We start from the raw sequence: 143,279 nt of genomic DNA, 5'->3' as shown, positions 1-143,279 counted from the left end.
GAGCGGTGGTTTGGAGCAGTGGAGTCTGATCTGGAGAACCGGGTTTGATTCCCCACTCCTCTACATGACTCTGCCCATGTTCCATGGGAGAGGTGGAGACAGCGAAGCCCATATTATAGTGGTCTGAGGGTTACGTTTGTCCATCCTATAATAGTTAAAATCACAGAAAGTCCAGAGCAGGTATGGCTGGATAAATTATTAATTGATGAAAACCCTATGATCTCAAAACAAGTGGCCAATTTTTGTGCTGGGGTGGTAAAAGCCCGGAGCAAGGAAAGGGCTGATGGAAAGGATAAGGAAATTTAATAAGTATAGAAACTCTGCTCCAAGTTTTATACTGCGGATAGTATTCTATCTGTATTTTATTTGTCCCGTTACCAGTTTTTTAAATGTAAGGTTTTAGATTTTGGATTTGTAGCATAGCAATGCAATATATTTACTGGCCTGTGACTGCAATCAATTGTTATTATTATCTCCGTATGGCTAAGTGACCCTTGTCTCCATTTGTCTGTTGCAGGGAGGTATGAATGTATCGGAGGAAGAGAAAAGAGACGAGGGACGCCGGTGCTGGCACCAAGATTTCCACGTTATCTTTAAATTATGTAGCATCACAAGCCTCGGGCGTTGGGAACGTTCACGCGCCCGCTTCCTTGCACGTCGGGCAGCACAGTGGCGGCAGCCTGGGCGCGAGGCAAAGGCTTACCGTCTCACAAGCTGGGCATGTGTGCCTGCACATGGGACTTTGGGGGGGGGGCATGCACATCCATGCAGGCTGAGCACGTACCTGTGTGCATATATGTACAGGGTCTGTGTGTCCGTGGCAATTGTGCGCATCGTGGCTGGGGTGTGGACGTAAGGCAGATGGGGTCTCGGAGGCGAGAGAGGCCCGTGCCCAGCGATGGCTCTGGCAGAACCCAGGAGACAGTCAGTTACGGTCCTCCTCTTTGCACTGCCTTCTGATGCTTCAACTGGACAGATGACAAGGACCTCCTGGGCCAGGGTGGGGTCTTTCTGAAATGATGCACTTTGGAACGCTAACTCATCCAGCCTCCAGATGAGTGACTGTCTTAAGACCTTTCTCTGCCTGGGGCGGAAAGCCCCACTCGCCCCCCACTCCGCCAATTAACACGGGGCGCAATTCCCCGGGGGTGGGATGTTACCTACGCAATGAACAAGGGCTGTTCCAGAGCACTTCCCTGCCCCCCCCCCCGAGTCAGTTCTGCCTGCCTTCCAGTCTGAAGAAACCCCAAATCTTCCGCTTGGGATGGCCCCTCTCGAAGTTGGACCATTTAAAAAAGAGAGGTTGCGATGGGTAGCGGTGTTTGTCTGTCCGTAGCAGTAGAAAAGAGTAGGAGTCCAGTAGCACCTTAAAGACTAACAAAATTTCTGGCTGGGTGTAAGCTTCTGAAGAAGTGAGCTGTGGCTCACGAAAGCTCATACCCTGCCAGAAATATTGTTCGTCTTCAAGGTGCTACCGGACTCCTACTCTTTTCTGCATTTATAAAAGAGCAGTCGAAGCGAGGGAACTGGTCAGGAAGGATTTCAGAGTCAGCCTGCCCTTCTCTGTAGCTGAGGCTTGTGGGCTTCCATAGCTGTGTCCGTGTGGTCACAGGAACTGTCTGTTCCACATTGTCCTGTGCCAAGCGGAGGGCCGTAAACCGCTTGAGCAGTCTTCCACCCAATGATGCCCCCATCTCCTGCAACCTGACTTGGCAGCAGATGATTCAAATGGCTTAATTTGGGCAAGCGGGGCGCCCCTTTCTTGTGGAGACCACGCAAGCAGCGGGTATCGTTCATGTCCGTGAGGGTGGCCAGAGCAATAGGCTCCTCCCACCCTCCTGGCACTGTTGACAGAAGAGATAGACGGTCCCAGTGGAGGGACAGGTACTGCCCCTGGGGTAAGCCAGAGCTGAGAGTCTCCTGTGGCCAGCAGCATCTATCTGTACACTCATTGCCACCTCCTGCAACTGGTGAGGTGACACCTATAGTTAGCACCACCAAAGGGTCCTTGCCAAACATTCTCTGTTGCCTTTTATGCAGGGATGTTTCCCCACGGTCACCCCCACTGTCTGCTTCGGGACTTCCTTTTGATGATGCATGCCTTTTCTGCCTGTCAGAAGTCACCCTGCTCTCCCCGTGCGTTTTGCCCATTTTTTTCAGATGCTGTTTAGCCAGAATCTGGAAAATGTGGGAAAAGCATGCAGGGAGATCAAGGCGACCTCTGACAGGTGGAGAAGGCCAGCATGGTGTAGTGGTTAAGAGTGGTGGTTTGGAGCGGTGGACTCTGATCTGGAGGACCAGGTTTGATTCCCCACTCCTCCACATGAGCGGCGGAGGCTAATCGGGTGAACTGGATTTGTTTCCCCACGTCTGCACATGAAGCCAGCTGGGTGACCTTGGGCAAGTCACGTTCTCTCAGCCCCACCCACCTCACATGAACACACATGGACACACATGAAGCTGCCTTATACTGAATCAGACCCTCGGACCATCAAAGTCAGTATTGTCTACTCAGACGGGCAGCGGCTCTCCAGGGTCTCAGGCTGAGGTCTTTCGCATCACCTACTTGCCCAGTCCCTTTAACTGGAGATGCCAGGGATTGAACCTGGGACCTTCTGCGTGCCAAGCAGAGGCTCTACCACTGAGCCACGGCCCCTCCCTCACGGTGTCTGTTGTGGGGAGGGGGAGGGAAGGTGATTGTAAGCCGGTTTGAGTCTCCCTTAAGTGGTAGAGAAAGTCAGCATATAAAAACCAACTCTTCTTCATAATCAAAAGGAAGCCCCAAAGCAGTCGGCGGGGGTGACCGCGGGGAAACGTCCCTGCATAAAAGGCCTGTGTTCCTGGCAGCGGTACTTGGAGCTTGGCTTAGCTAGCTTCAGTCTGCCAGCAGCTCTCCAGAGAAACAGCCCATTGGGAACTTTCCCTGGTTGGTGCAACTGCAACTCCGGGTTTGCTTTGGGTCAGGGGCTCCGAGGGCTCCAGCTCTTTCCCTCGACCCGTTCAGTACCTTTTGCATACAGGATGCTTCGGCGGTGTGCCCCACCGGGGCGTCTTGACCCGCTAGAGGTGAGCCGCTGTGGAGGGGAGGGAACTGGGATGTCGGGAAAGAGAGGAGAGGTGGATGTTCTGGACGTGCCCGGAAACAGGTTGGGAAGCGAGGAGCCTGTGGAGCGCCCACAGGGCTGCCCGCTGGCCGAGGGGATGGGGTTCAGGAAGGTTAGTGGCAGGTGGCAAATAGGGGGTCAGTAGCCAGTATGCAACGGGGGAGCCGGCAGAGGCAGGGGAGGGAACCAGGGGACAGACAGGTGTCAGGAAGGGGATCCATGCGGCAGGGGGAATAGATAACAGGGCAATGCAAGGAATGCTAAAGAGGGAATGCTAAGAGGGGAGGAACTGGGGGTGTCACAGCCCTGATTTTGGTGGCGATTCCCAAAAGAACCTGCGGTCAGTCATCATATCACATTCAAATCAGGCGAGCAGGGTGAGAGGAACTGCAGTTTTTTCTACACTTGGGAAGCGCCGCTGAGAAATTGTCCTTGCCTGGACCTGCAACCTTCGATGAATTGTCCTGCTTTGCCCTTGGGGCAGATGGAGGAGCCACCCTCTCTTTGATCACCCCTTTCCTCCAGCAAGGGAAGACGCTCATGCTGGAAGGGCTGCAGGATCGGAGCCCCTCGTTCGACCTAGACCTCCTTGCTCCTTTTCTTAGGGTGGAAATAGACCCCTCCCGCTTAACTGGGGAGAGCACTTCAGAGATGTGGTGTCATCCTGCCTATTAAATCCGCCACCAGTTAGCTGGCATCGGTTGCCGTGCGGCAGAAAATGCGATCTGCGTGGAGGAAAGAGGGACAGTCTCCGGAAGCTCCCGCCCTATCTAGTTCTCCATGAAAAGTTAGCCGGCTGATGTATTTTTTTGTGTTGAAAAATGAATATTTATTAAGCTTAACTCCAAACCCCATTCCTTACTGTGTATTCTCTCACTGGGAGATGAAGTATTAATAGACCCTTTTTTATCACTTTGTGTATTGATGTTTCTCCCCCCCACAGATCTGCCCTCCTGGTAGGGGGGATTTTATTGGGTTCTTCTGTCCATCTAATGCTAACGTTCCTGCTCTCTGCTGTCAGCATCGTGGACAAACCATTAAACATAGACCAGATCACCCAATTGGAGCTTTCTGTATTCTGTTGGGGGCGGCGGAGCGGTGGGACTTGCTGCCTGCAGATACAAGAGCCCCACATGAGGCCCAGGGTGGTGTAGTGGTTAAGAGGGGTGATTTGGAGCTGTGGGCTCTAATCTGGAGAACCGGGTTTGATTCCCCACTCCTCCATATGAAGCCAAAAATCTCCCGCTGGTGGCGAAGAGGGACCTGGCAACCCTAGCCATCAAGTCATTTCTGACTCATGGCGACCTGTGAATCAATGTCCTCCAAAGTGTCCTATCCTTAACAGCCTTGCTCAGCTCTTGCAAACTGAGGGCCGTGGCTTCCTTTATAAAGTCGATCCATCTCTGGTTGGGTCTTCCTCTTTTCCTGCTACCCTCAACTTTTCCAAGCATGATTGTCTTTTCCAGTGACTCTGGTCTTCTCATAATGTGTCCAAAGTACGACAGCCTCAGTTTAGTCATTTTAGCTTCTAGGGTCAGTTCAGGCTTGATTTGATCTATAACCCACTCACACCACCCTAAATTGGGTCATGAGCGATCCAGCCACCTGGGTTGGGAGACCCGGGCCTAACCCGCCTCTGCTCCAGCTGACCTCCAATCTTACTGCCTCATCTGCCAGGTTTCAAGAGGCATGAGAGTTCCCTCCGGTCCCTGAGTGGTTACTCAGAACGGTTACTTTCTTGAAACGCATTTCCTCCCACTGTGGTTTTCACAGTAAAAGCTTCGCCTGTGTGGCTTTGCCCTCATTTTTCTTCCGGCAGCTGGGCGGCATGGTTCGGGCGGAATATACTGGAGACGGGCTCTCTCCGAGGACCGTGTTTCTGCATGGCTGCCCCGCGCAGGGGCTTTGCTGGGGATAGGCCCCCCGACAACGCAGCCTCCGGGGCATCCTTCATCAAGGCAGGGCCTCCGAACCCAGGACTCGAACAATGAGGCTCTGGCCTTTGGGTGCCGCTGCGGTAAGTGTCATGGGTTTGGGGTGGCTGAGGAGAGGGGGTGTGGGTGCCGTCAAGTCACAGCTGACTTATGGCGACCCCGTATGGTTTTCAAGGCGAGAGACTTTCGGAGGTGGTTTGCCATTGCCTGCCTCTGCGTGGGCTGAGAGAGTTCGGAGAGAACTGTGACTGGCCCAAGGTTGCCCAGCAGACTTCGTGTGGATGATGTGGGGCCTGGAGACCAAGCCCTACAGGGAAAGGCTGAGGGTGTTGGGAATGTTCAGTCTGGAGAAGAGGTCGAGGGGGGACATGATGGCTCTCTTGAAGTATCTGAAGGGCTGTCACTGAGAGGAGGGCAGGGAGCTGTTCCTGTTGGCAGCAGGGGACAGGAATCGCAATAATGGGTTTAAATTGCAGGTGGAAAGGTACCGGCTGGATATTAGGAATTTTTTTTTTAACAGAAATGGTTATTCGACAGTGGAATCCGCTACCTAGGGAGGTGGTGAGCTCCCCCTCACTGGCAGTCTTTAAGCAGAGACTGGACAAGCACTTGCCAGGGATGCTCTAGGCTGATTCTGCATTGAGCAGGGGGTTGGACTAGATGGCCTCTATGGCCCCTTCCAACTCTGTGGTTCTGTGATTCTATGGAGAAATTTGGAATCGAACCCGGTTCTCCAGTTTAGAGTCCGCCACTCTTAACCACTACGTCATGCTGGCTCTCACAGCACATATGACCTGTTAATGGCTACAGACCGAACAGCTGTTATGCGGGAAAGAAAGTTGGCGCCTGAGTGACAGGTCTAGTATTGCCTTGGAAGGTGGGAGAGGGCAATCTGAAAGCATAATAACCATAATCCTGCTCCTGGCATCCTTATGGTATAGTCAAACTGGATATTAATGGATCTGGCCAGAAGAAGCTGGATTTACAGCCAGTGCGGTGTAGTGGTTAGAGTGTCAGACTCGGGAGTCCTGAAGTGAAATATGTAGTCACAAAGCTCACTGGGATGATCTTGAGCCAGTCTACCTCACAGGGTTGTTGTGAGCATAAAATGGAGGAGATCCAGATACGCCCCCTTGAGCTCCTTGGAAGAAGGGTGAGATAAAAATGCACTTATGAGGTAGCCCCTTCCCCACTTTTGGGCCTATGGGGTGAGACTGTGTAGCATCACTGCGAGGGATGGGGTTCACAGGCAAAGGTGCTGCTTATAGGGTTGCCAACTCCTGGGCGGGAAATTCCTGAAGATTTGAGGGTAGAGCCTGGGGAGGGTAGAGTTTGGGGAGGGACCTCAATGGGGCATAATGCCATACAGTCCGCTCTCCGAAGTCACCACTTCCTCCTGGGGAATTGATCTCTGTAGTCTGGAGATCAGTTGCAATTCTGGGAGATTGCCAGGCCTTGCCTGGAGGTTGGTAACTGTAGCTGCATAGCAGGCTGTTGTTCCACAGGTCCCATCCTTCCTATCCCAGAAGTGGGGAAAGCTGTTCCTTTTAAAGGCATCAAAACCTTGCTAGAAAAAAAAGTGTCAGTCCAAGGAAGTGTTGTGTCTTGTCCTTGAATGGTGTGTTCTGCCAGGTGGTAATTTAGAAGCCCAAAGACAAAATTAAGGGTCTCTCCGAGAATCGGCGATTTGTAGGCAATGTTTTGTTTCTGTGTAAGCCAGTGGTTCCCAACCTTTTTTTGACCAGGGACCACTAGAACTTTTTTGTTCGGTGCAGGGACCCCAAGGTTCAAAATAAAAATTCCGAGAATTTGAAAATAAACTTTAATCATAACTGTTAGTTAAACATTAAACTTAGAATAATATTTGAATATATATATTTTATAATAGAGAACTTTTAATTGAAAATATTAATTTATTATGGGTTTATAACTTTGTTTTGCGGACCTTAATTTAGTTCTCGCGGACCCCTGGGGGTCCACGGACCCCTGGTTGGGAACCAGTGGTGTAAGCAGACAAACCTTGAAGCAGCTACAACTGATTGCCAATCCTCTTGTGAAGGGTAGAGAAGGCTCCTAAGACCTTTGAGTGAACCTTACACCAATAGGAAATGATGAGGAAAGTGGAAGAAATTGTTGTTCGGAATTTTGGACCACAATTCCACCACCACCCCCTCCCAAAACTTTACTATGTGAATTTTGGAACTGAGATTTGAAAATGGAACATTCAACTGTTTGGGGTTCTAAAGAGCTGATCAAAGCGTTGGGCCTGTCGGGCTAAATGAATGAATGGAACCAGTCCTTTTTAGAAAAGGCGATTCACAGCAAGGCAGGGGTCAGATGCTGACAAATACTTGCGGTTTATTTTCTTTTAGGGTTTCTAATTAAAGAGCCAAACTGTGCTGAAATCCAGAGCAAGACATCAACAAAGAGTCAGTAGAAGAAAGTCGGTTTGCATAACCGAAACTGTACCACGTTGCTGGTTGACTTGCCATGCTGATTAATAATTCATAGAGCTTTTGTGGGCCAAATGCAGGTTGTTGTGAGTCCTTTCTTAGGAGGTGACACAGGCAAGGTCTCGCAATAAGTCATAACTCTAGACATGAGCACCCTGAGCAATTCTTTTAGCGCACTGGCATAAATAGGGGCATGATTCACACTTTAGATTACTGGCATCTGTTCACCCCTCTCACGTCTATTTCTGTAAAGCATCTCTATGAAACTTTTAAATCCCATAAAAAATCTTTGCCTGTCATTCCCTTTGCATATCAGTTCGTCCAGCATCCCATGTACTTCTCCAGTAAACTTAAAAGATTTCATTTTTTAAAGGGCTGTGTTTGCTTCTGTCCTGAGCCACATTTGGCTCTGGAGCCCTCGGTTGCAGACTATGGACTAGCATCTGGGAGACCCAGGTTCAAATCCCCACTTGTTGAGTGACTTTGAACCAATCACTCCTTCTCCGCCTGACCTACCTCGCAGGGTTGTTGTGAGATTTAAAAAGAGGAAGCGAGAACCACGGCTCTGAACTCCTTGGAGAAAGGGAGGGCTAAAAATGTGCTAGTTAGATTAAATGTGTCCATCTGTCTGAGCCTCACCGGGATCTGGTGGAAAGGAGAGAAAGTTGAGTTCCACCCACCTGGTGATGGCATCAGCTCTCAACTTCTCAAATCTGCAAGTGCAAGATACTGTTGTATTTCAGATATCACATACTAGATTATGAATACAAATACAGGGAAATGGCTGTTTGTACAACACAGAGGGAGAATTCCTCCTCTCCTGGGGACATTGATCAAGAGCATAACAATATAAGAAAAGCCCTGCTGGATCAGACCAAGGTCCATCAAGTCCAGCAGCCTGTTCACACTGGCCAAACCAGGTGCCTCTAGGAAGCCCCCAAACAAGACGACTGCAGCAGCACCGTCCTGCCTGCGTTTCACAGCACCTAATAAAATAGGCATGCTTCTCTAATCCTGGAGAAAATAGGTATGTATCATGACTAGAACATAAGAACATAAGAGAAACTTCCGGTGCTGAGCTGGGCTGAGTGCTGCGTCTTCCCAGGGGCTCCTGGGGAGTATCCAAGTTTGCGTGTGATTTGGGGTGTTTTATTGCACCCCAACCCAGCCCTTGCAAGTGGGCTGAGAGGCAGGAATTCCCTGCAGCCATATATGCGGTTTGACCTCCTGAATACTCTGAGGTAGCTTTAATAAGCCCCCCGGAGTTTCAGACGTTTGGTCCCGTGGGCACGAAGGGATTGAAATCGCCAGCGCGCAACTTCGGCTTTAGACTCTACCCTCCAGCACCCTATAAACATCATAAGGACTACATTAAGATTAAAGCCTCACCTCCGGGCGCCCAAGTGAGTAGATAAGAATCCTTCGTCTTTCACTGGCGTCATCGAATAACAGGGGGTTGAAGAAAATATTCCTGGTAACCGTTTTTCTCCCTTAATTGAACTGGATGATTTTGTTGTATGAGATCCATCAGATAAAGCAGCAGGAGCCTTATCAAACTGATCAACTTAAATTAAAACAACGAGCTTGAATGATTGATGTAAGATCTGCCAATCCGACGCGTTCTTAAAGGAAGGGGAGGGAGGAACTTTTGAGAAGTTACATGAGGAAGAAAAGGTCCTCCAGCCACGTGTACAACAAAGAGGATCCTTTGACCGGAAGACTCTGTGCTTTACCCCTCCACTGCTCTACAAATCAACAGGAAGAAGGTCGTAAGACCGGAAATTCGTCTTACTCGTGTTACACCAAAACCACTCCTGAAGGTAATAACCATAGAGAAGAGACGATAGAAGGTCTACGATTAGGTAATCCCTGGAATACTTCCTGGCTCAGCCGATCTAGAGCGTCTGGTAAAACTCGTTGGTATTTTTAACTTTAAAAAGTTTTTTTAAGTTTAAATACTTATTTTTTCAACCCGAAAAAGATATTAAGTTGGACAATAAAGTATTCTCTATTAACTACATGCTGGACTCCTGCTAGATGACCATCAAATTTTTAATAAAGTTACATACTCTGGAGCCTCTCCCTGATCTGGCTAAATACATAGCCCTGCTCTTATGAAATCAAAGGGAACTCTACTGAATTCAATCATGGAAAAAAAAGTACAGGACATGTTTGCTAAATATTCTGAGGCGACAATTAAACAATTAAAACAGATTTCTACACAGATGGCTCAATTGATTTCAGTGATGATGACTCTTGACCAATCATCACTGGTATGTAATCAGAAGTTGAATCTGGTTACAGAAGACATAAAAGTCTTGAAAATTCAAATGATGACTACAAATATGGACATACAAGCAATGGATTCTTCTGCCCAAAAAGTCACGGAAGAATATCAGGATATAAAGAAGAAGACAGAAGTTCAAGAAAGTAACCAGCCGGCGACAAAGAGACCAGACATACAAGAAATGGACTTTTCATTTAAAAAAGACATGGAAGGACGTGTGGATACAAGGAAGAAGAGAGCAGATCAAGGAACACAGATTGAAGCCACGATGGGGATTAAGCCCAGAAAGAATTATTTTTGGATATGCACCTTGCCTGAGGAAATGAGAGAAAACAAAGAAATCTTGTTCCCATACCTGACTGACTTATTTCAGTTACAGAAGGAAGTATTAGACCATGGTTAAAGGATTGACTTAAATATGATTGCTGGATTGGAAGGCTTTGACAGTGTGGACGGGTGGCATGGCTATTTTAAATTTATGTTAAATGGAAAGGGACAAAGGTTTCAGAATAAAGGGATTAAATCATTTTAACGCTAGAACTGGTGGAGTTGGAGAAACTGGGGAAAAGGGGAGTATTGAAGGAATCATTGTGATAATGTACAAGATCTGGGAATAATGGAAGGCTACTTTTTATTTTGATCCAGAATGTAAAACTTTATAAAACATGAAACTTTAGAATGAAATTAATGCTAGGATCAGTATATGTTAACGAAGGCTAATAATACTTTATTAAGAGGTAGATGGAGGTGATGGGGAAGTTGTCATATTTTTTATGTTTAATGGTAATTAAGACAACAATCAATATAATTGCGATTGTGATATTATTTTTACGCTGTTGTCAGAATTATGGAGAATTTATAGCTTTAAAAAATCAATAAAAATTTATATAAAAAAAAAAAAGAACATAAGAACATAAGAAAGGCCGTGCTGGATCAGACCAAGGCCCATTAAGTCCAGCAGTCTGTTCGCACAGTGGCCAACCAAATGCCTCTAGGAAGCCCCCAAACAAGACAACTGCAGCAGCACTGTCCTGCCTGTGTTTCATAGCACTAATATAATAGGCATGTTTCTCTGATCCTGGAAAGCTTCTTAAATTGTGGGTTGCGACCCCATATGGGGTCGCGTAACTGAATGTGGGGGTCATGAAAAATTTGGCAAGAGTAAAAGGTTTCTTTAGGATTTATTGTCAGTAAATGTTTGATTTGTATACCTATTTTATATACCTATATACCCAGGGCCGCATAAAAATTTCTCGGGCGAAAAGAGGTCGCGAATGGAAAAGTTTTAAGAAGCCCTGCTGTAGAGAATAGATATGCATCATGACTAGTATTCGTTTTGACTAGTAGCCATGGATAACCCTCTCCTTCATAAACATGTCCACTCCCCTCTTAAAGCCTTCTTCTTTTTGTGTGTAATCGGTGCAAGAGGAGCTTAATAAGGAGCCAGGTGTTATTAAAAAAAAGGAAACACAACAAAATTCATACTGCCTTTCTGTACCTTCTTTCCTATTACCTGTCTCTAGCAATTTTAATTCATTCCTCCCTTTCAGCTAGACACCATACTAGGGTTTGTGCTTATGGATTGGATGGCGGGCAATGCCCTTGCTTTTGGATAGTGAGAAATGCAACTTCGGGCTTATCTAAATGTTACAAGTAACGCCAGTTGTGTTGGGGGGCGGGTGTCCTTCGACACAACTCACAGCAACACGTGAACAGGGGGACTGGCCTTCTCAAAGGGCCTCCATTGCCTAGGGACGAGGGGCTTCAGGCTTCCGTCCCACACCGTTTTCTATGTTTGCCCCTTCCTTGGGTGGTGTATGTCCTCAATCACATGAGCCCAGCCTGCTTTTGAAGACGCTAAACCTCTGGTGACCAAAACCATTAAGAATTCTTCAACCACTGCAATTCGCTTAACCCTTCAACCTCTACTCGGTTTTGTCATTCAAAACCCATCTCCCTGCTTTGACATTAGCCTTTTTCAAGGAGGAAAGGGTGCCTTGTTGCCTCTTTAAAATGCTCAACAACAAAGCAGGGAGCCCAGCTTCCAATGGCAAAGAAACTGAGTGGAGATTGAAGGGTTAAGCCCTGCCTCCTTTCTCAGCATGGCCCTCAGGCAAATCGAGGCTACAATATTGTTGGTTTTTTAAAAAAAGATCTGAGTCCTCACCTTCTGCTCCTGTCTCATTTTGAGATCTGTTCCTTGGTCATGTAAGAGTGGGGTGGAATTTTGAGAATTGGCTTTGCACAAATGTCAGCTAAGACAAATATTGTCAGATGTCAATGTCTGATGTTGAATTTCAAACATTTGTGCATCCGGTAATGTACTGAGCATCAAAATGCACAGAGGATGGGGAGGGGCATTCATCATGACTGTAGCTGCTGCAATGCAAAGTTCATCCTTCTCTATCCTTCTTTTGTGTGGGAGGAGTCTACAAGGGCCCTCGGCTACAGGAGGACTTTCTTTGGGGTTTGGGGCTTTCCAGAATATCAAGACCAATACTGAGTGGGTGGGCGGGTGAGACACAGGGGAGGGGAGAGGGCGGGCAATGAGGCACCAGCTGTGCACGAATTACACAACACTTCCCAGAATGTCTCTATGAAAGGAATAAAACCCAGTGAAAGATCATGGCAAGAAGTCTTCAAGCACCTGGAGGGTTCACATTAACACATGAAGCTGCCTTATACTGAATCAGACCCTTGGTCCGTCAAAGGCAGTATGGTCTACTCAGACCAGCAGCGGCTGTCCAGGGTCTCAGGCAGGGTCTTTCCCATCACCTCCTTGCCTGGTCCCTTTAACTGGAGATGCCGGGGATTGAACCTGGGACCTTCTGCATGCCAAGCAGATGCTCTACCACTGAGCCACAGAGTTTGTCTGTGACAAAGGGCGGTCTTAGTGAGAGAGTAGTTTTTGGTGTCTTTTGGAGTGGCCAGTGCTCCTAAAGAGAGGAGTCCAGGAGAAGTCTGACAGAGCAGGGCAGTAAGTCCAGACTGTACTGGCCGAGAGGAAAGTGCATCTCAGACAAAGCTGAAGGATTCTGGGTACGCCGGAAAGAAAGATTCAGCCCTCCCTTCTGCTCTCTGTCAAAATGAATGCTGCCACATGCAAAATGGGGGGGGGAACTGCTCTACCCCCAAATCTCTATGGTGTCCTATCCTAGTCCTTGGCAATGGTTGACCAGCATTTCCACCTGGTGAGCAGAAGATATGCCTTTGTTTCCTGAAGATGCTCTTGAGCAGGCACATTATGGTAGAGACAGAAATGCTGGTTCTGGCCAAGACCAATGGAGATTAAGGAGGAGACCGATGGAAAGTGTTCACCAACAGTGACAGGGAAAGACCAACAGGAAGTCTTGGTGCAAATATTTGGAGAAACACTTGTCTCCATTGACTTATCCGCTGATTGACACTTACAATTGATTCAGGGTCACGTTTTAGGTTGAACACAGTGTGGCTTACTTCTGTGTAAAGGAACACAATAGAGCCCCGTGGTGCAGAGTGGCAAGCTGCGGTACTGCAGTCCAAGCTCTGCTCTTGACCCGAGTTCGATCCTGACGGACGTTGGGTTCAGGTGGCTGGCTCAAGGTCGACTCAGCCTTCCATCCTTCCGAGGTCGGTCAAATGCTTGCTGGGGGTAAAGGGAAGACGACTGGGGAAGGCACTGGCAAACCACCCCGTAAACACAGTCTGCCTAGGAAACGTCGGGATGTGACGTCCCCCCATGGGTCAGGAATGACCCGGTGCTTGCACAGGGGACCTTTACCTTTTAAAGGAGCACAGGGAGAGAGGGAAGGCGGCATGGTATAGCCCGATCTCATCAGATCTCAGAAGCTAAGTAGGGTCAGTACTTGGATGGGAGACCACCAAGAAAGACTCTGCAGAGGAAAGCGATGGCAAACCACTTCTGCTTCTCACTTGCCTTGAAAGCCCATTGCTGGGGTTGGCGTCAGTCGGCTGCGACTTGACAGCACTTTACCCGCACAAAGGTTGCTATGTGATGTTTCTGTTTTGAGCCATGAAACGTGGAGGGGATGAGAGAATAAGAACGAAGCAGGGATGGAGGGACGTCTGTTCCGCTGGCAGCTATTGCATCCAGTAGACTGGTCCATCAGCAGCTATTGCACCCAGTAGACTGGTCCATTAGCAGCTATTGTACACAACTATTGCACACAGTAGACTGGCTCAGAGGGGGCCAACTGGGGGAAATAAATTTGCCCAGTGTGGTGTTGCTGGCTGGCTACCTGCTGCAGCCTGGGATGTTGCCTGAGAGCCAGCATGGTGTAGTGGTTAGGAGCAGTGGACTCTACTCTGGAGAACCGGGTTGGAAACCCCACTCCTCCACATGAAGCCAGCTGGGTGACCTTGGGCTAGTCACAGTTCTCTCCGAACTCTCTTAGCCCCACAAGGTGTCTGTTGTGGGGAGAGGAAGGAAAGGTGATTGTAAGCCAGTTTGAGACCCCTTAAAGGTAGAGAAAGTCAGGGTATAAAAACCAACTCTACTTCTTCTTCTTCATCATCATGGCTATTCTGCCTCAGTTTTTTTTTACTCTTCCTGCTCCCTGCCTGTGGGTAAATGAAGGCAGCTACAAAAGCAGAGCTCTCAGTGCTGTGTCAGCAACTGAGGAAAGGGCAGGGGTTGCGCATAGGAAGAAATGTCACTGCAGGAAGGAAAAGAGATGACGTCACGTCGATATGCATCTCTCTGGCCTTTGCAGGATGCAGTCCACCTGCATAGTGTGAGGCACTGGGTGGACTCAGAATGAGAGGGGCCACCCCAGAGACAAGCCCATAGCTAGATTTTGGGAGACAGTGTGGTTAGTGGTTAGATTATCAGGCAAGTTTCTGAGAGACCCAGGTTGGAATCCCCACCATATCACGTATCTGACAAAGGGTAGGGTTGCCAGGAAGGGTTTTTGGGGTGGAGCCTGAGGAGGGTGGAGTTTAGGGAGGGGAGGGACTTCAATGCCATAGAGTCCAATTGCCAAAGCGACCATTTTCTCCAGGGGAACTGATCTCTGTCGGCTGGAGATCAGTTGTAATAGCAGGAGATCTCCAGCTACTACCTGGTGGTTGGCAACCCTAAGCTTCAACAAGTTTTTCAGAAATCTTTTTGGCTGAGAAATGGGGCCAAAAAATCACCTTATAGCTACATAAACAACTTAAATACATCCCCCCAAACAACTGAGAGATCACACCTAGAGAAGAGGTTGGATAGCCATCTGTCAGCAATGCTGATTCTATAACCTTAGGCAGATCAAGAGAGGGAGGGCATCTTGGCCACCTTCTGGACATGGAGTGGGAGGTCACTGGGGGTGTAGGGGGAAGGTAGTTGTGAGTTTCCTGCATTGTGCAGGGGGTTGGACTAGATGGCCCTGGTGGTCCCTTCCAACTCTATGATTCTATGATTCTGTGATCTGGCAAGCCTGCTTCTAGGCAGGCAGCAGCGCAAGTTGGTGGCTGGGAAAGGGGCTGAGCCTAATACTTCCAGGAACCGACAGCCCTGTGCTAACCCCTTCCTGTTCATCCACAGTCCCCGTCGGCAGCCAGGTCTGTGTGGTCAGCTTTTCCTGCCAGTTGTGGGCGCAGGCCACACCTCTGCTTCTTCGGACCCCGTTCTCCAGTGGGTCGACGCTTCTGTGAAAGTGGTGTTGGGGAAACGGTTGGGGTATTCCCCCAAGCTGCTGTGTGTCTGGCTCCTGCTTTAGATGACAGTTAGAATCATAGAATCATAAAGGTGGAAGGGACCACCAGGGTCATCTAGTCCAACCCCCTGCACAATACAGGAAACCCACAACTACCTCCCCCCACACCCCCAGTGACTCCCACTACATGCCCAGAAGTTGACCAAGATGCCCTCCCTCTCATCAACTGCTTAAGGTTATAGAATCAGCATTGATGACAGATGGCCATCTAACCTCTCCTTAAAAACCTCCAGGGAAGGACAGCTAACCACCTCCTGAGGAAGTCTGTTCCACTGAGGAACTGCTCTAACTGTTAGATAATTCTTCCCAATGACTAGACGGAAACTCTTTTGGTTTAATTTCAACCCGCTGGTTCTGGTCCGACCTTCTGGAGCAACAAAAAACAACTCGGCACCATCCTCTATGTGACAGCCCTTCAAGTACTTGAAGATGGTTATCATATCCCCTCTCAGTCTTCTTCTCTTGCTCTTGCTCGAGATGACCAAGTGGGCTGGAGCTAGGGTTGCCAACTCCGGTTTGGGAAATTCCTGGAGATTTGGGAGATGGAGCATGGGAAGGGTGGGGTTTGGGGAGAGAGCTCAGCCGAGTATAATGCCGAGCCAGCACGGTGTAGTGGTTAAGAGCGGCAGACTCTGATCTGGAGAAGGCTGTGGCTCAGTAGAAGTGCCTCTGCTTTGCATGCAGAAGGACCCAGGTTCAGTCCCAGCCACCTCCAGTTAAATGGGCCAGGCAGTAGGTGATGTGAAAGACCTGGGGTTCAGTGGTAGAACATCTGCTTGGCATTCAGAAGGTCACAGGTTCAATCCCCGGCATCTCCAGCTAAAAGAACCATGTCATAGGTGATGTGAAAGACTTCAGCCTGAAACTCTGGAGAGCCTCTGCCAGTCTGAGTAGACAATACTGACCTTGATGGACCAAGGGTCTGATTCAGTATAAGGCAGCTTCATGAGAGAACTGGGTTTGCTTCCCCACTCCTCCATTTGAAGCCTGCTGGGTGACCTTGGGCTAGTCACAGTTCTCTCAGCCTCACCTACCTCACAAGGTACCTGTGTTGGGGAGAGGAAGGGAAGGTGATTGTAAGCTGCTTTGAGACTTCTTAAGGTAAAGAAAAGTGGGGTATAAAAACCTTCTTCTTCAGTCCATCCTCTGAAGCAGGGATTTTCTCAGGGGAACTAACGTTTGTCGTCTGGAGTTCAGTTATACTTCTGGGAGGTCTTCCCACCTGGAAGTTGGCAACCCCACCTAGAGGAAAGGTGAGCCACGCTAGTGCATCCGCAATGGCCACCTTTGGCACAGGCTCAATTTTCTGGCATCCTCAGATTATGGAGAAAAACACCTTTTTATGTTAGCATTAATTATCTGTCAGGTGGGTTGGATGGGTGGGAACAGCCATAGGAAACGTCCATGCACAAAAACACACACCACATTTTGCACTTGATAAAGAGCAATCTTTCCCAGATGGTTTGCACTTTGCATGTGACCCTCACCATTTGCAATCCAGTAGCAGCTGAAACAGAGGAACGTTTGCCAGTTATTCCAATTAATGTTTATCACTGAAAAGACCGAATATTTGTTGAAGATGTTGCAAAACATTTATTAACCCCTCTATGGTTATGCAGGGCAGAATTTTGAATATACCATACCCAGACAGGGCCTGTCCTTGCTCTTCAGGCTCTATCGATTCATGAGCTCATGCCCTCTTGGAATGCCGCTTTTATGAGGAACTCCGATCACGTTATAGCTCTCCCCCTTTAACATATAAATCTAACGCCTCTGTGTCTGACATAATGCCTTTTTTACTAAGTGACAGGGATCCCAAGGCTACATTGTCAGTGGCAAGATTTGTTTCAGTCCTTATATCCCTCAAACATTAGATAGAAGCTCCTTGATCGATTGATCTCGAGCAGCATATAAGGGATAAAGGAAAGGACATCAGCAAAACATTTATTGCAGAGAAGTCGGGCAAGTTCTGCAAAGAGCACAGTGGCGTATCGGTACGATTCCTCTGCATATTCCAGAAATGCGATTGGGGGGGGGGGGGCGTGTGACGGCATGGGAAAGAACTGCATCACTGTGCCTGTTGGCGTGTGCGGCACATCTTTGCAAATCGTACCAAAGTGATGCGGCGACTCCCACACTGGCAAGATGTAATCTTGAATCGTCGACGGGCGCTGGAGTGGGTGGAACAGGCGGTATTTCCCCTTTAATATCACATCAGATCAGCACTGTAAGCTCTGCAGAAATTACCAGAATGTAAAAACTCTGCAGAGCGGCAATGGAAAGACAAAGATACTTATCCACTATTTTAGCTTTCAACCTGGCCGTTTACAAGAAACCAAGATTTGCTGGAACTCCTCCCGAGCCAGTTTCATCAAATTGAACGGGGACTACGGGGAGCTGCCTTTGTTACAGTGGCTGATTTTAGTGACAGTTTGCAAGACAGAGCTTTTCCGCCAGGCCTATAGTTGAGGACAGCTGCGGGTAACATCCTCTGCTGGCCTCCCTATTCCCCCCCTTGTTCTATGTTACTCTCATTATTGGGGGGGGGCAACCTACTGCTTTTTCTGGGCACCATGGGCCAAATTAAGCACTTGTTAAGGGTTTTTAAAAAGGTAAAGGTGAAGGTCCCCTGTGAAAGCACTGGGTCTTTCCTGACCCATGGGGTGATGTCACATCCCGACATTTACTAGGCAGACTTTGTTTACAGGGTGGTTTGCCAGTGCCTTCCCCAGTCGTCTTCCCTTTACCCCCAGCAAGCTGGGTACTCCTTTTACCGACCTCGGAAGGATGGAAGGCTGAGTCAACCTTGAGCCGGCTACCTGAACCCAACTTCTGTCGGGATCGAACTCAGGTCGTGAGCAGAGCTTGGGCTGTAGTACTGCAGCTTACCACTCTGCGCCACGGGGTTTTTAACTGGGTTTTATTGTTGAATTTTAGAATGATTACTTTTATTGTTAATATTGATATGTTTGATGTTCCCTGCCCTGAGCCTGTCCTTGGCTGGGGAAGGCGGGTTATAAATTGAACAAATAAAATAAATAAATAAATATACTGGTTAGCGGCGCAACAATTTCACATTTGATTTGCTCCAGAACTCTCCGGTGTATGCTGTCTCCTTCAGGTCTAGAACGTCATCTCTCTTTGCCCCAATTTGACTCATTTCTTCAGACTCCGTTCCTGAAAATAGCTTCTCTGGCCTGGGCAAAAGCCCCACACTTTCCACAGTGAATACGGATGCAAAGAATGAATGTCGCTTCTCTAAAGTTACATCTGTCTATTGCTATAATGATGTGCATCGTTCCCCTAATAGATTGTATAAGTATCTGGACGATGATATAACTGGGGACTGTGTAAGCAGGAACATTAATAATTTGAGATATGTCGATGACACTACATTATTGGCAGAAAATAGTGAAGATTTGAAACGACTACTGCTGAAAGTTAAAAGAGAAAGAGCCAAAGCAGGACTACAGCTGAACATCAAGAAAACAAAAGTAATGACTACAGGAGAATTACACAACTTTAAGGTTGACAATGAGGAAATTGAAATTGTTCACGACTTTCTATTCCTTGGCTCCACTATCAACCACGAGGGAGACTGCAGCCAAGAAATCAGAAGGAGGTTGAGACTGGGAAGGGCAGCCATGAAGGAGCTAGAAAAGATTTTGAAGTGTAAGGATGTGTCACTGGCCACCAAGACTAGATTAATTCATGCCATCGTATTTCCTATTACTATGTATGGGTGTAAAAGCTGGACAATGAAGAAAGCTGATAGGAAGAAAATAGATTCCTTTGAAATGTGGTGTTGGAGGAGAGTGTTACGGATACCGTGGACTGCCAAAAAACCCAAAACAAATCAGTGAGTTATAGATCAAATCAAACCTGAAATGACCCTAGAAGCTAAAATGACTAAACTGAGGCTATCGTATTTTGGTCACATTATGAGAAGACAAGAGTCACTGGAAAAGACAATTATGATAGGAAACGTTGAAGGCAGCAGGAAAAGAGGAAGACCCAACAAGAGATGGACTGACTCAATAAAGGAAGCCACAGCCCTCAATTTGCAAGATCTGAGCAAGGCTGTCAAAGATAGGACATTTTGGAGGACATTGATTCATAGGGTAGCCATGAGTTGAAAGCGACTTGACGGCACTTAACACACACACACAAGCACTTGTTTAATATTTATTATTACAATTATCGCTATTATTACTATTATTGTTGTAAGAACATTTATTAGCTGTTTTTTAATTTATTTATATTGGAATAAAACTTTTTTTTAAGCTCTGGTCACAGGGAGAAGAAATGGCTAAGGGGGAAATGGCTGTTGGATGGGAGGGATCGTGAAAATCGGAACTATTCCACCCACAGTGCAGCTCCACACACAAAACTCACAAGCTGTTGAAGCGGCATTGGTCTCCTCCCCTTGAGATGCTCATCCCCTTCCTTCTCTCGGTTTCTCAGGTCTTCCTGGCAGCTGTCCTGATCTCAGCCTGCAACTCCTACCTCTTGGGCAACATGAGCAGAGCGGAGGGCAAGCGGATGGCCCCAAGACCTGGGAGGCCAAGAGAGCCATCTGGTACTAAACAAGAGAGGTTGCATCTCAGCCGGCAGAAGAGGGAGATGCCCTGTGAGAATTCCCATGACGGGTGCTGCACAGAATGCCCTCCAGGTAAGGTTAGGAGACCTGTGGCACAGAATGGTCAGCTGCAGTCCTGCAGTCAAAAGCTCTGCTCACGACCTGAGTTTGATCCCAATGGAAGTCGGTTTCAGGTAGCCAGCTCAAGGTTGACTCAGCCTTCCATCCTTCCGAGGTTGGTAAAAGGAGTACCCAGCTTGCTGGGGGTAAGGGGAAGATGACTGGAGAAGGCACTGGCAACCCACCTGGTAAATAGGGTTGCCAGGTCCCTCTTCGCCACCGGTGGGAGATTTTTGGGGTGGAGCCTGAGGAGGGTGGGGTTTGGGGAGGTGAGGGACTTCAATGCCATAGAGTTCAATTGCCAAAGAACAAGCATTTTTCTCCAGGTGATCTGATCTCTATCAGCTGGAGATCAGTTGTATTAGCAGGAGATCTCCTGCTACTACCTGGCATTTGGCAACCCTACCCGTAAACAAAGCCTGCCTCATAAACGTCGGGATGTGACGTCACCCCATGGGTCAGGAATGACCCGGTGCTTGCACAGAGGACCTTTACCTTTTAAGGAGTTCACTCCAACAGGTCTCTGCAAATGTTAGACTGGCTAATTTCACAGATATGACCACTCAAAAATTAAACATAGAAAAACCATAAACCATAAAATGCTTGATGTATTGTGCTAATATATAATGTACATGCACACAAACTTAAACAGCAGTTACCTGATCAGCGCTCACAGGTAAGTATGTAAAATAATGTGATATCCAGGACTATCATGGAGCCATAGAACTTATACAGTCCTGAAGTAATAAACCCCTGAGAAGACAACAATCTCTGGCGTCACACATGTGTTGAAGACCCAGGGCTGGGTCATGGATATCACATTATTGTTGTGATTGTATTTTATATACTTACCCGTGAGCTCTGATTGGATAACTGCTGTTTAGGTTTGTGTGCATGTACATTACATTATGAGCCCTGTGGCACAGAGTGGTCATCTGCAATACTGCAGTCAAAAGCTCTGCTCACGACCTGAGTTCGATCCCAACGGAAGTTGGTTTCAGGTAGCCGGCTCAAGGTGGACTCAGCCTTCCATCCTTCCGAGGTCGGTCAAATGAGTCCCCAGCTTGCTGGGGGTAAAAGGAAGATGACTGGGGAAGGCACTGGCAAAACACCCCATAAACAAAGTCTGCCTAGTAAACGTTGGGATGTGACGTCACCCCATGGGTCAGGAATGACCCGGTGCTTGCACAGGGGACCTATACCTTTTTTTTTTTTTTACATTATATTAGCACAATACATCAAGCATTAGAGTTTATGGTCTTTTCTATGTTTCATTTTTGAGTGGTCCTTTCATGTCACATAGAAGTGCTTTTCTCTGTCTAATTTCACAGATAGACAGGGAAAGTCTTGTGCTTGAATGGTAGGGTTGTAGGGTTAGTATCTTGCCTCGAAAACCCTAAAAGGTTGCCAATAGTCAGCTGTGACTTAGAATCATAGAGTTGGAAAGGACCACCAGGGTTATCTAGTCCAACCCCCTGCACAATGCAGGAAATGCCAAACTACCTCCCCTCCCACACACCCGTGACCCCTACTCCATGCCCAGAAGGTGGCCAAGATGCCCTCCCTCTCATCATCTGCCTAAGGTCATAGAATCAGCATTGCTGACAGATAGTCTCTTCTTAAAAACTTCCAGGGAAGGAGAGCTTACCACCTCCCGAGGAAGCCTGTTCCACTGAGGAACCGCTCTGTTAGAAAATTCTTCCTAATGTCTAGATGGAAACTCTTCTAATTTAATTTCAACCCGTTGGTTCTGGTCCGACCTTCTGGAGCAACAGAAAACAACTGGGCACTATATATGACACCCCTTCAAGTACCAGGTCCCTCTTTGCCACAGGTGGGAGATTTTTGGGGCGGAGCCTGAGGAGGGCGGGGTTTGGGGAGGGGAGGGACTTCCATGAGCTACATCAGCCAGCCTATTGGCTCATAGGAGTCATAAATGTTCCAGTTAGTTTATTCCTCACAGTGCATTCTCCCATTGTGTGCTCTCTGTGAGTGCATAAATATAATTCATTGGATTCGTTTCCTTTTACAGGGAAATTTTTGAAAAACTGTACCTGTGAGACTTGCGGTGATGGAACTTACCTGGAACATAAGAACAGTTTGGGAAAATGTCTCTCCTGTATTAACTGCATCTTTGACGGTGAGAATCTGGGCAGATTTGGAGGCAGAGGCTTTGCCCAAGGAGCAGGGGCAGGGAAAAGCATTGCCGACCTCTCGGTGGAGCCAAAATCAAGCAAAACAACACCAGGCTATGAAAACTTACCAATCTAGCAAAAATAAAGCAAGTGATATAATAGCGAAGTAAGGATCAAGCGTATCACAGCAGTAACATCAAAACATACATGCGCAAATGCGCTAGCCCAACCTCTCAAAAGAGGCGATGCTAGAGAAGCTGACACATTGAGAACTTGAAAGAAATATGCATGAAATATAGTAGAAGATAATGACCAAAAATTATGGTTGACTGTAGGTTTATTGCATCAAGGCATTAGGGAGATCAAGCGACCCAGAAATCACTGGAGGTGTAGCCAAATATTTGGCAATAGTCCTGTCTTTAAAGTCACGATAAAGTTAAATCATGTGCTAAACAAAAATATTATCAATGCACAGTCTATATTGCTCCCTATAAAGATATTTATCTATTCTTATATTTGTAATTTTAAAATAATTTATGAATTCCAAGATTTTAAAGCCATATTGTTTATAATATTTTATCCCTCTATGATGTGGTAAATTTTGTTTTTGTCTTATGTATGTTGCGCTCAAGATCTTTGGTCGAATGAGCTTGAAATAAAAGGAAAGGAAGGGAAAACGAAAGGGAGATCAAGTGACTGATGAAGCCATTGGCGCAAACCAGTGGCGGACTGGCCAGGGTGTCAGCTTGCCCAATGGCAAGCGGGCCCTGTGGGCCCCCGATGAAGTGGGGCCTCTTCAACATTAGACACTATGTTTAAAATGTTAATGACCTTTAACTGGAGATGCCTGGGATTGAATGCCAAACAGATGCTCTCTCACTGAGCCACGGCCCCTCCCCATATTCACTGAGATACAGCCTCAACTAATGGTTATGAAAGAGAACAAGCACTGCATAAGGACCTTACATTCTTTAATCTGGACTATTATTGATGGTGTGGACTCTGATCTGGAGAACCAGGTTCGATTCCCCACTCCTCCACATGAGTGGCGGAGGCTCATCTGGTGAACTGGGTTGGTTTCCCCACTCCTGCACACAAAGCCAGCTGGGTGGCCTTGGGCTAGTCACAGCTCTCTTAGCCCCACCTCCCTCACAGGGTGTCTGTTGTGGGGAGGGGAAGGGAAGGTGATTGTAAGCCGGTTTGATTCTCCCTTTAGTGGCAGAGAATGTCGGCATATAAAAACCAACTGTTCTTCTTCTTAATGGATGTTCTTCTTTTTCTTCTTAATGGCTATTTTGCCTTAGCTTTTTTCCTCCTCCTCCTCTTCCTCTTCTTCTTAGCACATTGGGAGTGCTTTGATTGTGGGATCCTGCATGGTGGGGGGAGGGTTGGGGTCACTGGGGATGTGGGGGGAGGTAGTTGTTAATTTCCTGCATTGTGTAGGCCGGGGTTTGGACTAGATGACCCTGGTGGTCCCTTCCAACTTGATGCTGCTGCTGCTGCTTCTCCTTCTTGATATATGTTATATGGCCTTTAGCCACATGCTTTTGTATTCTTATGGTTGGGTATTTCCAATTCGATGATGATGATGATAATGATTCTTCTTCTTCTTGATATATGTTATATGGTCTTTAGCCACATGCTTTCATATTCTTATGGTTGGGTATTTGTGGGTGTGGCATAGCTACCCTGTTTTTGGTAACCCTAGCAGGGAAGCACAATGCCCTTGGGCGCGGGTCTCTTGGGCTGCTTTGGATGTCACAAAATGATTAATCCAGCCTGGGTTCAGCTCACCAGGTGGTGGTGAAAAAGTGTACCCCAGAACATAACAGAGAATGTGGCTGTGAGCAAGGCTACCTCAGGATTAATGACCATGATGATGACAATCAGTATTTCAGCTGTGAGCCGTGTACGGACTGCGCAACGTTGAACAAGCAAAGTCAGACGGACTGTGAGTATTCCAAAGAGTTTGGCGCCAGCCTTTATTCTCAAATCAGAAATACCTTTGGTATGTGTGATTGTCTTCCTATTCAGATTCCTCTTACATCTGACATACCTTATAGTATGCTAAACTGTGTAAGAATTACAGCTTATTGTTTCCTCGGAAAAACGGCATTAAACACGTTTTAAAACATTGCAACAGAGGTTGGCAAAATGGGGAGGGCAATAAAACTGGACTGGTTCCTGGTCACTTGGCAACCCCAGTTGCGAATAAGCCCTTATTTATTTGCCTGGCCAGTCCAGAAATATATTCTGCCCAAGAAACAGTACTTGGGGAAGGAAGCCCTTTTCTGCCTGCCCCCTGTGGCCTTCACTACAAGAGTTCGATTTCCCACTGATGTTTTCTTTTTTCTTGTTGAAAAAAAAATGGAGAAAGAATTGTGCATTCATTGAACCATAAGTTGGAAGGGACCACCAGGGTCACCTAGTCCAACCCCCTGCACAATGCAGGAAATTCACAACTACCTCCCCCACACACCCCAGTGACCCCCTACTCCATGCCCAGGAGATGGCCAAGGTGCCCTCCCTCTCATGAACTGCCTAAGGTCATAGAATCAGCATTGCTGACAGATGACCATCTAGCCTGTGCTTAAAAACCTCCAGGGAAGGAGAGCTTACCACCTCCCGAAGAAGCCTGTTCCTCTGAGGAACTGCTCTAACTGTTAGAAAATTCTTCCTAATGTCTAGATGGAAACTCTTTTGATTTAATTTTAACCCGTTGGTTCTGGTCCGACCTTCTGGGGCAACAGAAAACAACTCGGCACCGTCCTCTATATGACAGCCCTTCAAGTACTTGAAGATGGTTATCATATCCCCTCTCAGTCTTCTCCTCTGCAGGCTAAACATACCCAGCTCCTTCAACCTTTCACAGGACGGTCTCCAGACCCCTCACCATCTTTGTTGCCCTTCTCTGGACACGTTCCAGCCTGTCTACATCCTTCTTAAACTGTGGTGCCCAAAACTGAACACAATACTCTAGGTGAGGTCTAACTTTGTTTAGTTTGGTCCATGTAGACACCTACACATGACCAGAGAACATAGAAGCAGCTCTCCTGGACAGAGTATGGGTGGGGTGGTAGCAGCAAGCAGGACTTTGGTGTGAGAGATGGCTGTGAATCACTTTGATTTTTTTTCTCTTGCTGCAGGGTTCAAGCCAGTCTATTTACTTCTCTGCCTGCCCTGCCTATTGCTTTTGGGGGCCTCTGTTATATACTACAAGCGGAGGTGTGCCACCGGGAAATCCTACCCAGCTGGTAAATTCCTCTACTTCACACTCCTGGGGATCTCTGTGCCTGCTTTCTTTTCAGCTAGCAACCCTGACATGGACTTGGGCCCCAGTGGGTCATAGAATCATAGAGTTGGAAGGTACCACCAGGGTCATCTAGTCCAACCCCCTGCACAATGCAGGAAATTCACAACTACCTCCCCCCGCACACACCCCAGTGACCCCTACTCCATGCCCAGAAGATGGCCAAGGTGCCCTCCCTCTCATCATCTGCCTAAGGTCATAGAATCAGCATTGCTGACAGATGGCCATCTAGCCTCTGCTTAAAATCCTCCAGAGAAAGAGCACTTACCACCTCCCGAGGAAGCCTGTTCCACTGAGGAACCGCTCTGTTAGAAAATTCTTCCTAATGTCTAGACAAAAACTCTTTTAATTTCAACCCGTTGGTTCTGGTCCGACCTTCTGGGGCAACAGAAAACAACTCAGCACTCTCCTAATTCCATTGGTTTAATTCCATTGGATCGTTTCATTTGTCGTAGACGCTGATAATCCTTAAAACCGCCCAGCAAGATAGGACAATGTTGTTATGCCCATTTTGCAGTTAGGAGACCGAGGCTTGCCCAGTGAGATCGCGACAGCTCCGCTGAGTCTCGCAGTTGCTGTAGCTCTGCAGTGACTTCTGCGGCTCCCAGCTGCAGTTTGGAAACCTTGACCCCACAAGATTGATGAAGGACTCTCGAGAACCGCTTTCCTTTTAAAATCTTGAGTGACCGATAACGGCAGGTGAGGTTGGTGATCATCGACTGGATCTCCCAACATGAAATTTGGGAGCCCAGCCGTAGGAGGTGAAATTTAGATCTGGCCTGTGGGGCTGGCACACAGGGTGGCAGCTCCACTTGGCAGTAGGGTTGCCAAGCTCCAGATGGTGGCTGGAGATCTCTTGCTATTATAACTGATCTCATAAGAACATAAGAAAGGCCATGCTGGATCAGACCAAGGTCCATCAAGTCCAGCAGTCTGCTCACACAGTGGCCAACCAGGTGCCTCTAGGAAGCCCACAAACAAGACGACTGCAGCAGTGTTATCCTGCCTGTGTTCCAAAGCACCTAATATAATAGGCATGTTCATCTGATCTCCAGGTGACAGAGATTAGTTCACCTGGAGAAAATGGCTGCCTAGGAAGGTGGACTCTATGGCATTATACCCCAAACCCCTCCCTCCTCAGGCTCCAACCCCAAAATTTCGAGGTACTTCTCAAAGGGGAGCTGGCCACCCTACTTGGCACCCATTCCCTAATGGGCATCATCCCGCCCACAAACTATCAGATCCAGTAGGGAAAGAAGAAAGTATGACATGAATCTTTCCCCCTATTGGATATCAAGGGTGGGTGGCTTGGAATTCTTTCCGAGAAACAGCATAGGAAAGAGCATCAACTTCCCTACTGCAAACCCATAGCCCCCGTCTAAGGGCCCTTCCGAACACACTGATCCACTCTCAATGCCCTTTAGTGGATTTGGCTGCTTCACACAGTAAAATCCAGTTGCAGCATGAGTTGAAAATGGATTGAAAGGGTATTTGTGTGTGAAGGTCAATTATATCTCCCTTGCCAACATGGTGACTTTTTGAGGGCTGGAGAAGACTCCACTTGCATGGGAAGAGGGATGGGATTGCTAGAAAACAGTCTTTGTAACAACGGAATGGTTGACTGGGAATGGGATGGAACCAGCAGATCCTTCCAGGTCCTCCCCCTTCATTTTTCTCCCCCCACACCCCTTCCTGATCCCTCTGTATAGTGGGTTAAGAGCGGTGGACTCTAATCTGGAGAACTGGGTTTGATTCCCCACTCCTCCACATAAGCGGCGGACGCTGATCTGGAGAACCGGGTTAGTTTCCCCACTCCTCCTCATGAAGCCAACTGAGTGATCTTGGGCTAGTCATGTTTTTTTCAGAACTCTCTCAGTCCCACCTACCTCACAAGGTGCCTGTTGTAGAGAGAGGAAGGGAAGGAGATTGTAAATCAATCCTTAAAGGTAGAGACTCCTTAAAGGTAGAGAAAAATTGGGGTATAAAAACCAACTCTTCTTCTTCCGTTTGACAGTAAATCACTTTGGAGAATATAAAGGGGGTGTTGAATCAGTCCCGAACATGCACATTTGATTGTTTGCTTCATTTATACCCCACTTTTCTCCCCAGAGGGGATTCAAAATAGCTTACAACATTCTCCCCGTCTCGATTCTACCCTCACAACAATTCTGTGAGGTCGGGTTAGGCTGAGAGCGTGTGAGCGGCCCAAGGCCATCCAGAAAACTTCCATGGCAGAGTGGGGATTTGAAGCTGGGTCTCCCAGATCCTAATCTGACTCTTCCAACAGTCCTTACCCAGTACCCTATTCCTTTTTCTCCAAGCTTATAACATTATTGGGTCGATGTAAATTATATGATGGTTTCAGATTGCAGAGTTTGACTTGACAGCAGCAAATATGGATTACCCTTGTGTTTGTACAGGTATACACACTCTGGTAAATTCTACTTGCATAGATACACTTCTTGCCGCTGCCGGGACTGCCTCCTGTACCAAAAACAAGCCAGAAGAGCCAACAGAATTTCCATTGTTCTCCATCCCATCCCAAGGGCAGTCCGGCTTGCTCCAGGCAGGTATGTTGGCACCTATTTGGAAACAAACTTCCTGGCATAAGGTTCGTCCATTAGATGTACAAACGTCCATTTTTCAGCTGTTTCTGGAAGGCGGGTTGCCTCAAACTATCATGTGCCAATTTTTGGCTTTGCAGGCTGCAGTCCAAAGAACACTTTCCTGGGAGTAAGGCCCACTGACAAAAAAAAAAAAAAAAAAGGACTTGGGTTGACCTGCTTGGGTTGGCCCCTGTAGCCAATTAATCATTCTGAAGCATGAGTATTCTTGAGGCTGAAGTATCGGCCAAATACTGAGAAGCTGCAGTTGATGCGCTTAAATGCGTACCTCAACTGTATTACTTCTGCCTTTCATCATGGAATGTTTTGTCCATCTTGGATACGGTTGGAAAGTGCTCCGGAGAAAAATGTCCTGCTCCTTTGTATGTGTGTGTGCAAAGTGCCGTCAAGTTGCAGCTGACTCACAACGACCCCTTCAAGGCAAGAGACGAACAGAGGTGGTTGGCCATTGCCTTCCTCTGCACAGCAACCCTGGTATTCCTTGGTGGTCTCCCATCCAAATACTAACCAGGGCCGACCCTGCTTAGCTTCCGAGATCTGACGAGGCTATACCATGCTGCCTTCCCTGCCCCTTTTATAAAGGGTAAATGTGTGGGACTGGGCAGCTGAAGTTTTCATAGCATGGAGCTGAGCGTCACCTGGTAAATACTATCCCAGTAAGCCTCTAGAGCAGGGGTGGGGAACCTTTTTTCCGCCAAGGGAAAAGTATTTGGATATTTATAACATCATTCGCAGGCCATACAAAATTATCAACTTAAAAATTAGCCTACCAAGCCCCAAGCAGGCAGCTGCCCCAGATGACCCCCCCCGCATGCGCGGGAAAGCAAGCAGGCATCCAACCAGTGGCGCACTCGCCCTCCTGGTGGTACAGGATGGTCTGTTGCAGCAGCCGGGTATAGCCGTCCAGCCGCAAGCCAGAGTTGCTCCTGCTCCGCGTGGTCAGGGCCGGATTCTACAGCTGGCTCCTGCTACCTCGGCCTGCAGGGATGAAATGAGGACACACTGGCTAAGAACTCCCCCCTCATGCGTATTCTGGCCCTGCCCCTTTTAACCCCTCCATTATCACCACTTCCACCCCCAGCCCTCTTGTAGTACAGAGGGAACAGGTTTCTCCATGGCCCGGGTGGGAAAGGGTTAACACCGTTTCCTGGGCAGTCCTAGCAGCTCCATAGCTAACGACTCTTCTGCAAGGGGGAAAAAGGTTCCTTTTCTCAGCAAAACATACTCACATCCGCCTTGAATAGAGGCTACTCCTGTCGTCGGGAGGGGGCGGATCACCAGTCTTCGATCCTTCTGAGCTAGAGATCTGCCAGGACCCACGAAGGGCCAGACCAAATGATTTCGTGGGCCTTAAAGAGCCTCCGGGCCTGATGTTCCCCAGCCCTGCTCTAGAGTCACTGGAAAAGACAATCATGCTAGGAAAAGTTGAGGGCAGCAGGAAAAGAGGAAGACCCAACAAGAGATGGATTGACTCAATAAAGGAAGCCACAGCCCTCAATTTGCAAGACTTGAGCAAGGCTGACAAAGATCGGACATTTTGGAGGACATTGATTCCTAAGGTCGCCATGAGTCGGAAGTGACTTGACGGCACTTAACACACACACACACACACAAGCCTCTATTAACAGGACAGGGAAAGAGTCTGCGTGGTGTAGCGGTTCAGAGCAGCGGACTCTAATCTGGAGAACCGGGCTTGATTCCCCACTCTCCGCCCACGCAGAGGCAGGCAGTGGCAAACCAGCTCTGAACTTCTCTTGCCTTGAAAAACCGATGGGGTCGTGACTTGATGGTGCATGCACAGACGCTCATGAGCACAGAAGGCTCTGGCGCTGAATTTGGATGTTGCTTGGTTCGTGAATGCTAAAAGATTGCTGGCCCCTCCAGCAGGCCTCTCTGCAAGCCCCAGGGAGACGACTCCTCTCTTTCCTTTCTCAGATCCCTCGCCCCATCGTTCGCTCCTGCAAGGCAGAAGGATGTACTCCGTCATCGACGTGGTGCCCGTCCGCCGTTGGAAAGAGTTTATGCGCGGCTTGGGGCTGCGCGATGGCGAGATCGAGGCGGTGGAGCTGGAGCACGCGCAGCTCCGGGAGCAGCAGTACGAGATGCTGAAACGCTGGCGGCAGCAGCAGGGCGCCGCCGCGGATGCCATCTTTGCCGTGCTGGAAGACATGCAGCTGGGAGGCTGCGCCCAGGAGCTGAGGGAGCAGCTGCAGCCAAGCAACGGGCTGCCCAGCCTCTGAGGCGGGGCGCCAAGCAATGCCGACCTCAAGGTGGTGCTTGGAGTTCACCTGGAATTACAGCTGATCTCCAGACGGCCGAGATTCCTCAGGATGAAGCGGCATCTTTGGAGGGTGGTCTCGATGGGCTACCACAGAGTCCGGGAGAAATGAAAGTCCTAGAGCTTTGGTCTGATCCAGCAGGTTTTCTTATGGCTGCCAACTGGGAAGGCTTTAAGAGGGGAGCGGACATGGTCGTGGAGGATAGGGCTATCCATGGCTGCTAGTCAAAATCGATACTAGTCATGATGCATACCTGTTTTCTCCAGGATCAGAGGAGCACGGCTATTATATTAGGTGCTGTGGAACACAGGCAGGATGCTGCTGCAGTTGTCTTGTTTGTGGGCTTCCTAGAGGCACCTGGTTGGCCACTGTGTGAACAGACTGCTGGGCTTGATGGGCCTTGGTCTGATCCAGCACGGCCTTTCTTATGTTCTTATGACCAGGCTTGGTTGCCTGTTCGGCCACTGTGAACAAAAAAGGCACCGGGAAGATGCAGCCAATCCTGCATGTGAGAATCCTGTCCCTTGTACATCTCCAAACTCTTGCTATAGTCATATATTATGTTTTTAAGGTGCGCTCTTAATCCACTCCTAACCCTTCCCCCCACTCCGTTATTTATGGATTTGTCCAATGGACAAAAATAGTTAGGACGTCCTGAGTTCAAATCCTTCCTGTTTTAAAATACTAGAGGACGTTAGCACTTCTAGGCTGACTTAAACCACGAGAGCTGCCCCAAAACTAGAGATCAGTGGTTATGGTGATGCTGCTCTAGAAGGTATTCGCTGGCTCGCACTGGATGTCCTCGGCCTCAGTTTTCATCTATAAAATGGAAGTGCGGCCAGCCTACCTTGCAGGATTGGTATTAGGATGAGTGAATCCTATTAGCATCCTGGAAGTTGGCTTAGAAATGATACACAATGCACGGGTCCTGGGACCCTATATCAGTTAAATACTGAGATCTTGTAGACATTTTATGTCAATTTTAAATATGTATTTTAAGTTTTGTCCTGCCCTCTAGTGCCAGAAACCAGATCCAGGTATTCTGGGACTACCTGGGTGTTCTTCTTGGTCCAGATGTAGTGTAGTGTCTTAACAGACCGAGTTGTGACCACGACAGGTTCAAGCTTGCCAGTGGTGAATCACAAGGTACCCTTAGACCATCTGTCCACAGTAAGAGGATAATAAAACTGGCCCACTTTAATGAAGCAATTGTAAAGGTTACACATATAATCCCTTCAGTCATCCATCATGCTACATAAATACTAAGTATTAGTATTAGCTGGCTTAACCAGAGATTTTGCACACACGTTGAAGGTACGGAACAATGCCTCAGAGCTTTGTTGCCTGAATCACCCCACCTTGTCTCCACGTGTCTGGTGCTGCAGAACACAGGCAGGATAACGCAGCTGCAGTTGTCTTGCTTGTGGGCTTCCTAGAGGCATCTGGTTGGCCACTGTGTGAACAGACTGCTGGACTTGACGGACCTTGGTCTGATCCAGCAGGGCTTTTCTTATGGCTGCCAACTTGGAAGGCTTTAAGAGGGGAGTGGGCATGTTCATGGAGGAGAGGGCTATCTATGGCTACTAGTCAAAATGAATATTAGTCATGATGCACACCTATTCTCTCCAGGATCAGAGGAGCATGCCCATTATATTAGGTGCTGTGGAAGACAGGCAGGCCAATGCTGCTGCAGTCGTCTTGCTTGTGGGCTTCCTAGAGGCACCTGGTTGGCCCCTGTGTGAACAGACAGCTGGACTTGATGGGCCTTTGGTCTGATCCAGCATGACCTTTCTTATGTTCTTAACCTCCCCCAAGAAACAGATAGCGATTATTATTATTCTGGTAGGCTACATGATTAGGAAGGCAGCTGGGAGATGAGTTTAATGTATGCCCCCAACAGCCTGCGTGTGGTTCAATGGGTTCGGCTAGGCAACTGTTCCACAGCTACCGAGCTCAGCTGGAAAGAAACAAATGTCCCGACTGTGATAGTGGAATGCCCGTGGAGATGCTGGAAGAAGCACTGTTCTTTACAGAGGAGGAGGGAAAGTGAAACAGCATTTTGCTCCTTTATGTCCCAAGTGGGCCGTGGCCCACCCTTGGCAGATGTACCCCCGCTTTGCAAAGCCCATTCCTTCGCCAGTCGAAACTCTTTAAATGTAATTCAAACCGGGGCTGACCAAAGAAAGGCTGGAATTCTCCAGCTACACCGTCCAGTTTCCGCATCAAGGAACACTGGTTTCTGGGGCATGCATAAATTATGCAAACCGAGAGCATGTGCCCTCCCCCTTTCTCTTTGCATAATTTATTTTGGCATTTCTGCTGTTTGGCTTCTGCTAGTCACAAGCTCTAGCCCTGGGGTGTCGAACTCATTCGTTAGGAGAGCCAGATATGACATGTCACTTAGTCGGGCCAGGCAGATCGGGACTGTGGGGAGGCTGCCTCGGTTGGCTCGTGGGCCGGGTAAGAGCTCTCAAGGGGCTGTATGTTTGACACCCCTGCTCTAGCCCCTAGCCACTGTGCACATTATGTAAATGTAAATGTTTATTGATACAGCACAAGCCAGACAACAATATATACTGTGAACATTATTTGTGACCATTTCAGGGGGAACTGCACACACACTGCAAGCATTCTCCCCCCAAAAAAGACATAGAATCATAGAGTTGGAAAGGACCACCAGGGTCATCTAGTCCAACCCCCTGCACAATGCAGGAATTTCTCAACTACCTCCCCCACACACCCCCAGTGACCCCCTACTCCTTGCCCAGAAGATGGCCAAGATGGCCTCCCTCTCATGAACTGCCTACGGTCTTAGAATCAGCATTTCTGACAGATGGCCATCTAGCCTCTGCTTAAAAACCTCCAGGGAAGGGGAGCTCACCACCTCCCAAGGAAGCCTGTTCCACTGAGGAACCGCTCTGTTAGAAAATTCTTCTTAATGTCTGGATGGAAACTCTTTTGATTTAATTTCAACCTGTTGGTTCTGGTCGAACCTTCTGGGGAAACAGAAAACAACTCGGCACCATCCTCAATATGACAGCCCTTCAAGTACTTGAAGATGGTTGTCATATCCCCTCTCAGTCTTCTCCTCTTCAGGCTAAACATACCCAGCTCCTTCAACCTTTACTCACAGGACTTGGTCTCCAGCATTTAGAAAGCTTTTTAAAAAAACGAAAACAGAAACAAACAGGAAATTCTGTTCTGTGCTCCTGCAGAATCAGGGCGCCCCAGGAAAAGGTGAGCTAAGACAGCACACATATATTGTTATGGCCATTGGCCAGCATAGAGCTAAGACAGCAAGCAGCAAAGGTCAGACACGGAGAAATTATTTTATTGCATAGAGATGGACATTTGGACATTAAGCAGTTGAGACCGTGCCAGCCATGGGGTTTTGAAATCAGTACGGCTGCAGTGTGGCTATTTTTCTCTTACCATTCAGCCTTAGGGTGAAGACGGGCATAACGTATCTTAACAGCGGGTGACCTCATTTATAGAGCAAACATGGTTTCATAGCCTGTTTTCATTGGGCACACACGCACACGTTCTGCTTTGAGCCTTGCCCCTTGCGTTGATGGGCATACAGTCCTAACCCCTCCACCCAATATTTTAAAGCATCCTGTATATGGCATGAATGTATTAAAGACCATTTTAAAAACCAATGCAAAACTGCTCTAGGGAGTGGGTGACGTCACAGACAGTAACCATTCAGTGCCTATGCTACTGAACATGTCCAAAACTGCTTTTTTAAAATCGTTTCCAAGTTCACTCCAGAACAGAAAACAACAACAACAACTGTACACATACTTTCAAGGCGGTTGAAGGTGCTTTGCCAAATCTCCGCTGCCGCACTGAGAACGTTACAGGCTGTCTTCAGCCTCGGGGAACGGGGATGATCGTAAAACGCGCACGGAATTAACAAATAGGGAAAAAAAGAAATGAGCGATTGAGGGTTGATGGTGAAGAGGGTGTCTAGGGGGTGGATTCTTGCCGAGAGGAGAGACAGGCCCAGAAACAGGAAGGGGATGGAAGCACCCCTCCCGCTCTTGAACACCTCGCAGGGAGGGGGGGATCTAAAGAAGGGGCTCAATGCACAGGTGGAGACCGGCAGGCGGGAGGCCCAGACCCCAGGGCTAGTACTTTGATATGTCTCCTTTTTTGAGGATGATCTGCCTTTGCCAAGGGGCCAGTTTTGCCTCATCATACCCAAGAGTCCTTAGCTTTTCCGACTGTTCTTTCTCCTTCTCTTCCTCTTCCCGCTTCATTTTTTCTTCCTCTTTCCTGCTCAAAAGAAGGAGAAGGGAATGGCGGTTAGCAACGCCTACGAAGCCGGGAAAGCAGAGAGACGGTGTCAGGGACTGTGAAGACGTCATCAGGGATGGGCCAGGGTAGAAGAAGAGTTGGTTTTTATGTGCCGACTTTCTCTGCCACTTAAGGAAGAATCAAACCGGCTTACAGTCACCTTCCCTCCCCCTCCACACCACAGACGCCTTGTGAGGTAGGTGGGGCTGAGAGAGCTCGGAGAGAACTGTGACTGGCCCAAGGTCACCCAGCTGGCTTCATGTGTAGAGGTGGGGAAACAAATCCAGTTCACCAGATTAGCCTCCGCCGCTCACGTGGAGGAGAGGGGAATCAAACCCGGTTCTCCAGATCAGAGTCCACTGCTCCAAACCACTACACCACACTAGCTACTCGAAACACACAGATCAGAATCTCTATATTTGTACCTGTAGGATTTTTTGGGGGTCTCTTTCTTATAAAAACAGGCTTCATGCTACATGCAGGGAGGAGCAGAGATCAGAGGGGCAGTGTGGGCTTTCCGTACAAAATCCCTCTGCTTCAATCCCAGAAAGCACGGTACGGGAAAGGTCCCTGCCTGAGACCTTTGGGAACTGTTTGCTGTCAGAGTAGACCATACTGGGCCAGGTGGATCAGGGGTCACACTGCGTTCGAGGCAGCTTCATCTGTGCGCATCAGGAGGACTCGAGCAGAACCCGAAACGGTGCTTTTGGAGGGTCTCTCCCCAAATTCCAACTGACAGTGCAATTTGTCAGAAGGGTCACGAAAGCCCCGACTCACCGTTTGTGCTCTCTGTGGAAGAAGAGGGGGAAAAAGAACCAGAGAGTCTCAGTTTATACTCTTATTAGTCATCTTGCCCGAAAGTATAGAAAACAGGTTTCAGTAAACACAGAGAAATTAAAAATGAACATCAGTACAATTACACAAAGTAAAAAAATAATAACAGAAATCAAATAAAAGATAACCGTAGGCAGATGATGAGAGGGAGGGCATCTTGGCCATCTTCTGGGCATGGAGTAGGGGGTCACTGAGAGTGTGGGGGGGGAGGTAGTTGTGAATTTCCTGCATTGTGCAGGGGGTTGGACTAGATGATCCTGGTGGTCCCTTCCAACTCTATGATTCTAAAAACCAGAGGTAAAAAGTGGCCTGAAGTTACCCTAGACAGCTTTTGCCAGGGGATCTTTGGAGATGGAAACACTGCCTGAAATAAAAAGGTCGACCTGGAAATCAAATTGAACAAGAGGAGGGATTCCATCTACTGGGGGGTCACCACCATCAAAAACAGGGATACCAGCCTCCAAGTGGGACCTGGGGATCCCGTGGAATTACATCTCGTTTCCAGACTACAGAGATCAGTTCCCCTGGAGAAAATGGATGCTTTGGAGGGCGGGCTCTGTGGCATTGTACCCCACGGAGGTCCCTGTCTTTCCCCAGGCTCCATGCCCAAATCTCCAGAGGTTTCCCAGCCTGGACCTGGCAACCCAACCTCCCCAATCCCCGCTGGTGGCAGAAGGGGACCTGGCAACCCTAACCAAAAACACCCTGATCTGAGCCCCCAGCATATCAGTACCAGAAAAAAGCCGAATCTTGACTACATCTAACAACTCCATCTCGTTCCCCAACTGCCCTGGGTCTATGGGGTCTTCCAGGCCCACCGTTTGATGAATTCACTTTTTGAAGGTGGACACACCCCTTGTTTAGTGCCGCAATGAATTATTTCTCCACCTGAGGCAGGAATTAGCCCTGCTGTTGTCCACAGTCACACATCGATTCCCCTCCATCGGTATTCACCGGCTGGGCTTTCCTGCATTAGGTTGCAGGCACTGGACCAATGACACTGCTTGGCCTGCTGCCCTCACTAAGCCTCTGATGTGCCTCTGCCGTAGAGGTCCCCAACATTTTTGAGCCTGTGGGCACATCTGGAATTCTGACATGTCATTGTGGGAGCAGCAACAAAATGACTGCCGCAGGACACGGAGCCAGCTGCAAAAAGATTGCCACAGCTTAACTTCAATAACACAGCGCAGATCTTTGTGCTGTGGTGGCAGCTGCTGCCCAAGCAACGTTTTAAACAATCTGTACGGCCAATCAAATCTCCAAGACCCAATCAAAAGCCTTGCTGGGCAAAAGCCCTACCTGGCCCCACCCACTTCCTAAAAACATTTGGTGGGTGCCAGGTTGGGGACCCCTGCTCTACCGGCCTTGAAACGATGCTTCACTATTCCATGGATACTCCCTAGAAACGAACACACATAGGAGGGCCTACACGCTGGCCAGATATGCAGCCCTACCATCTGCCACATTAAAAAGGTAAAGGTCCCCTGTGCAAGCACCGGGTTATTCCTGACCCCATGGGGTGACGTCACATCCCGACGTTTCCTAGGCAGACTTTGTTTACGGGGTGGTTTGCCAGTGCCTTCCCCAGTCCTCTTCCCGATATTAGAAGGGAGTTTTAAGAAGATCCCCAGGGTGGAGAGACTTTGCCCGTGTAACACAGGGGAGCTGGAAACCATCAAGCAGGTATTTTTCAGATGTCCCCTCTACAAATCAGCCCGCTTCAATACTATTGACCCTTTGATTTGGGAAATGGTGATGAGGGTGAATGGACCCAAAGGTTTCTGCAGGGACTGCAAAGGTTTCAGCTCACCAATCACCACCCAGGTCGCAAAATATTGTGCAGTAGCAATGAAGCTACGTTGCCTTGATGTACTTCCTGAGGAAATGTAAAATTGGGTGATTCCTAATTTTGTTGGCCTTGGTTGTAAACATCTACTCTGGACAGTCAGTTTCTGCTTTACCTGTTTTATCTGGCATACTTGCCGCAAGTAAAAAAAACACTATTCATTTATTTACTATTCCATGGTGACACAGAAAATGCTGAATCACTGAACCAGATTTCAGTCGCTGCCAATATGGCCTGCAATCTTTGCCATGCAGCTCGCACCCGGCTCAGGTTGCATGCACGCCTGGTAGATCCAACACCGTGCCCCCATTTTTGTTTCCATGCGAACGGCACCGCCCCTGGCCACCCTTTCCGTGACGTCAAGCCCTCACCTTTCCTCTTCCATCTTCTTGCGAAAAATGTCCCTCCGCCAAGCTGGCATCGTAGACAGGCGAGCTTCCTCTTCTCTCTCCTGCAACACAACAAAGGGAAGTTGAGGCTTTCTTTCCACTAAAGCCTGACAAAAGCGGAAGAGCAGGAAAAGAGATGTGAGATGAACGGCAGGGAGCTCCCATCCGGATGGTTAGCTTTGTGGGAAGAGTTAGCAGGTCAAGGAGGGAAGGATGGAGAATCAGACGTTCAATTATTGACCAGGGCGTGGAAAAGAGGCGGCAGAATCCAGGCAGCGTGAACATCAGGATTCTGCCTAGGAAATACGGTGGATCAAGACGACCGTTTGGCAGCACCTGTACTCCTGATGCCTCTTAACTCTTTGGCAGGATAATACAGACGAGCAAGGAAACTTTGGATAGTCTGGTGATCATCTGCGTGGGTTCAGGGTCTGGGGAAATTGCCTGTATCATGAAAGACAAACTGTCTGCAGACAGATCATAAGAACGTAAGAAAAGCCCTGCTGGATCAGACCAAGGTCCATCAAGTCCAGCAGTCTGTTCACACAGTGGCCAACCAGGTGCTTCTAGGAAGCCCCCAAACAAGACAACTGCAGCTGAGTAATCTTGCCTGTGTTCCACAGCCCATAATATAACAGGCATGCTCCTCTAATCCTGGAGAGAATAGGTATGCCTCATGACTAGTATTCATTCTGACTAGTAGCCATGGATAGCCAAGGAAATAGAATCTGTATACAATTTTCACAGACCAGCAAATGCCAAACCCCAACTGCTGGACCCTTCTGGGACCCTGAAATAGGTTTGAACACGTCCCTCTCTCCAGGACTGATTCGATTTTAATTGATCTGCTGACTAAAACCAAGCAATATAATCACTTTTGATTGTGGCTAGGCAGAGCATAGAATAAAACACCCCCTTAAAAATCAGCTCAAACCATAAAAAGGAATGCTATCGGTTGGGGCAGTTGACAAGAACTCTTCTAGAGATGCCGCTTAGGTTGGTGATTCTCAGTTGTGCCATTGGTAGCGCTGCATTAGAATAAAAAGCTGGCTTCTTGGAATCTGCCAAGCTACGCCATGGGTATGGAAGGCTCCAGCAAAACTGTGTGCAGTCTTGCGCATGTCCAAGTGCCTCAAAGCGACTTACAATTGCTTTCCCATCCCCTCCCCACAACACACACCTTGTGTGAGGCAGGTGGGGCTGAGAGAGCTCTGAGAACTGGGACTAGCCCAAGGTCACCCAGCAGGCTTCATGTGGAGGAGTGGGGAAACCAACCTGGCTCCGAGTCTGCCGCTCCTGTGGAGGAGTGGGGAATCAAATCCGGTTCTCCAGATTAGACTCTGCCGCTCTTAACCACTACATCACACTGGCTCTCTGTTATTGCCTATGATTTGTGCCCTCCTATGGTGGGCACATGAGAAAGGGCCTTTTCAGTGGTAGCCCCACGATTATGGAACAACATCCCCAGGGAGGTGTGCCTGGCCCCCTCACTTTTGATCTTTAAAGACCATTTTATTTAGGACTGCATTTGGTTAAGTTTATTAGCAGTCCCGAACTGTGATTTTAAATCTTTTTAAAAAATGTTTTAATGTATTTTATTTTATATGTTTCAGCTATGCTGTAAGCCGCCTGGAGCTTGGTATGGGAGAAAGTTGGCTAGCAAATATTTTAAATAAATTTAAATAGGTTTAAATGAATTTAAATTCTGTGCGCTGTTGAACACATGAAGCTGCCTTATACTGAACCAGACCCTTGGTCCATCAAAGTCAGTACTGTCTACTCAGACAGGCAGCAGCTCTCCAGGGTCTCAGGCTGAGGTCTTTCACATCATCTACCTGGCTAGTCCCTTTAACTGGAGATGCCGGGGATTGAACCTGGGACCTTCTGCATGCCAAGCAGATGCTCTACCACTGAGCTACGGCCCTTTCCACTGTTGCCCATAGACCTCTGCTTCTTATGCAGCATGATTGTATTGGACATTCAAATATTCAAGTTTGCAATAGGACAGGCAAGAGATGATCCAGAATTTGGACCAGAAGTTGAGGATATCACCCGCACCCCATATCAGCTGATGTCTTGGCAGAGAGAAACAGGAAGCACTTGGGGGCCCCTCTCTGCGTGCTGCAAAGGAGTTACGGCCAGGCCGACGCAATCCCCAGGGCCAGCATACTACACGATCCACCACGTGGTTTGCACACACTGAGGTGTGTACTGCGGTGTCCCCAGCTGACCCGTCTCCTTGTCAAAGGAAGCGTGGTTGGGAGGGCCTGGAAAACCCACCGGGGCAAGGAGCTTAGGAGTGAGCACAAGGAACTGGAGCTCAATTTTCATGGAGTGTGGGGCTTTAAATTCCCAAGGGTATTACCCCTGAGAGAATAATTACAAGGGGAATCTGAGGTCATGGGAGACTATCAGAACAAGTGTGTGTGTGTGTGTGTGTAAAGTGTTGTTAAGTCGCAGCCGACTTATGGCAACCCCTTTTTGGGGTTTTCATGGCAAGAGACTAAGAGAGGTGGTTTGCCAGTGCCTTCCTCTGCACAGCAACCCTGGTATTCCTTGGTGGTCTCCCATCCAAATACTAACCAGGGCTGACCCTGCTTAGCTTCTGAGATCTGATGAGATCAGGCTAGCCTGGGCCATCCAGGTCAGCTTCTAAAGGGGTGCTCTAGGCCAGGGTTGCTTTGGGATATGGATAGAGTCAGCCCACGGTGGGATTTGAGTCACCCAGGGGCAGTTTCGTCTCCTGTTGTGTTCAGGATACCTGCAAGGGCTGGTTCCAAGAATGGCAGGATGTCAGTAAGAGGAACCGCCAGCCGACTGGGATAGATGGGTTTCCTGTATCCGCTATGAAGCCTGCTGGGAGAATCTGAGACAACCGACTCTTCTCAGAAGAACAGCAGTTGGTTTTTATATGCCAACTTTCTCTACTACTTAAGGAAGAATCAAATCGGCTTCCAATCACCTTCCCTTCCCCTCCCATGACAGACACCCTGTGAGGTAGGTGGGGCTGAGAGAGTGCGACTAGCCCAAGGTCAACCAGCTGCCTTCATGTGGAGGAGTGAGGAATCAAACCTGGTTCTCCAGATCAGAGTCCACCGCTCCGAACCACCGCTCTTAACCATTACACCACGTACAACCTCCCCCACCACAGCCCGGGAGCATCCATGCACATCCTGGAGGAAGCAGACGCCTGTTCTACTTCACACCATTCCTAACCAATTGGGGAGAATTGGAATCGGGTTCACTTTAGCTTTCCATTTCTCCCCATCTTCACATATCTATGCCCAACTCTCGCAGGCACCACATTTTAAAAACAGCAGCGCTGCTTTAGCATGAAAAGCATGCTAGGAGTGGGACTGAATGCACAGTTATATGGTCCCCAAACTCAAAAGCTGGACTTGACAGGGGTGTTGAAAAAGAAGCTGAGCACCGGAGAAGGAGTAAGGTAGAAGCCAAAGCACAGACAAGATGAAGTTTGCAGTGTCCAGAAAATAAAGGGAAAAGATTTTTAAAGCACTCTCACAAATAAAGCCACAAACGTTACTAGTCCACTTGTGAGTCTATAGGGGAAATATCAGAAATTGGTCTTAGAACAGGTTATTAATTAAATAAATCTTTATTTAAACATAAATAGAATGTATTACCGGTAGAAGGCAACATATATACCGATGCCCTTTGAAGTCTGAATATACTGTATGTATGAGTTAGTATGAGTGTTTTGATTTTATGTAATATATAAATTTTCAATAAAATATATATTTTTTAAAAAGTTACTAGTCCACGTTGTTCTTTATTATCCCACCTCTCCGTTAGTCGGATTTGCAGTACCATGCTAAGTAGTACCTTCACAGCCTATTGACATCTGTGAGCATAGAAGGGTGTAACTATGCTTAGGATGGCAGTGTCAGCCTAAGGCAAAAAGTATATATTGAACTCTAAGAGTCTGGAAAGCAGCTTTGGACACCTCCTATGCGCCTATCTCTCTCCCCCTCTCAAACCCCCAAAGGAATAATATTCAACATTTCATATTCAGTGCAAGAAACATACTGACAGGATCATAGAATCATAGAGTTGGAAGGAACCACCAGGGTAACTAGTCCAACCCCCTGCACAATGCAGGAAATTCACAACTACCTCCCCCCGCACACACCCCAGTGACCCCTACACTATGCCCAGAAGATGGCCAAGATACCCTCCCTCTCATCATCTGCTTAAGGTCATAGAATCAGCATTGCTGACAGATGGCCATCTAGCCTCTGCTTAAAAACCTCCAGGGAAGGAGAGCTTACCACCTCCCGAGGAAGCCTGTTCCACTGAGGAACCGCTCTTACTGTTAGAAAATTCTTCCTAATGTCTAGACGGAAACTCTTTTGATTTAATTTCAACCCGTTGGTTCTGGTTGAACCTTCTGGGGCAACAGAAAACAACTTGGCACCCTCCTCTATATGGCAGCCTTTCAAGTACTTGAAGATGGTTATCGTATTCCCTCTCAGTCTTCTCCTCTTCAGGCTGATGGACCCCCCCAGAGCTAAATTTGTTGCTGGGCTGGTTTCTGGCCTAAACACTTGTCCTAGTGTTGAGAAATTAATATTTTTGTTACAAGATTCTGATAGGTTTGTTTCGTATAGGACCTCCCTGTATGCTCTGGGGCAGGGGTGTTGAACTCATTTGGGAGGAGGACCGGATATAGCATCAATGTCTCTTAATCAGGCAGAAGATGCATGGCCTCTGTGGGGGGGGGGAAGTCCCTGTTGGGAAGCTCCCCCCACAGGCCAGGTCTACCCATTGGTTTCTATGGGCCACCACAGAAACCAATAAGTAGACCTGGCCTCCATGAGTCTCAGTTGGGAGGCCAGGTCTACTACCATGCAAGTCAATGGGTAGACTTGGTCTCTGTAGTGGGGGGGACCCGTCTCCATCCGGAGGCCAGGTCTACCCATTGGCTTGCATGGCAGTAGACCTGTATAGAGGCCAGGTCTGCCCATTGGTTTCTAGGGTGGCCCATAGAAACTAATGGGTAGATCTGGCCTCCGGGGGGGGGGGGAAGAGTCCCCATCGGGAGGCCAGGTATACTGCCATGCAAGGGGCGGCCTGGCTGTGCCCGGGAGTGCGGGGAGGGGGTGGTGGGGAGAGCACACCTGGCCCCTGCTGGGGCCTGGCACACCCAGGAGACTGCGGGGGCGGGGGGGCGGGCCTTGGCTCCCCTGCTCTGGCGGCAAAGAAAAGAAGGTCCAATATGGTTGCTAAGAGAGCTGACCCTTCGCGTTGCGTTTAATGGTTGCTAGGTCTCATTGGCTGACTGGGGCTCCGCTACAGTTTTTAGTCCTTATTACTCTATATGCATCAATTTAACATACGTTAACATAGCATTTTATTAGCCTAGTATTTTTCCTTTTATTATATATTTGTGGCATTGTTGATATGTTTGTAATGACCTAAGCCTCTCTTGTGTCAGCTACTCCGGGGTCCCAGTTTGCTCCTGGTCCAGTACAAAGAACTGATCATGATTTGTGGACCCAGAGCCCCATGGTGCAGAGTGTTAAGCTGCAGTACTGCAGTCCAAGCTCTGCTCACGACCTGAGTTTGATCCCGACAGAAGTTGGTTTCAGGTAGCTGGCTCAAGGTTGACTCAGCCTTCCATCCTTCCGAGGTCGGTAAAATGAGTGCCCAGCTTGCTGGGGGTAAAGGGAAGATGACTGGGGAAGGCACTGGCAAACCTCCCCGTAAACAAAGTCTGCCTAGTAAACGTTGGGATGTGACTTCACCCCATGGGTCAGGAATGACCCGGTGCTTGCACAGGGGACTACGTTTACCTTTAAGGCTATATGCAAATAAACCATTCGTTCAAAGTACTGATGGATCCAAACTGCCCTCCTGCTAATAATAAACAAGGCCAAATCCATGAATCACACACCTTTATTTCACCATGGAAAACAAGAGCCCCACATGGTCACGCCCGACCCAATCCCCCCACATCTTTGCTTTTACAATCAGCTTGACTTTCTCCAGCTTTCAGTGGCTCAAATTAATAAAGGCAAACAAGAGGACTTGAAATGTGCAGGGAAGAAATAAACCACATCACAAAACAGACCAGCTCAAACAGGATCCCTCTGGCCACCCACCCAACTGGAAAGAGGATCGACTGTCTAGATCATCCAAATGTTCTGCACTGATCATGTGGGTATTATAAAGCGCTCTGAGACAACAAACTGCTGCCCATGTTGACAAGATTTCCCGCTGGAGAAACTGCATGCAATGACACAAGTTACACATGTGCTCTTGTGGGTTCCCAAGAGGGGGCTGCCTGCTGTGCCTCTGCATGATTCACTGTCCGGGCCTCACCTCCTTCCAATTAGCATCCACTGATGTGGGTAATTCTGCCTCTTCTCTTTATCAGATGTGATTGCAACCATTCAATCAACCATTCTCAATGCAGCGTTACCTACTTACGGAGAAGGCTGCCCATTGCATCTCTGAATGAGTCCCGGTTCTGAAATGGCCTTCCAATTATAGGGCGTACCCAGCAACACACAGGAGGGTGGGCTGGTCTGCAGGTAATAGGTTCTTAGCCTTATGGCTCTAAAAGCCCGCCCTTCAAACATCAGAGAGAAGCACGTGTCTATTTCAATTCAGAAAAAAGCGTGCTTTAGCTGTCAAATGTCTAAGAAACGTGGATGTATACGCATAGCAAACACAAACCAAAACTGTATGCTACACAGGAAGCAGGATAGCACATTCAAAGCGCCCCCCATGAGCCACGAGACAAGCTTGGTGTCACATAAATTTAGGCTACCTGGGGAGCTGGCACTATAGTACATTAGCAGTCTTTTCTCTTTCCTGCCCCAAAACAGAGCCTTAAAGCCCATCTAGACTCAGGGAAAGAGCCCCGTGGCGCAGAGTGGTAAGCTGCAGCACAGCAGTCAAAAGCTCTGCTCACGACCTGAGTTCGATCCCAACAGAAGTCAGTTTCAGGTAGCCGGCTCAAGGTTGACTAAGCCTTCCATCCTTTCGAGGTAAGTAAAATGAGTACCCAGCTTGCTGGGGGTCAAGTGTAGACGACTGGGGAAGGCAAACCAGCCTGTAAACATAGTCTGCCTAGTAAACGTCAGGATGTGATGTCACCCCATGGGACAGTATTTACCTGATGCTTGCACAGGGGACTACCTTTACACTCAGGGAATGTTCTCCAAGCTGACTTGTTTGCTCAAGAACCTCATGTGCCATAGAGGACTGGGGGTGAGGGATGCACTGCAAGATCGCTTTCAGTCCATGCAGGGACCAGGCCAAACCAGTTGGGTTTCACCACTGTCCCCCGAGAACTAAGGCACTATCCCCTAAAACATGTCCAGCATAACACTGTTACCGCACAGGAAGATTGATAGTGGCAGGGAAACTATCTTTGGGGCAAGTTGTCTTCCATGATTGACCTTCCCCTCAACGAATTGCTGGGTTCTCAACTACTCTAGATTAAAGCAGGAAGGGGGAAGCTTCCCCTGCTATCGTTCTCCACATTCCCTTTGCTCCAGATGCTGTGAGCCATTTTTAAAGATAGTTTTGGTGAAAGCGCAGGTGGTAATTATAATCGGTGATAATTTCTCTCCCTTTTTCTTTTACTGTCTACGGTGGTTTTATCTCTTTGGTTCATGTTTTTAGCTTTATCCCTGAGCAAAACGATTGCTGCTTGGGTTTTGATTAGCATATGCAGTTAGGAGATAATTCTCTCTCTTTCTTTCTCTCTCCACCTGTGATGATGCTTTCCCGGTAGATCCTAAAACGAATCCCAAGTACTCTGGGAAAACTGTTCTCGAGGGTTTTTGTAAAAAATGTTGCTGGTAATTGGGGAGGCTCGGGTTTTGCAGGCTCGGGTTCAACCCCTGACATCTGCTAAAAAGGGTCTCGGGTAGGAGGTGTTGGGAAAGACCCCTCCCTGAGCCTTTTCACGGCCACTGATATTGGATAGACCAAAAGTTTGACATAATGAGTCTTAATTTCTTGCTGGGCTAAGATAATGATCAGAAAATTTCCTGATCAGACCATTGATCCATCCAACCCAGCGGTGGGCAATTGGGTTGCTCTGGGAAGCTCTCGTGAAGATGACCAACTTCCCTCAAACATCTGGTTATGGCGATTTTGCCACTGTGGCTAACAGATGTGGACAGATTGTGCCTTCCTCCATGAATTTATCTCACACCTAAGACACAGGCCGTCACCATACATGATGGCAGCAAATCCCATAAGCTAATACTACACCAGTGGAAAGAAGGGCTTTTATTTAGTGTGTCTTGAATATACTGCCAATTAGTTTCGCTGGGCAACCCGACATTTTAGAAGCTTCGAACGTTCACACAAGCGAAAGCGCTTCCCCACTGGGACTTAGCTCCGGCCTGCAGGAAAGCACAGCCGCGGTCTCGCCTCTGCCCAAGGACGCAAGCAAAAGCCCTTGCAGAGGACACCTGTGACCTCTGCCCCACTCTCACAACCAGCTTTGAAGAATGTGCCTTGTTATCTTGGAGTACAACCAAAGACGCCTTCCAGAAAGGTGGGTGGGGTTGGGATTGGCCAACCCCGAGTTGGGATGCTGAAGCCGGGCCTGAACTCAGCATGCGTGAAAGGCGGCAGCCCTCTCCACCTGCCCAGGGAGAACCATCAGATGTCAAACATCTCTGCCTCCTTCTCTTTCCAAAAGGAGAAGCTACGGTCTATGTAGCGGCAAATGTCTTCATTGCTGAATTCCCCAGCCTCCGAGACCAGCTGGACGGAGCTCTTCCTGCTTTTCGGGGTGGGGGTGGGGGCCAGTTCATCTGCAGTAGCGCTGGGCTCTTGGATGCTGCTGATCAAGGTCTGAGACGATTCCTGGTGGCAGAGGACCGGAGGGGGGCACGGCTCTGCCGGCACCTCCGCTTCCGCCGCAGCCGCGCTGGCGGGCCGCAAGTTGTCCCCGAAGAACTCCTGCTTGAGGTCCTCGAAGCCATCCAGCCAATCCCTCTTGCCGGCCTCGATCTCCTCCATCACCACCTTGTGGAACTGGCGGATGAGGTCCCAGCTGTGGCTGCCCAGCCGGTCAAACATCTCGTAGCAGAGGAGGTGGCGGAACTTGCGTTCTTCCCGGGTCATGCTCATTTCCAGGAGCTGGAAGTAGCCCAGCATGAAGAGGTCCAGGGTGAGGCTGTCGTACTCCGCCGGCGTGCCGCTGGTGTGGGGCAGGAAGTGTTCGGGCCAGTAGAGCATGTTGCTGCGGCTGAGGCGCCGGATCTGCCTCGTGGGCACCTGGCTGATGATGTTCCTCCAATGTGCGATCAGCTTCCCCACCACTTGCCGCTGCTTCATGAAATACAACAGCCGGTCGTCATCGCTGGGCTTTCCCCCTGCCTCTGTCAACAGGGAGTCGCCCGCGCCGTTGAATGTTTTGTGCTCTTCGGCCGCGTCGGCGCTTGGAGTCGGGGCTGTCTTCCTCTTGGGGGCCGCCTGCTTGTCCGATTCGGTGAAAGTCCACCTCTTCCAGTGCTCCAGGAAAAGGTAGACGATCCTCTCCTTCCTCATGTCGATGTAGTCTTGGACGCAGCTCAGCTCTGTCTGCACCGGGAGGCTCCGGGTCATGTGGTCCGGACTGAAGAGAGCTTCCCCAAAGGGGTCTCCATCTGCGCACTGAGCGTTCCCCTGCGTGGGGAAGAGGGGCCCCACTTCCCCGTAGAGCAAAGGGGTGTGCGAGAGCTGGATGGGGGGCTCCATGCCAATTGCGGGGATGTCCTCGCCCAGCGCACCGAACCCCTCGATGCCAGTAATGTAATCTTCTTCCATGATGGGTTCTCGGCTATACGCAAACGGGGCGGTTCCCACAGGAAGAGATCTCTTCCGTTTGTACACCCGGCCGGACGTGGTGTTGGGTAGCTGGGACTGGATGTGCAACTCGTAGTTGGCCTTGAGGTTCTTCACAGAGACGCCCCACTGCATGATCTCCTTCTCCACTTCCTCCCGGGTGCAGCTGAAGGACTGGGAGCGGGCGATGTTGGCCGGGCCATCTTTTGAGGGGGGCATGGCCTGCGGAGGAGCCGCGGTGGCGGCCGCCTGCTCCAGCCCTTCCGGAGTCACCATGTCAGCCAGGCTCGTGGCCCTGCCCCCCAGGGTGGCCAGGAGGACGGCCATGCTCTTCAGGAGGGTCGAGATCTTGCTGCACCAGGCCGGGAGGTCGTCGGCCCGGCCCTGCATGCGCTTGGGGTTGATGGTGAAATGCTCGTTCGCCAGTGCGGCGGAGACGGGCAGCAGTTCCTGCAGCTCGGTCTCCAGTTGCTCCAGCTCCGTCTCCACTTTCTGGACCTTGTGCATCACTTGGAGGTTCTCGATCTGCTTTTCGATGCGGAGGATGTCCTCCTCGGTCATGAGCTCCCCAAAGGGGCCAAGGATGGCATTGTGGGCATGGGAGTATCGCCAGCCTTCCTGAGGGTAGTAGCTACCGGAGTGAAGCTAAGGCAGGGCGAAAAAAAGAACAAGAGGGCAAACGTCTCCCTCAGGATCGGCCTCTACACAGTCCTTTGCTTTGCACACGCTAGGCTTTACATGTCCCTTCGTGGTGTAATGGTAAAGGCCCAGGCTGGTCGAGGGCGTTCAGCTGAGGGGTAAGGAAGGCCAGGGCAGAGAGGGTGGGTAGGTAGTTGGGAGCGGGGGAGAGAGAGACACTTACAGTTTTTCAGCTCGCGTGGCAGGCATGCGAGAGAACCGCACAAGGCACAGAACGGTGTTATCGATTCAACGGCAGACCCCGCCGGGAGGTGTTCACACATTACACCACTGAGCGACCATGTAAGGCATTTACTCCTGCAGTATCGTGATCGGGGAAAATGGAAGTTTGTGGGGGGGGGGGGTGTCCTTTTTTTTTGCTAGCCAAACAGACCCAATTTAATAGCAGCAGGAAAGGTCAGAACTTGGAAGGCCCTCAAGCTGGGTGACCGTTGCTGCGACTCTTGCCCTGAAGAGTTGACACTTGGCACATACTGCAGGTTAAACGCGGTTTAGAGACAGCCACACCAAGGCACAGAGCTCAAAATCATGCGGAGGTCCTAGGAGATACATGCCATCTTTCCTCTAGCAGCACACAGGGAAAAAAATCTCACAAGAAACACCAAAAGAGCTGGGGAAGAAGAATTAAGTCAGAGGGCCACTGGAAGCAGTCTGCAAAACCCTCTCTTGCCCCTCGGCTGAGCTCCTGTGATGACTTTTATCACAAGGAAAGCAGGATTAGATTTAGATGAAGGTGGAGTGAAAGTTGGGGGGAGGGACATTAACAATTTGAGATAAGACAAGAGTCACTGGAAAAGACAATAATGCTAGGAAAAGTTGAAGTAAACAGGAAAAGAGTAAGACCCAATATGAGATGGATTGACTCTATAAACGAAGCCATAGCCCTCAGTTTGAAAGACCTGAGCAAGGCTGTCAAAGATAGGACATTTCGGAGGACACTGATTCATAGGGTCGCCATGAGTCGTAAGCGACTTGACGGCACTTAATACACACACACAAAAATGAGCGCAGGACTGAAGGCGTATAAGCCCAATAAAATCTATGCAGTCAACGGGTCTCAATCACTGCCTTCCAGAGCAATTCGTCAGACAGGAAGGCAAGGAATGAATGAAGTCACAGAGCATTTGCGAAATGATCCATCGCATTAGTAAGAAAAGACGTCTAAGAAATCATCCAGTCATATCAGCTGCTCAACTCTAAACAGAACCCTTGCTTTATTATTACTTTTTTCTGGATTACATTCTGGAAAAAGAAGAGTTACATCTCCTAGTTTTAACATACTGTTCTTTATAAAAATTACTCGTTTCAAAAGCGCACTGAAGCCCCTCTGCCTTTTCTCATGCACAGGCTCTAAACCAAATTGACCTGGTTTTCCGGGGAGTGCAGAGGAGAGAAGATATGGAGGTGGGGCGGGAAGCATGAAACAATTTATTCCTTTATTAAAGTTATTCGGGAGAGGAGGGGGAGCAGAGAGTTAGATCAGTATGGTCCCCAGTTAACTGACCAGGAAATAAACAAGACACCCCCCCAACCCCGATTGCTGAAGAAGGGTCCCTGCTCGAAGGTTTTGCCAGAACCAAAGAGCCAGTTGGGTTTGGTTCTCAGAGCCTCACTGGACCCTTCTGACCCACCAGGTGAAGCTACTAGAACAGCCGGTAGTCACCGCCCAGAGGCAAGAGAGTCCGATTTCCACAGGGCCTGTCGAAAGCCATTCCTTCACAGCAAACTCACTGCAAACTCCATCATGCCATGCTGACTTCCTCTCGCCCCCCTCCCCCAGGCCCTTCCGCATACCTTGCGCCTTTGCTCTTCTTCTTCCTGAATTTTCATCTGCAGCTTGCGGACCATGACTTGGCGCTTCCACTCTGGGATGGGCCGCCCCTGTTCGTCGTAGGTGGGGATCAGGGCCTCAATGTCTGCCTGGCTGGGTGGGGCCGCCGAGGCCAGCAACGGTGAAGAGCCGTTGACCACCGGCTCGGGCGAAGAGGTGGGCCTAGAGGCCGAGGTCCCATCTGGAGTGGACGGGGGAGTTGGGGTCCTGGTGGGAGACGGGGAGGAGTTGGGGATCTCAACCTGGAGGAGGGAAGAAACAGAACGTGAGGATTTGAAGGAGGGGGAGGGTCTCTCCAATGTCTGTCTGAAAACTGTTTGGCTCTCGTTTGAGTCTCTTTTGGGCTACAGCAATAATCTGCAACTGGATTTCCCTGCTTTCAGAATCCAGCTGCAAATGATTTCAATAGTGGACCAATAGTGCAATATCCAATTACAGGTTTCTCCTGAAGAAGAGTTGGTTTTTATATGCCGACTTTCTCTACCACTTAAGGAAGAATCAAATCGGCTTAAAACCACCTTCCCTTCCCTTCCCTTCCCCACAACAGACACCTTGTGAGGTAGGGGAGGCTGAGAGAGATCTGTGACTAGCCCAGGGTCACCCAGTTGGCTTCATGTGGAGGAGTGGGGAATCAAGAGTCAGAGAATCTGACTCTGACCTTCCTGCTTGTGTATGGATGCAGGGCCCCCCCCGACCTCTTCTAGACCCTATAACTTCGGACCCCCTGGCTCAATCTACACCAAACCTGGGGGTTCTTGCAAGGAGAGTCCCTGCAAGCCACCCTGCAAGTTTGGGGGTTCTACCTCAAAAAATGTCCCCCAGGTGCTTTGCAAAGCCTGGGGAGAACCCAAAAAAGCTGGATAATTACCTGTTTTTTGGGGGAATGGCCAATTCGGCTTTGGCTTTCCCCCAAGTTTTGGAATTTGGTAAACCAGAAGCTGAAATTTACCAAAATGGTTTCCCCCCACCTTATTTTTGGTTTGAGTTTATTGATATGCACAGCCCTAGTGGGGAATCAAATCTGGTTCTCCAGACTGGAGCTCACCACTCTTAACCATTTCACAACACTGGCTCTCTCCCAATGACTGCTATAGCACAATTACGTGACATGTGGCTGCAGCCCTAATCTCACAGCAAGGTGGGCAGACACTACAGGTGTGTGCGGCTGGATGCCCATGCCTCTCCTCTCCCCATTACAAGCAGGCGGAAGAGGGGGCCAAGCGACCAGCCCAGCCTGCCACCTACGTTGGCGCCCGCCTGGCCGCAGCCCGAGAAGACGGTGGTGAAGCCCTTGCTCTGGGGGGTTGGCTTGAGGCTCTTCCCAGCCTTGATTTCTGCCAGCAACTCAGCGTTGTCACCGGTTGGGGACATCATGTTGAACGACTTGGTGCCTGCAAGAGAAAAGGGGACGGGGGCAGAGGGAAAGCACCGATAAAATTCTCCATGGTGGCACCCGCCCTGTAGAACTCTTTATCTGTGGAGGCTGTAAGGCTCTTAGGGAGTTGACCGAGCCCTCCTTAGTCTGGGGTCGGGGGCAGGCTGAGCTGCCTCCCCTTTCATTCCGTTTTTTATCCCTTAAATTGAGACAGCAAGGTAGACTTCCTCTGAATGTGGAGGATCCACTTAAGTGTTTTGATTTGATAGTTCTTGATAACCTTTTCTTCTTCTCTGTGAATGTATTGAGACAGCAACGGAAGAAGTCTGCTGCAGTACAAGACAGCTCTGTGTGTTGAGTCAGTGGGGAAAAAGTCATTGTAAATGATAACGGGGACTGGATAGAACCGCTGTGCATTTGTGCTCCTGACTATCCGATAAGCACCAAATGGTGACGTGTTAGGTCTTAGCCTGGAATTGTGATAAAAGTTCATTCCCCAGTACAATCGGGGCTCAGTCTTTCTGCTTGTCAACTGCAGGCTGGGCAGCAGCTGTAATAAAACTGTTTTCTTGAATAACGGTCTCGGGTCTCTCTCCTCCGCGAACCTCCATTTTCCCGCAACAAAATCCTAGCTGCTGGTCTCTCTCTCTGTGTGTATGGTGCTGTCGAGTCACCGCTGACTTATGGGTGGTTTGCCATTGCCTGCCTCCACGTCATGCCCCTGGTATTCCTTGGTGGTCTCCCATCGAAGCACTAACCAGAGCCGACCCAGTAGCTTCCAGGAACTGATGATTGGGTGTCACACACATGAACACACGAAGCTGCCTTATACTGAGCCAGACCCTTGGTCCATCAAAGTCAGTATTGCCTACTCAGGCCGGCAGTGGCTCTCCAGGGGCTCAGGCAGGGGTCTTTCACATCACCTACTTGCCTAGTCCCTTTAACTGGAGATGCCGGGGATTGAACCTGGGACCTTCTGCACGCCAAGCAGATGCTCTCCCACTGAACCACAGCCCCTCGCCTCCAGGTCATGGCTTATATGCATATGTGTGTGTAAAGTGCTGCCGAGTCACAGCTGACTTATGGCGACCCCGGAGGGTTTTCAAGGCAAGAGAGTTCGGAGGTGGTTTGCCATTGCCTGCCATTGCCACCACCAGCCTGATCTCGTCAGATCTCAGAAGTTAAGCAGGGTTGCCCCTGCCTAGAATTTGGGTGGGAGACCTCCAAGTAATACCAGGGTCGTGACACGGAGGCAGGCAATGGCAAACCACCTCTGAACGCCTCTTGCCTTGAAAACCCTACAGGGTTGCCGTAAGTCAGCCGTGACTTGATGGCAAGAACAAACTTGTTTACTGCTCTGCCAAAGCCTCTGATGCAATTCGCACTGAGAAACGAGGAATTAAAGAATCCTTTGCCAATATTTTGCCTTGAGCTGCATAAAATGGCTGAGGTGGACAATCTTTAGGAGTGGAACGTGGTTAAGATGGGAGCCCCTATAGGCTTCGCTAAAGGCAGCTAGTTTCTAATCTCTGCAAATGCTAAGGATCAAATCATGCTTTAAAAGTATGTAATCCATTGACCGCTGAATTACTGACAAGGATCCTTGACATGGAATATCTGAGGCGGCTCTCAGAGAAAGATTGGCTTGGGGAAGAAACCAGGCATGATGAATTCAAGAGGGAGAAGAAGAAGAAGAGTTGGTTTCTATATGCCGACTTTCTCTACCACTTAAGGAAGAATCAAACTGGCTTACAATCACCTTCCCTTCCCCTCCCCAAAACAGACACGCTGTGAGGCAGGTGGGGCTGAGAAAGGGTGACTAGCCCAAGGTCACCCAGCTGGCTTCATGTGGAGGAGTGGGGAAACAAATCCAGTTCACCAGATTAGCATCCGCTGCTGGAGGAGTGGAGAATCAAACCCGGTTTTCCAGATCAGAGTCCACCACTCCAAACCACCGCTCTTAACCACTGCACCATGCTGGGAGCAAGGTTAACTTCTACCACAGTCTTTCCCGAATGGGCAGATCTGCATATAAATTAAAAACTTAGAGGCAGATTTCATTATACTTCCCCCCAAAAGTTCATTTTGTGAGGCAGGGAGAATTATCTGCTCTCAGAGATACCTACCTTCTCTGCTTCTGTGGGAGCCACTTATCTGAGTGTCTGGTTTAGTGCCTGTTCAAAGGAAACATGTCCAGAGTGGTAACTCATGCAGAAAGGCAACAGGCACACTCCTCTGAAGGCAAGCATTCTTGCAGCAACTTTGCATTGGTTGACATTGGCTCGTTCACTCATTCCCCATATGCACAGCAGAATCACCATCCTCAGAGGAGGGAAGGAAAGCAAGGAAGGAAAGCAGTGATTCATACAGAGGCACACCGGCAGCCTCCACTTGTCGGTGGTTGCTTTAGGCTCAGAGAAACTTTTAGTTGTTCAATGTATTTCTTGTACTACACAAATTACCTATGCACACAATGCAAGGGTTATTATCCTTGCAGGTGATGAAAATACGGGAGGAAGGGAAAGTTTGGGGCACCGTTTTCTGAGGCCACAATGAACTGAAAATGTAATTTCAAAGAACAAATCTCCCTTGAACCCTGAAATTGCCTGATTTCCCTGCCCCCTCCAACTGCTTCACACAAATATCCTTCTTCATGACACCTACTATTTAATATCCAAACAGTGACAGGTCTCTCTTGTTGACTGGTTTGACCTCACCTAGAGTACTGTGTTCAGTTTTGGGCATCGCAATTTAAGAAGGATGTAGACAAGCTGGAACGGGTCCAGAGGAGGGCAACAAAGATGGTGAGGGGTCTGGAGACCAAGTCCTATGAGGAAAGGTTGAAGGAGCTGGATATGTTTAGCCTGAAAAGGAGAAGACTGAGAGGGAATATGATAACCATCTTCAAGCACTTGAAGGGCTGTCATATAGCTAGAGTTGCCAGGTCCCTCTTCGCCACCAGTGGGAGGTTTTTGGGGTGGAGTCTGAGGAAGGCAGGGTTGGGGAGGGGATGGACTTCAATGCCATAGAGTCCAATTGCCAAAGTGGCCATTTTCTCCAAGTGAACTGACCTCTATCAGCTGGAGATCAGTTGTAATAACAGAAGATCTCCAGCTAGTACCTGGTGGTTGGCAACCTTACATATACAGGATGGTGCTGAGTCGTATTCTGTTGCTCCAGAAGGTCGGACCAGAACCAACGGGTTGAAACTAAATCAAAAGACTTTCCGTCTAGACATTAGGAAGAATTTTCTAACAGAGTGGTTCCTCGGTGGAACAGGCTTCCTCGGGAGGTGGTGAGCTCTCCTTCTCTGGAGGTTTTTAAGCAGATGGCCACCTGTCAGCAATGCTGATTCTATGACCTTAGGCAGATCATGAGAGGGAGGGCATCTTGGGCATCTTCTGAGCACGGAGGAGGGGTCACTGGGGGTGTGCCGGGGGGATAGTTGTGAATTTCCTGAATTGTGCAGGGGGTTGGGACCCGATGACCCTGGTGGCCCCTTCCAACTCTATTATTAGATGATTCTATGGGCGAAACTGCATGGTCGCTTTAGCCTCCTTTATTCCCTGTTTCAGCCAGGATTCAGCCCGGATCGAACGCATGCGTTTCGCCGAACGTGCGGTCGATCCTGGCTGAATCCTGGCTGAAACAGGGAATAAAGGAGGCTAAAGCGACTCTGTGTTTTCGCCCTATGACTATTTTGGAGCCCACTTTAACCTCCCTGGACCTCACGGACTTCGACTAAAACAGTCATCGATAAAATTTGTGAATCGTTACGGCGCCACAGCATTCTTTGTCTTTGCTTCTGCAACACACTCACACCGCTGTTGTCCTGGGAAAAGACAAAGAGCTAATCCACACGGTAGAAGAATGACAAGGAACAGCCCTCCTGGGACCGTGCCATTTTCGAAAGGAAGTGTGGGGGGAAATGCATGTCTGAATAGAAAAGTTTCGGTGCAAGCAGAAAACCGGGATGTCAGGGAGCTTTGCAGCCTCGCTTTTCGTTCCTGACATCCCAGCTTTCTACGTGGGGGGGATTTCTTTTTCAACATGGGGAAGTATTCAAGCATGTGATCCCCCACCTTCAGTCCGAAGTGGTACAGACCAGCAAGAGCAGCACCACATGATTCTCCTGATCACATGATTCTCTCGATCACGTTATCTCAGCTCTATATCTCTGGCCATGCCGGCAATGCGCAACGGTGAATCCGTTTGCTTTCTTAAAAAAACACAAAACAAAACAAAAAGGTCATTGGTATGTGTTCATTCAGAAATCTCTCTCTCTCTCTCTCTTTTGCATTTAACTGGCATTAGTTTTTTACTATTACCACCAGAAAACTGGAATTTAGGAAGGAGGGTATATCTTTTGACATTAATGCATTAATGCATAATTTTATGCATTAATGCATAAAACATCAAGCCATGTTTTTATAGCTCAATATTTTAACCAAAGACTTCCTGGCTAATGTGAGCGCTTCAAAGTCTCTCTCAGCCGTAACAAACCCCCTCCCAAAATCTGCACTGTGGAGATAATCATTCCAGACTACCTTTCAGGGCTGTAGTAAGGAGTCCTAACAGGCCTAACTACATGTTACGTGGGAGATCCATGACTATAGTCCCCCGATGTCTTCATTTAACATTATAATGCAGCTCCTTGGCGGAGGCAGCATGGTGTAGTGATCAGAGCGCCAGACTAAGAACACAGAGTCCCGGGTTCAAAGGCGCTCTCAGCCATGAAGTTCATTGGGAGACCATGGGCCAATCGCCGTCCCTTGGCTTAACTCACCTCACAGGGGTGTTGTGAGGATACAGTGTATGTGTGTGTGGGGTGTGGGGTGTGGTGTGGAGGGAAGAGAACCATGCATGCTTCCCTAAGCTCTTTGGAAGAAGGGCAGGATAAAAAAAACCTGAGAAACAAATGAGAAAGATGCCGTGGTGGTGGTTATTAGTCCCAAAAGGTTAAAAAGGGCGGCCAAAACTTGGACATTTATTATTATCCCTACCACAGTTAAGGGGGGGGAGGGAGATATCTCAGTGGTCTTGAGAAAAGGGTCTGCCTCCAGCACTGAGACCGTGATCCAAGTTCTCTCCCCCTCCCCTCACTTTTCAACATTAAAAATAGCCTGGAGACCCGATCCCGGCTTTCCCACATAAACAAGCAGTCTGTCCCTTTGCTAGTGTCCGAGAAGGTCCTCGAGCATCCAAAAAAACAGTAGAGTGGCAGTAACTCAATAAGAATAAGAACTACGCCTAAAGACTTGCGATTCCCTCTGCAGGAACACTCTCCTCCCTTGCCGGGCAGAGAAGGGGAGTTCCTGGGATCCCTTCCGGAGCCCGGTCTCTCTTTCCCCTTCAGTGCTTTTATGGCACCCTAGTGGGAGATTAAGACAAGACACCTGCATTTACCCCAGGACTGAAGCGCTAGGGGAAACTTGGCGTCACCCTGCAAGAGTTAGATCCATTAAGGGGCTCAGCAATTGAGAGACGGTGCCAGTATTTTGGTATCTGTGTGTGTGTGTGTGGGGTGGGTGGATGGGTGGGTGGGGGGTAATCAAACTGCTGCTGACCTGCCCAGGTCCCACAGCAACGGAGAGCACGCCCCACAATCCTCAGTAATGGGGGGAAAGACTCTAGAATTCACACGTTCATAAATACCATTGCTTTTTGCCAGTTGTTCTTCCACTCCCCCCAACCCCCCATGCACATAAGAAACATTGTTAGGTTGAATTGTCCTCGGGACCCCTTACCACTTGAGTTGGTTATCAAGGGAACCAAACACGCTGCCTCGCAGAGGACTCAAAAGAAACCTTCCTGAAGCTAGGAAAAAGGGCCGCTCTGTCCTTAAGAGCCTCTGCATCCCTCAGGGTCATTCCATCTCGGAAGAAGCCAGAGACCATTAACCCCCAAGGGCAACCTAATTGTCGCATCAAGGTGTCAGAAAGGAGGAAGGCACGGCTGCCGGCAGGTCCCATTTCCCCAACCTGCCGTGGCATCCCCCCAGAAGGATCGCATGGGTCTGAATTCTCATGAGGAATCCGAAACATGCCAGGAGGGATCACCCAAAGGTACGGAAAAACGAAAGCAGTTTAACTCACATGGAAAAAGGTAGGCAGAAAAAGTCGGGGCCGAAGGAGGCTCGGAGCGTTCCGGGCACAGACTTAAACCGGGCCTTCCTTGTGGACTTTGGGGGCGTTCCGCCACCTCCGGCCCATGTAAAATCACATGATGGTGCCTGCCGGCTGGCTCTCACCTTTCTCCTGACACCATGGAATTTTCGGCACTCAGGTGTAAGACAGTTTACAGGTTAAGAAGGGATAAAGCAGGCTGAGGGATGGCCGGGGCTGAGTTAGTCGAAAGCTCCCCCCTCCCCTTCCAGGGAGACCTGGAATAGAGCTGATCCAATATAATGAAAATCCTGTTTCGAGGAGGCATTTGGTCCTGGCCGTAAGGCCGGAGCGCTCCCTCCCTTTCCGCCCACCCCGCAGCGCAAATGCAAGCCGAGGTGGACTCCCTGGCTTTTGCAGACACTTCCTCCCCCTAGTTCCTGCAATCTCCTGACCCCCCCCCCCCAGAAGCCGGACGCTGAACGGCGAACGGTGCATCAAACCAGTTAGGGAGCAGCTAGTCTACTTTGGGGGGGGGATACTTGCCCTGCCTGGCCTCCTGCAGTGCGGCGTGGAAGGCGCAATCCCAGCGTTCCTGGGCTGTGGGGCAGCAGCTGGCCTCTTCCTGATAGCATCCGTCCTCTGCCATGCGGGTCAGGGCGGCCGGTTCCCTAGCAAGCCATTATGTCGCCAGGGGGTGGGAAGCTCTGTTGTGCCGCCTGCCTCTCCCTGCCAGGGAGGGGGGATCGGCCAGGTCTCGGAAGAGCCCTTTCCCTCGGGGGCCAAGGACAAAGGGCCGTTGGCACGAATGGCCCACTTTGGGAAAAGGACATGCTATTAAGCGCCGGCTCGAGACCCCAAATCCGTCTGGATTCAGGGCTAATAAGTGCGGCACATTGAATGCCTGCCAAATTGGAAACACTAATAAGCCCCCGGAGAACTGAGGCTTGATGGACATTCACGTGTCCAGCTAATGCTTAGCATATGAGTTCGGACAAAAGGAATATTGTGTGAGTGGGGGGTGGCAGGGGGGTGTAAGAAACATTCAGGGATGTGGTGAGGGCAAGTGGCGGTGGAGGGAATCATCGTGTTTCCAGGAGGAATGAAGCTCCGATCCAGAGCAAGCTTCGGCTAAACTCCCTGACAGAAGTGAAGAGGCAAGCAGGCTCAGTGGGCAGAGCTGATTAATCACAAGTGGGTTTTTTTCCTGTAAAGTAGTAGGGTTTTTTTTTAAAGCAGGCTAGTGCGCATTAAAATCTTCATACAGACACCAAGGCCATTTATGCATGGGAGGTTTTGCTTTGGATTTGCCGCTCTCTAGATACACATTTTTCCCGTCCAAATTCTCAGAACTCTACATGGGGGCTTATTGTTGAGTTTTGAGAATTTGGATGGGGAAAACGTGCATCTAGAGAGCAGCCAATCCAAGGCAAAACCTCCCATGCATAAATGGCCCATGATATCAAGAAACGAATGAAAGCTGAATTTTCGGACAATGTCAGAAAAGAAAAACGACAATTCAGTCCAGGCGGAAGCAGGAGCGGTATTGTGCAAATACATGAGAAAAGTACAGTTTTCTTTCTTTGTCCTTTTTTATTTCTATAGATCTCAAAAGGCACTAAATGTTTAGAGGCATGTGAGATGATCAGCTTTCGCTCAACACACACAAACAGGGTTCTATTCCTTGAGATGGCTTTGAAGGAAACACAAAATGACTGAATGAATCTTGGAAAACGACAACTGGAGCTAAGGTCGGAGCAAAATTTGCAGCAGTCAGAAGCGCGCGGCTTCGGGGGGCTGCCTCTCCCCATGACACTTGGAAGAAGCAAGCGATATTATGCAGAAACAGCCCCCCTCCAAAAATTCAATTACACACAAATATGCTCAAATTAGGCACAATGGGTTGGATCCAACTAGCTTTTCCATTAGGGGAAAAGGGTGGAAGGGGGGGGGTCCCTTTGACCACCAAAAAAGGCTACGCTTGATATCACAGGATCCGCATGGACAGAATCCATGTGGCACGGGCGCTGTCGTAAGGAGGAGAACCGGGCAAGGTTTGAGTGAAAAAGCTGGCTGGATCTAATACAACATGAAGAAATAAGCAGGATACGGCCTAGACCCATGACGGCATGCCAGGGGCTTGGAAATGCCCCCCTCCCCAGTTTTGCAGTCCAAAACAGGCAGCAAAAAAAAAGGAATTGGATCGACCCGATGGTGCCCTGTGCTTGCTTTGATGGGTCAGCAGACCTGGCTGGCAACATTTATGCGGGTTGCAACTCTTTCTCAGGAATTCACTGTGTCGCCCTATCGGGATTCTTTTTTCAGCGCCAGCAACACAGCTCTGCTTCACAAGTGGGGACACGGAAAGATAAGGCAAGGAATGAACGAGAAAGACCTTTGTCGATTTAAAAGCAGAGTTTCTGGGTTGGAAGAAACTGTTTTCTGTCGCCGCTGATGCTTACTCTTTGGACTGCCCGATTTTAAAAAAGAAAAGTAGACGCACAATTATTTTCCGCTTTGGATGGAACAGTTACCTGGAAGTCCTGCTGCCACTAGAGGGTGACAGATTCAAAACAGATAAAAGGAAGTGTTTTTTCACACAACGCATAGTTAAATTGTGGAACTCCCTGCCCCAGGATGTGGTGATGGCTGCCAACTTGGAAGGCTTTAAGAGGGGAGTGGACATATTCATGGAGGAAAGGGGTATTCATGGCTATTAGTTAAAATGGATACTAGTCATGCTGCATACCTATTCTCTCTAGGAGCATGCCTATTATATTAGGTGCTGTTGAACACAGGCAGGATGGTGCTGCTGCAGTCGTTTTGTTTGTGGCTTCCTAGAGGAACCTGGTTGGCCACTGTGTGAACAGACTGCTGGATTTGATGGGCCTTGGTCTGATCCAGCAGGGTCTTTCTTATGTTCACCCACAAAGGGGTGGATCCTACCTCAATCCTACCACTCCAATGAGAAAAGTTCGAAGCCTTTTCCCCAGCCTAAGGAGCCTTTCTCTTGCTTAAGTGGCTTTTCCCCCGAGGGAAGAGCCGGTTAAATTGGAGGAAGATTCTTTAGGCTGGAGGAAGGCAACCTGGAAGAAGTCTGGATCCACCCCGAGGGATTCTTGACAGCAGAATTTTGCACAGGACGGTCAGTGGTGCAGATTGCAGGTTGCCAAGTTGAACACATTGGTTATAGAATGTCCCGTTTTTGCGATCGCACTGGCTCACTATGTGTAATCGGCCCCGAGTCCCTGTGAGAAAGGCAGGCTATAAATTACGTCCATTAAATAATAAATGATAAATAAAATAAAGTCAGCTGGTGTATTAATTGAATGGGTCCTCAACCCGAGAAAGGATGTCTGTGTGGGAATGGGGTAAATCCTGTTACTAACAAAAACCAATCAAGAACTCGCTTTTACACGAGTTGTATGTGCAGAAATCAAATCAGCTTTGCACACATTTAATAATTGTCCTCTTTCCCAAACAAGGAATCCTGGGAATTGTGGTTCTGAGTTTTTCTAACCAAACATTTGTTGTACCTAACAAAACCACACACCCCTGGGATGCTTTAGAAGGAGTCGTTCAAGTTTGAAAACTGATTCTAACATGCGGTGTAGAATCTTTCAGATCCCTGAGGCCTCATATTATCCTGGCACAGACATCCCAAGCTGATCGATCCAGCATGTGGGTTTGCAGTAGGGTTGCCAACTCTGTGTTAGGAAATTCCTGGAGACGGAGCATGGTGAAGGGGGGTTTGGGAAGGAGAGGAGAGGGATCTTAGAGGGGTATAATGCCATGGAGTCTACTTTCCAAAGCAGCCATTTCCTCCACAGCAAATGATCTTTGTAGACTGGACAGCAGTTGCAATCCCAGGAGATCTCCAGGCGCCACCTGGAGGTTGGCAAACCCTAGATTGTGGATTGGCTCTGTGCCTGATGCGAAAAACGCCAGTACTACTTAGAGAACCAGACACATGAGAGGCTCCATTGCGGCTCTACCAAGCCCCACCTCGTCCTCCTCTCCAGCTGAAACAGGCTGTAATTATGTGCAACAGAATACGCCAACACTCGTCCATCCTCAGGCTGTCTTCTTCTCTCCCTGCCGGTATACATGTAGATGGCAAACTCTGAAGACGAGGGGTCCCATCTTTTGCCTCTCTTGCTCAGAAAAAACAGTGGCTGGCCTGAACGGACCCCCACACAGCTTCCGGGCAAGGTAACCCACAGATCTGAAGCCAAGCCGAGTCCCCCAAGAGAGACCGTATGTGAAAACTGAGAGCCAGCATGGTGTAGTGGTTAAGAGTGGTGGTTTGGAGCGGTGGACTCCGCTCTGGAGAACCGGGTTTGATTCCCCACTCCTTCCACATGAGGGGAGGAGGCTAACATGGTGAATTGGGGTTGAATCCCCACTCGAGTGGTGGACTCTAATCTGGGAGGGGCTGTGGCTCAGTGGTAGAGCATCCGCTTGGCATGCAGAAGGTCTCAGGTTCAATCCCCAGCATCTCCAGTTAAAGGGATTAGGCAGGCAGGTGATGTGAAAGACCCCTGCCTGAGACCCTGGAGAGCCGCTGCCAATATGAGTAGACAATACTGACTTTGATGGACCGAGGGTCTCATTCAGTATAAGGCAGCTTCATGTATTCATGTGAACCAGGTTGGTTTCCTCACTCCTCCACATGAAGCCAGCTGGGTGACCTTGGGCTAGTCACGGTTCTCTTAGTGCTCTCTCAGCCCCACCTACCTCACAGGGTATCTGTTGCGGGGAGGGGAAGGCGATTGTAAGCCAGTTTGGTTCTTCCTTAACTGGTAGAGAAAGTCAGCATATAAAAACCCAGCTCTTCTCTTCTTCTTTCCCGCAAAGCCTGCCGGCAACATTTCCAGAAAGTCAGTCCCTCGCGCTAAATAATGCAGGCTCTGCACACAGGGCGTGGTGAAAGACAGCCGCAAAATGCGGCGTATTAAACCGCCATCAATATTTAAGGAGCTGAAGTGTTTGGTTAAAGAGGGAGCTGCCGACATATACAAAAGCCAGGGAAGGGGTGGGTGCCAGGGCCACCTGTGAAATACAATAGCTGTGTCCCCACCCCCCCGCACATTACAAACATTACAGAGGCAGCATGGTGCAGTCTTTAGATTGTCTGACTAAAAGCTGAGAGACCTGGGTTCAAATCCCCCCTTCTGCCATGAAGCTTGCTGGGTGACTTTGGGCCGGTCACTCACCCTAACCTACCTCACAGGGTTGTTGTTGTGATGATAAGGTGGAGGAAGGGAGACTGATGTCTGTGACCTTAAACTCCTTGGAGGAAAAGGTTGCTGTCCTTCTTCTCTTCTCTAAAGTGTCTTGTTTTATACTAAGATTATGAAACTGTAGGCACATTAGAGCCAGCATGGTGAGGTGGTTCAGAGAAGCAGACTCTAATCTGGAGAACCAGGTTCGATTCCCCACTCCTCCACATGAAGCCTGATGGGTGACCTTGGGCCAGTCACAGCTCTCTCCGAACTCTCTCAGCCCACGTAGAGGCAGGCAATGGCAAACCCCCTCCGAACGTCTCTTGCCTTGAAAACCCTACGGGGTTGCCATAAGTCAACTGTGACTTGACGGCACACACACACACACACACACACATAGGCACATTGTATTTTTAAAGTTTGTATGATACCTAGGAATTTTAGGTGTTCTATTTCAGGTGTACTATTAATAATAACAATTCATTAATAACTATTAATAATCCCAACATCAACAAAAACAAGCGCGGTAGTATTAGCATCAACAATAGTAAATCATGTCAATTATAGTGCTTTTATGTTACCTAGGAGCATAATCTAAAACCTCCTCTTCCACTTACACATTCTAAACTCTGGTTGGGGGAGAGGAGAGGCGTGCCTTATATGAACAGATTTTATGAAATGAGGCATTAAACCCAGCCCACACCTGGACATCTCTCATTTACCCCCTTTCTCCTGCATCTTCAGCCTTCCTACCTCTAGATTCTTGACCCAAACTTTCAACCTGCACCCATTCCCTGCCCCTGCCTCCCACGGCTTCCCCGAACATAAACACTCCGTGATGTCACATCAGCTCAGCCAATCAGGACCATGCTTGAGGAGGTTCTTCTTAAAGCATTTTAAGCATCCCTGCAATCGTCCTGCTACAGATAGGGGCTTGTACATCAGCAACCCAAATTCTGAATTTGGTACCCCGAGATGCAAACAAAAACATCGGAGGCAGCTCCTTCAACACGCAGGACCTAGTAAAGAGTCTGGAACCTGGAGCAGCGGCCGTGGTTTTGTTATGGTGAAAGCAGACATCGCTCCAGTTCTGGATGAAAATGAACACCTGCTCTTTGTGTAACCCCAAACACAACCGCACTAATCAGCCTTGAGATAAAAACAGGGCGGCGCTGGCCAGGCTGTCCCAGAAATCTCCGTTGAGGCTACTCTGCCCTTCCGCTTTTCCCTCGTAACCATGGCAAAGACAAAGATTATACAGTGAAAGTCCAAGACTTGAGGAGGGTAACACTGAAGGTATACCCACTCTACCCGCTTAATTCAGTTTTGCAGCAGGTAAACTGTCAGGCCTTCCCCTAAAGAATCCAGGAGACCATGGTTTGATGGGAATGCAGAAAACTTTCTTTTACGCTCTCTGCAACAACAGTGCTCAGTTCTATAAGGAAAAGGAACCAACAACGAAACCAGTTTCAGCACTTCCACGTGTGCTGAATAATGCGCTTCCAATGCACTTTGCAACTGAATTTTACTGTGTGAAACAGCAAAATCCACTTGCAAACTATCACAAAAGTGCATTGGAAGCGGACCGAAAGTGCATTATTCAGCATGTGTGGAAAATGCAGCGTCGACCTGCTCTTAGACTACAGAACCCCGTGTCCCAACTTACTTCCAGTGGAGGAGGACGACCGTCGCTGGCTGGTGGCAGCTGGCTGGCTCTCCATTGGCAGTGGAGGGGGTGGCGGTGGGGAGCAGACACGCTCAGGGAGTGGCGGGGGTGGAGGAGGAGGAGGAACCTCTCCCGAGGGCTTGTTCTCAGCCGTGCCTCCATTTTGCACGCTCTCGTTGGACAGAAGGGAAGCCTAGGGAGAGATGAATGGGGGGGGGGGAGAAAGTAGGGGAGACAGTGTAAGAGAAAGAAGTATCGCACCCTCCCAAAGGCCCTAGATGTGCCTCAACACTGAAGGAGAAGTTCAAAATCTGGATTTCTGTGGGATCCCCTACTATTAAGAAGAGGTTTTTAAGGTTAGATGGCCATCTGTCAGCAATGCTGATTCTATTACCTTAAGCAGATGATGAGAGGGAGGGCATCTTGGCCATCTTCTGGGCATGGAGTGTCACTGGGTGTGTGTGTGTGTGGGGGGGGTAGTTGTGAATTCCCTGCATTGTTCAGGGGGTTGAACTAGATGAACCTGGTGGTCCCTTCCAACTCTATTATTCTATTAGAGTAGCATTCTAGCTAAGAGTAGGTGGAATCCACAGCTCACCTTACAAGGTTGTCTTTGGGTGGAGATAGAGGCTAACTTTACAAGGTGCAGAAGAGGTTTGGAGGAGTGTTCTTTGCCCTGAAAGTATGGGCACATTTTCCATCTGGGGCTAAGAAGGTGGGGTGCAAAGCTGATGCCCTCAAGCAGCAAAGGTATGCCTGCCTTCAGCCCAAAGCCAGCTGCTCTCTCAGGGCTCCAATGGGCCAGATGAAGATGATGCCTCTTGTTCACGCTGCCTCAGTTTGCCTAGGGGCCATGCAGGGAAGGGAGAGGGGCTTGAACCTCCACTCCATTTTGCTTTCCCCTTGCTTTTTAATGAGCATTTTAAAATAAGAAATGCTTCCTTCAGAATGCTAATAGCAAAAGTGAGAGGAGGCTGAAGGGATAAATTCCCTCTTTTTTCCTTGCACAGCCCCGAGGCAAATTGAGGCAGCACAACCCTGCCATTTGCCACATTGCGGACGAAACGATGCTTTCTTTTTAAGCCCACAGCCTCCGTCCCCTATGTGCAATCCGGAAGAATATTACCAGTTTGTTTCACATGGTTGCCTGTACGGAAAGGAGTCTACAAACAGGTGGCCATACAACTCCTCTCCTTACCAGATGACCACTAAGAATGATTCCAATGGCCAGAGAGGAACAGCCGCCAATCATCACGAGGCAGTGTTCCCCTGGGACTCACCTCCTCGCTGTGCGCCATCCTGCGGTTGTTGCCCGTTTGCTCTCCGCTGCTACCGCTGCCCAGATGTTTATAATAGTCCCCGGTGCTGGGCTGCTTGTTGAAGCTTCTCGATTTCCTGCTAGAGTCGACCCGCCGCAGTTCTGGGCTGCTCTCGAGCGAGGTCAGCTGCAAAGGCAAGAACCGTTTCACTGCAGCGACACCAAGAGACCAGAGGACCACAGAGATGCCTCTGCCACAGAGCTAAGCCTCTCGCTAGGCCAAGGAGTTGAAGAGGCAAGGCCAACCACTCAACCAAAATGGCAACCGAAGCAAAAATGCCTGTAAACTGTCTGGGAGCTAGCGTGGTGTAGTGGTTAAGAGAGGTGGACGCTAGATGCTGGAAATTTAAGATAAAGAGACTGGGTCAAAGGGTTTAGTTTTTCTCGGGATTTAATCAAAAAGGACCGATCAAATGGCTTGGCTTTGATAAAAATAGAACAATTAATGGCATTAACACAACTGGTACTTATTAGATACGTGGGAGAAATGGAGGAATTAGAATATTCACTTTTAAAGGAAGTTAAAATGATACTTATTATCTAATCCACTTTATATTATAAAAATAATGCTTTTTATATCTGTCCTTCTTTCTTTTTTATTTTTTTCTCTTTTTCTTTATTTCAATATAGGTAAACGAAATAGCAAACGTTATAAACTATATTAGGATTAGAATATTAAACAAAGGTGATTACAAATAAATGACAAGATTGAGGGAGGTGTAGGGGAAGTCTTTATATTTTATTATCTATATATGTATGTATTTTCAACAATTATTAATTAGAATTTATACTCTTATATTGATTGTTGAATACTTTGTCTAATCAGTATAGAAAAATAATTAAAAAACTTATAAAAAAAAAAGAGAGAGAGGTGGACTCCAATCTGGAGAACCGGGTTTGATTCCCCACTCCTCCACATGAGCGGCGGACGCTACTCTAGCGGACTGAGTTGGTTTTTATATGCCGACTTTCTCTACCACTTAAGGGAGACTCAAGCCAGCTTACCATCACCTTCCCTTCCCCTCCCCCACCGGACACCCTGTGAGATAGATGGAGATGAGAGAGCTCTAAGAGAACTGTGACTAGCCCAAGGTCACCCAGCTGGCCTTTTGTTTAGGAGTGGGGAAACCAACCCGGTTCCCCAGATTAGCCTCCGCCACTCATGTGGAGGAGTGGGGAATCAAGCCTGGCTCTGCAGATTAGTCTACCGCTCCAAACCACCGCTCTTAACCGCTACACCACACTAGCTCTTAACCACTACACCGTGCTGGGTTTTGGACAATGACTTCAGTGAATTGGCAGGACTAGATTCAGTGTAAGGAGGATGTGGAAGAATTTAAAACTATGTGGTTAAAAGCCTTTGCATATCGGGATAAGCTGGCAAAAATGAATTTTATTGATATAGTGAACAAGTTGTAGATACAATTTGTTAATATAAATTATTGTTAAAATAATCTATTAATAAACTGTTTAGACACTTCTCCGGAAGTTCAACACAGTGGTGGAGGGAGGTGGGAACAAAATGGGTAAGATGATTGTAATAAGAATGTAATGATTGTATTTTGAATCTCTCTTTTGTTTAACATTTTTATAGACATATCATTCTTATTATGTAGTTCTCTATATTGTTATACTTTTTTCTTTTGTATTTGTTGTTGTTTGTATTGGTGTTTTTTTTGTTTAAAAATTTAATAATTTTTTTTTTTTTAAAAAGATTCAGTGTGATGTATAGGGTAGGGGGCCTAGTCTCAAATCCCCCCTCAGCCATCAGGCTCACTGGGTGTCTCTGGACCAGTCATACACCCTCACTCTCAGCACAGTCTACCTCACACGGTTGTTGTAAGGCTAACATTTGGGAAGAAAGGTGTGGCAAAGTATTACAAAAGACGACAGGCTTCAGAAAGAGTTAATGGTTGAAGGAGAGGCCATCTGCCTCCTGGGGGTGCGTGGGAAGAAGCAGCTGTGTTGTGGTTGTTAAGATGGCGGCTGGAATTGTTGCCATTAGGGCATCTAGGGCCAAGCTGTATGTATGTAAATAAAACCTGTTGAGCCCTTCCCAAAGGCTGGGATCAGTTCTTGGGGGAAACAGGAGGATCTTCCTAAATTACCATTATAATAAGGGGAGGGGCACAAATGCCACTCTGACCTTAGGGTTGCCAACCTCCAGGTACCAGCTGGAGATCTCCCGCTATTACAACTGATGTCCAGCCGATGGAGATCAGTTCACCTGGAGAAAAATGGCCGCTTTGGCAACTGGACTCTACGGCATGGAGGTCCCGCCCCTCCCCAAACCCCTCCCTCCTCAGGCTCCCCCCCAAAAACCTCCCACCGGTGGCGAAGAGGGACCTGGCAACCCTATCTGACCTCCTTGGAGAAGGGTAGAGGAGGAGGAAGAGAAAGAAGAGGAGGAGGAAGAGTTGGGTTTTATACCCAGATTTTCTCTACCTTCAAGGAGTCTCAAACCAACTTACAACTTCCTTCTCTTCCTCTCCCCACAACAGACACCTTGTGAGGTAGGTGGGCTGAGAGAGTTCAGAAAGAACTGTGACTAGCCCAAGGTCACCCAGCAGGCTTTTTATGTAGGAGTGGGGAAACCAACCTGGTTCGCTCCAGTCTGCTGCTCTTAACCACTACACCACGCTGGCACACAAAAATATGGGTCCCACGCTGATCTCTTATACCGTCAAGGGCTTTAAAGGCCAAGGCCAGCATTGCAGGGAATGACCAGGGTGAAGTTGGTTCCCAGTTCCTTATTTGCACTTCCTCATTCTTTATTCTCCAATCCAACCACAAAAACCAATAGTATTTCAACAGCTCTGCACCCCAAAATAAGCTTTGGCCCAACCCACATCATACATCTCCAGACTCTGAAGTCTCTGTCTTCAAGTGGGTGTATGTTGTTCTCTGGTGTAAAATCTCATTATAGCACTTAGTGCTTCAAAACAGGGTACCCCCAGTGGAATCCAAGACTAAGGAACCAAGGGGCAGAGTCTGGGGATGTATGATTTGGGGTGGTCCAAACGCTACTTCAGGGTGCAAAGGTGCTTGAGTAGCATCAATATTTGTGGTTGGATCGAGGAACAAGGAACTAGGAATTGCAAATTAGGGACTAACCGGCCCTGCGATTCCTTTCTGGTTGTGCGTGTGTGTGTGTGTGTAAAGTGCTGACGGGTTGCAGCCAAGCGACCCCCGCAAAGGGGTTTCAAGGCAAGTAAGAAGCAGAGGTGGTTTGCCATTGCCTTCCTCTGTACAGCCTTCTTTGGGGGTCTCTCATCCAAGCACTGACCCTGCTGAGCTTCTGCGATCTTCCTTCCCCCCACCTCTCCAGTTACAAGGGGATAAACTGCAATTTGCAAATGAATGAGGCTTATGCCTGTGGCAAAAAAATGGCCTTTTCTGTGTCCAGTGGAAGCATTCCCTGCAAAGAAAGGAGCACACGAACTGAGAATTCTCACAGCGCCTCCCACCACTCTGGAAAAGGGCCATACTATCAGTCCTGCTTCACCCCCTGCTGAAACCCAGGATGGGGAGGGGGCCATGGCTCAGTAGTAGAGCATCTGCTTGGCATGCAGAAGGTCCCAGGTTCAATCCCCGGCATCTCCAGTTAAAAGGACTAGGCAAGTAGGTGATGTGAAAGACCCCTGCCTGAGACCCTGGAGAGGCGCTGCCGGTCTGAGTAGACAATACTGACTTTGATGGGCCAAGGGTCTGATTGAGTATAAGGCAGCTTCATGTGTTCACACTGGCACTCGAATGGCGAGGACCCAGACAAACCCTGGCAGGAGAGAAAACTTAACTGCTCTCCTCTCTACATTTAGAAAGCCAGAATGACCCTCATACTTCCTCTCCCTCCCTCCCCTCTCAAAAAGTACCCAAGGGAAGAGATTTACATTTGGATACAGAGGAAACGATCCAAGCTCCCAAGGATTAGGGGAGCCGGCTTATCCTTTTGTAAAAATCAACATATTTGCTGGCTCTTGCGCTCTGACAAAGGCCCGTTTGGTGACGGTGGCAGAAACACCCACTAGCAGGTGCCTCCCTTAGCTCTGGGGCCTAGATTCCGGGATGCAGAAACACAACAGCGAATGTTGCCCATCCCTTCTACGGTACTTTCGATCCGCACCAAAAAAAAAACCCTCCTGGCTGAAGGAAGGTTCTGTGGGGCTCAAAAGCCAACCAACGTTTTAAAAAGTAACCCTTTACACTTATAGGGCGCTTTGAGCACTCTAAAGCGCTTTGCGCACATTAACTTAGTAGTTTATACAACAGCGCTGCAAGGTCAGACAGTATTGTTGGTGGGTCTCACTAGTCAGCTCATGGCAATGGTGGCTCATGGTGCATATTCAGTGTCCCTACATTAGGCTAATCTTCATTATGAATGTTGTTCTTTCCATTCTGCATATGCAGAATAGCAAGCTTCCCCCCCCCCCCCCGGGGTCCTAGGCCAACCGAAATGGGAGGGCGGGGAGACCCAACCTAAAAAACAAAGTTGGGTACCCAAAAGGTTGGGTGAAACAAGACCTAAATAAAACAATGAAATCTATTTGTCATCAAGCATTTATAGTAAAAATAAGCCCATATGGCGAGAGAGGCTGGGTTGATAAAGTGAAACCGCATGCCAAACATGTTTCGGCCCTCAGGCCTTCTTCACTATATCTGTTGCCGTATGGGCTTGTTTTTAATATGTGCATAAGATCTTTATAATAATTAGATTTCATTGTTTTATTTAGGTCTTGTTTCACCCAACCTTTTGGGTCCTAGGACAACACCACCTGAAAAAATCCTGCAGGTACAGCTTTTCCAGGCATGCAGCATCAAAAGGAAATGCCTCATCTGATTAGCATTTTTTTAAATGTCAAAATAGAAGTATTTAAGCAGAGCCCTGCAGGATCCACTTAGATCAGCACCTGGTTACTAACAGTGCCAGTTGACCTTTGTAACATTCATAAGCAGGGGGCAAAGCCAGCAGCTCTCCCCATTGCTCACCTCTAACATCTGATCTTCAAAGGTAAACTGCCACTGTTCATGGAGGTTTCATTTAGCTATTATGACCGCTAAGAGGGCACTGCCCTTTCTCCCTTTACAGTTCCATTTTCAATGGCCAGATAGAAGTGGGACAGGCTTAGTATATCTCTGTGTTCTCCTCTCTCGACTCCTTTGGATCCAAGACCAAATTCCACTTGTCGTTACCCTGGAGCAAAGCTATGACTTCTCCATTACCTTTGGAGTTTGCTCCTTTGGCACAAAACCTGGCTTGCCAGGAAGCAATGCCCATACCTCCCTAAGAGAAAAAGGACCATTTCTCTAAACATGCTCCAACCTCCACTTATCACAGCTGAGACACACACTTTTTTTCCTTGAGTGGATTTTACTCTGACATCTTTACAGCTTTACTATTATAGAGGGCAGAAGGCTACTGTAATTAGCATTAAAACAACCACTGTCCTTGGAGTGCCTTCTAATGACAGTGAGGCAAGTCCACGGTAATGACTGCTGCAGAGATGCAGCGGGCAGCCTCCTGTAATTTTGCTACACCAGAAACAGTCGACGTCCCATTACATTTGGTGCAAGGACTGGTTGAAAGTGGAGACTGATTGGGACATGATCCAGTACAGAGCAGGACATCATACAGTGTTGCAGCAGGCAGCCTCATCTGTGGATGGGGACTTTAGGTTCATGGGACTCTTTACTTATTTCCCTGAAGCCCATAAGGTACTCCCCACTGGGGCTTGTGAGCAAATTCCCCATCCTCACACCACTTCCAGCATGGTATAGTGGCTAAAAGCAGTGGACTCTAGTCTGGAGAACCGGGTTTGATTTCCCACTCCTACACATGAAGCCAGCTGGGTGACCTTGGGCTAGTCACAGTTCTCTCCGAACTCTCTCAGCCCCACCTACCTCACAAGGTGTCTGTTGTGAAGAGGGGAAGGGAAGGCAATTGTAAGCCGCTTTGAGACTCCTTTTGGTAGAGAAAAGAGAGGTATAAAACCAACTTTTCTTCTTCTTCTTCTAAGTTTGTGAATGACAGTCAGGATCCATTTTGCACATGCTGCATGCCCCCATATCGGGTTTCCACAGGTACTCCCCCCACTTCTTGATGCTACAAATTCTCCAACTTTTTGGCAACTCCAGAGCAACGTCCAGTTTGAGCAGAATCTCTTCCATTTGCTTAACTGCAAAAAAATCCTGAAGCTCAATCAGAAGCCTATTTATGGGAAAGGGAATTCTTCCTGGAGTTGCATTAAAAGGGGAGCGATAGCTGAAAGCCGGTTTGAGTCTTCCTTAAGTGGTAGAGAAAAGTCGGCATATAAAAACCAACTCTTCTTCTAGTCGCTAAAGCACTCGTTGAGATAGTTCTAAGAGGCGCTCTTAAATCGACAGGGTTCAGCCTCTCATCGGATGGGAACGGTTAATATTTAACTGGGGATTGGCTGCACCAGACGGAGCATCTGCTCCTTCTCTGATCCGTTTGTGGGGGCCCATGAAAACACGCTGCTAGAGGCGGTGTTGAGCGAGGCTCCCAAGGAAAAAGAGGAACCCGGGTCTATGGGGTGCCCCCTTCCTTCAAATTCCTCCTCCAATCTCACCTTTGTCAAGGAGTCTTTTGCTTAAACCCTTGATCCCCTTCGAAAATGAGCCCTTGCCCTAGTTTTAAGCTTTGTTAAATAATTGTTCGCTGGCTCGAATCCAGCCACGCAGTTCCAAAGATTTAAGACTTCTTCCGATTTGGAAGGGGCAGCAATTTCAACTAATTTCCCCCCTCCTGCTGCAGACCCTCTGTTTGCACTCAATGCTATATTGTGAGGTTTGCAGACCCCCACCCAGGAAAAAAAATATCTGGTAAGGGGTTGATGGTGGGTGGCTACAGGATGGGGAAGCAGGAAAGTCCTGCTCCAAGAGATCTGCTTTGCAAGCGGATTTTGGTGAACCCAAGCTACGGGTTTTAAACTTATTTGGAATTTTATTGTTCTCTTTCTGTTTCATCGAGCAGGTTTTTTTTTTCTTTCCCCAAAGTGAAAAGGCAACTCATAAACGGCCTAAATGAATGAATGGGTTTATTCACTTCAAAATTAACAGGTCATTCGCTCAGCCCGCACTGCAGGTCCCGAGACGGTTTGCAATATTATCCTAAACGATAATGCAAGATAAGCATAATAATAAATCCAGCACCAAAATCAATAAGCGGCAGCAAAGGGTTTAAAGTTCTTTGCGGGGTGGGGAACTCTTCAAAACCAGCTCACCGTAAAGTCACTCTAAATTAGTATAGATTCCTGTTAATTGTCCAGGCGCAGAAAAAGGAGAACGGGGGAAAGAATATGCAACGAAAATGCTAGATTAAAAGGCTGTGGGTGCTGGGTGAACAGTTTTGTGGAACTCCAGCACCACTGCCACCAGTGTGGCGTAGGAGTTTAGAGTGTTGTGTTCGGATCTGGAAGACCCAGGTTCGAATCCCCACTCTGCAACGGAAGGCCGCAGGGTGACCTGGGACCAGTCATGCTCAGCCTAACCAGCATCCCAGGCTTGTAATGGTGAGCATAAAACGGAGGCGGGGGAAACAATGTTGTAAGCTGCTTTGAGGCAAAAGGCAGCATATAAATAACAAGACGTGCCTAGAACTAGGCAAAAACTAGGCGCCTAGAACGGTTTGAACAGACCTCTGGACATGATGGGCCTTGGTCTGATCCAGCAGGGCTTTTCTTATGTTCTTGTTCTCTGTAAAATTCTGCTCTGCCAACGTCTTCATTGCCCGCTCTCCTATGATTGCCAAAGTCCCTTTGAGCGCAGGCACTGAGGAGGCAGAGCCTGGGAGACAAGGGGCGGTACCCGCAGGTCAGAGGGTGATGGCTGGTAAGATGGAGGGGGGGTGTCTTGTGGCGCAGTGGGGCCAATCCTGGTCGTACTTGGTAACATAGGGTGGAGTCAGATGAACACCGGGAGGGGGTCAGCCAGTTGCCAAAGCTCTGAAGCTAAACAGAAAGCAGGCTAACCCCCCCCCCCCCAGCATCACCATTGGTGCTGGCTCCTCACCTTGAGACCTGAGGACCTCTGAAGGAAACCTGGCCTTAAGGAGGCGGCAGAAACCCTGACACTTCAAGACAGACCCTACTTTCCAAACACCATCTCTGCATATTTGCTAACTATGTTCTCTCTCTCAATAAAGGAAGCCACAGCCCTCAGTTTGCAAGATCTGAGCAAGGCTGTCAAAGATAGGATGTTTTGGAGGACTCTGATTCATAGAGTCGCCATGAGTCGGAAGCGACTTGACGGCACTTAACACACACACACATGTTCTCTCTCTGACATTTGGCTCGGTTTTCCTGTTAGACAGGTGCCAGACAGTAATAATCGCATTTGACAGATGGGTGCTTTCATTGCTGATAGCCCATGAAGGTCAATCGAAAGATCCTCAACAGCGTCGAAACAGGTTCACGCTTCAGTAAGGGAACTCTCCATTCAAAAACGCAAGCGGTGTAATTGGCAATGTTGGTCAGCTGCAGATATTTACAAGCCAGTGTGTTTAGGTACCCACCCTTTTATTGCATTCCTGCAGCACGCAAGGTGGTGGAAAGTCCTGTCAAGTCACAGCTGACTTGTGGTGACCCCATAGACTTTCTAAGCCAAGAGATGAACAGAGGCAGTTTGTCACCGCCTGCCTCTGCATAGCGACCCTGGTATTCACAGAATCATAGAGTTGGAAGGGACCACCAGGGTCATCTAGTCCAACCCCCTGCACAAGGCAGGAAATTCACAACTACCTCCTCCGCACACACACCCAGTGCCCAGAAGATGGCCAAGATGCCCTCCCACTCATGAACTGCCTAAGTTCATAGAATCAGCATTGCTGACAGATGGCCATCTAGCCTCTGCTTAAAAACCTCCAGGGAAGGAGAGCTTACCACCTCCCGAGGAAGCCTGTTCCACTGAGGAACCTCTCTGTTATTCCTTGGTGATCTCCCATCCAAGCACTAACCAGGGCCAAACATGCTTAGCATATGAGCCTACGCAAAATGCTCTAGAGCTATTGGGGGGGGGGGGGCTGGAAATAAGAAATGGCACAGGATGCTCTCCAAGGAAGATCCTGCTTCTCAAAGCCCCAGTTTTACCAAGGCTGTTTCAGGATGACAGCTAAACAGGAGAGCCACCCCGACAAAAACCAGCCTGCTATGAAAATGGCCTTCTTCAGACCAAACTACCTTTATGATAGGAAAGTTGGAATGGCTCTTCAGAGAGGCCGGATATTCTATCTCTCCAGGTTCCTTGCTCTGTCTTCCTCTGAAAACTTCTTCGAAGGCCAAGGTGGAAACACCTGATTCCTTGGACAGCTCATGCTGCTACTTAGGTAACTGATTTGAATGCAGAGACTTCTTCACCTAAGTCAACAATTCTGCAGTTTTACAGAAAGAACAAGTGTAACCCTGTTGGGGGTGGGTGGAAACTATTGCAGCTTGTGAAACGTGCTTCTTCCTTCTTTGTTGCATTCCCCCCCACACACACATGCACTCATGTACACACACAATTCACGGACAGGGAGGCAGAGCAACAGGGCAGACAGGAGGGTTTTGTGTTTTGTTTTTGCTTCTGTTTCCCCATATCTGCTTCCTCGTCTGACCCAACTAAAGAGATCGTCATGGATTCTCCCTTGCTGGAGCAGACACAGCCAGCGTAGATTGGGCGTATGTAAGGTAGCCAATTTCCAGGTGGGGTCAGAATTACAACTGATCTCCAGACGACAGAGAGCAGTCCCCCTGAGAAGATAGCTGCTGTGGAAGCTGGACTCTGACATTATACCCTGATGCATTCCCTCCCCTCCTCAAGCCCAAACCTCCTCGGGCTCCACCCCCAAATCTTCAGGAATTTCCCAACCTAGGGTGGCAACCACAGGGGTATGCAGTGGTGACCTCAGATGTGAACGTAAGAACGTAAGGAAAGCCATGCTGGATGAGACCAGGGCCCGTCAGGTCCGGCAGTCTGTTCACCCAGTGGCCAACCAGGTGCCTCTAGGAAGCCCACAAACAAGACGACTGCAGCAGCATTATTATCCTGCCTGTGTTCCACGGCACCTAATATAATGGGCATGCTCCTCTGATCCTGGGGAGAATAGGGATGCATCATGACTAGTATTCATTTTGACTAGCAGCCATGGATAGCCCTATCTTCCATGAACATATCCACTCCCCTCTTGAAGCCTTCCAAGATGGCAATCATCACCACCTCCTGGGGCAGGGAGTTCCACAATTGCTTCCCACAGATCCACACTTGATTTACGGTAACTTGAGGCCCTTTACAGTTCAAAGAATCATTGGGGGAGGAGGGAATGCTAGAACTGAACCTCAGAGAAAGGCCTAAGCACAATCCTTGGTAGGCCCCAGTGCCTGTGGGTCAGGACCCACAAATATGAGGTACCCTCTGCTGCCAATCATAACTGGCAGCATGCATTGTCTTGGGTTCCCATGGGGCTCTTGTTTAAAAGGAAGATTTTTTCCCCCTGCTTTCCTTGCAGCGGTCTTCTAGAGTTGCCAGACTCCAGGTGGGGCCTGGAGATCTCCTGAAATTACAACTGATTTCAGGAGACCAGTTCCTCCCCAAACCCTGCCCTCCCTAGGCTCCACCCTCAAACCTCCAGGAATTTCCCAGCCCAGAGTTGGGAACCCCAGTCCTCTCCCATCTGTGGGGAATCATACTCCATTGCAATTTATCACGGGTTGATGCGCACACATCCGGAAACATAGGCTGATATCGCACTAGGTATTCCCAGCAATGTATCAAGAGTTTGAAAACGTTATAAAAAATACTGTTCGCACTTTCTATGTATTCCCACCGATGTATTAAGAGTTTGAAACTGTTATAAAAAATACTATTTGCACTTTGTTTGGCCCCTTTAGCTGTGAAGACGTCTTCCAACCGTTTTTTAGCCGTAGTATCCAAAACCCCTTTTAAAGCGATGTTTTTTTATAACATTTCCAAACTCTTGATACATCGCTGGGAATACCTAGTGCGGTAACAGCCATAGATAATTCTACACCAGTGTGAGTAACTGTCCGTGTGGCAAGAAGACCCATGATCTAGGTTATAAGTTTACATCAGGCAAAACTAGATATAAGATAAAAATACCGCATAAGGTTCATTTCCGGATGTGTTTTTAATAATCAGTTTTTGTATTTATGACCACTGGGGAAGGCCTATTTAGGCCAAAACACATATGGTCCATTATTGGTCATGTATACCGAATATATACCACATGAACACACATGAACACATGAAGCTGCCTTATACTGAATCAGACCCTTGGTCCATCAACGTCAGTACTGTCTACTCAGACCGGCAGCGGCTCTCCAGGGTCTCAGGCTGAAGTCTTCCACATCACCCTACTTGCCCAGTCCCTTTAACTGGAGATGCCGGGGATTGAACCTGGGACCTTCTGCATGCCAAGCAGATGCTCTACCACTGAGCCACGGCCCCTCCCAAGTATGTATGAGGTTTTTGTAACTGATGTTTTTATATGTAGCCTGCATTCCAGGCCCTGTGTTTTAAACAAATTTATAGTGTACACCTTGTAATAAACATAACTATTTTGTTATAGCTTACAGTTTACAGCTCAACCTTTGAAGCTCCCTGTACTTATCTGGTTGAATTCCCCCCACCCTCTTTTTTTGTTGTTAGGAATCATACTCCAGCATGCAAGGCGCCCATCAGTCAAACTACTCACAGAGAGAGCAAACCTTACGATTCGCACAGCGTATTCCAAGCGTTCACGCCACTCCATGTACAATACTGCTGTAATCCTGCTGTAATCCTGCTGTAATCCTTACAACATCCCTGTAAAGCGGGCCAGTATTATCAGCTTCATAATACAGATGGGGAAAAACTGAGCCTGAATGGACAGCAGCGAGCCTAGGAAACACTGAGTGACCGCACGACTAAAGTCAACTTCCACACTCACATTCATAGCCTGGCAGTACTACGGCTTAAATTCATTTCATGCCAGACAAACTGGTTGATTCCATTCCCGGCTCTCCCAGAAGTTCCACATGTAGAACCGATGCTACTCCGGCATGCAACCCCCCCACCCTCAACCTGTGGCTGCATGCCCCTTCTCATCCCTTCCCCGACTTTGACAGCACTCATGCCTGTCTTGTAGGGAAGGGATCAAAACGCCGGAGGAAAGAGCAGATAACGGAGAAGATATGCCAAACGCCAATCCCTCAGCCGTTCACACGACAAAGAAAAAAACCCATGTTTTTTCTTCGCTCTTACCTGTGCGGAGAACCACGAAGCCCCCACTAAACCTGCCGGGCTGCTCGAAACACCGGCGTCACCTGACACCTGCCCTCTGCACACCTGGGATACCAAAGCCGACCTCTCCAGTTACAGGGGCCCGCTAATGAATTAGCTGCACCTATCGGCTCACCCTCGAGTGACATCACTCCAGCAAAGCGGCCAATCGCAGCCCAGCGGGATCTCTCCCGGCAGAGCCGTAAGTAAAGATCAACCTGGACGTCGGGCAGCTCCAGAGGCGGGAGGCTGCGTGGAGACAGGTTGCTGGGCTGAAGGATCTGGACCCTTGTAAGAGTTGCGAGCAAATTTAAAATTGCCCCGGCCATTCCAGTTGGAAGAAGAAGAAGAGGAGTTGGTTTTTATTTGCCGACTTTTTCTACCACTTAAGGGAGACTCAAACCGGCTTACAATCCCCTTCCCTTCCCCTCCCCACAACAGACACCCTGGGAGGTAGGTGAGGCTGAGAGAGCTCTAACTTGCCCGAGGTCACCCAGCTGGCTTCGTGTGTAGGAGTGGGGAAACCAATCCAGTTCACCCGATTAGCCTCCGCCGCTCATGTGGGGGAGTGGGGAATCAAACCCGGTTCTCCAGATCAGACTCCACCGCTCCAAACCACCGCTCTCAGCCACTACACCACACTGGCCCCTTGCTTGCACACCTGCTCAAGGTTTAAGCCAGAGGCGTAGATGAGCAAGGTGTCTTGGGGACTTGGCATGTGGATGTGTTGGCATGGGTTCACCTGTTCTCTTCCCCCCACCCACCCCCCATCTGTGAACCAAAGCTCAGCCTGTGGGCAATGGCTCATTCCTCTGCCAGGAAGAGACTTCTGTCTTAGCAGAAGCTGGGGAAGTCTCAGAAGGGCAACCCTATTCCAGAATGGGGGTGGGGGGCAGGAACAGATGACGGTGAGTCTTGGGACCAGACCTCGTTGCATGCCCAACTGGGTAGGATTTGGTGCACGCACGCCACCAGTCTGGTCTGAAGGGGCTGTGGCTCAGTGGAAGAGCCTCTGCTTTGCATGCAGAAGGTCCCAGGTTCAATCCTCAGCATCTCCAGTTAAAAGGATCAGGAAGTAAGTGATGTGAAAGACCTCTTCCTGAGACCCTGGAGAGCGGCTGCCAGTCTGAGTAGACAATACTGACTGATGGGCCAAGGGTCTGATTCAGTATTAGGCAGCTTCATGTGTTCATGTGAAGGAGCCCTTCGAAGGGACTGAGAACAGTGTCAGGGAATCAGACACCAGCTGCCTGTGATCCAGGGTGGTAACCTCATCCACCGTGCAATCTCCTAATGAGAAATTAAGCAGGGAGGGGAAAGGTGGGAATGTATACACATTCACACCTTTGCTCTGCCTTCCTAGATACCAGACCCGATTCTCCGCAGGGTCCATGCAAATGTGCTTTGCATAAACACAGTCAGGCTCAGTGGAAAAATGCACACCGCAGCCCTGGGTTTAAAGGGAACGGGGAACAGTGCTTCATTCGGCTCAGTCCCAGAACCTGCCTGAGCACCAGGGGCCAGAACTACCAAAGAAGAAAGTGCCAGGGCCTCTGAAGAGGTGCGAAGTGGGTTTTCAAGCTGCCCTGAGCACGGTGCGTTAGTTAGAGCGCTGGGCGATGTTCCCCACTCAGCCATGAAGCCCAGTGAGGAGGTCGGGCTGAGGCACTGTCCTGCCTCGCAAGGCTGTTGGGAGGACAAAACAGAGGAAAGGAGAACCACGTGGAGGAATGGCAGAATAAAAATGTATTGGGGAATTGAGAGCATGCCTCCTCCACAGCACTGGGATTAAGCAGCATGGCTTTACGAGATCAGATGTTCTTGTTTCCCAAAGACTTCAACTCTGGCATCTGGCATCATGATCCTTGTGTACACGACACACCTTGTTTAACTTCCCCGTTCTGATGTCAACATTTTCAATCCCTTCTCTGTTTTACTCCACTTCCCTTTTAGAGGGGCTCCTTTCCCCCGAAGCCATGACAGAGGGAGACAGAGCAATTTGCGTACTCTAAGAAAGGACCTGCCCTAACCTGGATGGCCCAGGCTAGCCTGATCTCGTCAGATCTCAGAAGCTTAACAGGGTCAGCCCTGGTTAGTACTTGGATGGAAGACCTCCAAATAGGGTTGCTGGTGGCTGGAGATCTCCGGCTGTTACAACTGATCTCCAGGCGACAGAGATTAGTTCACCTGGAGAAAAAGGCCGCTTTGGCAATTGGACTCCATGGCATTAAAGTCCCTCCCCTCTCCAAACCCCACCCTCCTCAGGCTCCATCCCCCAAATCCCCAGGTATTTCCCAACCCAGAGATAGCAACCCTACCTCCAAGGAATATCAGGATTGCTATGCAGAGGAAAGCAATGGCAAACCACCTCTGTTAGTCTCTTGCCTTGAAAACCCTACTGGGTTGCCATAAGTCGGCTGAGACTTGATGGCACTTTACACACACACACATTTATTTCTCTACAAAGAGAAATCAAAGAGGAATAAAAGAAGTCCCTCTTTTCAAAGAGAAAAAGAAGAATAAGAGGAATCAATGGCTATATCTAAAAAAGTGAATTTTGGAAAAAGAAATTCCCCTCCCCATAACAACAGTATATTTGAATCCAGAGCTTAACTGCTTTTGAGTATAGCCTCATCAGAAAGACTTTCCTGTATAATTACTCTATGGAACTTTTCTGAATTAATCCAGATAAATATAGAAGAAGGAGGATGTTTTTAAATTCCACTTTGAGGTATGCTCATTTTTTAAAAACCCAAATCTTTAGTCCCTCTGATGCCTTTTCAAGCCACAATATTGTGAAACCATCAGAATCCTTACAACACATTTGAAATTGCAAGGCAAAATCTCTGGAATTTTTACAAGCATATTTGAGTTTTTCCCTACAGGTGACTCTCCTTACCTTGTGGTAGAATAAATAAATAAATTTTATTTGCAGCTAGTATGCCGGATAAAACAAGTAAAGCAGAAACTGACCATACAGAGTAGATGTTTACAACCAAGGCCAACAAAATTAGGAATCACCCAATTTTACAATTCCACAGACTAAGGAAGTGCATCAAGGCGACGTAGCTTCATTGCTACTGCACAATATTTTGCGACCTGGGTGGTGATTGGTGAGCTGAAACCTTTGCAGTCCCTGCAGAAACCTTTGGGTCCATTCACCCTCATCACCAGAGCCCATTTCCCTAATCAAAGGGTCAATAATATTGAAGCGGGCTGACTTGTAGATTACTTTGTGGCATTTGAATTCATTTCCAAAGGCAGCATAACGTTTTAGACTTGTTTTTGTCCCTGATGGGAGTTCTGGATCTCATAAGCAAGGCCTATTTTCCACCTAATTAGCTGCGTCTGCAGTAAGCGGCTCTCTGTCCCAATGCCCCTTTAAGATGGCCGGAAGGACAGCCTAAACAATGAACACACTCTTTTTGACTTAATCTTTTGGCTCTTAACATCTAAAGCCTGCAAAAATTTTGTTGAGCTACTCACAATTTGCTCCCAGCATTTTAAATGCAAGGTGCTTCCAAAAAAATAAGAATAAAGTATCCCCCTTCCATCCTTGATCTAATTGTCTTGAGTCACGAAACTGACATGGGTGCTAATGATTATTCGAACTCGCATCTTATCACCACTAGACAGCATCTAATCTTTCATTGGCTCAAGGATGAATATATGTTGTCTTTCGTAGGAAAGGAACAGTCCTTTTCCATGAAAGACATGGTGTAGGGCTAGCTAAAGCCTTTTATGCATGGGAGGTTTTGCCTTGGATTTGCCCATTTTCCCCATCCGAATTCTCAAAACTCAACAATAAGCCCCCAGGCTGAGTTTTGAGTATTCGGATGGGGAAAATGCGCACCTAGAGAGCGGCAAATCCAAGGCAAAACCTCCCATGCATAAATAGCCTAAGTCTCTAATGTTGATATTCACTCTGAAATCAATGTATCAAAGCATATTACGATACCCAATGTGGTGTAGTGGTTAAGGTGTCGGACTAGGAACTGGAAAACCCAGGTTCGAATCTCCACTCTGCTTGCTGGGCGACCTTGGGACGGTCACACCCTGCCAGCCTCAACCCTGGCTAGTATTTGGATGGCAGACCTCCAAAGAATACCAGAGGCATGTCGGGGAGGCAGGCAAGGGCAAACCACCTCTGAACGTCTCTTGCCTTGAAAACTCTATGGACTCGCCATAAGTCAGCTGTGAGGATGTGGGGTAAAAAGCATATTAAAAAGGTAAAGGTCCCCTGTGCAAGCACCGGGTCATTCCTGACCCATGGGGTGGCGTCACATCCCGACGTTTTCAAGGCAGACTTTGTTTGCGGGGTCGTTTGCCAGTGCCTTCCCCAGTTGTCTTCCCTTTACCCCCAGCAAGCTGGGTACTCATTTCACCGACCTCGGAAGGATGGAAGGCTGAGTCGACCTTGAGCCGGCTACCTGAAACCGACTTCCGTTGGGATCGAACTCAGGTCGTGAGCAGAGCTTTTGACTGCAGTTTACCATTCTGGGCCACGGGGGAAAAAAACTTTCTTCACCAAAGATTCACATACTGGTGCATCTAACGCGGTGATGTCATGGGTGGCCATCAATTGAAGCAGGTGGCCACAGCCAATTGCATTAAGTGGCAGTGAGGGCAAATGAGGTTGACGCTAGTGAGGGCAGAGAAGGCAACTGGTTCCCTTCTCTGCCCTCACTAGCGTCAACCTCATTTGCCCTTGCTGCCACTTAATGCAATTGGCTGTGGCCACCTGCATCAATTGATGGCCACCCATGACATCACTGCATTAGATGCACCCTTGTGACAGCCACCCAAAAAAGAGCATCACGTGGCTTTCCACTGCCAATCAGATTAAAGCTTCGGCATGTGATCCTAAGGACTGTGCATACTGCCCTAGGACCCCAGCATTCGCAGTCAAAAGCTGCCCAAGCTGGTGATTTAGGCATTTCAGTCTAAGCATGTTGCTGGTTTAAGGTTCTTGCACTGCTGGGGGAAGGGGGGGCAAAGCGGGGAGGGAGGGGGTCACATTGCAGGGAAACTGGAGACTCGTGTATTGGTTTTCCGGCAATGGTATCGATGCCACACAATCCAGCCGCCGACAATAGACCCTCCGCAGTGGTAGCGATTCCTCAAGCTGAATCCGACATGTTATCCTGGATGGTTCGGTCTCCCCCACACATACACTCCGCCCCACAAGGGTGCCAGTCGAAGGCAGAGACCCGATCTTGCCATGCTTCTTTACAGGATCTTCAAGATCGCGACATGGATCTCGGTTGCTTCCCACGATCACCTTACATATGCATAATCCTGAATCTGAATCAGGATCAACAGGGGCCGGGACCCTGTCGGGCACCCAATTTAGGGCTATGGACGCTCAGACCTAGAGAAAAGAAGAGGAAGAGTTGTTGCACTTTCACACAGCCCAAATAATGCACTTTCAATCCACTTTCAGTGCACCTTAATGATTGTTTGCAAGTGGATTTTGCCAGTTCACACAGTAAAATCCACCTTCCAAGTGCATTGAAAGTGGATTGAAAGTGGATTATTTGGGCTGTGTGAAAGTGCCCCCACTGTTTTTTATTTGCAGACTTTCTCTACCACTTAAGGAAGAATCAAACCGGCTTACAATCACCTTCCCTTCCCCTCCCCACAACAGACACCCAGTGAGGTAGGTGGGGCTGAGAGAGCTGTGACTAGCCCAAGGTAACCCATCTGGCTTCATGTGGAGGATTGGGGAAACCAACCTATTCACCAGATTAGCCTCCGTCGCTCATGTGGAGGAGTGGGGAATCAAACCCGGTTCTCTAGATCAGAGTCCACCGCTCCAAACCACCGCTCTCAAACACTACACCACGCCGGTGCAAGCTTGGAACCCCCTGCTGTTGAGCATCCCAGCACCTCTGGATTTCCCGGGCCTGGCACCGAACCAGAGGCCTTGGCCTTCTGCTCCCCACTCCTCCACATGAGTGGCGGAGGCTAATCTGGTGAACCAGGTTTGTTTCCCCACTCCTCCACACGAAGCCAGCGGGGTGACCTTGATTTAGTCACAGCTCTCTCTTAGAGCTCTCTCAGCCCCACCTACCTCCCAGGGTGTCTGTTGTGGGGAGGGGAAGGGAAGGTGATTGTAAGCCGGTTTGAGTCTCCCTTAAGTGGTAGAGAAAGCCGGCATATAAAAACCAACTCTTCTTCTTCTTGCCTGGGTCAATGGAGAAGGGCCTTCTGCTGGTGCCGCTTCAGGCTTCAACTCTGCCAGCCAGTTTCTGGGATCCTGGGCTGGAGGACACAACTTGGGGAGGGCCCGTGGATCACTGGTAGAGCCTCTGCTCGGTATGCGGAAGGTCCCAGATTCAATCCCTGGCATCTCCAGTTAAAGGGACTAGGCAAGCAGGTGATGTGAAAGACCCCTGCCTGAGACCCTGGAGAGCCGCTGCAGGTCTGAGTAGACAATATTGACTTTGATGGACCAAGGGTCTGGTTCAGTATAAGGCAGTTTCATGTGTGTTCGTGAGTGTGTGAAGCCAGGAGTCCAAACTCCTGGCCTCCGCTCGGCTGCAGCGTCATGCCCACCCCCACCCCACATCGCTTGCAGTCCAGGAATTCTCCGGAGGGGGTCGTCATGATCCGCAAGGGGCTAGCTATTTGCAAACGATCCCCCAGCCCATTCGGCAGGGATCTGGCACTGGTCCGCAGGGAAGAGACCGGGTGCTGAGCCTGCATATTCAGAGGCACTCTTGAGCCATAACTAATGCTGCGGTCAGAGCCCCGTGCAATTAAACAAATTATAAACGGAGCTGTCACTTTCCCCACGGCAGTCATGGGGAGGGGAGGCACTCGGGAGAAGCGAAACACCAACAACGTGCCCATTGTTTCTTCCCGCCCTCCCCGCACCGGCCCAGGGAGGTCGGACTTCACCGCCACCCTATAGCGACAGCAGAGATGAATAGCAGAGGAGTGGAATGGGAAAGGCCAGGCACAGCCTTGGAAAATGCAAACTTGTAAAAACACCTGAAGGGGGAAGCTGCCTTCGAGGGAGTTGGCCTGCTCACCGTTAAAGCCGGCCTTGTCTACTCTGACTGGCAGGAGGAGGAGAAGGAAGAAAAAGAAGAAGAAGAAGAGGAAGAGGAGGAGGAGGAAGAAGAAGAGGAAGAGGAGGAGATGGTTTTTATATGCCAACTTTCTCTGTCCCTTAAGGGAGAATAAATCCAGCTTACAGTCACCTTCCCTCCACCTTCCCCTCTCCATGGGGCTGAGAGAGCTCTAAGAGAGCTGTGACTAGCTCAAGGTCACCCAGCTGGCTTCATGTGGAGGAGTAGGGAAACTAACCTGGTTCACAAGATTAGAGTCCGCTGCTCATGTGGAGGAGTGGGGTAATCAAACCCAGTTCTCCAGATCAGACTCCACCGCTCCAAACCACCGCTCTTAACCTCTACACCACCCTGGCTCCCTTTTTAAGCACTTGTGAAGTTGTTTCATGCCCAGGCAAGCCATTGGTCTACCCACCTGGCAGCGGCTCTCCGGGACCTCATCATCTCTTTCCTGATCCTTTTAATGGGCAAGGACAGGGATTGAATCTGGGACCTTCTGCTCCCGAAGCAGCTGGACCGTCACAGAGCCACGGTCCCTCCCCAGAGCATGGATAGCTCACCTGTCCCTTGGCCCTCTAAGACTAAGCTGGACTCTACTCAGGAGGGAGTGCCTTCCAGGCAGCCTGAGCCCCCGCACCTATCACTCTCAAAAATTAGCAGTGCTAAGGGCAAGCCATGGCAATGTGTATCAACATACGAAGAGCCCTGCTGGATCAGACCAGTGGTCCATCCAGTCCAGTATCCCGTCTCACACCGTGTCCAACCAGGTTTTCCTGGAGAGCCAACAAACAGGGCACAAAGGCAGGGGCCTTTCTCCGGTGCTGCCTCCAGACACTGGTATTCAGAGGTTGACTGCCTCTGATCATGGAGGCTCCTCTGGCAGAGAGTCCCCTCTCAGCAACAAGGAGATGGGCACTCCTAGTCTGCACTGTGGAGCTAAGATTTCCACTGATGCCCTCTACTAGTCCTTGCATCTGCTGCTTAGTTCAGCAGGGGGGGGCATAAAACTGGGACCAATGACCACTGAGCCCACAATGGATCAGGGGCCCAGGACCTCTTTACACGTTACCAGGGCCTCATATTTGTTGGGTGACAATATGAGGCTGTCATTCGGTGCCACTCAGACTCACCCGTGCCCTTTCCTCCTCAACACCAGGCCACGTGGGCAGGACAGTCAGAGTGGTGTGGTGGTTAAGAGCGGCAGACTCTAATCTGGAGAACCAGGTTTGATTCCCCGCTCCTCCACATGAGTGGCGGACTCTAATCTGGAGCACCGGGTTGGTTTCCCCGCTCCTCCACATCGAAGCCTGCTGGGTGACTTTGGGCTAGTCACAGTTCTCTCAGAACTCTCTCAGCCCCACCCACCTCACAGGGTGTCTGTTGTGGGGAGGGGAAGGGAAGGCGATTGTAAGCTGGTCTGATTCTTCCTTAAGGGGTAGAGAAAGTCGGCATATAAAAACCAACTCTTCTTCTTAAAAAGCTCAAAGGAAACCCGAGGCGGACTAAGCCAGGCCTTTCTAGAGTTCCCACTGCATTTCCCCTTACAACAAAATATGAGACAAATTCAAAAAACCCTGCTCGGACGAAACACAGCGGAGGGCTTCTTATGGGAGCTCGGAGAAGACGGCGAACGTCTCGCGAGTCTGGGCCTTACCTCTTTCTTGAGCACTTCGCTCTCCACGTGGCGGAGGTTGTTCTTTGCCTGCACGTAGATCTCTGCCGTGTGCTGCGCTTCGGGAGGGTTTGGGGCTGGGTAGCCGGGAGGAGGAGGAGGCCCCTGGGGGTTGGGGGGCGGAGGGGGCGCTGGGAAGTTTGGAGGCGGCGGGAGGGATGCTTCGTCGCCTTTCTTGCTCTGCTGTGGCGCAGTATCTGGATTGAGCATGTCCATATAAGTCTGCATGTCCGTGATCGTCGTCTCGGGAACCCCTGCGGCGAGCGAAAGACAGAACAGGGCTGGTTCACACGAGTGTAGAAATCTCTGGATCACTCTGGCCACAACGGCTTGCTGGGCGGCATCTATACTTCACTGGATAACCGCAGTTACATAGCGCTCCAGAGAGCCGGCGTGGTGTAGGGGTCAGAGTGTCGGGCTAGGATCTGGGAGATCCCAGTTTGAATCCTTCACTCTGCCGTGGAAGCTTGCAGGGTGACGGCGGGCCAGCCACACACTCTCAGCCTGACCTACCTTGCGGGGTTGTAGCGAGGCTAAAATGGAGGAGAGGCAATTGGTGTACGCTGCTTTGGTTCCCCGTTGGGGAAAAAGGCAGGGCATCAATGAAGCAAATAAATAAATACAGCGATCATTTGCATTTGAATTATCTGTGTTGACAAGCCAATCTAGAATCGTAGAGGGGACCACAAGGGTCATCTAGTCCAACCCTCTACACAACACAGAAAATTCACAACTACCTCCCGCCCACACCCCAGTGACCCTTACTCCATGCCAAGAAGATTGGGGGGGACCCTCCAGGATCCCTGGCCAATCTGGCCTGGAGGAAAAATGTTCCCTGATCCCAAAGTAGCAATAGGCTAAGAAAGGGCCACGAGAGCCAAGCACTGACACAACCCTCCCTGCCCTCCCTCTCATGACCCGCCTAAGTTCACAGAATCAGCATTGCTGTCAGATGGCCATCTAGCCTCTGCTTAAAAACCTCCGAAGGAGGAGAGCCCACCTCCTCCCAAGGAAGCCTGTTCCACAGAGAAACCCACTCCGACTGTCAGAAAGTTCAACAACTCTTTTGGTTTAATTTCAACCCATTGGTTCTGGTCCGACATTCTGGGGCAACAGAAAACATCTCCACACCATCCTCTCTTTGACAGCCCTTCAAGTACTTGACGATGGTTATCATATCCCCTCTCAGTCTTCTCCTCTTCAGGCTAAACGTCCCAAGCTCCTTTAACCTGTCTTCATAGGACTTGGTCTCCGGACCCCTCACCATCTAGCTGCTAACGATTTCTATAGTGCAGGGGTCTGCAGCCTATAGCTTTAGAGCTAAATGCGTCTAAATACAGAATCAAATATGGCTCTAAAACAGGAAACAAAATCTTTAAGTTACAGTATACTAGAAGAGTAGGTGGGTTGCTGGAATAACCAGCATGTGAAAAGAATGGCAGGCAAGTTTTTATGCATTTCTTAGGAGATTTATAATGCCTTCCAAGCATAGGATTCATTATACTTGTGAGTGAGTGTGTGTGTATATGTGTGTGTTGGGGGGGGTTCACCTTTTTGGAGATACTTTGATGCTACATTTTCAGGCATGATGTAAAAACTTTTCTGGGTTTATAGAATCATAGAGTTGGAAGGGACCACCAGGGTCATCTAGTCCAAACCCCTGCATAATGCAGGAAATTCACAACTACCTCCCCTCCCAAAACCCCAGTGACCCCTACTCCATGCCCAGAAGATGCCCAAGATGCCCTCCCTCTCATCATCTGCTTAAGGTCATAGAATCAGCATTGCTGACAGATGGCCATCTAGCCTCTGCTTAAAAACCTCCAGGGAAGGAGAGCTCACCCCCTCCCGAGGAAGCCTGTTCCACCGAGGAACCGCTCTAACAGTTAGAAATTTCTTCCTAATGTCTAGACGGAAACTCTTTTGATTTAATTTCAACCCATTGGTTCTGGTCTGACCTTCTGGGGCAACAGAAAACAACTCGGCACCCTCCTCGATATGACAGCCCTTCAAGTACTTGAAGATGGTTATATATCACCTGTTGGTTGTGTTTATGTTTTTTTTTTGGTATTTTTTTAAAAAAAAAACCATGCTTCTGTTTTTGCGCTATTATGGCAACTATCCTGCGCAAAAACCTTGTGTGTAGATGAGTCTAGAGGCAATTTGTAAACGGTCACAAATTAACATCACCACAAGGTGGCGATGTTCCCTTGCGCTGACCAGCACAGCCTTGGCTCCCTTTCCCCCAGCTTGCTCCAAAGAGACAGGGTGGGGGGTGAGAAAACAGTCGTCCCCGCTCCTTGCCGCCCCAGCACCGCTTACGGGTTCCTTGGCTGTTCCTTTTCTCCCCCGTGCTCGATTGGCTGGAGTTGCAGGAGTCGTAGTTGGAGAGGGTGCTGCTCGGGGAGCCGATGTCGAAGTGAGGCTGCGGAGCGGACATCGTTGTGTTGGGAGACGACATGCCGGAGTCAGGCTGCTTGAATTCCAGGTCGGCGGAGGGGTCTCGGGAAAGGACCCGGTGCTCCACGCTCTGCCAGACACGATTAGAAACGGGCAATCACCACTGCAGGGTCGGTGGCTATATGCAATAAACGCTATCGCAGGGGTCTGACACCCCACCGACACCTTTTCAGGCATCTACCTAGTGTTTTTGGGGGATCACCGGGGCCAGGTAGGGCTTTTGCCCAGCAAGGCTTCCGACCGACTACTAGAAGAAGAAAAAGAGCTGGTTGTTATATGCCGACTTTCTCTGCCACTTAAGGAAGAATCAAACCGGCTTACAATCACCTTCCTCTCCCCTCCCCACAGCAGACACCTTGTGAGGTAGGTGGGGCTGAGCAAGCTCTAAGAGAGCTGCGACTTGCCCAAGGTCACTCAGCTGGCTTCGTGTGTAGGAGCGGGGAAACAAATCCAGTTCACCTGATTCAATTCTGCCGCTCATGTAGAGGAGCGGGGACTCAAACCCAGTTCTCCAGATCAGAGTCCACCGCTCCAAACCACCGCTCTTAACCACTCCACCACCCTGGCACATGTGGACATCCTCTCTCACTATAAGGAAGGGCACCACTAATCAATGCACATGTAAAATAAATAAGCACAGCCTTAAAAAAAATATGCACAAAATGGAGATGTACCTATTTAAATTCAGTTCCATTAAAGGGGGGGGGGGTTAAAACACAGGTGTTATGGAACAGGTAGGTTGTGGTAAAGCTTCTGGAGGAGGACAAGGGTTAGGGTTAGAGTTAGGGCCCTCGGGGTGGTGTTCTGGGAATAGATTCCAAGCTTACGGGGCAACAAGGGAGGAGAGAGCCTTTATCTGTGGAAGGGGCCGGGGCTCAGTGGGAAAGCATCTGCTTGGCCAGCAGAAGGTCCCAGGTTCAATCCCCGGCATCTCCAGTTCAAAGGTCTGGGAAGTAGGTGATGTGAAAGGACCTCCACCCGAGAGCCGCTGCCAGCCGGACTAGCAAAACCAATGGGCCAATGGCCTGATTGAGTCTTATAAATCTATTTTTAGTATACATTGTGCACAATTGTATTTAAAAACACAGGGTCAGGTTTTGGCCATTTTATGTACTAACATCAACTGTTACGTGTTGTTAATATTTGTCACATGTTTGTGGTTTTTAAGAAGCCTGTATTTTAGGCCCTGTGTTTATCAATACAATTGTGCACAATATACAACAAAAATAGATTTATGGGTAGTTACATTAGAAACCCCTTTGGTTTCCTCTGCCTTTTGGGTTGAGTTTCTTTTTTCCCCTTTTTCTTCAGCTGACTGAGTCTTAACCAAATGCATATAGTTAATGTGTCAGGGATTCGGCCCCCTTCCCAGGACCCTTTTCTATCCATTTCCTCTCCGCCTCCTCCAGGGCATACCTGCTGTTACAAATTACCTAACACCGGTCCCTGGAAACACCCCAAGCCCCGCTAGTGTGCTGGTAGAGACCTCCACAGCCAGCCGCCCCCCTCCAGCTCTCCCTCCCCCAGGAAAACCTGACTTACATTGCCCATGATCCCGGAAAAGCTGGCCGGCTCGAGCCCCCCTCCTTCCCCAGCGTGGCAAGAACCGGAGGACCGACCTTCTTTGCACCGGAGGACCGACCTTCTTTGCACCGGAGGCAGCATGACACAACAGTGCCGAACCGGTCCTGGGGGAACGAGCGAGAGCAGAAACCTGCCCTTCTGCGAGCCCCGCCTGGAATCCCTCGCCCGGCTGCCCCGGGTAACATGCCAGCTGCCGAGCTCCCGCTGGCCCCCTGGGGCCGCCTAAGTAATATTTTTGCCTCTAAATTGGGAGCCGAGGGAGTTGAAATTTATTAGGACGAAGGTAAAGGAAGGCAAGCGATTGGGGCGAGGAGTGGGCACAGCAGCGTGGCACCTGAGCTCTTCCCCATCCTGCACACTTGCTGGAAGGAGTAGCACTCCGTACCCACTGGTAGCACATACACACGTGCAAAGGTTCCCCAACGATGGGCAGCAGAACAAGAAGCCCAGACAAGCTGGGAGGCAGGTTTTGCAGAACGGATGACAGCTGGGAGGCAGGTTTTGCAGAACGGATGAATGTTTTCATAACAAAACTTAGATAAGGTTGCCAGATCCTTGGCTGAAGATGATGTCTATACTAGTGTTGGGTAATGGCTATTGTATTTTACTTGGACTTGATCAGACCATGGTATGAATCCTTCATGTGCCATGAATAGAGGTGCCATGAACTTCAACACGGAACATGTTTTGCAGGATAATATACCGTTTTCGACAGGTGTAATCACTCATGAGCTGAGCCTCCTGTTTCCACTGGCTTCCTGCCCTGTAGAAGAATATGCCAGGGCTGAAAAGCTGGTTCACACATGCATGCATGCCTCTTTGCTGCTGCAACATCAAATGCTGGCTTGCATGTACGAATGCACAGTCATAAGAACATAAGAAAGGCCATGCTGGATCAGACCAAGGTCCAGCAAGTCCAGCAGTCTGTTCACACAGTGGCCAACAGGGGCCTCTAGGAAGCCCCCAAACAAGACGACTGCAGCAGCACCATCCTGCCTGAGTTCCACAGCACCGAATATAATAGGCATGCATCATGACTAGTATCCAGCTTTACTAGTAGCCATGCATAGCCCTCTCCTCCATGAACATGTCCTCTCCCCTCTTAAAGCCTTCCAAGTTGACAGCCATCACCACTTCCTGGGGCAGGGAGTTCCACCATTTAACTATGCATTGGGTGAAAAAATACTTCCTTTTATCTGTTTTGAATCTCTCACCCTCCAGCTTCAGCAGATGACCCCACGTTCTAGTCTTATGAGAGAGGGAGAAAAGCTTCTCCCTAGCCACTCTCTCCACACCATGCATAATTTTATAGACCTCTATCATATCTCCCCTTCTTTCCAAGCTAAACAGCCCTAAGCGTTTTAACCACTCCTCATAGGGAAGCTGCTGTAGCCCCCTAATCATTTCAGTTGCTCTTTTCTGCACCTTCTCAAGCTCTGCAATATCCTTTTTTAGGTGTGGTGACCAACACTGTACACAGTATTCCAAGTGTGGTTTCACCACAGATTTGTACAAGGGCAGACCAACGTAGGGGACAAGAGTCACTGGAAAAGACAGTCATGCTAGGAAAAGTAGAGGGCAGCAGGAAAAGAGGAAGACCCAACAAGAGATGGATTGACTCAATAAAGGAAGCCATGGTCCTCAGTTTGCAAGATCTGAGCAAGGCTGCCAAAGATAGGACATTTTGGAGGACACTGATTCATAGGGTATCCATGAGTCAGAAACAACTTGACGGCACTTAACACACACAGATCAACTGTCATATTTCTGCCTCCCTTGAAATACGCTCTGTTCCCAAGGGGCCAAGTTTACACACTCCACTGCAAGACCTCCAGTAGTTTACCACAAGGTCCCTGGGTTACACACTCCAGGCCTGGATTCAGCAATGGCTCCCGCACCCCCCCGCCAACCTTGGCCTGGCCCGCCTGACAATTCCCTCCTTCTGGACACACACAAAAAACGTTCTCCGCCTCTTCCACTGTGACAACCACGCACACTCCCCCTCCGACACAACCCCTCCTCTGCCCCTCTGCCCGCCGCACCATGTTCTCCACTGTGCGCAGGTACTTGGCGCAATGGGAGTGCCCATTGTAGTCGGCAAGGTCAGCGGCGGTGTAGCCGTCTTGGTCGCGGATGCCCAGGTTCACGCCGTTCACCACGAGAATCTGACAGCACTGCAGGAAAGACAAAGAAGGAAAGTGTGAATGGGGAGCTGGGGCATTCTTACACCCAACCAATTAAACAAACCAATTGGGGAGGGGCCGTGGCTCAGTGGTAGAGCACCTGCTTGGCATGCAGAAGGTCCCAGGTTCAATCCCCGGCATCTCTAGTTAAAGGGACTTAGGCAGGTAGGTGATGGGAAAGACCTCAGCCTGAGACCCTGGAGAGCCATGGAGAGAGGCCATGGCTCAGTGGTAGAGCCTCTGCTTGGCATGCAGAAGGTCCCAAGGTTCAATCCCCAGCATCTCTAGTTAAAGGGACTTAGCCAGGTAGGTGATGTGAAAGACTTCTGCCTGAGACCCTGGAAAGCAGCTGCCGGTCTGAGTAGACAATACTGCCTTTCATAGAATCATAGAGTTGGAAGGGACCACCAGGGTCATCTAGTCCAACCCTGTGCACACTGCAGAAAATTAACAACTACCTCCCCCCCACATCCCCAGTGACCCCACCCTCCCCCCGCCATGCAGGATCCCACAATCAAAGCACTCCCGACAGATGGCCATCTAGCCTCTGCTTAAAGACCTCCAAAGACAGGGACTCCACCACCCTCCGAGGCAACTCATTCCACCATTGATGGGCCAAGGGTCTGATTCAGTGTAAGGCAGCTTCATATGTTCGGCCAAAAAGTACTGGATTACTAACCAGGACCTGTAGATGCCTGCTTCTGTCAGGAGAAGATGGGGCCCTGGGTTGCAACTGAATCAAGGCGACCCCCAACTATGGGGTGTTTAAGGCAACAGATGAGCAGAGGTGGGTTGCCATTGTCTTCCTCTGCATAGCAACTCCAGATTTCCTTGGTGGTCTCCCATCCAAGTACAGGCATACCTCACTTTATTGCGTGTCGCTTTATTGCGCCGTGCATATTTTATTTTAAAACAAATGGAAGGTTTGTGGCAACCCTGCATCGGGCAAGGCTACCGGCTCCATTTTTTTTCCAACAGCACGTGCTCACTTCATGTCTCTGTCTCACATTTTTAGCAATAAAGTATTTTTAATTAAGGTATGTACATTGTTTTTTTAGATATAGTGCTATCGCACACTTAAGAGACTACAGTATAGAGTAAACATAACTTTTGTTTGTGGTGGTCTGGAACCGAACCCACAATATCTCCAAAGTATTCCTGTACCAGAGTGGTAAGCTGTACTACTGCAGTCCAAGCTCTGCCCACAACCTGAGTTCGATCCTGACGGAAGTCGGTTTCAGGTAGCCGGCTCAAGGTGGACTCAGCCTTCCATTCTTATGAGGTCAGAAAAATGAGTACCCAGCTTGCTGGGGGTAAAGGGAAGATGACTGGTGAAGGCACTGGCAAACCACCCCGTAAACATAGTCTGCCTAGTAAATGTCGGGATGTGACGTCACCCCATTGGTCAGGAATGACCTGGTGCTTGCACAGGGGACAACCTTTACCATTATATTCCTGTACTGCCCCTGAAGACATCTCCCACCAACCCACCTCTAGGATCACAACAGCTTCGTGCTGGAAACTCGCCAAGCCGAAGACTCACAAACTCACCTCCAGCTCGCCGTTCTCAGCCGCGTCGTGCAAAGGGGTCCCACCCCAGTGGTCTGTGGTGATCTCCCCCCCATGCAGGAGCAGCCAGCTGAGCACTTTGGCATGTCCTCGGCTGGCAGCAAAATGCATGGCGGTGGCTCCGTCGTCATCCTGCTCCAAGAGGCTGATATCGGCGAAGCTCACCTGTGCATGAGAGAGAGAGAGAGGGAGAGAGAGAGAGAAGTGGAGCTCAGCAGAGCATGGGTTCAAGGCGCATGAAGCGTTAGAGGCTGTCAAGAGGAGAAGGAGAAGTTGAGGAGGAGTTTGTTTTTATATGCCGACTTTCTCTACCTTTTAAGGAGAATCAGACTGGCTTACAATCTCCTTCCCTTCCTTCCTCTTCCCACAACAGGCACCTTGTGAGGTAGGTGGGGGCGAGATAGTTCTGAGAGAACCGTGACTAGCCCAAGGTCATCCAGCAGGGCTTCACGTGCAGGAGTGGGGACTCAAACCCGGTTCTCCAGATTAGAGTCCACCGCTCCTAACCACACCACCCTGCTGGCTCTCAAAGTAGGGCTGCCCGCCCCCAGAGCTGTCTGGAGGGAAGACCAGCTGGGAGCCATCTCTCAGATCCATCTCTCAGGTCGGTCCAAAGCAAAATTCATGGCTTCGTTGCAAAATTAATTTCAGTTGGTGCCCACCGTCTTGCGCACTGCTTGGTGTGATTTTGGTTGGTCTACATAAAGACAATTACATGGCCTTTGCTATTGGATCTCTCTAAGTTAGGCCAAATGCGAGAAAGCACACAGGTCTGCTAAAGTAGCGTAATTTATGCAGCTTCCAGAATTGTCCTGTGATGCAGAACGGGGATCTTTTAACAGACGTTTGTTGGAAAATCTGCCCTTCCTAACGGTGCCACTTGCCTCCACATTCAGAGGGGGGGGGAATTGACCAGAGAGTCACATAGATCGAGAGGATGGAGAGGGTCATCTCCTGTTACACACCTCACCCTCATTTCCTGTCTCCTTTGATGTTTAGAGATATATGGTCAGGGAAACTTCCCTTATCACTCTCTTACCCTTTGTCCTTCATCCAAGAAGCCGCTAGAGCCGAGCGCTCCGGTGCTCAGGCCTTCTCACTCCAAGATGGAGTGGAAGGCAGATTACTTCTTATATTTAGAGAACTAGCAAGGTAGATTAGGATAGGGGACCCTGTTTGTCCTTTCCTATCCAAAGTGTATTTCTACAATAAATGTACTTTAGTTTAATTAGAGCAAACGACTGATGCTCTCTTTATTTTCACACACGCACGCATGAGTAAGCTTCTGCTGTTTGCTAAGCTTAATGCACTCTGCTAAATCGGCTGCGACTTGACGGCACTTTACACACACACACAAATACTCGGAATATCAATATCGATAGCTATTCCAACAACGTGGACCTGTTCCAGTGTCTTTCTTGGACTTGTGGACACATAGGGGTCACTGGGGAAAGGGCTTTCGGCTTCCAAAGGGCAGCAAACCAAAGCCAGGAAAGACGCGCCAGGCCTCCAGGCCCACATGGCCAACGCTGCAGCACCCCTGGCAGTTTACCAAGAGACACGGCTGCCAGCAGCCTGCCACGCAGGCAACTGCCCATATGTATGACCCACCCTTCAGGACTGGTTTGTGGAAGGGACATGCTACAAAGGACACAGGAGATGCCGACGGGGACAAACCATTAGCGCAACTTCCATTTTGAAGCTGCCGGCCCAGGGGGGTCAGTTTCCTCCGGCTTAACCTCGAACGTTCACGGTGCTCACCAGCCAGACGATGACAGTGTTGTGGCCCATCTGGGCAGCGGCGTGGAGTGGGGTCATCCCGTCGTTGGCGCGTATGTGGGGGTCGGCTCCGCAGTCTTTGACCAAGTACTGGATGATTTCCAGGTGGCCTTCCTGGCAGGCTAGGTAGAGGGGCGTGGCACCATTCTTCGTTTGGGCGCTGACCGAACTGCAAAAACAAGGACCAAGGGGCATTCAGACACAGGCCTTGATTTTCATAGAATCACAGAGTTGGAAGGGACCACCAGGGTCATCTTGTCCAACCCCCTGCACAATGCAGGAAATTTACAACTTCCTCCCCAACCCGCCACACCCCCAGTGACCCCTACTCCATGCCCAGAAGATGGCCAAGGTGCCCTCCCTCTCATCATCTGCTTAAGGTCATAGAATCAGCATTGCTGACAGATGGCCATCTAACCTCTTCTTAAAAACCTCCAGGGAAGGGAGGGCTTATCACCTTCTGAAGAAGCCTGTTCCACGGGGGAACCGCTCTAACTGTTAGAAAATTCTTCCTAATGTCTAGACGGAAACTCTTTTCATTTAATTTCAACCCGTTGTTTCTGGTCCGACCTTCTGGGACAACAGAAAACAACTCGGCACGTCCTGGCAGAGACTCGCTGTTGGGATACCCTGCATAGTTCCCAGCCATATTTCTCAGTTCCCCAGGTTATTTCCACTACCGGGCTGCGTCCCAAGCTCAAGAGGAATGACTCCAAAGGTTACACCCTGAAAAATTCTTCAATCTGTCTGCATTTTGCAACTCTGCATAATTTATCTTATTTTGAAAAATTATTTCTTTGAACTATTCTGCAACATGTGTTTGGACGGGGCCTGTCAGGGTCCAGGTTACCAAAGCCTCACTCTGAACCAGTGGAAATGCTATTTAGTTGCTCTCTGGCTTTGGAAATCACACCATAGAATCATAGAATTGGAAGGGACCACCAGGGTCATCTAGTCCTACCCCCTGCACAATGAAGGAAATTCACAACTACCTCCCCCACACCCCCAGTGACCCATGCTTCATGCTTAGAAGATGGCCCCAAAAAATCCTCCAGGATCCCTGACCAATCTGGCCTGGAGGAAAATTGATTCCTGACCCCAAAGTGGCAATTGGCAGATGACCGCAGCAACAAGAGCTATGCAGAGAATCATCTTGGCGCAAAGAAATCGCTTCCCCCGTTGCGATGAGCTCAGTAAAGCACTACCTAGAGATGCCAACCTCCAGGTGGGCCCTGGGGATCTCCCGTAATTACTGCTCATCTCCAGACTACAGCGATCAGTTCCCTTGGAGAAAAGGGATGCTTTGGAGGGTGGACTCTGTGGCATTTGTACCTTGCTGAGGTCCGACCGTCCGTCCTAGGGATGCCAGCCTCCTGGTGGGACAGTTGATGTCCAGACTACAGAGATTAATTCCCTTGGAGAAAATGGATGCTTTGGAGGGTGGGCTGTATGGCATTATACCCCACTGAGGTCCCTGCCCTCCTCAGTCTCCACCCCCAAATCTCCATGAGTTTCCCAAGCTGGCAACCCTGGCGATCATAACTCCTTGATGGAACAGCCCTGGCTACTAAGAAAGAGAGGCTGCCTTTGGTTTCGAGAACCAAGGGCTGGCGAACCAGCTGCTGGGCTGATTTACATGCAACGCCCCACCAACTTGGACTGTGGTCAGGATAGAAGGATTTGACAGGTATTAAAACTTGCAAAGGAGGAGCCCCGTGGCACAGAGTGGTAAGCTGCAGTACTGCAGTCCAAGCTCTGCTCACGACCTGAGTTCGATCCCAACAAAAGTTGGTTTCAGGTAGCCGGCTCAAGTTCGACTCAGTCTTCCATCCTTCCGAGGCTGGTAAAATGAACACCCATTTTGCTGGGGGTAAAGGGGAGATGACTGGGGAAGGCACTGGCAAACCACCCTGTAAACAAAGTCTGCCTGGCAAACGTCGGGATGTGATGTCACCCCATGGGTCAGGAATGACCCGGTGTTTGCACAGGGGACTTTTACATTACTTTTTTACAACTTGCAAAATATGCCCACCACTATGGCGCATGGAGAATCCAGAATGCTGGTATATTGCAAAGGGGGAGGAACAAGTGCAGTGCCTCTTAGTATGTATCTGGATCATGGCCCTGCCAGCCAGCTTTTTCTGCAACAGCCACAGACACGATGGCAAACTTGTGTAAAGAGGATGCCCTCCTGGGCGCCACTGAGGCAAGGGGCCAAGCAAGTTCCCTGCCCCTGGTGATCCCCACAATCCTCAAAAACCACCGCCGGCTCCTGTTTACACAACCGTTGCCCCGGGGACCATTTTCTTTGCCATGAGAACTGGCTCTGCAAAGCCGGGGCTTGGAAAGTCCAGCCCCCCGCCTGTCTCCTCAGGTCCACGGCGTCTGCCCTCCACTTTGGGCTCTGAGAGCCCCCCGCCCCACCTTAGCAGGGCTTTACGTTAATAAGCATTGCTTAGGCTAAGCTCCTTCCACCGGCTGTTTTTGGACACCGCAATTCAGCGGTATTTTTAAATAAGCAGATTAGGCAAGAGGCAAACACGCAGGCAGGGCTGCCAGCCGGATCGCCTGCTTCCAGGCAGGGCTTGGAGCGTTCCCGGAATTACGACCGATCTCCGGACGACAGAGATCAGTTCCCCTGGAGCAAATGGCTGCTTCGGAGAGTACCCCATGGAATCTGGGTAAAATCCCTCCCCAAATTCCCCCTCCCGTGGGCACTGCCCCCAAATCTCCAGGAATTTCCCAGGCCAGAGTTGGGAGCCCTAGCCACCAAACAAATGAAACCAACGTAGACGGCCAGCCTTAAATTACCAACTATTGTGTATTAACATGCTAGCATCCCATAGTCTGAAATTGGCAAATACATAACAGGACAACCAATACCAGGTAAGTACCCAGGGTAATAACCCACAAGGGGATTATGTGCAGCAGGTACAGTAAGTATGATGCCAAGTCCATTAAATTCCAAAGCTACTATAAAGCTCCAAAGTGAAATCCACAAAACTATATCAGAAAGGCATTCCAAACTGGACCGAAGAGGCGAAGACAGTCTTCTAGAAAATTAGCTCTGTTTTACATGAACACATGAAGTTGCCTTCTACTGAATCAGACCCTCGGTCCATCAAAGTCAGTATTGCCTACTCAGACCGGCAGCGGCTCTCCAGGGTCTCAGGCAGAGGTCTTTCACATCACCTCCTTGCCTAGTCCCTTTTAACTGGAGATGCCGGGGATTGAACCTGGGACCTTCTGCATGCCAAGCAGATGCTCTACCACTGAGCCAGGGCCTATAAACAAGGAAATGAGGCAAAGCTGACTTCTTCAGTTCCTTTAATTCCTTCTTATATACGCGCCTTCTTGTCTCTAAACAGTACACAATAATGATGTGACATTCTGTTGTAGCTATACATTTTCAAAGTTCCAATCTGGATACTCCCTTGCTGTGAAGGCTCGCTGGGAAGGCCCCTAGCCACCAGGAACTGTGATAAAATACCAGGAACAGCAATGACGACAAGAAAAAGTTCACATCCATCACATGATACCCCATCTTTCCCAGATGGATGTGAGCTTTTTGTTATTGTTCCTAGTATTTCATCACAGCTCACATCCATTTGGGAAAGATGGGGTATCCTCTATCACACGGCTGTTGTGGTGGGAAAAGCCCAGGACGGGAGAAGGGAGCAGAGATTATTCAGGACTAATCAACACACACCCTGGCCTGGATAGAAGAAGAAGAGTTGGTTTTTATCTGCCGACTTTCTCTACCACTTAAGGGAGACTCAAACCGGCTTACAATCCCCTTCCCTTCCCCTCCCCACAACAGACACCCTGTGAGGTAGGTGGGGCTGAGAGAGCTCTTAATAGAACTGTGACTTGCCCAAGGTCACCCAGCTGGTTTCATGTGGAGGAGTGGGGAAACAAATCCAGTTCACCAGATTAGCCTCAGCAGCTCATGTGGAGGAGTGGGGAATCGAACCCGGTGCTCCAGATCAGACTCCACTGCTCCAAACCACCGCTCTTAACCACTACACCACGCTGGCTCTCCTCCCAGGCTAGCCTGCTCTCGTCGGATCTCAGAAGCTAAGCAGGGTCGGCGCCGCTTAGAAATGGGTTGGGTGACCTCCTAGGACTACCAGGATCGTGACGCGGAGGCAGGCAATGGGGAATCACCTCCAAAGGTCGCTTGCCTTGAAACCCTGACCAGGGATCACCGTAAGCCAGATGTGACTTGACGGCACACACACACACACAAAATCAACACACGCAAAGAAAACATGTGGTCGGAGACCTTCCGGGACACCGCTGTTTCTGTCTGCAGCGAGAGAGATTGGATTCTTGAACGCTGAATTGGAGGTAGTCCAATTCTCGAAAGAAATCTGAATACAAGGGTGGGACTCAGACATGAGATGTATTCTGAACCTGGGCGCAAGGGACACAGGATGGGGCTTCAGCAGGGTAGCCAACTTCTAGGTGGGTTAGCAAAACCGTAGCACTGTGGCTAAGTACATGAAAAATCAAATCCGATATATATATGCAGGTTCTTAGTCACAACTGTACTTTATATTACACATTAAAGTGTCCACGAGCTGTCAAAATCTGAGTAAGACTTCAATTATTGCAATTGCATCATATACACTAGTATAGGGTTCTTGTTAGTTACATTCCAATATTACTGTTTGCAATGCAAAAGTTCAAACATAGAACATTCAACAGCACAGCGCTTAAGCATGAAATTATAACTGATCTAGACTACATAAATCACTTAAAAAAAATTCAATAAAAACATTTATTCCACTTTTCCTGGAGAAAACAGTTGCTTTAGAACGTGGACTGCATGGCATTGTTCACTATCAAGGTCTCTTCCTTCCCTAAATCCCACTCTTCTTGGCTCCACCATCAAATCTCCAGGTATTTCTGAACCTGGAGTTGGCAACCCTGGGCTTCAGGGCAGCCACCCAGCCCAGCAAAGAAACCTCCTCGATAACATCTGGCTAGTGCAGAGGTCAGCAACCATTCATAATTAAAGAGCCAGACGACAACAAACTCCAGAGCAAGAGATCAACGAAGAAGCCTATCTGCGCAACTGGAAAAAAAAAATACAACGTAACATTACGCACTTGGCCCAGCCAGACTTTTCCCGGGAAGGAAATGAGGCAAAGCTGAAGACAGAGGAGCAGACAAACGATGGGTCGGTTGGTGGGTGAGAAGAAAAGAAGGAAGCAGGAAAGGGGGAGACGAAACTGGGGCTGCCAGAGAAGAGAAAGAGGAAACAGCGATGGAAAATGAGACGCCCCCTGCAAGTCTGCCACTTTTCCTTAAAATTCATCCATGTTGCAGCCAAATCATGGGAAGAATCATAGAGTTGGAAGGGACCACCAGGGTCATCTAGTCCAACCCTCTGCGCATTGCAGGAAATTAACAACTACCTCCCCCCCCCCACATCCCCAGTGACCCCAACCCTCCCCCCGCCATGCAGGATCCCACAATCAAAGCACTCCCGACAGATGGCCATCCAGCCTCTGCTTAAAGACCTCCAAAGACGGGGACTCCACCACTGGGAAGCTTCTTTACAGTTGGACGTTTTGTAGCCCTTGGAGCCACTGGAACTCCTTGCCACACTGTGGCAGTATAGCTTAGAGCTGGACGAAGTGAATTGTTCCAGCACCTGGCTGGCTGGAAGAGCCACGTTCAGGTTGGCGGAAACCACAAGGGGACCTTGTGTTTAATTCCTGGAATAAAAAGTGTCGGCGTTCAAGGGTTAGGCCTGGGAAGTTCAGTGTTAGTAAATGCCATTTCTGCAGGCTTCTCAAGCGTTGTCGCGTTCCATTTAAAAGGCCCAAGGCAGAAGCCGCCGAGAGCATGACTAAAGCGGTAAAAACACTCCTGTGGGTATCGTTGGAAGAGCCACTGGCAATATGTTGGGGGAAGGGTTGCCAACCTCCAGGTACTAGCTGGAGATCTCCCGCTATTACAACTGCTCTCCAGCCGATAGAGATCAGTTCCCCCGGAGAAAATGGCCGCTTTGGCAATTGGACTCTATGGCATTGAAGTCCTTCCCCATCTCAAACCCCGCCCTCCTTAGGCTCCGCCCCAGAAACCTCACGCTGGTAGCCAAGAGGGACCTGGAAACCCTAGTTGGGGGTGCCCCATATGAGAAGCTATCAGTGTGGATTGGGGTGGGGGTCAAAAGAACATAGGTTTGCTTTCTAGAGGCATTCTTTTCCCATGGGGGGGGAACCCTTACTGAATGCTACAGCCAGGCTTGGACTTGGCCATGAATCCCATCGGGGTCAGCCCCAAACGTCTTATGTGTGTCAGAGCTTCGGGCTTCGGCATCACAGCGGCTGCTTTATTAAGCAATCAATAACTACCTGTTTAATATTTCAGAGAGAAGCAGCAACACGTGCTCAGCTCGGCTGTCAAAGGAGATCCCGGGCCCTTCAATAATTCAACGCTGTAACTCCAAGAAGGGTGGTAGGAAGCCAGGTCCTCCGGGCAGAGCCACGGCAACCATTCCCCTCTCCCCTTCGCCCAACTCCAACCTGAAGTTCTCTCTTTTATTTTTCCTGCTGTTTATCCCTTAGCATAAGGGTATCAAACTCAATTGTTAAGAGGTCCAGGTAAAAAGTAAAGGTCCCTTGTGCAAGCACCGGGTCATTCCTGACCCATGGGGTGACGTCACATCCTGACGTTTCCTCGGTAGACTTTGTATATGGGGTGGTTTGCCAGTGTCTTCCCCAGTCATCTTCCCTTTACCCCTAGCAAGCTGGGTACTCATTTTACTGACCTCGGAAGGATGGAAGGCTGAGTCGACCTTGAGCCGGCTACCCGAAACCAACTTCTGTTGGGATCGAACTCAGGTCGTGAGCAGAGCAGTACTGCAGCTTACCATTCTGCGCCACGGGGCTCTCAAGGGGCCTGATCTGGCCCGCGGGCCTGATGTTTGACACCCCTGCCCTAGCACATGGATGATTCTGGCACGTACTGCACAAAGAAAACATGGGAATGAGCACCTTTGTTCGTTGTAAAGGCCATTTGTTCACTGTCGGACAACAAATCTTTTGAGAAGACTGTACCACTTCAAGACTAACCTTCTTGCCAAAACTGCGTAATTTGACATAGCAGTATGAATATATATATTTTTTGCTGGGAAGAAAACTTAATGAGGGTGTGAAAACTAGTCACAGTTCTCTTAGAGCTCTCTCAGCCTTAGAGCTCTTCTTGCCAAAACTGCGTAATTTGACATAGCAGTATGAATATATATATTTTTTGCTGGGAAGAAAACTTAATGAGGGTGTGAAAACTAGTCACAGTTCTCTTAGAGCTCTCTCAGCCTCACCTATCTCACAATGTAAGGTGTCTGTTGTGGGGAGAGGACGGGAAGGGGATTGTAAGCCACTTTGATTCTCCTTTAAAAGGTAGAGAAAATCAGCATGTAAAAACCAACTCTTCTTCTTCCTTGGCTAACAGCTTTGAGGTTGTATGTAGATACTACTTCAACCATATGCAGATGCATGAAAACTTAATTAAAACTCATACGGCTAATCAAAGGAGGGTTTATTAAATCAAGCAACAGCCTTAATCTCTGCATACATTCATTACTTCGTTTTTTTTCCAAAGGTGAGTCGGTTATTCCCGATTTTTCAAAGTTAGTAATTGAACAGGGTGCCTGTCAGTACCAGAAGCCTGCATGGGATTACGCTGGGGGATCATTCGAGTTGCTCCCTAGAGCAGCCACACTACGAGAGCTTCCATCTTGGATGTTTCCGTGGCTACAAATCTGATTATCTTTAGCCTACGTGATACAAAAGGGTTGCATCCGCAGGACGGCCTCTTTAGGGAGCAATTTCGAACGGTACCATTCGAAACATGCCCAAAAGTTCAAGAAGAGTGCCCCCCCCCCAAAAAAAAATCCTTGAGGTATTTTTTTTAAAAATCTCTGCAAAAAGGAGTCGCAAAAAAATGTCAAGTTGCCTCCGCTCAGACCATGCCATTAATTCCAATGTAGCAATAGATGCCGGAGAGTCCAACGCTTACAGAAAACGGGTCCCGTGACCTTTCCAGTGTGAAACCAATCAAGTCATTAACCTGACCGGCCAGCCGTGTTCCCAGGCTCCCAGCCACATAAATGCCAGAGCGCATTGACTGGACGTGGAATCGGTCGCTGGGCATCTCTGAAAAACTTGATTTGCCACACCAGGGAAGGGGAAGAGGCGGGCCGGGCATCCCAACCCATCCCTCTGTGACGATCATCCGTTGCCATCACAGACTCTGAGATTCTGCTGGATCCAGAGTTTTCTTCCGGGGAAGCTGTGGCGCATTCCAAGCAGGAAATCGCCAACTAATTTGCGTGCGGTTTCTTCTTGGAAACGCCCGATTGTCATCATGTTTGTGGGCTAATTTTCTGACTTAAGCAAAAGCCATTTAAAGCAATACATAAGATAAAATATTGTCGAAGGCTTTCACAGTCAGAGTTCATTGGTTCTTGTAGGTTATCCGGGCTGTGTAACCGTGGTCTTGGTATTTTCTTCGCCAACTAATTTGAGTGCAGTTTCTTCTGGGAAACGCCCGAATGCCATCATGTTTGTGGGCTTATTTTCTGCCTTAAGCAAAAGCCATCTAAAGCAATACATAAGACAAAATATTGTCGAAGGCTTTCACGGTCAGAGTTCATCGGTTCTTGTAGGTTATCCAGGCTGTGTGACCATGGTCTTGGTATTTTCTTTCCTGACGTTTCGCCAGCAGCTGTGCCAGGCATCTTCAGAGGAGTAACACTGAAGGACAGTGTCTCTCAGAGTCAAGTGTGTAGGAAGAGTAATATATAGTCAGAAAGGGGTTGGGTTGAGCTGAATCATTGTCCTGCAAAAAGTATCAAAGGTAATGTGCTGACCATTGTCCTGTAAGTATCAAGATAATGTGCTAATGAGGGTGTGGTATGTTAAAATGGAACCATTGTATCCTGAAGTGATCTGTTAATGTGTGAAATCCTGAAAACCTCCAGACTAACAAAGACTACAGTCAACAATAGCTATGCAGATTAGCTTTGGATTTCACACATTAACAGATCACTTCAGGATACAATGGTTCCACATGAACATACCACACCCTCATTAGCACATTATCTTGATACTTACAGGACAACGATTAGCACATTACCTTTGATATTTTTTGCAGGACAATGATTCAGCTCAACCCAACCCCTTTCTGACTATATATTACTCTTCCTACACACTTGACACTGAGAGACACTGTCCTTCAGTGTTACTCCTCTAAAGATGCCTGCCACAGCTGCTGGCGAAACGTCAGGAAAGAAAATACCAAGACCACGGTTACACAGCCCGGATAACCTACAAGAACCAATACATAAGACAGTTTCAAGCGTGTGGTACACATGAAGCTGCCTTCTACTGAATCAAGCCCTTGATCCATCAAAGTCAGTGCTGTCTACTCAACAGCAGCTCTCCGGGGTCTCAGGTAGAGGGCTTTCACAGTGTTAGGGCAAGAACAGTGTGCTGGTAAGCCAGGGGTTGGCCATTCTGTGTCATAGCTACAGGTGCAAGAGACAGCAATCCCAATTGTAACCTCGAAACCCTGTGACCTCAGGGAACACCAGGAGGGGAGATAAGTAGCAGGTAGGGTCACCAGATCTGGGATGGGAAATACCTGGAGATTTGGGGAGCCTGAGGAGGGCAGTGTTTGGGAAGGGGAGGGACTTCAACGGGGTTTAATGCCAATAGAAACCAATACCACAATACAAACAAGAGTCGATTCTATATACATTCATATATCACTACAATTCATTCGTTACCCTTTAAGGTGCCACAGGATTTTTCCTTCATGGTTTACTGTTTGGAAGGGGTTTAAAAATTTTTTTTGTCCTGACATGGTCCTAACAGGGCTGCCCTAGAGGAATTTGCCCAGATGGGACAAGCTTTTTTGTTTTTTGCAGCACAGGAATGCCTTTCTCCACCTCAACTTCAGCATCTGCTGTCCTCGGCGGCTGGCAGCGGCCAGATGGCAAAGTACTTTAACCAACGCTCCGTGCGCTGGAAGCCCCTCCAAACTGCTTGCTCCATTACGGGGGATTGAAACCCCCGGGAGTAGATTATCTGGCTGAAGATGCTGAAATGGCCAGTGACGGGTTTACATTGGGGTCCATTGCCCTGATTAGTAGATAATAGGGCTCAATCAGATTTTCTTTAATTAAGGAGATTTTAAAAATATATATTAAAGTGAAGAAACGCAGCTGGTTAAGCCCTTCCCTTCCATCTGGGGATGCTTTTAGAAACGGGCCTTTGCTAAGTGGTACAGAAGGCCCCAGCTCCAATCCTTGGCATCTCCAGTTAAAAGATCTCAGGTAGGACACTTGGGAGGAGGTCTCTGCTTGAAACCCTGCTGAGATTCTGGCCATTTGTGCAGGGCTGTTTCCCTCTCGGTCACCCCACGGACTGCTTCGGAGCTTCCTTTTGATTATGTATGCCTTTCCCAACCATCAGAGGTTGCCCGGCGCTCCCTGCGTGTTTCCGTGCGTTTTGCCTGTGTTCTTTGGATGCTGTTTTAGCGAGAGTCCGGAAAAAGCGGGCCAAACGCAGGGGGAGAGCGAGGCGACCTCTGATGGTCAGGAAAGGCCCGCGTAATCAAAACGAAACCCCGGGGCAGTCGGCGGGGGTGAAACAGCCCTGCACAAATGGCCCCTGTCAATCTGGGAGACAGAGCTAACTAGGGATTGTTAGATATTTATTTACTTCATTTATACCCTGCTTCCCCCCCCCCTGAAGGGGACCCAAAGCCGCTTACATCGGTCTCCTCTGAGTTGTGCTGCTCTGGGGCAGTCATTCCTGAGTAGTGTTGCCAACTCTGGGTTGGAAATTCCTGGAGGGGATTGGGGGTGGAGCCTGGGGAGGGCAGGGTTTGGGGAGGGGGGACCTCGGCAGGGTGTAATGCCATAGAGTCCAACCTCCAACACTGCCGTTTTCAGCTGATCTCTATAGCCTGGAGACCAGATGTAATTCTGGAAGAACTCCAGCCACCACCTGGAGGTTGGCAACCCTATTCCCGACAGAAATCCACTAGCCCGCTGCTCACCTCTGTAAGTGCAAACACTTTTCCTGCAGACTTATAGCAGACTGTTTACATATATATTCAGAGACTGTATTTGATGGTGTTCTACAGATCTCCCTCTTCCATAATACTAGAGCACGAGGTCATCTGTTGAAGCTGGAGGGTGACAGATTCAAAACAGATAAAAAGAAGTATTTTTTCACACAACGTATAGTTAAACTGTGGAACTCCCTGCCCCGGGATGTGATGATGGCTGCCAACTTGGAAGGCTTTAAGAGGGGAGTGGACATATTCATGGAGGAAAGGAGTATTCATGGCTATTAGTTAAAATGGATACTAGTCATGCTGCATACCTATTCTCTCTAGTATCAGAGGAGCATGTCTATTATTTTGGGTGCGGTGGAACACAGGCAGGATGGTGCTGCTGCAGTCGTCTTGTTTGTGGGCTTCCTAGAGGCAACTTGGTTGGCCACTGTGTGAACAGACTGCTGGACTTGACGGGCCTTGGCCTGATCCAGTAGGGCCTTTCTTATGTTCTTATGTTATCACATTGGTCTTTATTGGATGAGCCGTTGCTTTGGGGTAGGGCTTGATTTCAGATTGTGATGACCCGTTTGGTAGACTGCAGCCTCTAACTCTATTTAACTAATTGCTTTATTATTTTCATGTTATACATTGGAGTCCAGTAGCACCCCAGAGCCGGTCTGAGTAGACAGTACTGACTTTGATGGACCGAGGGTCTGATTCAGTGTAAGGCCGCTTCATGTGTTCAAGGTCAGATCTTCAGGGAGGACCAAAGGGAGCCTCTGGTCCCTCTTCGAGCAGACACATCCAGGAAGGGCCGCTCCGATTTGCAAGCATCCACCAGCATTTCGGAGCACCCTCCACAGAGAAACGGCCAAGCCCCTCCCACCAGCTGCAGCCGCTCTGATAACCTGTATCTCCGAAATCCACAAAGGCGCCGACGGACCAAAACATCCACAAGATTGACAGCTGGGCGTCCATGGTCCGAGACAGGCAGCGCTGTAAATCAAGCGCTCCGGACCTGCTCCATTGTGCCGAGACACAGATAACTTCAGGGGGGGGGGGGGGAGGACACCATAAAGGCATTGCAAGCTTGTAAGGACAGACCACGATAAAGTCAGACATTGAACTCAAGGCACACAATGGGATGTCTGGACTGCCCCCCCCACCCCCCCACACACAAAAGCTTTGTTAAGGCCAGTAATAGCCAGCATGGTGTAGTGGTTAAGAGCGGTGGTTTGGAGTGGTAGACTCTGATCTGGAGAACCGGGTTTGATCCCCCACTCCACCACATGAGCGGCGGAGGCTAATCTGGTGAACTGGATTTGTTTCCCCACACCTACACATGAAGCCATCTGGGTGACCTTGGGCTAGTCACAGCTCTCTCAGCCCCACCTACCTCACAGGGTGTCTGTTGCGGGGAGGGGAAGGGGATTATAAGACGGTTTGATTCTTCCTTAAGTGGGAAAGAATGCCAGCATATAAAAGCCAATTCTTCTTCTTCTTAGGCATTTTTTGGGATAGTGGTCAGAAGGCACCTTGGAGGCATATTTCTGCAGCTCAGCTAGACAGGCCAGTGACTGGACAAGGGACACCCTAGTGCTGACCCCCCCCTTAAAAACCATCCACAAACCCTCTAAGCCACTACCAAAATTATATGTATATTACCTTGGCCTTTCCCCTCCTGTTGGGAGGGGAAGGGGAGCAAAACGCAATTTCCCATTTCCCAAAAACGGCTGTCTCAGCCCTGCTTAAAACAATCCTGCCCGACACCAGAATGGGTTTCTGTTACTTTCTAACTCCCCCTCCCAGGTCTTCTGAAGGTCTCCCCATTCCAAGGATCCTACCCACTGATTGTAAATTTTTAACTGTCCCCAAATATAGAATACTCTTCTCCAAGGCCAAATTAAATGCACTATCATTGGGGGAGTTAGCAGGCTGGTTTTCAGGGGTCCCCTATTCTGAACGATTTTGTGATTGTAAATCAGGGAATCTGGAAACCGTTTTGGCATTTTTCTATTGATTGTAAAAAGTATGATCTTGCCAGAGATAAATGGATCACGGTATAAATCTAGAAGTGGACCTGCCCTAAAGCAAGAGAGAGATGCAAAGCTATTGGCAAAAAAATTATCTACAGCTTTTAATGATATTTCCTTTTAACTGTATACCTTAGATTTTGTATTTCTGTATGTTTGGTTATTTCTGTATTACTGAGTTTTGCTCATGACCTGCTGGTCCGCGAGCATAAAGAACAGAAATAAAGGAAACAAAGGAAAGGGGTCAGAAAATCCCTCCCCAGTTCAAACCTTGCCTCTGTTGTGATCTCATTAAGTAACCTTACGCCAGCCTCTCTGTCTGGGCCTCAACCCGTCCCACCACCTGTGATCTAGTGGGAATGCCAGCCTACCTCACAGGGCTGTTGTATGAGCTTAAAACATAAGGTGCTTTGAACACTCAAAAATGCTAAACAGCTATCCGAAGCCGGATACAAATCAAAACACTTTCATGTGGAGGCTGGATTTCTTCTTTCAAAAGTTACTTTGGGGGTGAATTTTAAAATACACATGAATGTGAATGTCAGCCCTTCCAGGGATGGTTTTTTTCTGCCCTCCTGCAGCCCACTGGCTGTTGAGCCTCTGGCTTCCTCTCTATTGTCAAACCCCTGCACAAAGCAGGAAATTCCAAATTATCTCCCCTCCATACTCCCAGTGACCCCTACTCCATGCCCAGAAGATGGCCAAGATGCCCTCCCTCTCATCATTTGCCTACAGTCATAGAATCAGCATTGCTGACAGATGGCCATCTGGCCTCTGCTTAAAAACCTCCAGGGAAGGAGAGCTCACCACCTCCCGAGGAAGCCTGTTCCACTGAGGAACCGCTCTAACTGTTAGAAAATTCTTCCTAATGTCTAGACGGAAACTCTTTGGATTTAATTTCAACCCATTGGTTCTGGTCCGACCTTCTGGGGCAACAGAAAACAACTCGGTCCTTCGAGTACTTGAAGATGGTTATCATATGCCCTCTCAGCCTTCTCTTCTTCAGGCTAAACATACCCAGCTCTTCTTATGACATTAAGGTCACAAGGGTCAATGAACCAGTCCCTAAATTCTAATACCATCCTACCCCTGGCAAAACACTGTCCCTATTTTGTCTTTGGGGGAAGATCTGCTTTTTAGGTTTTTTCTTAGCCCAGGGCTAAGAAATGTCACTTTGGGTTCAGGAAGGAATTTTCCTCCAGGCCAAACTGACCAAAGATCCTGGAGGTTTTTTTGTCTTCCTCTGGGCATAGAGCAGGGGTGACCAGGGAAGGGGAGGTAGTTGTGAATTTCCTGAGTTGTGCAGCGGGTTGGACTAGATGACCCTTGAAGTCCCTTCCAACTCTATACTTCTATCCCTCTGCCTCTATAAAGTCCCATCAATTCACACCCAACTTACGGCGACCTCCAAACATCACTTGCCATGAAAACCCTACGGCAAAAAAGAACAACAAACCTGGGGGTGAGTGCAAAGGTACCACAAATACATAAGAGTGCTCCGGCTTTCATTTGTGAAATGTGGGGGGGTGGGGAGATGAGAAGGCTACAGATGCAGGCCAGAGCCCCCCACTCACCCGCTCAGAGCTCTCCTTCTGGCAGAAGGATTAGCAGCCTGCAGGTTACCACAGTGACCACGGTCAGCAAGTGAGCTTCTCCCCATCGATTGCCACCCGCCAAGCTGATTAAGAATTAACAAGACAAAGCCAGCAGGCTGAAGGGCCTGGCTCTGATCGGGCTTTAAAACCTGCCGATTAGGGATGCGATTAGCCCACCGCAAACCAAAGAGCCTTCTCTACAACGTCCTTCAGCTCCCGTTGTAACAAAAACCCACCACCAGCTGCTCTACCACACCGACCGGCAATGCCCGTGTTATTTGTTCCAGTGTAAGCAGCGTGGTGGTCTCTTTTTCCGTTTGCCTGTCCCACAGGGCAGGAGGGGGTCAAAAATGCCTCGGGCCCTCTGGGGCTGTAAATACATGAAGCTGCCTTATACTGAATCAGACCCTCGGTCCATCAAAGTCAGTATTGTCTACTCAGACCGGCAGCGGCTCTCCAGGGTCTCAGGCCGAGGTCTGAGAGAGGTCTGGGGAGGGGCTGTGGCTCCGTGGTAGAGCATCAGCTTGGCATGCAGAAGGTCCCAGGTTCAATCCCCGGCATCTCCAGTTAAAGGGACTAGGCAAGTAGGTGATGCGAAAGACCTCTGCCTGAGACCCTGGAGAGCCGCTGCCGGTCTGAGCAGACAATACTGACTTTGATGGACCAAGGGTCTGATTCAGTATAAGGCAGCTTCATGGGTCTTTCACATCACCTACCTGCCTAGTCCCTTTAACTGGAGATGCCAGGGATTGAACCTGCATGCCAAGCAGATGCTCTACCACTGAGCCACAGCCCCTATGATTACAGAATCAGAGTTGGAAGCGGCCCATACAGGCCATCTAGTCCACCCCTTGTTCAAGGCAGGATCAACCTAGAGCATCTCTGGCAAGTGTTTGTCCAGCTACTGCTTGAAGACTGCCAGTGAGGGGGAGCTCACCACCTCCCTAGGCAGCTGATTCCACCACCGGTGACCTGATTTCACTTACAATGTTTCTTTACTACATTTTTATCCCACCCTTCCTTGGACAAGAGTCCCCTTTCCTCGATTTTATCCTCATGACAATCCCATGAGGTAGGTTAGGTTGAGAGCGTGTGTGACAGGCCCAGGGTCACCCAGTGAGGTTCCATGGCAGAGTGAGGGCCCGGACCTGGGTCTCCCAGACGTAGGGTCACCAACATCCAGGTGGTAGATGGAGATCTCCTGATAGTACAACTGATCTCCAGGCGACAGAGCTCGGTTCTCCTGGAAAAAATGGCTGCTTTGGAAGGTGGACTCTATTGAAGCCCCTCCCCTCCCCAAACCCCACCCTCCTCAGGCTCCACCCCTAAAATCTCCAGGTATTTCTCAACCTGGAGCTGGCAACCCAACCCAGATGCTAGTCTAACACTCCGGTCACTACACCAAGTGAGTTCTTAAACCCACTGCTTTGCTCCATTCTCAATGCCAAGTTTCTAGCCCTTGTTCCTAATGCTCTCCATCTCCTTGCCTTCTACCATGGGCCAATTCCTGGGTTACGTGTTGTTGTTTTTTGGGGGCAAAACCAACATATTGCAACATTTTAAAAACTCATTAGCTTTGTGCAATGTGTGTTCCCTGGGAGATGTATTTGGGGCGGGAGGGGAGTAGCTGGGATTTACCACCCCAGGGTGTTCAGTCCTTTCTTCTCTGGACAGAGGGAATGTCTTTCTCCCGCTCCCATAATACTAGAACGCAGGGTCATCTGCTGAAGCTGGAGGGTGAGAGATTCAAAACAAATAAAAGGAAGTATTTTTTTCACACAACGAATAGTTAAATTGTGGAACTCCCTGTTCCAAAATGTGGTGATGGCTGCCAACTTGGAAGGCTTTAAGAGGGGAGTGGACATATTCATGGAGGAGAGGGGTATTCATGGCTACTAGTTAAAATGGGCAAGGCTGTCAAAGATAGGACATTTTGGAGGACTTTCATTCATAGTGTCGCCATGAGTCGGAAGCAACTTGACGGCATTTAACGCACACACACAGTTAAAATGGATACTAGTCATGATGCATACCTATTCTCTCCAGGATCAGAGGAGCATGGCTATTACCTTGGGTGCTGTGGAACACAGGCAGGATGGTGCTGCAGTCGTCTTGTTTGGGGGCTTCCTAGAGGCACCTGGTTGGCCACTGTGTGAACAGACTCCTGGTCTTGGTGGGCCTTGGTCTGATCCAGCAGGGCTTTTCTTATGTTCTTAATGCCAGACGTTACCACTGGAGTGCGCACTCTCAAAATGTTCACCACGACAGTGAAACTCAATAACACGACATGATAACTTCACTACGGTATTGTTTGGAGCCCTGGGCGCAGTGCATTCCGCTAAAAGTGCTTTCCAACAGAGGCCTCTCACGCCAGGAGGAAATGAGTGGAAATGGATCCAAAATAACCAACTCAATTTTATTCTGGATATAAACCGCAGTTAACGCTTCAGTCTCGCAACCAAAGAGTTTCGATTTCCTTGGAAAATTTCCCCCCTTGATCAGCTCCCGTAACAACACGCAGGCTTCTCCCTTCTTGCGATGGCTTAATCGAGCTCAACCGACTTCTGGCCCCCTGCCTTTGCCCAGGTAGTCAGAAGAAGAAGAGTTGGTTTTTATATGCCGACTTTCTCTACCACTTAAGGAAGAATCACATTTTTAAAAACCCCAAAAACCAACTCCTCTTCTTCTCAAAGGACACTTACAAAGTTCCTGAAATCTGAAGGCAAAAGCTCTCAACTGTGCACATAGACAGAACATGAGGAACTGCGGGAGCCATCCTAACAAGTTCTACTCGGAAGCAAGTCCCAGGTGATTCCGTTGGGGCTTGCTCCCAGCAAATTCTCATCCTGGCTGACACAACAGACCAAAATCTGCCGGGAGAACTCACACACTGCCTGCTTAGTGAAGACACACAGGGTTGCGCCTTCTCAACTGCAGAGCCATTACCAATGGGAACCCATACCGTCCCAACAGTAGTTGCATTCTTAATAAAAAGCTTGGAAGAAAAGCTTGGCTAACATCACAAGTTATTGGGGAAGAAGGAGGAGAGTTGATTTTTATATGCTAGCTTTCTCTACCACTTAAGGAAGAATCAAACAGGCTTACAATCACCTTCCCTTCCCCTCCCCACAACAGACACCCTGTGAGGTAGGTGGGGTTGAGAGAGCTCTAGGTGAGCTGTGACTAGCCCACGGTCACCCAGCTGGCTTCATGTGTAGGAGTGAGGAAACAAATCCAGTTCACCAGATTAGCCTCCGCCGCTCCTGTGGAAGAGTGGGGAATCAAACCCAGTTCTCCAGATCAGAGTGGGTCAGATCAGAACAGAGTGGATCTGATAAGCAGTTTTCACCTGCCTGTGCTTTTCCTGTTGTATGGTTTTGTACGTGTGCAAAGCGCTGTCAAGTTGCTGCTGACTTACAACAAGCCAGTCAGGTTTTCAAGGCAAGAGATTAACAGAGGTGGTTTCCATTGCCTGCCTCTCTCTCTCTCTCACTCTATTACCATTTTGGGTGCAGGAAAACAATCAAAATGATTTTTAGCTTGGTCAGTTTCACACCACAAAAGGGCTTCCCCTTGTGTCAGCAGCTGGTACACACCACAGGAATCTACCAGCGAAGTTTGCAAACTTTTCTAGAAATGGTCAATACCCAACATCACCCTTTGGGGGCTCCTTACTCAAAATGCCACCTTAAACTGGTGTGCTTTAAAAAAGAAATACTTTACCACATTACAAAGCAGCACAGCATTTAGAGTCCCACCCACCCCACCCCCAAAATGGGGGAGAGCTCACATGAACTGGTCTACAAGCATTGTGTGTGTGTTAAGTGCCGTCAAGTCGCTTCTGACTCATGGCGACCCTATGAATGAAAGTCCTCCAAAATGTCCTATCTTTGACAGCCCTGCTCAGATCTTGCAAATTGAAGGCTGTGGCTTCCTTTATTGAGTCAGTCCATCTCTTGTTGGGTCTTCCTCTTTTCCTGCTACCCTCAACTTTTCCTAGCATGACTGTCTTTTCCAGTGACTCTTGTCGTCTCATGACATGACCAAAATATGATAGCCTCAGTTTAGTCATTTTAGCTTCTAGGGTCAGTTCAGGCTTGATTTGATCTATAACCCACTGATTTGTTTTTTTGGCAGTCCACGGCAGTCTACAAGCATTACTCATTTGAAATACAGGCCTAAAACAATGTAACCAGATGTATGTCCCATCTAGCGTATTGGAACATTCGATCACTCCTACTGTGGATAGGCAGCACATGTCTTCCCTTAAAAGAAATGGGTTAGGGTCTCTGCATGCTCTGAGTTCACCTCATTCTACTCAGAACAGTGACTCAAGTTCAAACGGTGGGGTGAAGGTCATCCTTCCTATTTTAATTCAAACAACAAACCCCAGCTAGGGGTGGTGGAAATCTGAAAAACACTGCATTTTTAAAAAGTGTTTCTTTTAATTCTTACCTTGTAACTGCATGCTACTGCCAGATTAACAGTGCAATCCAACGCAACGTTACTCCAGTCTAAGACCACTGAAATGAATGGGCTTAGACTGGTGTACCTCTCCTTAAGATTGCACTGTAAATGACATAATTTAGGACTTGAGAACATAAGAAAAGCCCTGCTGGATCAGCCCAAGGCCCAACAAGTCCAGCAGTCTGCTCACACAGTGGCCAACCAGGTGCCTCTAGGAAGCCCCCAAACAAGACCACTGCAGCAGAATCCTGCCTGTGTTTCACAGCACCTAATATAATAGAGGTGCTCCTCTGATCCTAGAGAGAATAGGTATGCATCACGATTAGTATTCATTTTGACTAGCCAGGAATACCCCTCTCCTCTAAGAACATGTCCACTCCCCTCTTAAAGCCTTCCAAGTTGGCAGCCATCACCACATCCTGGGGCAGGGAGTTCCACAATTTAACTGACTTGTTTTCAGCTGTTAGTAAACTAAGAAACGTGTTTAGCATGCTCTTTCCAGCCAGTGGCAGAAAATGGACTTGCATCCTTTCGATACTCCTCTGAGCCGGCAAGCTTATCCCTGCAGGCAAACACGTTCTAATCTGAAAAGAAAAACTGGATAGGGCGGCCTTCTTTCCTGGCTTTTGAGAGTGCCCCAAATTCCATTTCAGAAATCGTGCGGCAGGAGCCATGACACAGAAGGGAGCTGTCGGCACCTACGGATCGGGTTGCAAAGTAACAGAGCCCAGAGCCGGGCCGTTTGCGGGAGGCCCTGCGGACACAGAGTTCTTCCTTGGCGGTGAATAATTCATGTCGTTTCTTAACTAAGGAGGGCAGGCGATCCCAGCAAACGCCAGCACAAAGAGAAGAATGGCATTAAAACAAGGAAGGTCTCTTGGGGCTAATCCGAGGCTAATGAAAAACCTATTTAAAGCTAGGCACTCTCCAACAGCTGCGGCTGGATTGGGGCTTCTGCATGAGGGATGGGAGAGCTGTGCATTTTGTGCTCGAAAAGAATCAGAATTTAGGGCTAACCTAAATTTGCATGGAGATAGATCGCGATGGGTAGTTGTGTTAATCTATCCATAGCAGTAGTAGTAGAAGAAGAGTTGGTTTTTATATGCCGACTTTCTCAACCACTTAAGGGAGAATCAAACCGGTTTACAATCTCCTTCCCCTCCCCACAACAGACACCCTGTGAAGCAGGTGGGGCTGAAAGAGCTCTAAGAGAGCTGTGACTAGCCCACGGTCACCCAGCTGGCTTCATGGTGTAGGAGTGGGGAAACCAACCCAGTTCACCAGATTAGCTTCCGCCGTTCTTGTGGAGGAGTGGGGAACCAACCCTGGTCTCCAGATTAGAGTCCACCGCTCCAAATCACCGCTCTTAATCACAACACCACGCTGGCTCTGAAGAAGTGAGCTGTGGCTCACAAAAACTGAAACCCTACCAGAAATTTTGTTTGTCTTTTAAGGTGCTACTGGACTTTTGCTCTTTTCAATTAATTTGCAGAAATTATGCCCAGTGAAAATGTAGAGGTGGTCTGCATGTAGCAGTTAAAGTGTGACCTAGGAGACTTGGGTTCAAATCCTCCTTCAACCATGAAGGGCTGCCAGGTGACCCTGGGACAGTCACAGCCTCATTGGCTTCACAGAGTTACTGTGCAGATAAAATGGGGTTGGGGAGAAAGAACCAGAAATGTTGTGGGGTAGGGAAGGGAAGGTGATTGTAAGCCCGTTTGATTCTTCCTTAAGTGGTAGAGAAAGTCAGCATATAAAAACCAACTCTTCTTCTTCACTGAGCCCCTTGAAGGAACGGTGGGGTAAAAATATCCTTGTTGGGCAGATATTTTGCTGAACCTGGTTTTGTTGGTCATTTGGGGGAAAGGGAGGCAACAAAGCCAAACTGCACACAGTGGACGGGTTGTGCGATATTTTTGGTAGTGCATAAATATGCCTCCCCTTTTCAGAGACTTTTTTAAAAGGCCCTTTTTGCAACAAAAAAAAAATGTATTCATTTATTTATTGACATTGCGCCTTCCCTGGCCCTTGGCTGACGTCATCACATGCTTAAACAGGGGAGGGGGGAGGGAGACCCAACCTAAAGACAACGCTGGGTACCCAAAGGTTGGATGGAAAAGAACTTAATTGCACTCTAAAATATATTTACTATAAAGTGCTCAGGCAGATATTAAAACCCAGCCTATACGGCAACAAATACAAGGCTGATCGTCTAAAACCACACGCCAAGTGCCCTCGGGCCTTCACCAGTGGTCTAATAAAACATCTTATGCACACATACACATTAATCAACAGAGGAAACAATTTTGTAACAGCCCAGGTATGTATTTATGGATGTACTCCAAATGAACTCTGCACCTACGATGTCAGATTGTTATTAAAAGATGCTTTAAATGGTAAAGGCACGCCAATGTGGAATGCAGTCTGAATATTTCTTTCTGGGCTGGGCTGACCTTACATACAAGGGGTGCATAACCAAGCAGACGATCATCACATGGCCAAATCTGATTGGCTAAGTAGCAGTGTGACATCATCCCCTTCAGCGCCAGCGTGGCGCAGTGGATAAGAGCAGTGGTTTGGAGCGGTGGACTCTAATCTGGAGAACCGGGTTTGATTCCTCACTCCCCCACATGAATGGAGGAGGCTAATCTGGAGAACCAGGTTTGTTTCCCCACTCCTACACATGAAGCCAGCTGGGTGACCTTGGGCCAGTCACAGCTCTCTTAGAGCTCTCTCAGCCCCACCTACCTCACAGGGTGTCTGTTGCGGGGAGGAGAAGGTGATTGTAAGCCGGTTTGATTCTTCCTTAAGTGGTAGAGAAAGTCGGCATATAAAAACCAACTCTTCTTCTTCACTGCATGATCCTTGATTGAGTAGTTTCACCCACGCCACTCAACCAGCTAGGAAGAAAGAGCATTGGGCACCGAGGGAAACACAGCACTCAACAGGAAATGGGAAAACACAGGAATATAGTCCACCATTAAGTGTTCTCCAGGAAGTAATATATATGCCCACACCTCAAAACTGTGTGTAATAAGTTTAATTATATATCAGTAATCACTAGCACAACCCACACTAATTGCCCAGGTTGACTACAGGCAAAATTCAGCACCCCTCCAAGAGATCCTCGCACTACTTTCCTCGGAGTATCTCCCTCCATCTGCCCAAGTGTCAGCTGTTCTGAAGGACCACATGGCCTTAGGGGACCTGCCCTTAGGGGAACCTGCCTGCTAGGTCATAATCCACTTAGCTCACTTGTATTTACCTGTATGGATAATCTGCAACAAAAGGTTCTCGCCCTCCATTGATGTCTACTTGCAGCATGGGCATTTGAGACGGTATGTAACACAGTAGCGGCTTCCACATGGCAGTGATTCTTCCTGTAGCATGGTGTAGTGGTTAAGAGTGGTGGTTTGGAGCGCTGGACTCTGATCTGGAGAACTGGGTTCAATTCGCCACTCCTCCACATGAAGCCAGCTGGGTGACCTTGGGCTAGTTCACAGTTCTCTTAGAGCTCTCTCAGCCCCACTCACAGGGTGTCTGTTGTGGGGAGGGGAAGGGAAGGTGATTGTAAGCCGGTTTGAGTCTGCCTTAAGTGGTAGAGAAAGTCGGCATATAAAAACCAACTCTTCTTCTTCTAGCTGTCATTTGCATTGACAACAGAGCATCCACTGAGAAATTTCCACTGCACTTTCCTTGCCTCAACCCTTTCACTACCAGCCACCACCCCTGTGTCACTGGAGAGCTTCTGGGGGCTTTAAAAAAATGTTAACTGCTAGATCGCTCTAGTGCAATAACGTTATAATGATCGATAGCCACAACCTTTCAGTTCTTCTGAATGCCCAGCTTTCATTTTTTAAAGGTGAGACTGTAGCCCTTTTCTTTGCAGAGATATAAGGGGAAATGTGCACACCTCGTCTTTCTGCAACAAAAAGGGCTATAGACAAATGAATACTGGGCATTCTGAGAAACTAGTAGACTGTAGCAATAGTCTGTTATAATGTTATCATGCTTCAGTGATCTAGCAATTACCAGTTTTTAAAAAAGCCATCTGGCGGCAGGGAAGGATGAAGAAGAAGAAGAGGAGGAGTTGTTTTTTATAGTCTGACTTTTCTAACACTTAAGAATCAAACCATCTTACAACCACCTCCCCTTCCCCTTCTGACAACTGACACCCTGTGAGGTAGGTGGGGCTGAGAGAGCTCTAAGAGAACTGTGACTAGCCCAAGGTCACCCAGCAGGCTTCATGTGGGGGAGTAGGGAAACCAACCTGGGGAAACCAACCACAAAACCCACTGGCTCTCTGGATGATGGCCACGGGGTCTTAGGTCAGTATCAATTCAGCAATGTGAGTAGGATGTTTTTTAAAAACGTGTATTTTCCTGTCCACACGGATTGCAAAGATGCTTTGACTGATCTTTCAAAAACAAAAAAAAAATGAAACCAGGTTTGGGAAAAATCGAAGCAAAGCAGGTGGAAACTCGGAAAGTAAACAATCAGGGTGCTCTAAAAGACCTTACTCCAGTCTGGATGCCAAACCAGAACAAAACCTCTACCTGGAAGCAACCCGTAAAGAATCTGCTAGCCCAAGCAGCGCTTTCATTTCCAGAACTGGAGTTATACTTCATTCTTACTTCCCCTTAAAGTTTACTTCCGAGGAAGTTGTCTACTGTGTTAACTGCTTCCAGATTGGAAAGTGTTAAGCCCAAAACCATGACTCATGCAGAGACATAACAGGCAACCCCTACTGAAGGAAGAAAACGATTGCACCCCTTCATCAGGACTGACTGAATGATCCAATCACCCCTGCCGTGGAGACCCAGTGGAATCAACTGCCCCTGGAAGATAATGACAGGAAGACTGCGGTCCTGGGTGCAAATTTCAATTTCTTGAGAATTATAGCTTCCTTAATATAAAACAAAAAGAGGAGCGAGCCCTAAAGGAAAGCTGAAAGTGCGTGAATGACGCATGATAAAGTATCTAAAGTCACAGGAACAGCTGAATGGGGTAAGAAGAAGAGTTGGTTTTTAAATGCTGACTTTCTCTACCACTTAAGGGAGAATCAAACCAGCTTACAATCACCTTCCCTTCCCCTCCCACAACAGACACCCTATGAGGTAGGTGGGGCTGAGAGAACTCTACGAGAGCTGTGACTAACTCAAGGTCACCCAGATGTCTTCGTGTGTAGGAGTGGGGAAACCAACCCGGTTCACCAGGTTAGCGTCTGCAGCTCATTTGGGGGAGTGGGGAATCAAACCCAGCTCTCCAGATCAGAGTCCCCCACTCTTAACCACTGCACCACGCTGGGTAGTGAATAATTGGGGTCAGAGAGGCTTTAGTGCCCCACAGAGCCCCTGGCCACCCCCAGGGGTGAGCCAAATCGGAAATGATACAACTCTGCTCACTTTGCCTGTCTTATGATGACAAGTTAGGAGCCCTCAGAGAATCACAGGCAGAGGGGAAACAATTGGAAATTCTATTCCTGCAAAATTTTATATGCTCTCCAGGGCAAGAGAAGGCCAAGCTCCTTCGAACATGCTCAGCGCTTAGGGTTGCCAGCTCTGAGTTGGGAAATACCTGGATATTTTGGGGCGGAGCCTGAGGAGGGTGGGGTTTGGAGAGGGGAGGGACTTCAATGCCATAGCGTCCAATTGCCAAAGTGGCCATTTTCTCGAGGGGGAACTGATCTCTGTCACCTGGAGATCAGTTGTAATAGTGGGAGATCTCCAGCCACCACCTGGAGTTTGGCAACCCTATCAGTGCTCATCAATACATTTTGTATTTTTTTTCCTCCTTCTGGATAATTACAAAGTCTTTTTATTTATTTTTAGCACCCCACCTGACAACCCTGACCTTGCCTTTGGGCAGGTCCAGTTTTCCCATTCTCAAGCCACCTTCTGTACCACACCAAGAAATACTCTTGCCATTCTAGAACCAATCTCGATCGGGTAACTAATTAAGACGGGTCAAGAGATTTTCAGCAATTTGCAGAAAGGTAGCCGCAGCCTCTTGCAGAGAAATAAAAGAGGAGCGGACCTCTGATTTATTCAGCAATTTGCAGAACTTGTTCCGGCCTCAAAGAGCAGCTTTCTTGGGGCAACACATGAAGCTGCCTTCTACTGAATCAGACCCTTGGTCCATCAAAGTCAGTATTGTCTGCTTAGACCGGCAGTGGCTCTCCAGGGTCTCAGGTAGAGGTCTTTCACCAACCTGCCCAGTCCCTTTAACGGGAGATGCCAGGGATTGAACCTGGGACCTTCTGCATACCAAGCAGATGCTCTACCACTGAGCCACGGCCCCTCCCCTAAACATTTCCATTTATTTCCAAAATGTGACATACAGAGACCCTTGCCGATAACCTGCACCCTGCGGTCTTCGTTTTGCCAAACAGACTGCAAAACATCTCCCTTGTCAAGGAGTTCAACTACAAGCTGGTGGTTAATTACAGCGCCGCCTCCCTTCTTCCCAGGGTATTTATAGGTCAATCTTGCACCCCCATCATGGAAAATGAGATTAAAAGCCTTTTAATCCGCAAAGCAGAACTCCGCCATCTCCAGCCGGCCTGCTTTCATGATCGGTGGCAATTCTGCATCAGCCGGCCAGCCGAACGGGGCTTCCTAAACTAACAGCTGACCACGCTGCTGGCACCAAATGGTAGCTTCCCAGTACAGATCCAGATGGCCAGCTCCGGCGGAATACAGGCCCATCTGGCGAAGAGCGGGCTAAGTGTTTTGCCCCTGCCAGGCGGCTATTTAACCCACAGGCGGGTTCACGGGCAGAGGGCAGAACAGCACATCTTAAGGGTGAAGCTGACGGCACGTCTCAAGGGTGAGGGTTACAGCCATCGCTGGGACTCGCCCTCGTCCCAGAAACTAAATCAAGGATGGAAAGGAAACGGGGAATGAGGGGGCAGAGTTTGGACATGGCAAGGGTTGCCAACTAGGCAGGGAAGTTTTGGTTTGTTTTTGCCATCTTCAGGGCATGGAGTAGGGGTCACTGTGGGTGCGTGTGGGGAGACGTAGTTGTGAATTTCCTGCATGGTGCAGGGGGTTGGAATAGATGACCCTGGCGGTCCCTTCCAGCTCTCTATGATTCTATGATTCCTCCGGCATCTCACCTAGCATGCTCCTTTACTTAATTACTTCATATGCTGTTTGCCTTTTTCACTGAGACTCAAGGCAGATCACACAATTAAAAGCAAGGCAAATAAAGATGGCATAATGCAACTAAAAACCATGCATACAAGGTCTATATTATATAAGCACACAATGCAATGAAACCGGAGCGCAAGGTAGAGAAGACCATACTCCGAATAGAATATACAATGAACAATATCGTGAGCTGCTTACAATTGCACAAACGTTAACCTCAGAATCACAAAGTCAGAGAAGATGGATGGGGTCACCCTCCAAAAACGCAGGAGAGCAGCTGCAAGAAGCAGGCACCATGACGCACCCCAAGGAAAAGGTGTTAGCCAAGTTTCAGGGGTGCAGCTGGAGTTTCCCATATAATATAATCAGGAGATACGGAGCCTGACCCCAAGCAAGAATGGCACTTCCCATCCCGAGAATAATCTGCCAGCTAGCATTCCGGTAATCAGCAGAAGCAAGACATCATACTTTTAACACACCCTTCCTTCTGGGGCTTCAGGGCTCCTTGTCTGATAATCTTGCTCATCGGGAAGCCTTGTTCAAGCCAACCTCACACAATCGAGCCTAGCTTGCCGCTTGGCGACAGCCCCATTGCACACGGATTGTCAAGTGGGACCCATACACTAAAAACTGACTCCCAGAGCAGGGACTCGGGCAGAGACTCAACAGGCCTCCTCCTCCAAGGGCAGTTGCTTCTGCTACCTCTCTGCTTGGGGAAGGCTGGAATGATCCAATGATATTTCATGCAGAGGTGCAACAGACTTACCCGCCCTTGGCAGAAGCTCAGTGGAAGTCTAGACTGGAGAAGGGCACAACACAAAGACTGAGGCCATGACTCGGTGGTAGAGCATCTGCTTTGCATGGAGAGGCTGCAGGTTCAAACCCTGGCACCACCAGTTAAAATGCAGCAGGTGATGTGAAAGACATCTACCCGAAACCTTGGAGAGCTGCTGCCAGTCAGAGTAAACAGTACTGTCCCTGATAGACCGATGGTCTGAATCAATATAAAGCCAGCTTCATGAGAGTTATAAACACTTTGGAGCTATGGGGTGGTGGTGACAGAAACGTTGGGGGGGAACAGAAATATATACAAAACTTACTTCGGTCTCAGCCTAAACTTATTTTACTGCTTTAGCAACATAAAAGAGATTATTTATAATGTTGCGTACAAAATCATACTATTTGGTACATTTACAAAGTTTAAGAAGTATAAACAGATTTAGCAGTATCTCTACCTTTAAGAAATGGATGCCCTCTGAGATCTCAGGGCCCAGCAACCCCCACAACATTGCCAGCCTTCAAACCTCGGTTTCTGTTAGTAAAAGGGTGAGGACAGGACCCTTTCCAGGGATATTTTTGCCTCCCAGTCCACACCTGCTCCCTTCCCTCCTGCCCTGAAGGGAGGATTCACTGGGACCAGGTCCAGCAGCAAACATCAAACAACGTGCTACCACGCATTCTGCGCAACTCAGCCAGGTGCAGCAGTGGCTTCGACTTGATGCCACACAACTTGCCTGGGCTCAGCAACAGCCGGCACAAAAGCCTGCTGGGTGACTTTGGGCCAGTCACACACACTCTCAACATAACCCACCTCACAGGGTTGTTGGGAGGATAAAACAGAGGAGAGGAGAATGATGCAAGCAGTTTTGGGTCCCAACTGTGGAAGAAGGCAGGGTATAAACAAATACATAAAGCTGAAGACTGGGGAGGCAGATAAAAGAAAAGTCGGTTTGGTGAGTAGGAAGGAGAGAAGGAAGCAAGGAAAGGGGGCTGCCAGGAGGAATGAAAGAGGAAGTAGTGTGGGGAAGGGGTTACAGGGGGGAAATGAAGGGATCCTGACAAGCTCTCGCAGGTTCCCTGCTTGCAAATATTTATTTCTTGCATGCAGGTTGGGGATTACTGCCCGAGCCACTTAGAAGCAGGTTCCAAAAACCTCAGAACACCAGAGATTCTGCAACATGTAGGAAAGGGAAAGAACAGCATGTAGGCGCATGCTTCAAAATATCCCCCCACCCCAGATCCCACCCTGGTGACCAAGAGACATCATCCAAAAAGCACACGTGAAGACAAGCCACGCAGGGCGCACACTCCCACACCTCCTGCGCTTCCCGAACATGAAAAGGCGCCCCTGCCACGCATCTGAACCCCGCACCCCACCCCCAGCCTTCCTTGCAGACAAGCTTAATCCATTTGCATAACCTCCGGCTGGAACAAAGGCCGCTGTGTTATCACCCCTTTCCAAAAGCACAGCGCGCAAATCCCCAGCAGCACCCTGCGTTCACGGCAAGCCATATTTCCATCAAGTTTTAAAACTCGCTTTGTTAGCCGAGCGTTTGGAGAGAGGCGCTCAACTTCCCGCCACGATAAAGCTGTCACGCCGGGGTTGAAAGGCCCGGCTTTTTGACAAAACGAGAACAAATCTTTACAGCAGCCGAGCTGGTCGGCTTCCTGTCTGGTCATCTGTGGGAGCGGGGGTTTTGTTGTCACTCCCAGGGAAGGAAGGGACCGCTTCGTGCAAACACCTGTGCAGGATAAAAGGATCGCACAAACTGTGGCTTCGCATGAGCTTGCCATAAAAGCAGCCCAGGAAGAAGACAGTTTTGCAAGGCTGACCAGGATGCCGCTGGCTACATCCCTTTAGCCCAGGACGTCCATGATGAATAACTCAGCTTGCACACAAATCTTTCCTTTCCCTAGATTTAACCCATCAACCACTTCACACTTTAAAAAGGGGAAATGAACTTTAATTTTTCCTTGACACTATAAAGAGAAATGTTGCCACATCTCTCACGCAATCGACCGATCTATTTGACAGCAGATAACGCAGTATCCACCCCTCAGAAAGCGCCTTTAGCTGTTTTATCCAGGGAGTGATATATTTATTTCATGCAATTTTATTTTGTGGACTGTACACACAAACCAAACAAAGGGTCTTGAGGCACCTCAGAAACTGCAGTGGGGTTCTTCTGTCTGACAAGAAGAAGGAGGAGGAGAAGGTGGTTTTTATATGCCGACTTTCTCTACCACTTTAAGGAAGAATCAAACTGACTTACAATCACCTTCCCCTCCCCTCCCCACAACAGACACCCTGTAAGGTAGGTGGGGCTGAGAGAGCTCTAAGAGAGCTGTGACTAGCCGAAGGTCACCCAGCTGGCTTCATGTAGAGGAGTGGGGAATCAAACTTGGTTCTCCAGTTCAGAGTCCACCACTCCAAACCACTGCTCTTAACCACCACACCACGTTGGCTCTCAGACTAGGATCGGGCATCCTGGATTCCAATCCCTACTTGCCATGAAACTGGGCCAGTCACCCTCTCTCAGTCTAATCTACCCAACAGGGTTGCTGTGACAATAAAAATGGAGGAGTGGGGAGAACTGTAGATGCTGTCCTCAGCCCCTCAGAGGAAAGACTGGGGTAAGAAGGTACTAAATAAGAAGATATTTATTGTGGAGCTTGTGGCCCGCTTTGTCAAATGTGCATATATTAAGTGTGCAAATATGGAGGGGGAGGGGGATAAAACATGGGACCCAAAGAAGGCCATCCCTGCATGTCTATGCCAAACTCAAAAAGGGGTCCATTCCCCAAAGTAAAAAGTGATGAGGTTCAGCATGCCAGTTCGACATCCAAAGCAGGGCAACTGATTTCTGCAGTAGGAAATCATCTATTAAGCTGCACTCAAACGCGGGGAAGTTCCTTCCGAAGCAGACCATCGGGCCATGAAATTCAGCACCATCTCCCAGATGGACAGTGGTCGCTTATGCATGGTCCGTTTAGCCTCCTTCATTCCCCCTGTTTCAGCCAGGATCGAAGTAACCAGGGTTGGGTCAAACTGTATGCATTGGCTGGAATGATCAGGGATAAAACCCTGTGCTGATGGAGGCATGAATAGAAAAGCAGTCTCCCAAGTTCAAATCAAGTCCCACCCCTTTAATTGCTGCTCTGTAATTGGCTCACCTCATGCGAGAACATTTCCATCCCCCCCCCAGACCCAACCACCGCATAAAAAAGCATTTTAAGAACAAAAAACGGAGCCATTTGAAAGAAGTGGGGGCGGGCGAAATCCAAGCCTCCTTTTAAAAAAGCCTTTCTCTTCGAAAGAGCTCCCGGGAAGCCCTTGAATCCCTCCCTGCCTCTTTACACGCTTCTTTGTGATTGGCTGTGAGAGATGCCAATTTTCTAGGCTTCCCTTGTATGACTATCAGCACTTGAACAACCAGAACAGAAGAGGGATTTGGAAAGGGGGGAGGGAAGCTCAATGCGAGGCAGGCATATGCACGCTCTTTCAATCTGGTTTGAGCCAGGAAAGATGGTTTGACTCGGGTAAGAAGAGGAATGGGAAAAGCCGAGTTCGTTTAAGGTTGAAAGGGGGTTGAGCCGCAAAGGAAAGAGGTAACGTGCATTTTCAAAAACTTGATCCTGGCTGAAACAGGGAATGAAGGAGGCTAAACCGACCATGCATAAGTGACCAGCGACTCCCTAGAACAGGGGCCAGCCACCTTTCAGATTTACAGAGCCAAACTGCATCAAAATTCGGGCCAAGAGGACAAAAAAGAGCTAGTATAAGAAAGCCTATTTCTGTAATAAACAACGTTACCACATCATCAAAATGCTGGTTAATAATCCTTCAAGTGTCCGCAGCCCAAACACTGGCTGCTGCCAGTCTTCTATTAGAAAGTGGCAGACATGAGGTCCTGCGATAAGCCATCAATATACACAGGAGCACCCCACGTAATTGCTCTACTGCACTGGCATAAATCTGTGTATGGATTACTAGCAGTTGTTCCCTTCTACCCTTTCCCTATCTATAAAGCATCTCTAAGGAGCACTTTAGTCTCACCCCAACCTTTGCTGGCCAATCTTTGCTGGCTTCACGTACTGGTTTTTCTAGCATCCCTCCTAGTCTTTGAATAGACCTTAAAGATTTCCTGTTCTTTCTTTCTTTTAGAGCTATGCTTGGTTCCATACCGAGACATATAAGAACATAAGAAAGGCCATGCAGGATCAGTTCAAGGTCCATCAAGTCCAGCAGTCTGTTCCCAAAGTGGCCAACCAGGTGCCTCTGAGAAGCCCCCAAACAAGACGACTGCAGCAGCCCCATCCTGCCTGTGTTCCACAGCACCAAATATAATATATAGGTTGCAGACTCCTCCTCTGGGATCTCAGGCACAGAATGGCCCCCCTCTACACCAGCTACCAGAGACCCTTACAGCAGAGATGCCAGAGATTGAAACAGAACCCTTCTGCATGCCAAGCAGGCAATTTAACCCTGAGCCACTGTCCTGCACCTTAAACTGAATCACAATCGAGGAAGGGGCCGTGGCTTAAGGGTAAACTTTTCCAAACAGAACAATGCAGGCAGGCAGGGACACCTGACATTTTCTCTGTATGGGTAAAGTGTAGATGACTGGAGAAGGCGATGGCAAACCACCCCGTAAACATAGTCTGCCTAGTAATTGTCATGATGTGGAGTCACCCCATAGATCAGGAATGACCCTGTGAACACATGAAGCTGCCTTATACTGAATCAGACCCTTGGTCCATCAAAGTCAGTATTGTCTACTCAGACTGGCAGCGGCTCTCCAGGGTCTCAGGCAGAGGTCTTTCACATCACCTACTTGCCTAGTCCCTTTAACTGGAGATGCTGGGGATTGAACCTGGGACCTTCTGCATGCCAATCAGATGCTCTACCACTGAGCCACAGCCCCTCTCCTATGCTTGCACAGGGGGCAGCCTTTACCTTTAGGAGTATACATACCTAACATGCAGTGTGATCATAAACAGAGTTACACCCCTCTAAACCCACTGAAGTCAATGGATTTAAAAGGATGTAGTTCTGGTAAGGACTGCACTGATGAGTTATCAAGATCACACTGCCCCAAGCAGTACACATGAAGCTACCTTATACTGAATCAGACCATCCATCCATCAAGGTCAGTATTGTCTACTCAGACTGGCAGTGGCTCTTCCAGTATTTCAAGTGGAGGTCTTTCGCATCACCTACCACCTGGCCCTTTTAACTGGAGATGCCGGGGACTGAACCTGAGACTTTCTGCATGCCAAGCAGATGCTCTACCGTTGAGCCATGGCCCTTCCCCTACAGCAGAATGAGGTGTCATTTGTCAGGCTCCAAATCTCTTTGCTATCCCTGGTGGCAATCCTAAGCCCAAGGAGGCCTCTACTGACGTGTGTGCGTCAGAAGGAGTCAACTTCAGGAACCACAGTGACATCGGTTCAATCCAAGGCCCAGCATTAACTACTCGGCAGACAATCCAGAGGAAGAGAACGGACTCCCAACTGACTCACATGAACACATGAAGCTTCCTAATACTGAATCAGACCCTTGGTCCATCAAAGTCAGTATTGTCTACTCAGACCAGCAGCGGCTCTCCAGGGTCTCAGGCAGAGGTTTTTCACATCACCTACCTGCCTAGTCCCTTTAACTGGGGATGCCGGGGATTGAACCTGAGACCTTCTGCATGCCAAGCAGATGCTCTACCACTGAGCCACAGTCCCTCCCCAGGGGCTCAGAGGTCAGGGCTTCAGGAGCTGGAATCTGCCTCCACCTCACCAATTATACATCCCCCATGCTCTGCTAACTCCCACTCTCCCAAGCAGGTGCCTATCCAAGGCTCTGCCCCTCTCCGCTAAGGGGCAGGATTTGATCCTTTGGCAGGCCCTTTAGGTCAAGAAGGTCCAACGGGCTGTCACTCCAAGCCTGTGACTGTCTCCAAACTCAGCAGCCAGAAAAACTTTGATTCCCCCGCACATTCACTCCATACTGTGCCCTAGCCTCATAATTTCACTACATTCCATACATTCCCCCACCATCACTGCATGTACTGCGAAGCAGGACCATGGAAACGTGGGACATCATGACATCACAATACAAGTTAAGCATCAACAGACCTTACATACAGGGGGGAGGCCAAAAGATTTAAGGGACAGGACTTCTCAAAAAGCATACAAAAGAGGGCAACGCTTGCACAAGCCAATTGACATTCCTAGATGCAAAATTACACCTAAATTACTATAATTTAAGCAGAAACACAATTTACCATATTGCCTGCTCTAAGAAGACAAGAAGAGCCTAGAGGACAAGTGGTCCATCTTGTCCGGCATCCTGTGTCATGCAATGGCCAACCAGTTGCCCTGGAAAGGCCGATCCCCAGAGCATAAAGGCCAGCCATATCCCTTTCTAAAGCTATGCATACTCGGGGCCACCACTACGTTCCTCTGGAAGCGAATCCCATGGTTTAATTTATCTCCTGCAAATCAACTTGCCCACCGCTCATTTATTTAAAACATTTCTATCCCACCTTTCCACCCCAATAGGTGAACACCAAAACACTAAAAATTTCAACTAACAATAAAGTCTATATAAAATAAGACATTCAATTTAAAAAAACAAAAAACAAAAAACACACACCCCATAAACAGATCAACATACGTAACAACCCAATAAGGGAGGAAGGCCAAGAAGACTAAAAGAAGTCCTCACCCATTGGCAGAAGATGATGATAAGAGGGAGACAGATGTGTCTCTCTGGAGGTGGAATTCCACAGTTTTGGTGCCACAACCAAGAAGGCCCTTTCTCGAGTTGCCATCCACCTAACCTCAGATGGCATGGGCAACCAAACGAGGGCCGTAAAAATGAGTTATTTTTCTCCATGCAAGAAGAGAACATGTGGGCCCCTATGAGGGGGCCCTTTCTCTCCCACATAGAGCAGCTGGGGAGAAGACATTTGCAGTGGAAAAACTGCAGGAAAGAGAAGAACTGAACAGCCTCCCACCCTCTTCAACTCTGACTGAAGCTTGTATGTGGCTTTTCATTTAAGAACAATGTACAGCAGAGTGTTCGTGTGTCTCTGCACACCATTTCAATAGACTTTCATAGGCTTGTGGGGGGAAATATCTTTCTTCCCCCAAGCCCTCTGGGGTGCTCCGAACCTAACCCTGACACACCCGCCCAGAAGATAAGACACCTTCTATACCATGAAAACACACCCATTAGTTCCACCATGCTAAGGTCTCCCCACAGTGGCGCCATATACCGCAGCCGCCGCATACAAGCAATAGCCGTGACGCATAGAGATGCTTCCCAGGCCTAGTGCGCACATGAATATTTATCACTTGATGGGTGCAACACTATGCATCAGCTTGCTTAGGAGCTGAATGGGCCAGTCGCAGGTAGAGAAAAGTCCCCTATCGGGTTCCGACACTCTTGAATGGAATCAAAGTCGCCCTCTCCATTTCCAGTCACCAAAATGTCAAATGAGCATGGGAGAAGGCAAGAGGTGGGGGAAGGGGAGGGGCAGTGGGTTTATGGACCAGCTTTGAGCCATGAAAATCAACCCACCTGTCCAATAACCTTTAGAGACAGAGGCCCACATTACAGAAAGCAAAGACACAAAAAGAAGAGAAAAAAGCTAGGCAAGGGTGGTCCGGTGGGACCCTGCCTAGTTCCCGCTAGTGTGGCAGCTTGGGACCTCAGAAAAAGAAGAACTGGTTTTTATACCTCACTTTTCTCTAGCCAGCGTGGTGTAATGGTTAGGAGTGGCAGACTCTGATCTAGAGAACCGGGTTTGATTCCCCACTCCTCTACATGAGTGGCAGACTCTAATCTGGTGAACCGGGTTGGTTTCCCCACTCCTACAAAGCCATCTGGGTGACCTTGGGCAAATCACAGCTCTCTTAGAGCTCTCTCAGCCCCACCTACCTCACAAGGTGTCTGTTGTGGGGAGGGAAGGGAAGGAGATTGTAAGCCGGTTTGATTATCCTTTAAAGGTAGAGAAAGTCGGCATATGAAAACCAACTCTTTTTCTTCTACTAATACTACTACTACCTTTGTGTGTGTGTGTGTAAAGTGCTGTCAAGTCGCAGCTGACTTATGGCGACCCCTTTTTTTTGGGGGGGGGTTTCATGGCAAGAGACAAACAGAGGTGGTTTGCCAGTGCCTTCCTCTACTACCTTTAAGAAGTCTGAAACCAGTTTATAATCTCCTTCGCGTCCTCTCCCCACCACAGACACCTTGTGAGGTAGATGGGGCCGAGAGAGTTCGGAGAGAACTGTGACTGGCTCAAGGTCACCCAGCAGGCTGCGTGTGGAGAAGTGGAGAAACCAACCCGGTTCACCAGATTAGAGTCTGCCGCTCATGTGGAGGAGTGGGGAATCAAACCCGGTTCTCCAGATCAGAGTCCACCGCTCTTAACCACTACACCATGCTGACTCCCAGCATCTGTGTGGAACACTTTCTTTTTCTCCCTGTGCAACGGGGCAGAGACTAATCCGTTCTCAACACCATGCACACACGCTATTCCATTCTGCAGCAGAACATCCAGAATATCTCACTTTCGATTTCAAACATGCACTGTCACATTGAAAGGCGCATTCACGGAGTGCCAGGGGAGATGCAGGCATTTCAGGCACACCGATACCTTGCGTATCCATCCACTGGTGGCCGTACAGCAAAGCTGGTGGCCCTAAGCACACTGCAATCTCTCCCAATGGGCTCTGAGAAACCCAACTTGCCCGTGCTCCCTCCCAGGGTGAACCTTTCTTTCCCTCTCTTACCTGGGGCAGTGCCCGATGAGGAGTCGCAAGGAAGGGAAGTCTCCTTTGGCTGCGGCGTAGTGAACCGGCAACACGCCCGTGTCCGTGGCTGCCAGCGGGTCGCTGCCCCCGAAGCGGAGGAGCCAGTCGATCACTTCGTGGTGGGCGAATCGAGCCGCCAGGTGCAAGACCGTGGCGCCGGAATTGTCCGTGTCCTGTGAGGGGCAAAACACAACCCAGGTAATCAGGCTGCACCAAGGAGCACGGGATGTGCCGCTTTGGAGGATGCTGTAGCCGGCGGAAAGAAAAGAAGAAGAGGAGTTGGTTTTTATATGCCGACTTTCTCTACCGCTTAAGGAAGAATCAAACCGACTTACAATCACCTTCCCCTCCCCATAACAGACTCCCTGGGAGGTAGGTGGGGCTGAGAGAGTGTGACTAGCCCAAGGTCATCCAGCTGGCTTCATGTGTAGGAGTGGGGAAATAAATCCAGTTCACCAGATTAGCGTCTGCCGCTCATGTGGAGAAGTGGGGAATCAAACCCAGTTAGAGCATTCAAAACACTTTCAGGCCTGATCCTGGGACAACAAACCCTTTTGTGAAGTTAGGGCCCTCCTTCCAGACCAGAGTTTAACTGTTTTTATGTTTCTTTATGCATTTTACCTCCGGTTTTAATTGTTTTAATGGTGTGCTTTTGTTGGTTTTAATGGCTGCTATTATGTAAATTTTCATTTGTCATCCACCTTGGTTGTCCTTATGAGGGTAGGGAGCCAGCATGGTGGGGTGGTTAAGAGTGCTGGACTCTAATCTGGAGAACCGGGTTTGATTCCCCACTCCTCCACATGAAACCATCTGGGGGGCCTTTGGCTAGTCACAGCTCTCTCTGAACTCTCTCAGCCCCACCTACCTCATAGGGTGTCTGTTGTGAAGAGAGGAAGGGAAGGAGATTGTAAGCCAGTTCGATTCTCCTTAAAAAGTAGAGGAAGTCAACATATAAAAACCAACTCTTCTTCTATAAATATTGTCAAAAATAAAATACTGTGCAGATCACCAGAAGGGCTAGTTCCGCAACGTCTTCTGACCTTCTGTAGGAAATAGCCTAGAACCTCCACCACTTCAAGTGTTTGGGCCAACACAGACCACCAAATGCACACCCATGTATTCTCAGCATCTAATAATGTATCTGTATTTATTTAGATTTCTACCCCGCTCTTCTCCCCAAAGCTGTTTAGGACCTCATGCTCCTCTGTTTTACCCTCGTCACAACAACCCTGTAGCGTAGGTCAGGCTGAGAGTAAGCAACTAGCCCAAAGTCACCCAGCAAGCTCCCATGGCAGAGTGGAGGTTTGAACCGGGGTCTCTCCGATCCAAGCCCAATGCTGTAACCACTACACAGAAGGGTGGATTTTACTCACAGTGAGCTAGCTCCTTTGAAGAACACTGAAAATCAGGATATTAAACATCTGTTTTAGTGCACATGTACAATTGGGGGATCTGAAAGAAAAGAAGAGTCCTCCCCCCTGCTTGGCAATAGCCTGCCCTTAAACAGCTCAGCAAGAGGCTTCAATCAGAAATTATTTTTTTATTATTTAAACGAGGGCTTTAAAATATGTGCCTAGTTCTAAGTACCCACGTGAGATTCGGAGGCAGGACCCCAGCCGCAAAGGCAAGGGCCCTTTTACATGATCAAACCATCCCAGGGGAAACCCTGAAGCAGACAGATTACCAGTCAATCAGGTCATGGATGGCTAGAAACAGAATACGTTATCTGAGCGCGGCTGATCCATCAGAATGCTCCCCCCCAACCTTCATTTCCTGTCTGAACCAAAATGTACTATATTGTGCTTGAGGGAGGAGGGAAAAGACACAGACTTGACCAGCAAAAAACCTTCCTCTCTTGGCCTCAATGGTCTACTTGTACCTTTACTGGGTGGGGGACAATATAGTGTATACCTCCCATGCATATTCATACATACAAGAGCTGATTTCTTCTATTTTCTTTTTCTTCCCCATTGTTCGTAGACTGAGGTCTTGAACGATAAAACCATAACACTTAAATAAGACCCATCTCTAAAAACACCTCCCTTTGTCTCTTCTCTGCAGCCTCCCAAAAACGAGCAACAAAATAAGTACGCTGGGGGGTCAGAGGAACTGAACCTTTTGCTCCAAAGTTGCTCGAGAAGATGTGGAGCATTTGGTAAAACATGATATAATCCATTTTAGCCTAAGTTGCTATACGTAAGGACAGTGCAAAAGGATATGTACCAAAGAGTCCACTGACTGAAGAGGGCAGGGACACAGCCGGTCTGAAAAAGGGATCTTGGGCATATGGCCCAGCAAAACTATTGAAAAGGGGCAATACAAGAGCTGGTTTTTCAGCTATAGCATTTTCCTTTCACGTTGGTGGAAACTGACCCAAAGGAGAGCAACAGCCCAAAGAGGTCGGCGTGAAGAAATCCCAGGGATCCAAAACCCAAAGAGAACAAATGGGGTTGCTTTACGCAGAGTCACACCCTGCCTAGGCCAGAAAAATCTCCTGCAGCAATTCCCAAATCTGTGTAACACGAACAGGCTCATGGGGCAGAGAGTTTGTTTAGTTATCTGCACCCAAATCGCACAACAAATCATTAAAACCCGAAAACACAAAACTATCAGATTAGCAGAAAAGCACCGCAATCGTCATCAGAAAAGGCACCCCCAATTTCAACATGAGAAAGCTAAAATTAGCCACCCAAATAAAATGCCAGGAAGTTTCTGCAGCTGGAAAAACCAGCCCGGCTCTTTTCCTGAGCCCAAAGGCCCTCTTTAAAAGAGCTGTTTTCAACACCAGGAAGGGAGCTGTGCAAATCTCCCTGGGAACTCTACTTCATGGCCAAGGGGCTGCTACCAAAAAGGCCCCTTCCTCTCCCGGCCACTTTCTGCATCCCCAAGAGAGAGGGACTTCTAAAAATGACCTCCATGTTCAGGTACGACGATGTAGGAGAAATCAAGCCTTAAGGAACTTTGATCCCAAACCAGTTAAGGCTTTATACATTAATACCAGACCCAGGGAGTCCAGACACTATCTGGCAGCCAGTACAGATAAAGCAAATAAGGAGACCCCACAAGGACTTAAGGGAAAGGAAATTCCATGTCCCTCCCTATGCAGTTCTGCCTATATTCATGCAGTTGCCCCTTCCCCAACCTGCCCATTTTTCACACCCCAACCCATTTTTCTCCCAGCATCACTTCCCAAACATCTGAACAGGAAGCGTTCTCTCATCTCCACCAGCAGCCCAGTCAACAGTTTTATGGTGGAGGACATTTGGGCAGAAAGACGGCAAGGAGCAAGCAATGTATCTGGGACACAGGGTCACACGAAGAGAGATGGTCCTTCATGACCCGGCTCCCACAGTTTCCTGTTTGGTTTGCGAGCTCAGTTGAAAGTGCCGAGGGTTACCTGTAAAACTCTTCATGACCTGGCTCCCAGGCCGTGAAGAGTTTTACAGGTAAGCCTCAACACTTTTGACCGAGCTCGCAAACAAACAGGAAACCATCGTAGCTGATCTAGAACGGGCGAAACACGTTCGCACTAGCCAGCTGTTAACAGCCGATTGGCCACTGAGGTTTGTATCCATCGGAGTTTCCAGGGTGTCTTCAAGGGCAGCCCCACATAAAAATATATTACAGTAGTCCAACCATAAGGTTACAAAAGCTTGCATCAGTGTGGTCAGGTCGGCTGAATCCATCACAGGGGCTGAGTTGACGAACCAGATGTAGCTGGTAAAAGGTGCCTGTTTCTCAAATAACAGAGCCTGGTCTACAAGCATCTCAAAATCCTTTACCTGATCTGCAAAATACAACCTTGCTCCCTCCAAAATAAGCAGACCCCTTTCCTTGAGGACATCAGCTTTCCCAACCAGCATCATGACTCGCGTGATTGCATGTTCAAAACAAAATCAGATTGGGGTGGGGGGGATCTTGTTGTAAATTTGTACTACTCCCCAAGAAATTATGCTTGGGCCCTGACACCAGCCCCCCACCCACCCAAGAGCTTCTATGGGGCACCAGACAAAGATCCCCCCCCCGAGCATCATCAGATCCAACCCAATAACTGAAATAATGCAAGTCACATAACTTGCCCAGTTACACGGGCACCATGCATTACTAGGGCCCTTGGAGTTTTCTCCCACTTGCTACCCCCCCCCCAGTGGTCCTGCCCGCCACTCCAACCAAGGGAACTAACCTCTAACACCCATTTTGCCTCTACCTCTCACAGAACCTGAACACATGAAGCTGCCTTATACTGAATCAGATCCTTGGTCCATCCAAGTCAGTATTGTCTACTCAGACCGGCAGTGGCTCTCCAGGAACTCAGGCAGGGGTCTTTCACATCACCTACTTGCCTAGTCTCTTTAACTGGAGATGCCAGGGACTGAACCTGGGACCTTCTGCATGCCAAGCAGATGCTCTACCCCTGAGCTACAGCCCCTCCCCTAACTTCTTCTGAAGAGCATAGGCAACCCTGCTACTGAAATGCAAAGTTCTTGGGGTAGGGACCTGTCTCTTTTAAGACCCTACAAAGTCTTGCAAGCAAGTCCCAAAAGGTTATCTGCCCACAATATCTTTTACTACCCTCCTTCTCATATATATACTTGCAGCTTAAAAGGAGCGGTGGGGTGGGAGCCAATTTTTGATAAACTTCCCTGATTGGTCACCTAATAGTAATTCTTACTCGCCATAGGTGACCAGGTTGCTGCAGAGCACATTGACAGCCCTGCGGTCCTCCCCCACTGTGTTCTTCCCCTAAAAGCGTCTGTCTGGCAGAGTCATCTTGAAGCTCTAAACCCCACTGGGCTGTTTGCAACAAGCAGCAAAACTTTAAGGGTCTAATACGTCTAGACCACTGGTTCCCAACCAGGGGTCCGTGGACCCTAGGGGTCCGCGAGAACTAAATTAAGGTCCGTGAAAGAAAGTTATAAACCCATAATAAATTAATATTTTCAATTAAAAGTTCTCTATTATAAAAATATATATATTCAAATATTATTCTAAGTTTAATGTTTAACTAACAGTTATAATTAAAGTTTATTTTCAAATTGTTGGAATTTTAATTTTGAACCTTGGGGTCCCTGCACCGAACAAAAAAGTCCTAGTGGTCCCTGGTCAAAAAATGGTTGGGAACCACTGGTCTAGACTCAAAAGGGGAGGGGGCTGGGGTCAACTGCAGCTGAGGGTCATAATGTCGAGAGCCAGTGTGGTATAGTGGTTAGAGGGCTGGACTAGGATCTGGGAAACCCAGCTAACATCATATGAACACAAGAAAAGCCATGAAGGATCAAACCCAGGCCCATCAAGTCCAGCAGTCTGTTCACACAGTGGCCAACCAGGTGCCTCTAGGAAGCCCACAAACAAGATGGCTGCAGCAGCACCATCCTGCCTGTGTTCCAAAGCACCTAATATATTCGGCATGCTCCTCTGGTCATGAAGAGAATAGGTATGCATCATGACTAGTATCCATTTTAACTAGTAGCCATGGATAGCCCTCTCCTCCATGAACATGGCCACTTCCTTCTTAAAGCCTTCCAAGCTGGCGGCCATCACCACATCCTGGGGCAGGGAGTTCCACAATTCAACTATGCATTGTGTGAAGAAATACTTCCTTTTATCACTTTTGAATCTGTCACCAGCTTCAGCAGATGACCCCATGTTCTAGTATTAGGAGAGAGGGAGAGAAGCTTCTCCCGGTCCACTCTCTCCAAACCATGCATAATTTTACAGAGACCTCTATCATGTCTCCTCTTAACCGCCTTCTTTCCAAGCTAAACAGCCCTAAGCGTTTTAACCGCTCCTCACGGGGCAGTTGCTCTAGCCCACTGATCATTTTGGTTGCTCTTTTCTGCATTCCATTCTGCCATGGAAGCTTGCTGGGTAACGCTGGGCCAGTCGCACATACACCGCCCAGTCTACCTCACAGGGTTATTGTGAGGGTAAAATGGAGGAGAGGAGAGAGGACAAGTAAGTAACTTTAGATCCCCACCAGAGAAAAAGGTAAGGTATCAATGAAATAAACAAACAAATACAATCTCGGCCCCGGGACTTATTTCCAACATAAACGCTCAAGCCATAGAACAGGCCCTGCCGTGATACAGGTGAGTGGACCTCTAAGTCCATGTATGCCCCCCCCCAGCGGCTGAGTCACCCAAGGGACACCTGTTTCAAGGTATTAAGGTGTTACGCAGGACTGACATTTGGAAACACATGCCCTGCGCAGGGACGCTCCGTGGAGAGCCCGGATTGGCTGCAGCCTCCTGCCAGGGGTGCATGGGGAGGCAAATCCAGATTTGCTGCCATGTTGTGTATGGAACGGCCCGGTCCTCGCTTCTTGAACAAGGTGGGAGCGAGAGACAGTCTCCCCGATATTTCAGACAATGTGCAGCTCAGAACTGAAGAATGCCTCTATAGCCAGCCCGCACACTTATCCCATGCGCTGAAACCATGCACTTCCTTAAAGGAGCACAGATTTACCACAGCAGATGCTTCCTTCGTCAGAGGCATCTGATGAAAGGGATCTAGTCCGTGGAAGTTTAGGCTTCCGTACATTTGCAAGAGGCCGCATGATTCTCGTTTGTTTTGGTACCCCCCTGGAATTCCTTCCCCCCCCCCGGGGTTGACTCACTGAATGTTGTTCTCCCCGCCCCCCCAAAAAAACACAGAAAAATTACAAACAGCACCCATGATAAGGGAGAAGTCATACTTTTATGCTGATACCAGCTAGCTCCCAGTATTTGAAGGGCTGCCACTTAGAGGAGGGCAGGGAGCAGTTCCTGTTGGCAGCAGAGGGCAGGACTCGCAATAATGGGTTTAAATTGCAGGCGGAAAGGTACCAGCTGGATATTAGGGGAAACTTTACTACAGTAAGAGTTGTTCTACAGTGGAATCAGCTACCTAGGGAGGTGGTGAGCTCCCCCTCACTGGCAGTCTTTAAGCAGCGGCTGGACAAATACTTGTCAAGGATGCTCTCTAGGCTGAACCTGCATTGAGCAGGGGGGTTGGACTAGATGGCCTGTGTGGCCCCTTCCAGCTCTATGATTCTATGTTTAGCGGAATAAGATGGGCACTCTGTGCATGCTCCTAGGAATGCCAGTCTTTCCTTCCAGGCATGACTATTATGATCAACCATACATTTCAGCGATTGACAACCAGCAAGGTGCTGGACCTGGCTCAAACCCTAGAGGAAAAGGCATCCCTTGTGACTGTGCTGGCTGGAGAAAATGACAGCTTTGGGGGGGGAAGGACTCTGCACCTGCTCAGAAGAGTCGGCATGGTGTAGTGGTTAAGAGCCGTGGAGTCTGATCTGGAGAACCAGGTTTGATCCCCCACTCCTCCGCAAGAGCAGCGGAGGCTAATCTGGTTTGACAAGGTTTGATTCCCCCGCTCTTACATATAAAGCCCGCTGGGTGTCCTTGGGCTAGTCACCGCTCTCTTCGAGCTCTCTCAGTCCCACCTACCTCCCAGGGTGACTGTTTTAAGAAGGGGAAGGGAAAGGCGATTGTAAGCCCGTTTGAGTGTCCCTTAAGCCATGGAAAAAGTCGGCATATAAAAACCAACTCTTCTTCCCTTTCTACCGCACCCATTCCGACCAAGCCCTGAAGCCGAATCCCTCCCAAGATCCTCCCTGCCATGGGCCACTTTCAGACATCCTGAATGATGCACTTTCAATCCCCTTTCAATGCACTTTTGCCGCTGGATTGTAGTGTGTGTGTGTGTGTGTGTGTAAAGTGCTGTCAAGTCGCAGCCGACTTGGCGACCCCCTTTTTGGGGTTTTCAAGAGACCAACAGAGGCGGTTTGCCAGTGCCTTCCTCTGCACAGTGGGTAGCCGTGTTAGTCTGTCTGCAGTAGTAGAAAAGAGCAAGAGTCCAGTAGCACCTTAAAGACTAACAAAAATATTTTCTGGCAGGGTATGAGCTTTCGTGAGTCACAGCTTGAGCTTTTTGTTCGTCTTTAAGGTGCAACTGGACTCTTGCTCTTTCCTCTGCACAGCAACCCTGGTCTTCCTGGGTGGTCTCCCATCCAAATACTAACCAGGGCTGACCTTGCTCAGCTTCCGAGATCGGACCAGATCGGGCTGTACCGCGCCGCCTTCCCTCCTACGGATTGCACTGAACGAAACGGCAACACCCCACTTGCAAACGCTCTTTAAAGTGCACAGAAAGGGGGGCTCGCAAGCGCATGATTCAGGAGGTGGGCAAGGGCCCCCAGCTCCCCGAAACGATCCCCGCTCGGCTTTTTGGCCAGCCCATGGGCCACAGGTTCATATATATATATATATATATATATATATATATATATATATATATATATATATATATATAAATGTGTGTGTGTGTTTTACTACTTTTATCAATTTTTTCGTAAATAGATGTTGATGTATATGTTGATATATTAAATGAAGAAAATTATATATATATATATAATTATATATATATATATTATTTTCTTCATTTAATATATCAACATATACATCAACATCTATTTATGAAAAAATTGATAAAAGTAGTAAAAAACAAAAAAATAATAGTAATTTAAACTTAAAAAGACTTCGCCCTCCCTCTTTTCCATCTAAAAATAAATTGTATATGCTTTTGCTAACAAAATTAATCCACATATTATTTAATTGATCTATACGGTACTTATCTTATCTTGTTAAACTTTGCTAAATGCGGTACCTTAATGTAACCATGATACAAATTGTATGGGAGGGATTACATCAAAGAATATCCTTTAAACGGTCCCGTTAGGGGTTGATTTTCCCAGTAAATGCTCCACGCCTCCCATTCCCCTCCAAAGTGGACATGGTCATTCTGACTGAAGCCCCGGGCCACAGGTGCGACGGGGCGGCGCTCCCTCCGTCCGTCCCTGCGCCTACCTGGACGCGGCCGCCTCCCTGGGCGAGCAGCCACTGCAGGCAGGCCAGGTGGCCGGTGGCGGCGGCGTCGTGGGCGGGCGAGGCGCCGTTGCGGGCCCGTCCGCCGCCGGCCAGGCCGGCCTCCTCCACCAGGTAGCGCAGGCAGTTGAGCTTGCCGGCGCGGGCGGCGTGGTGGGCGGGCGAGGCGCCCAGCGGGTCCCGCAGCGCGGCGGGCGGCAGCAGCCCCTCGCCCTGCAGCGCCTTCAGCGTCTCCACGTCCCCCTGGCGGGCCGCCTGCAGCGCCCGCTCCAGGGCCATGGCCCCCCGACGGCAGCCCAGCCCCCTTCACCGCAGGGGCCGCGCCATGCCCCGCGCGCCGGCCTCGCACCCCGCTGCCCCGGGAAGGAGGAGTGGCGACCGCGGCGGCCGCCCCCTCCAACGCCGCCCCTCCTCCGACGGCAGCCCGGCCCGCTCCCTTCTGCTCTTGTGCCGCTTAGTCCGGGGGAAGGAGGAGCTGGGACCGGGGCGGGGGGCTTCTCGCCCCCTTGAGAGGTTGGGGCTCGGCGGCTCCTCCGACGGCGGCGGCGGCGGCCCGGCCTGCTCTTGAGCCGCTTAGTCCAGGGGTAGGAGGGGAAGGAGGAGCTGGGACCGGGGGGGGGGGTTTCCCCTCGAACTCCGCCCTTCTCGCCCCCCTGAGCGGCTGGGGCTCGGCGGCTCCTCCTCCGACGGCAGCCCGGCCCGCTCCCTTCTGTTCCTGAGCCGCTTAGTCCGGGAGAAGGAGGAGCTGGAACCGGGGGGGGGGGGTCCCAGCACTTTCTCGCCCGCCCCCTCCAACGCCGCCCTTCTGCCCCCCTTGAGCGGCTGGGGCTCGGCGGCTCCTCCTCCGACGGCAGCCCGGCCCGCTCCCTTCTGTTCCTGAGCCGCTTAGTCCGGGAGAAGGAGGAGCTGGAACCGGGGGGGGGGGGGTCCCAGCACTTTCTCGCCCGCCCCCTCCAACGCCGCCCTTCTGCCCCCCTTGAGCGGCTGGGACTCGGCGGCTCCTCCTCCGACGGCAGCCCGGGCCGCTCCTTTCTGCTCCTGAGCTGCTTAGTCCGGGGAAAGGAGGAGCTGGAACCAGGGGGGGAGTCCCGGCCCCTTCTCGCCCCCTTGAGAGGTTGCGGCTCGGCGGCTCCTCCGACGGCGGCCCGGCCCGCTCCTTTCTGCTCCTGAGCTGCTTAGTCCGGGGGAAGGAGGAGCTGGAACCAGGGGGGGGGGTGTCCCAGCACTTTCTCGCCCGCCCCCTCGAACGCCGCCCTTCTGCCCCCCTTGAGCGGTTGGGGCTTGGTGGCTCCTCCTCCGACGGCAGCCCAGCCCGCTCCCTTCTGCTCCTGAGCCGCTTAGTCCGGGGGAAGGAGGAGCTGGGACCGGGGCGGGGGGTTCCCCTCGAGCTCCGCCTTTCTCGCCCCCCTGAGCGGCTGGGGCTCGGCGGCGCCTCCGGGACAAGGCTTGGCACCGAGTCCCTCCGGCCTCGCCTCCCGCCCGCTGCCTCGCTCCGTCTCCGAGCTCCTGCGCCTCCAGCTCCTCCTGCCGTCTGCCTGCCTCGGTTCCCGACAGCCGCCCCTCTGCCCCTCCCCGGGCTGGCCAACTCCTCCCCCTTCCCGGGACGGACGCTGCAGGGAGGAAGGGGTTAAAACCCTGGTAAAGACGCGGCGCCGTCGGGTTTTCCAGCTCCCGACTTGAACACATGGAGCTGCCTTATGCTGAATCAGACCCTTGGTCCATACAAGTCAGTATTGTCTGCTCAGACCGGCAGCGGCTCTCGGGGTCTCAGGCAGGGGTCTTCCACCTCACCTACCTGCCTAGTCCCTTGAACTGGAGATGACGGGGGTTGAACCCGGGACCTTCTGCACGCCAAGCAGATGCTCTACCACTGAGCCACAGCCCCTCCCCCGAGGGCTTGAATGCAACCTCTGGGGTTTTGGGGGGGGTTTGCAGGGTCCAGGTAGCCTC

The 143,279-nt window shown here is 49.1% G+C and overlaps 1 protein-coding gene across 1 annotated transcript; it reads right to left on the bottom strand.

The window, feature by feature from the left end:
• Positions 1 to 34,603: 34,603 nt before the first annotated feature.
• ESPN (espin) lies at positions 34,604 to 141,608 on the bottom strand. The gene is made up of 14 exons (XM_056865078.1): positions 141,312 to 141,608; positions 132,424 to 132,617; positions 96,505 to 96,691; positions 94,726 to 94,908; positions 93,034 to 93,165; positions 89,270 to 89,477; positions 86,930 to 87,201; positions 65,889 to 66,053; positions 64,609 to 64,801; positions 51,484 to 51,629; positions 50,202 to 50,480; positions 37,875 to 37,954; positions 35,601 to 35,612; positions 34,604 to 34,802 (listed from the first exon to the last, which is right to left on the bottom strand). Exons 1-14 carry the CDS (start codon positions 141,606 to 141,608, stop codon positions 34,655 to 34,657), a joined length of 2,496 nt encoding a protein of 831 aa, XP_056721056.1. The 3' UTR covers positions 34,604 to 34,654.
• Positions 141,609 to 143,279: the final 1,671 nt, after the last annotated feature.

Source organism: Euleptes europaea, chromosome 19 (assembly GCF_029931775.1).
Source record: "Euleptes europaea isolate rEulEur1 chromosome 19, rEulEur1.hap1, whole genome shotgun sequence".
NCBI classification, from domain to species: Eukaryota; Metazoa; Chordata; class Lepidosauria; order Squamata; family Sphaerodactylidae; genus Euleptes; species Euleptes europaea.
Note: the sequence above shows the minus strand (reverse complement) of the source record. Positions and strands in the feature narration are given on the sequence as shown.

Bases quoted from the DNA above. Each gene is read 5' to 3' on its own strand.
- ESPN (XM_056865078.1), bottom strand. From the start codon at position 141,608: ATGGCCCTGGAGCGGGCGCTGCAGGCGGCCCGCCAGGGGGACGTGGAG. The intron at 132,618-141,311 runs GTAGGCGCAGGG...TGCCCCTCACAG, and splicing joins AGGGAGGCGGCCGCGTCCAG to GACACGGACAATTCCGGCGC. The intron at 94,909-96,504 runs GTGAGCACCGTG...TCTCATGCACAG, and splicing joins ACACTGTCATCGTCTGGCTG to GTGAGCTTCGCCGATATCAG.